The sequence below is a fragment of the Panthera tigris genome, chromosome C2, assembly GCF_018350195.1.
Source record: "Panthera tigris isolate Pti1 chromosome C2, P.tigris_Pti1_mat1.1, whole genome shotgun sequence".
Lineage (NCBI taxonomy): Eukaryota > Metazoa > Chordata > Mammalia > Carnivora > Felidae > Panthera > Panthera tigris.
Window position 1 is genome coordinate 2,037,282 of NC_056668.1, and position 136,078 is coordinate 2,173,359.

General features: G+C 61.5%; 5 protein-coding genes, 2 long non-coding RNA genes and 1 other non-coding gene across 19 annotated transcripts in view; 3 read left to right on the forward strand and 5 right to left on the reverse strand.

Moving 5' to 3' along the window:
- Positions 1–1,844: 1,844 nt before the first annotated feature.
- LRRC3 (leucine rich repeat containing 3) lies at positions 1,845–6,791 on the reverse strand. Its single transcript, XM_042998872.1, has 2 exons — positions 6,687–6,791; positions 1,845–6,056 (listed from the first exon to the last, which is right to left on the reverse strand). Exon 2 carries the CDS (start codon positions 5,896–5,898, stop codon positions 5,125–5,127), a length of 774 nt encoding a protein of 257 aa, XP_042854806.1. The 5' UTR covers positions 5,899–6,056; positions 6,687–6,791; the 3' UTR covers positions 1,845–5,124.
- Positions 6,792–17,367: 10,576 nt separating this feature from the next.
- Positions 17,368–74,316, reverse strand: TRPM2 (transient receptor potential cation channel subfamily M member 2). 10 transcript variants are annotated; one of them, XM_042998833.1, is made up of 33 exons: positions 74,017–74,316; positions 68,943–69,215; positions 68,125–68,213; positions 57,132–57,300; positions 56,438–56,618; positions 54,065–54,231; positions 52,587–52,767; positions 51,597–51,658; positions 50,334–50,534; positions 48,364–48,466; positions 44,934–45,055; positions 44,401–44,754; positions 41,970–42,107; positions 40,514–40,643; positions 40,181–40,326; positions 39,610–39,722; positions 38,511–38,724; positions 37,696–37,814; positions 37,053–37,185; positions 36,471–36,642; positions 31,495–31,678; positions 30,596–30,777; positions 30,228–30,360; positions 28,772–28,859; positions 26,810–26,897; positions 25,739–25,896; positions 24,925–25,001; positions 24,572–24,673; positions 23,198–23,284; positions 22,522–22,627; positions 20,884–20,985; positions 19,347–19,463; positions 17,368–18,746 (listed from the first exon to the last, which is right to left on the reverse strand). In XM_042998833.1, exons 2-33 carry the CDS (start codon positions 69,105–69,107, stop codon positions 18,621–18,623), a joined length of 4,509 nt encoding a protein of 1,502 aa, XP_042854767.1. In that variant the 5' UTR covers positions 69,108–69,215; positions 74,017–74,316; the 3' UTR covers positions 17,368–18,620. The 10 variants fall into 10 exon arrangements, with proteins under 10 accessions (XP_042854767.1, XP_042854764.1, XP_042854765.1 ...); XM_042998830.1 differs by lacking the exon at positions 74,017–74,316 and adding an exon at positions 73,447–73,526; XM_042998831.1 differs by lacking the exon at positions 74,017–74,316 and adding an exon at positions 73,447–73,519 and having other exon boundaries at positions 68,943–69,212.
- On the reverse strand, positions 22,492–22,568 carry LOC122230867. Its single transcript, XR_006207937.1, has one exon. It is a non-coding gene; the product is annotated as a Z6 small nucleolar RNA (small nucleolar RNA).
- Positions 73,737–75,226, forward strand: LOC122242012. The gene is made up of 3 exons (XR_006222141.1): positions 73,737–73,818; positions 74,319–74,519; positions 74,855–75,226. It is a non-coding gene; the product is annotated as an uncharacterized LOC122242012 (long non-coding RNA).
- Positions 75,227–75,828: 602 nt separating this feature from the next.
- CFAP410 (cilia and flagella associated protein 410) lies at positions 75,829–91,147 on the forward strand. 3 transcript variants are annotated; one of them, XM_042998866.1, is made up of 7 exons: positions 75,829–76,475; positions 81,982–82,000; positions 83,288–83,334; positions 85,478–85,707; positions 86,779–86,950; positions 87,909–87,999; positions 89,855–91,147. In XM_042998866.1, the coding sequence occupies exons 1-7, from the start codon at positions 76,360–76,362 to the stop codon at positions 89,984–89,986; spliced, it is 807 nt and encodes a 268-aa protein (XP_042854800.1). In that variant the 5' UTR covers positions 75,829–76,359; the 3' UTR covers positions 89,987–91,147. The 3 variants fall into 3 exon arrangements, with proteins under 3 accessions (XP_042854800.1, XP_042854801.1, XP_042854802.1); XM_042998867.1 differs by lacking the exon at positions 75,829–76,475 and adding an exon at positions 80,562–80,693; XM_042998868.1 differs by lacking the exon at positions 75,829–76,475 and adding an exon at positions 80,609–80,693 and having other exon boundaries at positions 81,945–82,000.
- Positions 91,148–93,399: 2,252 nt separating this feature from the next.
- On the reverse strand, positions 93,400–119,393 carry PFKL (phosphofructokinase, liver type). Its single transcript, XM_042998843.1, has 22 exons — positions 119,261–119,393; positions 113,948–114,021; positions 110,955–111,032; positions 108,359–108,548; positions 107,487–107,652; positions 107,016–107,060; positions 106,703–106,811; positions 104,626–104,721; positions 103,589–103,681; positions 102,274–102,399; positions 101,809–101,873; positions 101,190–101,253; positions 99,847–99,993; positions 99,530–99,600; positions 99,003–99,090; positions 97,933–98,085; positions 96,374–96,538; positions 95,929–95,990; positions 95,674–95,785; positions 95,009–95,108; positions 94,815–94,920; positions 93,400–93,839 (listed from the first exon to the last, which is right to left on the reverse strand). Exons 1-22 carry the CDS (start codon positions 119,343–119,345, stop codon positions 93,692–93,694), a joined length of 2,343 nt encoding a protein of 780 aa, XP_042854777.1. The 5' UTR covers positions 119,346–119,393; the 3' UTR covers positions 93,400–93,691.
- Positions 119,394–120,345: 952 nt separating this feature from the next.
- LOC107180304 lies at positions 120,346–124,411 on the forward strand. Its single transcript, XR_001511080.2, has 3 exons — positions 120,346–120,537; positions 122,366–122,674; positions 123,658–124,411. It is a non-coding gene; the product is annotated as an uncharacterized LOC107180304 (long non-coding RNA).
- Positions 124,412–128,418: 4,007 nt separating this feature from the next.
- The window catches only part of AIRE (autoimmune regulator), a 10,685-nt gene continuing 3,025 nt past the window's right edge, over positions 128,419–136,078 (reverse strand). Inside the window, exons 6-14 of the mRNA XM_042956592.1 lie at positions 135,455–135,597; positions 135,267–135,347; positions 134,222–134,337; positions 133,120–133,219; positions 132,375–132,557; positions 131,765–131,883; positions 131,578–131,680; positions 129,834–129,902; positions 128,419–128,819 (exon numbers count right to left, since the gene is read on the reverse strand). Of these exons, the coding sequence (XP_042812526.1) occupies positions 128,739–128,819; positions 129,834–129,902; positions 131,578–131,680; positions 131,765–131,883; positions 132,375–132,557; positions 133,120–133,219; positions 134,222–134,337; positions 135,267–135,347; positions 135,455–135,597 (995 nt within the window). The 3' untranslated portion in view covers positions 128,419–128,738. The remainder of the gene's footprint in view (positions 128,820–129,833; positions 129,903–131,577; positions 131,681–131,764; positions 131,884–132,374; positions 132,558–133,119; positions 133,220–134,221; positions 134,338–135,266; positions 135,348–135,454; positions 135,598–136,078) is intronic.

Sequence of the window (136,078 nt, forward strand, 5' to 3'; positions counted from 1 at the left end):
CTCCCTTCGCAGGCCCAGAGTCTCCAACAGGGTCAGGAGAGCTCAGCCCAGTGGGCCTCTCGCTCTGGGACACGGTCTCCCCACCTCCGTCGCACAGGTACCCAGCAGGCGCTAGGTGCCCGACCTGGCACCCGGCCCCTCGCCCGCTCCCTCCAGGTCAGTGTCGGTGCCAGGGTGACAGAGGCAGACCCCGCACTCCTGGCCTTGCCGGGCTGGGCCGTGGACGGGCTCTGCTCCTCCTGGCTCCCCTGGTGCTTCGACCTGGGGTGAAACCGAGGCCCGCCTCTGCTCTCTGACAGCCCTCGGGCCCGTCGTTCCCAGAGTGAGAACTTCCAGGCCTGGGCATCAGAAGGCCCAGATTCCTGCCCAGCCCAGCCCCACACAGCTGCCTCCCAAGTTGGGCATCTCTCCCCTCCAGACCTCAGAGTCTCGGCTTCTCGTCTGAAAATGGAAATATTCCCCACAGCGGCCAGGCCCTGGCGGGGGGGGGGGGGGGGGGGGGGGGAGTTCACCAAGGCTGGCTTGAGAGCAGGCCGTCCCACCTGGGGCCTGGGGCTGCTGCAGGCCTCCCCGCCCACTTGCCGCAGGGCCCTGCACCCTCCTGACTCTGGTCCTGAGCTTGGGAAGAAAGCGCACACTGAGATCACAGGAACTCGTGCCCAGCAGGCGCGTTTACTGCGGGTTACGGTGATCTCGGTGACCCTCCCGCCAGCCTCCTGCCCCCACCGCCCTGTCCCCAGCAGTGGTTCGCTCCCACATGGCTAACAATCTCCTGGAGCGGGAGAGCGGAGCCTGGTTGTGGTGCCATCAATCGCCTGGGGTACAGACTCTCCCCGTGGTCAACCTCAAGCTGCCATGATGATGTCGACTGGCTCACAAGATGCCCTGCAACTTAACTATTGGCCGTCGTGAGCCGGTTGGAGCCTGTATGAGCTGGCTCCCGCACCCGCTGCACCCCTATGCCACGCTGTGGGCTCTCAGGTGTGCTGGGTCCGGAAACTTCAGTACTGGCAAGGTCTGCAGCAAGGAGGAACGGGGGGCAGGTCTGGGTCGAGTGGGTCAGAGACGCAGATAACAGAATCCACTCCAGCCAACGTAAGCACAAAGGGGTTTATTGAGAGGTCAGAGGCAGCGGGGAGGACAGTGAGACTTTGGACCCAGCTTCCGGGAAAGAAGACTACAGAAACCATGCCAGGCTCCCGCGTTTGCCGGGAGCTGCCACAAATCCAGAACATTCCATCTCTGCCACAGTCTGCCAAAGCAGCCCTGGCTTCTCCCCAGGTAACTCAGTCCAGGACCAACGCCTCCTGTAGATGCATCTGTCGAGAACCCGCGGCAAGGGAGCCCGGGGAGCAGGTGCAGGAAAGCCGGCAGGGCTGAGGCCGGCGCACAGCGCCCACCGAGCTGTCTCCGGTGCTCGTGACCGGGACCCAGCTCCACCGCTCAGACGCCCTCGCACCCCAGCCTCGACTTGGCTGATGCCCCAGCGTTCTGCTGACCCTCTGGGAGGAGCTGACCCCCTGCAGCCCCGCACTGGAGCGTCTGCATGCACACTCCTCAGACCGCGTGCGGAATCCAAGCCGCCACAGGGCGGAGCCAGAAGCGCTGTGCTGTGCAGCCCCTGCTCTCAACCGCCTGACTCCCCTCCCCTGCTGCCCGCAGCCACCTTCCATTAAGAAAAGCACACCCGAGGGCGCCCGGGGGGCTCGGTCGGCTGAGCGTCCGGCTTCGGCTCAGGTCTTGATCTCACGGTTCGTGGGTTCCAGCCCCGCGTCGGGCTCCGTGCTGGGAGCCTGCTTTGGATTCTGCGTCCCCCTCTCTCTCTGCCCCTCCCCTACTTGCACTCTGTCTTCTCTCTCAAAAATAAATAAAGAACATTTTTAAAAATTTTTAAAAAAAGAGGAAAATACACCTGGGTTTACCCAATCGCGTGTCTAATTTAAAACCATCATCCACCCTCACTGCAGGCCAACCTGGGGACTCCCATGGCGGGAGGCGGCCCCTGGTTCCAGGGCTTTAGAACAGAGTCTACAAGAGGAGCCCCCAGTCCCAGCCATGCAGGAACCCTGGCAGTGCACGTCCTGTCCTCCCCATGGAGCCCAGCTGGGAGCACCCTCCACGCAGGGGTCTTCTGCCCAGGAGCCCACCCACCAGGGATGGCCCCCGAGTGTCCAGATGGCCCATCCCCACCACCGGGCCACCCAAGGGAGCGACCCCAAAGCCCAAAGTGGAGGCAGGCTGGGGCACCAGGAGGCCACGAGTTATCAGGCGTCCCCTCCTAGGGTCAGGTTGGGGGTGGGACTCTGGGCTCCACGAGGCACATCCACGGTGAGGCTGGGGACCAAGGGAGCAGAAAGCCTCCCCCAGCCCAATCAGAGCAGCTGGGCAGGGAGACCAGGCTCCCCGAAGGGTTCCATGAGCCTCTCACGGCCCCTCGTCACCCCTCTGGCCCTCAGGCCTCCCTAGAAGCCAGACCCCTTCCACCAACCCCCATGGGAAGGAAGGGAGGCCCCGTCACCACCCTGAGCTAGGGTGGCTGCTCCAACCTCCTGCCCCATGGGGAGCCCTGGAGTCACCCTGCCCTGACCCCCAGACCTTGTGACGTGTTACCTCCCACGGTAAACGGGCTTCACAGACTGGAATGCGTCTGTGCATGAAGAGCTTTGAAGGTCCCTTGTTTGGGGATCACAGTGAGAGCCAAGGGCCATCCACGTTCCACAAGGCTGTGACCCCACTACCCCTGAGACTGGCCAGCCAAGACACCCCCTTTGTCGCGTACCTGACACTGTCACCACGGATTCTCCCTGGGAGGCCAGCTGGACCCTGCCCCGCCCCGGCAGATTTAAGATGGAAGTAAATGCCCACCGGTGCAGGGCTGGGGCCACTCAGCCGTGGGACCCTTGGGGGCGTCCAGCGGGACGCACTCACACGTGGCAGTGAGGAGGGGGGTGGGCCCTGGCAGGGTGTCGTTAAGGGGTCCCTCAAGGGGAGGGGAAAGAGGGGAGATGATGATTGTAGCCCGGGAGGGCAGAGGGCTCCCGGGGACCAGGGGGGGAGCGCATGAGCAGGAAGGAGCTTCGTGGTCCCGGAGTTTAGGGACCCGGTGGTCTTCCTTGGAGGGAGGCGTGCGCTCTGGGACACCCCCTGAAGGGCGAGGTCCCGGAAAGGCCAGGAAGGCCTGGCAGCCGGACTCTGGCTCAGGGTACGAGGGAGAGGACCTTCTGGTGTGTCCAGGGTCCTCAACAAGGGCAAGGAGGGAAGGAGCCCCCACGCCCCGCGCACTCCCTGAAGAGCCACATTTGGGTGGAATCCAGGCTCTCTGGGCTCATTCTGGCGTAAGAGGAAATGTCGAGTTCCCTGGCAGGGGACAGGCCCCCCACAAAGCCAAGGCCTCCCTCACAGCACGGAGGCGTACCCACAGGACCCCGGCGGGGACCTGTAGCGTGTAGGTGCTACGGGTCCTGTGGCACCTGTAGCGGGTCACCTCCATCGGGCAAACCCACAGGTGGTGAGCTCCTCGGGTGGCGGCCCCCTTCTCCCCACCACATGCACCCTGGGCGGGTGGGGCCCCTGCCCTGCTGGTCAGCCAGCAGCAGCACCTACCTTCGTCCCTGGGAGTGTCGGGCTGCGGGAGGCGGCCCTGGGCCCTGCCCCCCATCCCTGCACACCTGATCTGGACAGGGGGCAGAGAAGTGGGGGGTTTGGGTGCGGGAGGGTATTTGGAAGCGGACAGCTGTTTCTTTTTAATGCACCATAACTGAAAAAATCATGACCTTGTTTGGACGAGCCTTTTGGGTCTCAGCCAGGGAATCTGAATCTCTGAATCAACACTCACATAGGATCCCGTGTTCGTGTCCCATGTCAGATCATGTGACGCTTTCCGAGTACAGACCACCCTCTATTTTAATCCTTTCCAAGCATCTGCTTGATGAAACTTGTACCCTTTATGCCTCAAGTTCATGAGCAATGTGTCCCAATTTTGTCTCCCCCACCCCAAATATTTGAAGCAATTTAAAAATAAATACTCATACAAAAGACATCAAAAAATAAAACTGGGAAGACAGATGAGTTACACAGGTGGAGGTAATGTCTGCCCCGAACATAAAGTTGTACAGGAATTAGCTCTGAGATTCCTGGTGGCAAAGGTGGAGACAGAGGCAGAGAGACAGAGAGAGGAAGGGACAGACTTCCTGTTGCTGGAGAAAGGTGGCATCCCGTTGACTGGCCTTGAGACACCAAATCCCAGTCCTCCTGTCCTGGAGAAGGACCTGCTTTGGGCATCAGTGAGTAGAAAAGCAAGGCACGGATTCGACCCAGGATGACGGGCCTTCCCCCAAACCAGGCTCGGACAGTGGCGGGACCGAGGGCAGGGACGCACCGGTCTGGCTGCGGACACCGCCCTCCTTGACGATCCACTCTGGACCTTTTTCGGGTTGCTGTCCGTGGTTTTCTCGGGTTTTGATTTTTACGATTTTTCCCCCTCTCCCCGGAGTGAAATTTCAGTACAAACGTTACTCTTAACAAACATTCTGAGAATAAACAAAGCTGTTCAAAGGTTAGTTTGAACTACGCTTTTTCACTTACCTCTCGAGAAAAACCTGGTCTCTACTACTCTGCTCTGGAAAGAGTTCTGCGGTCGGATGTGCTCAGGAACCGCTCCTCGGGGGCAAGGCAACCCAGTTCTGCGGTGTAGGACTCTGCCGCCAACAGACCAGTCCGCGCCCCGCCCTCTGCGGGCTGACCTCACGCTCCCGGGCGCGAGTCCATTCTTCTCTGAACGCTGTTCACACCCTACGGACGCCACGGGGAAGCGGCCAGCTGAGTGCATGGGACGTGGAACGTCATGGCAGGCGGCCTGGTGTTAAGTCCCGACTGGGTCGTTTCCCAACTGTGTCGTGGCGGGCGATGCCGCTTCTCCGAGCTTTGGTTTCCTGGCCCGTCAAGCGGGCCCGACGGTAACATGTTGGACTTGAAAGGCGGCGTGGTGACTAAAACACAACACGAGAGAGGGTTCTGGAAGGGCGGGGTGCTGCACAGAAGGGCTGTGGGGACCCGCCGCTCAGGGGTCTGGCAAGCAGGAGTCAGTCGCCATCCTCTCCAAAAGCGCCGGGGGACAGGCGGGCACTAGGGCGCGGGGCCGACGGGGTCCTTGGACGCGGGGGCGCTGGGCAGGGACTTCAGGTACTCCAGGTGCTTCCTGGCGTCCTCCTGGTTCTGGCGCACGTAGTACACGACGTAGGTGATCACCATGGCGAACCAGCCGAACATGGTGACCAGCATGGCCACGTCGGTGGTCTTGTGGTGGGTGCTGCAGAAGCTGACGCCAGAGTCGAGCGCCTGGATGAGCGGCTTGCCCACGTACTCGTCCCGCACGGCCGTGTGGCAGGCGATCTCGTCCACCGACTCGGGGTCCAGCTTCAGCTCCCACAGCGCCTCCTGCAGCGCACACTCGCAGTGCAGGGGGTTGTGGGACAGGCGGATCTTGGCGCTGAGCTTGCCCAGGGCATCCTTGGGAATCCTGCGGATGCGGTTATGAGACAGGTCCAGCAGCCGCAGGCCCCCGGCCAGGCCCGAGAAGGCAGCGGGGCCGATGGTCTCGATGGTGTTCTGGGACAAGTCCAGCTCTCTCAGCTGGTTCAGGTGCTGGAAGGCCCCGTTGGGGATGTGGGCGATCTTGTTGGCATCCAGCTTCAGGAGCACGGCGTCGGCAGGGATGTCCTTGGGGATCTCCTGCAGGCCCCTCGCGCTGCAGTGGACGGCCACGGCCCCAGCGTGGTCAGGGCACTGGCAGCCCTGTGGGCAGGAAGCGCCCAAGCGCAGGCAGAAGAGGAGGAGGAGGCAAGACCCTCCCGTGGGGCCCGGTGGGGCTGAGGGGCTCTGCTTGCCCACGGGGCCCATGCTGACCACGCCTGGGGACACACGACAGCGTCCGCTCACTCAGTGCTGCAGAGCTGCGTCTTTCCCCGCTCCCCCGGCCGCCGCTGCGCAAGCGACCATCGGACACACACATGAACTCTCGTTCCTCGCGTGCCAGGAAAAGCGGGGTTCTGTCAGTTCTAAAAGAGAGCAGCGAGCAGCATCAGTGACCGTGCTCCAGCAGGGAACCCCGGGGCACTCTGACTTTGGGGGGCATGTCACGGGCACACTGAAGCATCTGACCAGCGGGGGTCTCTGTAACTTATTTCCAGGGATTCCCAACGCCACCCAGAAGAGCAAGGACAGGTCGTGCCGACCGCTGGCTGGGTCCAGGAACCCTGGACACACCCACTGCACACCTAGGGGACCAGGGGCTTGCCCGGCCGGGCGAGGGTCCGCCGCCCCCCAGCTGCTCAAGGCTGGAAACCGAGAGGACCGGGCTGCAGGGTTCTCTTAAGAAACCGTAATGCAGGGCGGCCGGATGAGCCACCGACTGGCGGCGCTCCCTCTGACAGCCCTCGGGGAAGTGTAGTAAGAGCTAAAGGTCCTCTTTGTCAGCCCCGACAGGACGGAGCACGCGGCAGCGGGGGCGGCGCCTTTTTATTTCAGATGTGTTAGAGAAAGAAGGAAACCGAGAACAGAAAAGCCAAGCCCTGGGCGCGCGGCCGCGCTGGGGCGTGGAGTGGCGGCGCCGCGCGCCGGGCCTGGCGGGCGGGGCTCGGACCCCGCGACCCCCGCGACCCCCGCGACCCCCGGGGCGGGGGCTTTACCTGCGCGGCCGCCTCCGGACACCGTTCTGCGCGACGCTCCCGGCCGCTCGAGCCCGACCCGAGCCACACCCCGGTGCGGAGGCGACCCCGGGCCTGCGCCCACCACTGCGGCCGCTCGGGACGCGCGCGGCTCTGCCTGCGGCTCCGCGAGGCGGGGCCTCGGGCGGGGGCGGGGCCTGAGGACGAGGGGCAGGGCCTGGGGGCGGGGCTGCAAGGGCGAGACGGGGTGGGGCCTGTGGGCGAGGCCTGCGGTGGGGGCGGAGCTGCAAGGGCAGGAAGGCGTGGAGCCGGGGATAGGGCGGGGCTGGAGGCGGGGCTGTAAGGAGAGGTGGGGCGGGGCCTGGGTGCGGCGAGGGGGCGGGGCTGTGAGGCACAATGGGGCGGGGCCTGGGCGGAGTCTTGGATGGGGCGGGTTTGGGGCGGGGCTGTGATGCATCGTGGGGTGGGGTCTGGGGCGGGGTCTGAGGCCGTGGTGGGGCGGGGCGGGCCTTAAGGCAGAATCTGGGACGGGGCGGGGATTGAGGCGGAGGAGGGGCGGAGCGGGGCTCGGACGGAGTCTGCAGAGGGGTGGGGCCAGGGCAAAGAGGGGCCTGTGGGACAGGGGCGGGGCCTGGGCGGAGTCTGGGGTCTGTTGGGGGGAGGTGGCACCGTTAGACCGGAGGTGGGGCGGGGTCTCGGAGGCTGTGGGCGGGGCTGAGGGCGGGCCGTAGGGCCGCAGACCCAGTCCCTGCCCTGCCGCCCGGCTCCGAGGCTGGGGGCGGTGGGTGTCGGGCGGAGACCGAAAAACCGGTGGTTTTTCCCGCAGGTCCGCTGCCCGCGGCCCCCGAGGCTGGTTAGTAAGGTTGGGTCTCCGCCCGGCTGGGTCCTGCCCCAGCCCCCACCCTCTCAGGTCCTGGCGAGGGAATGTGGGGGTGGGGTCTAGCGTTTAAGCTGGATCAGAGCCCTCTCCAGGGTTTCAAAAGCATCTTTATTGTGGTGTAATGACACACGTATTTGCATTCGCTGTGTTTGACACCTGCATGCACGCGTGAAGCCATCACCACGAATAATGCAATAAATAGCCCAGAGTTTCCCCTTTCCCTCCAGCCCCCTCCCCAGGCAAGTACCTGCTGAGCCCAGTCCATGAGCTCGCGCTTGCTGGAACTTGTATAGGCGGAGTCTAGCTCATTTCTCTCTGCACTCCTGGTACTGCAGCAGTCGATGGTTATTCCTTTGTAGGAGCACGTAATATGAATGTGCCATGCTGTATATGCCCACGTATGTCTCTTATCCATCTTGAGTTAGTTTGGGTACATGGCGTGAGATATAATTCAAGTCTGTTTTTTTCTGCGTGTGGATATTCAGTTTCCAGGGCTGTTTGTTGAAGTAACCGTCCCTTCTCAGCTGAGGTGCCTGTGACCCTCTGTTGAATATCAGTGGTCCTAGATGTGTGTGAGTCTCCTTCTGTGCTCTCTGCGTTCCATTGGTCTGTTTGCCTATTTTTATGCCAATTGTCCAAGCTGTCTTTATTGTTGTGGCTTTATAACAGTTCTTTTTTTTAATGTTTATTTTTGAGAGAGATAGAGACAGGACACAAGCAGGGGAGGGGCAGAGAGACAGGTTAGACACATAATCCAAAGCAGGCTCCAGACTCCAAGCTGTCAGCACAGAGCCCAATGCTGGGCTCAAACACATGAAGTTGGACGCTTAACCAACTGAGCCACCCAGGTGCCCCTTTATAATGATTCTTGAATCAGGTAGTGTAAATCTCCCAGCTTTGTTCCTTCATATTCTTTTGGTCATCTAGATCTTTTGCACTCCCTCATGAATTTTAGAACCAACTTACCAACTTCCACCAAAAAAACCTATGGCGTTTTGTTTGGGATTCCACTGAATCCATAGATCAGTTTGAGAGAATTAATATCTTGACAATATTGAGTCTTTCAGTCCATGAACATAGTATATCTTCTCATTTATTTAGAACTGCTTTTGTTTCTTTCAGTTGTGTTTTGTAGTTTTTGGTTTACGTATCTTGCACATCTCTTGTCATACTTATTTCTGATAGTTTTATGTTATTGTAAATGATATCTTTATTCTAATTTCTGTTTGTTAAATGATAGTATACAGAAATAAAAGTGATTTTTGTATACCAAATTTGACTTTGCTAAAATCACTTATTAGTTCCATTAACTTTTTCATACATATCTTAGGATTTTCTACATATACAATCATGTTATCTGTAAATAAAAAGAGTATTCTTTCTTTCCAGTCTGCGTGCCTTTTACTTTAATCTGTGCCTAATTGCTTTGGCTAGAGCCTCTAGTTCAGTACTGAATAGGAGGGCTGAGAGCAGATATCCTTGTCCATCCTGATCTTAGGGGGAAAGCAGTCAGTCTGTTAGGAATAACGTTGGTGGTAGATCTTTTGAAGCTGTTCATATCAGTTAGGGGAAGTTTCCTTTGTGAAAATAGAGGAAACCTCTTGAAAATGGAGTCAGGAAGTACCAAAGGGGTACTGTCACACATTTATCACTCCTTGAAGCCTGCATCACCAGCAGGACGAAGGAAGATAAGAATTATCTTGTGAGGGAGGACATTTTTCCGATAGGAATTTAATCTCCTTTTAAGAAAAGGAAGGAAGATCCCTCCCTGCCCCGGCAACAACACACTAACCACCACTTCCTGCCAATCAGGAGATGTCACAACCTCGAACTCTTGTTCTCCTCCAATAAACTCCTGTTCAACACAACCCTCCCCAAGTTCCTCCTGCAACCTAATAAAAGCTGACCTTCCCTTTGTCTCTTCCGACTTGCATGTGGCTCACTGTAGTTTGCCGTGTTCCAAATTGCAATTCCTCTGCGCTTCCTGAATAAACTCATTTTGCCAGTAAAATAACTGGCTATTTTTAAGGTTGGTACCTTCTATTTCTAGTTTGCTGAGTGTTTTTATCAGGAAGCATTTTGGATGTTGTCAAATAAATGTCTTTTCTTCACCCATTGAGAACCTTTTTTTAAAATTGGTATGTTTATATGGAAGATTATATTAACAGATTTTCAAGTGTTAAGTGTTAAGTTAACCTTATGCCCTTGGAATAAATCCCACTTGACTATGATGTATCACCATTTTTGTATGCTGTTGAATTATTTAATAGAGATAGAGCTGCTGAGGTTATTTTTTTTTTCCTTGACCGAATGTTGGTACTTCATCTCTCTCGAGGAATTGTCTGTTTCATCTGAATTAATTGATCAGCATAAAGCTACTCATAATGCTCCCTAGTTATCTTTTCAATACAGAGTATGAAGTGATGTCAATCCATTCCTGATACGGGTAGTTTGCATCAGCTTTCTTTTCTTTTACTCATCAGTCAGTCAGGAGAGAAGTTTATCAATTTTATTGACATTTTCAAAGAACCCATTTTTAGTTGCATTGATTTCTTTTTTTTTTTTCTTTTTTCTTTCCCAATTGACATCCATTCTGATCTTTTGCTTACATCGGGTTTAATTTTCTCTTCAATTTTTTTTGTTTGTTTGTTTCTTACAGTGAAAGTTGAGCTCACTGGTTTGAGACTTTTCTTCTTCTCTAGTACAGGCATTTTTAGTGCTATAAATTTTCCTCCAAGTCCTGCTTTAGCTACATCTCAGGATTTTGTAATGAAATTCACTAAGTTTGAAACACTTTCTAATTTACCTTTTGATTCCTTTTTTGACTCATGGACTTAGAAGTGTTTTATTTTGTTTCCAGATATTTGGGGATTTTCTGAAGATCTTTCTGGTTTTGATTATTCATTTAAATCCATCATCAGAGAGCACACTCTGTATCCTTTGGGTCCTTTTAAATTTGTTGAGGTTCATTTATGGCCCAAAAAGTGGGCTGTGTTAATAATCGTTATATGTGTATTTAAATGTGTTCTATGGTTGCTCAGTGGAATGTTCTAGAAGTGTCGATGAGGTCAAGTCTGCTGATAGTGTGAATCTAGTATTTTACATTATTGCTGATTTTCTATTTGTTTTATTAATTACTGAGAGAGGGGTGTTGATGTCTCTGTGACTGTAGATTTGTCTGCTTTCCTTCAGTTCTACCAGTTTTTGCTTCCTGCATTTGAAGTCCTATATTCAGATTAATATGTATTTATTATTAATTGACCCTTTATCATTATGAAATAACCCTCTTCACCCTGAGATTTTTTGCCTTGACCTCGGTTTTGTCTGGCACCAGCACAGTCACCATGGCCTCCTTGCGATTAGGTCAGCACAGGGATCTGCTTCCATTGTCCCGCTTCCTTTGGCGTTTCTATAGCACCAAAGTGTCTTTCTCACTACATTTGTTAACTACAAAGGGAAAAATAATGGTTTTACGGTAGAGAAGCCTGGCAGAAGCCACCCTACCTATGTGACCAAGGTTAACATCATCGGTAATAAGACAAGCCGGCGTCACTCAGCCCTTGATGTGATGGACCCAGAAACACACAACATCGCTTCTGTGACATTCTTGCCAAAAATGCCTAATCTCACTGCACTGGTGAGAACACTTCAGACACACCCAAACTGAAAGACATGTTACAAGGTGACTGGTCTGTGAACTTCATAAAAGACAGGAGGAAAAGACTGGGTCACTGTCACAGACCAGAGCAGACCACAGAGTAAGAAGAGCTAACTGCCATGCGGGTCCTGGGTCGGACAGGGACGTGGGGGAGGGCAGAACAGAATCAGGCCACAGCGTTTCCCGGAGGTGGTGTCCTGGCTGTGAGAACCCACACTCGGCGCTCGGGCTCTAGCCTGTCTTCCTCTGCTCTGCTCCCTTCTCCTCTCCCCCTGCCTCTGTTGGCAGTGAGTGTTATGACTGCGTCTTCCGTCCTGAGGTGACCCCAGCTGTAACTCTCTGCCACGTTACTTCAGTGGCTGCTCAGGGTGTCACGTCCAGCTGTCGCTGCTTACCACGGTGGTCCCTCGGGCCACGTTTGGCCACGTCACGTGCAGTGGGTGCTGCGTGGCTGACACGGCATATATGTCCTCATATGTAGGATCCCCACAACACAGGATTATTTCTGCTTTGAGCAGCCAGCTCTCTTTTAAAGAGATTAAAATCTTTAAAGATTAAAGAGGCTTGAAGCTGACAGCATGTTAGCATATGGCAAATCAAAGAGAGGCTGGAAGGGAGCCCCAAGTTAAGGAATATCTTAATGTTTAAATTAAGCAAATTAAACGGGGTTACTACCAAAAAGTACAGTGCCGATGCAGGGGGATCCACAGACACTAAGCAGAGTGGGAGAGTCCAGATACTGTGAACTCAAGCTGTGTGGTTCTGCTTAGGGAACGTTCTAGTAGGGATGGGGCGGGGGGGGGGGGAGGGGAGGGGCTCCTGGGCTGCATGATCTGGATCTGGAGCTCAGTGCTGATTGTTACCATAAGTAAAAACACATCGGGCTGCTCATAGTTAAGATTTGCCCAGATGACGAAGCGTATTCTGCCTCGATAACAGAAAATAGTAACGTGCCACCCAGGTTTGCGCTTCAGGGATGGTCACAGGTGTCAGTGGTTCCGCATCAGTGGACAGACGGATGGATGGATTCAAGGCGCTCGTGTAAGGCCGTGTGGTGAGCGGTCTTCCTGCTCGCAGGCTGCCCTTACAGGAGGCTCTGGCTGCCGGCCAGGCCCGGGCCACAGAGCCCTGAGAGAGTCTGGCTCTCCGTCCACTCCAGACCACCAGCCTGTGCTCTCAAAACACCAGAAACCTTCTAATGCTATGCTGGCCACGTGGACCGCCCTCTGTAGCTGCCCTTCCGCCTGTAATTGGGCTCAGGGCTGATTAGCTCACCCATTTATCCACCCAGAGTCCAGGCTTCCTGTCCCCAGGGATGCCAGGCAGCTGCGCCAGCCGGCTAATTGCTTCCCCATCAGGAAGGTGGTTTTGCTGGGCGAGTCTGAGAGCATCTCTCCGGGGACCAGCACGGAAGGGCCGAGCTCACGGCAGCCTCGGGAGCCAGGACGAAACCAGGCCAAGGAGTGAAACAGCTCGGTGAGGCCGGAGTGCCGCTCTGCTGTCACGACCCCCTTGCTGGCCCAGGCTCAGCCTTCTCTGCCCCGGCCTCCACGCCGCCCCAGGGGGCCCCAGCTCCTGCCCTGGCCCAGCCAGGGGACGCCCAGACAGAACCCCAGCTGGCTCACAGGAGGGGCTGCGGCCACACCAAGGGAGAGGGCTGCGGGCTGCTGGTGGGGGACCCGAACAGGCAGGGCCAGGGGGCCAGCGGCCCTCCGAGAGCCCGGCCGGTGGATGGATTGCCACATTTTGTCTGCTTTGTCTGGACTGTCTTTTCCAAGAACTGATTTTTTAATGTATTCATCACACCATTGCTTTATTTTTTCCTCCTCCGTAAACCCTGACTTCGTTGGCCCCTGCATTTATGTTGTAGCCGTTTCTTGAGTTTCTTAAGTTATAACCCTAGGTAATTCACTCTCAGTCTTCCAAGTGCAGCTAAGGTTAGAAACCTTCCCTACGAGACTCTCCAGCCACAGCCGGCAGGTTGGGACACGAACATCCTTGCTGTCTCGCGTTGGTCTGCTCACGACTAACGGTGTGGGTCTCAGGCGGGGAGGAGGGTGTGGAAGGGCACGTCCCCGCAGGGCGTGGTGGCCCCCTTGGGTTCCCTGGCCAATGCCCAGCTCCGGGTCCTCACCGGCCCCTCCCCGAGCAGGTGGGGGTGGCCCAGAGACCGAGCGCTGTGCAGAGTCGCAGGGACAGCGCCTGCTCTCCCGAGAGGCACGGCCGTTCCCCACCGGTGCTCCCACCCAGGAAACAGGCAGCTTCAGAGTGAGGACAGAAGCCCCCCAGGGAGAACGGAGACCAGAGGGACACATCATCCGGCGGTGCCCTGCCCTGGACGCCACCTCCTTGCCCTCCGAGCTGGTCAGGGGGCCGGTCACTCAACATCCCAAGCACAGGCTCCTGGAACCACTGGACGTACTTTCCGTCCCTTCTGCTGTACGTTTTTGTTCTGATGTGACTGTTCTAAGAGTGTGGAGCGTGTGGCCCCGTCCCGGAGCCGCCTTGGCAAAGTTGCTGAGATCTGCTCGGTGGTGTATATAGAGCACGCCTGGTTTTTGTGAATGTCCTGTGTGTGTCTGAGAACCGTGTGTCTCCTCTGGGCCTCTTGTTGCTGCTATTGGGGTGGGGGGTACAGAGCCCTATATGCACACATATATAAGCAGTGTATGCTTATGTATGTGGCACGTGTGTATGCATGCTAAAAATTGTTTGTAATGATTTATTTATTTTTGAGACAGAGAGACACAGAGCATGAGCAGGGGAGAGGCAGAGAGACAGGGAGACCCAGAATCCGAAGCAGGCTCCGGGCTCCGAGCTGTCAGCCCAGAGCCCGACACGGGGCTCGAACCCACAAGCTGTAGGATCACGACCTGAGCTGAAGTTGGACGCTCAACCGACTAAACCACCCAGGCGCCCCTGTATGCATGTTACACTTAAGTTATTATACAGACATAAATATATATTTATTATGTATGTAAATACGTTGTACATCATTTATATAATTTATGTGTCGACAAACTTGCGTATAAGTTGTAGATAATATATATATGCTTAATATATACATTATATATATAAATACATAACATGTATGAATGTATATGTGCACACACACACCACACAGAGTGACTTCGGTCTTCATTGTGTTATTCACACTCTGCCCTATTTTCCTCTTCCTCTTTGATTTCTTGATTCCTGAGGAAGTATCTCAAATATTACTGTGAATTTGCCAATTTCCCCTTGAATTTCTGTCAAGTTTGCTTTACGTATTTAAAAAGCGAGGGTGTTGGGTGGGTAACGGCTCCTGACAGCGATGCCTTCTCCGTAGACGGATGCCTTTCTCTAACCCAGGACCCGTGTGTGCTCCTTCGAGAAGGCCCAGACCGGGGTTGGCGGCCGGCTTAGCGCTGTCTCCCCAACCATTCTCTCTGAGAGCGTTTGCCCAGATGACTTCTCCACTCTGCCAGCTCTTCTGAGTCTCTCTGTCTCAGGTGATACAGAAAAATACATAGAAAACAATAGAAATGAGTCGGGTTATTATTTTTTTTTAACAGTCCGAGTCCTTTATTTCCAAGCTGCTCCATGCCTCCCAGAAAATGCAGTAGATACGTTCTGCTCAGAATCCTTTCCTGAGCTACCCGCCCCTTGCGGAAGAAGCCCTCCCTGCCCGTCTCTACCACCGTCACAGCGTGGCCCGGCCTCTCAACTTGAAGGTGTCTCTTGCATACTTTATGCACCATCAGACTGACCATGCTCCCTTTCCTCCGACCCGAGTGTCTCCCGGTTGATCTGTTTCGCTGTGAATGAAAAAAATTAATTAAGGTGGTTTGATAAGGCATCACCCTACTTATTTCTTGTTCTTCAGCCTCCGTCTCTCGGCGATCTGCCCCTGGCCCCCTTCAAGCGGCTGCCCACGAGTCTGACGTACTCTGCAGCTCGTGCTTAGTCTTCTTAGCGTCCTGACCCTTCCGAGCAGTGTGCCGACGTCCCTGCTGGAGGACACGCGGAGGGACAAGACCCCGGGCGCTTTGGCCCGAGGTTTCTCACCCTCTCTGTTTAGGGGCGTTCTCACAACGTGCTGGCGGACGGCCTCTTCCTTCGAGAGACTGATAAAGCTCGCGGATCCCGCTAGATCGGAGTCCGTGGGTCAGTGAGGCCGGCAATATCCTTCTCCCCTGCCCCACAAGGACCAAGTGGAGAGCACTGAGATTGGCATCCGCGACGCACCCCGAGCAGAGTCGCGCTTTCTCCCCCCATCCTCCCGGGTCGGTAGCAGGAATCTCCCTGCTCAGCAGCAGGCGGATGCGGCCGTGGGTCAAGACACCCCCCTTCACGGGAAGCCTTGTCTGTCACGGTCACCTGTGACCCAGACCATGTCACCCCTCCTTTCTCCCCCAAGTCCATCCAGCGTCTGCGGCCATTCGTTTCTCAAAAAAAGGTACGAGGTTTCCGTTCAAAGAGTTTCCGGCAGCCCACCGTATCCGAGGCGCCACAAAAAAGAACGAGTCGGGTTGTTTTTTATCCCAGTATGAAAACCTGATTCACATGTGTCCTAATCGCTGAGGCGTTTTCAGTGTCTCCTCTCGTTCTATTGCACAGCGACCATCCTCCGTTGGTTCCTGTTTTTCCCTGATTTTGTCGTTCCACTTGACCCCGCCGGGGGTTCACAGTGATTCGTGTGTGTCTGCCCCGCCAGCGGCCGCTCGCCCCGCAACAGCCCAGCTTGCTGCCCGCGTCCGGGAGCCGCCGCCGTCCACGCGGCAGTGTGGCCGGCCAGCCCGCCCCCGTCGTCCTAGGCAAGAGGACACCCATGCGCTGGGATCGCCCTCCACCGCCAGCTGCCAGTGACCCCATCGGGGGCTTTAGTGCTGAGCGCTTGTTAAATTTTCTTTTTACGCTGTGCCTCAACAGGTCTAAGACGCAGCCATACATCTTAATGGTCTCTTTGCTTACACAGAGCTTGGGCTGTGCACCTGTGCACATGTGTGTGTGTGTGTTATTGTGTCCGCCCCACCCCCAAATTCATATGCTGGAGCCCTATCTCCCCTTGTGGCTGTATTTGGAGGTGGGGCCTCTAATATAGTAAATGAGGCCTTAAGAGTAGAGCCCTGACGTCATAGGATTAGAGTCCTTCTGAGAGGAGACACCGGAGCACTGGCTCCCTCTCCGTGCACACACTTGAGGACAGGCACTCGGCACACGGCGAGAGACAGCCATCCCCAAGCCAGCAGGGGAGCTCTCACCAGAGACGGGTGCTGGCCCCTGGGTCTCAGACCTCCAGCCTCCAGGACTGGAAACAAGTCCATTGTTTAAGCTGCCCCGTCTGTGGAATTTTGTTACAGCAGCCCAGCTGAGTCTGCAGTTCGCTTTTCTGGAATCCGTCTTAGAGAAGTTCTTTTAAAGGGCAACCCTCTTGCACTGCTGGTGGGAATGCAAACTGGTGCAGCTGCTCTGGAAAACAGTGCGGAGGTTCCTCAAAATATTAAAGATAGAACGACCCTATGACCCAGCAATAGCACTGCTAGGAATTGACCCAAGGGATACAGGAGTGCTGAGGCACAGGGGCACACGTACCCCAATGTTTACCGCAGCACTTTCAACAATAGCCAAATTATGGAAAGAGCCCAAATCTCCATGGTCTGCCAAATGGATAAAAATGTGGTTTATGCATACAATGGAATACTACTTGGCAACGAGGAAGAATGAAATCCTGCCGTTTGCAAGAATGTGGACGGAACTGGAAGGTATTATGCTGAGTGAAATAAGTCAGCCGGAGAAGGACAGATACCATATGTTTTCACTCATATGTGGAACTTGAGAAACTTCACAGAAGACCATGGGGGAGGGGAAGGTAAACATAGCTTCAAACAGAGAGGGCGGCAAACCGTAAGAGACTCAAATACGGAGAACAAACTGACGGTTTGAGCTGGGAGGAGGGGCAAATGGGTGACGGGCACCGAGGAGGGCACTTGCTGGGCTGAGCACTGGGTGTGGTATGTAAGTGATGAACCACAGAAATCTACCCCTGAAGCCAAGAGCACACTGCATGCACCGTATGTTAGCTAACGTGGCAATAAATTATATTCATAAATAAATAAGTAAACAATAAAATAAAAACAAAGAAGATCCTTCAGAAAGGATGCACGAGCGACACATTTTCTGAGTCTTTCCATTCTAAAATGTTTTTATTCGGTGCTGCCAGTCGGATGCTAGTTGGGAGTCTAGATAAAAAACCAAGGCCCCCCCACACCTGGGCGTGGGCAGCCACGGACAGGGCGTGGCCTTGCCAAGTCCCAGCCTGGGCACCAGGGGCCATGCTGGAGGCGGGTCCAGGAGAATGAAAAACGGGGGGCCGGTGGGGGTGGACCGGTCTGGGCCCGAGGAGCCTGCAGGGTGTCCAAGGGGAGGAACCCGGGGGGAGATGGCCACAGGAGACCCCCTCGGGCCACAGGCAGCTGGGCCGCGGGCCGGAAGAGGTCTCAGTGGCCCAGACACAGCCCCCTGACCACTGCCCATGTCTGTAACTTTGTCTGTAGGGAACACAGAGAGGCTGGCCGGGCTGGTACGGGCAACAGATTTAATGTTGGGTTTTACGATATCCTGGCCCTGATGACTGCTGGCGGTTTATGCCGATGGCTTGAGAGTCATGGACACTGAGCAGAGCGGTCCCCCCCACCATCTAGCCCCACCGCCTGCCCCACCCTGGGCTCACAGGGAGTGCTGTGCGTGGAGAGCCCCTGCCCGGATCCCCAGGACAGCACAGAGGCAGACACACTTTGACCCCCAGAGAAGGCGTGTGCTCGCCTGGGTCTTGACCCTCAAAGGGGCTCAGCCCTGAGAGGCCAGGGCCGTGAACTGAGGCTCCCACGGGGCCCCACCCCAGGGCAGGTGAGGGTCCGAGTGAAGTCACGGTGGGTGCCACCTCTGGGGTGTGGGCTCCAGGACAAGGCCACAGTCCCAACTGTGCAGGAAATGCGGGCCTTGGGCCAATGCACATCTGGTGGTGGGCGAGCTGCTCACGACATGACCAGGAGGGAGTCACTTGGGCTGAGGGCTGAGGCCGCCAGGGGCAGCCATGGCTGGCGGGATCCCAGGAGCCACGCCAGCCGTGAGGAATGGCCGTGTGACCAGAGCCGGCCCGTGCCCTGCCTCGGCTCTCCTCCCAGGGCGCCCTGACGCCCTCCAATTCACAGGCTCGTCTGCTCAGTGACTCGAGGTGGCTGTGAGAAGCAGCAGATTCCCAGACCACACCGCGAGGTGTCCCAGCAGCAGCCCCTTGCCCATCCGAGGCCCAGGGCGGCCCGTGCCTTGGGTGGCCGGCCTCGGCCTGAGTCCCTGGCAGCCGAGCTTCCAAGGGGGCTGTGGGTAGACCAGCCTCACCCGCCCCGGGCATCGGGGCCCGGCCAGAGTCCACGGGTCAGTAGAAAGCCCCATACAGAGTGGCCACCTTCTGGAGGATGGTCTTGTGGTTGGCATACAGCGGGATGCGCCTGTCCACGACCTGCCATCGGACGGACATCCCGGGGTCACAGGCATGCAGGTGCTGCAAAGGCAAACGTAGGTCCTGACTCCCTCCTGAGCTGGCCCCGCCTCTGCCCCACACCCCAGAGCTGCGGCTGGGCTCAGAAGGGCCCAGTGGCGGGGGGGGAGGGGGAGGTGACACGCGCCCCCGGTCTCTGCCTAGGGCTACCTCCCTGTATTCTTCTGTCAAAGGGGAGAAAGAACAGCTACTTCAGGCATGACGGGAAATTCCCGCCAAGCTCTGAAAGTCCTTGACGAGAAAAGAGCAGGTGGCCTTCATCTCAGGTGTTCTGTCCTTTAAATCCAGTCTGGATTAGGGACGGTGGGACTGATATAAATGTGGAGACATTATCCCCATGAAGGCGTGGGAACCAGCCTCCCCCAGGGAGTCCCGTCCGAGGGTCACCATCCAGCCACCTGCTGGTGCCCTCTCGCCTCTCCCAGTGCCTCTCGGAGCCCTCTGCCTCTCTGCAGCCCCCGCTCTCTGGTCGTGGCCAGCTCCGGCCCCCCGGGAGGCCAGGCAGACCCCTCCTGGAGGCCCCGAGTGACCCCCAGAGCTCACTCGCCTGCATCTCCCCCCCCCCCCACCCCACAACCGGGAGCCTGCGGCCCAGGCCCATACAGAGTTCAGCCTCTTCAGGTCCATGTCGCTCTGGTCTGAGAAGTGGATGCTGATGGCCACGGTCTCAATCCAGGCGTTGTCCGTGTTTCTCGGGTCGTCCACGTACCCTCTGTATACCTGGGAGGCAGCACAGGGGTGAGCCGGTCCGCCCCGGCTTCCTCCCCGAGGGAGGGGCCCCATGCATGTCCTGCGCTCCGTCCCGGCCCAGGGACACTGAGCACAGCCGTCCACTGCTCCCGGGGCCCCGCCGGGCTCTCTCCCTGCCCCGTGCCGCCTGCTCACCAACGCCACCTCCCGCGTGCCCGACCCACCGCGGGGTCTGCGCCTCCCTCAGCTCCCTCCTGGTCTCTGGCTTGGCATCCACACCCGCCTCGACTGTCCTCGGGAGGATGAAAACGGGATGGCGGATGTCACAAACACTGTACTAAGTGAAAGAAGCCAGACGCCAAAGCCGGCGTGCATCCTGTGTGATTCCACTCACAGCCAGTGTCCTGAACAGGCCGGGACGCAGAACAGAACGCAGGTCAGTGGGGGCCAGGGAATGGTGGGGGGAAAGGCAATGACTGCTCATGGGGGATGGAATGTTCTGGAACAGGTGGGAGGTGATGATGGCACAACATGGCCAATGCCCTAAATGCCACTGACCTGTTCACTCTAAAATGGTTAATTTTATGTTATGTTTCACCTCCATAAATAAACTACTTAATTCTTTTCTACAAAGAGACGGTGCTATTCCCTGGGGCACTGCACAGGACAGCCCTTATGAAATGACCAGGTTCACAGGTCAACACCCTAAATATCAGCGATCGCCTGTTTCATCCTAAGATAGGAGAGACACAGGACCAGTACCAACTCTGGGTCCACCGAGAGGACGTTCAAGAAATCATGACACACATCATTATGCGACCATGGGAAAGAGGAGGCAAATATGTAAATATGAGCATTGCAAATTAAGTGAAGAAGCAAGTTACAGAGAAGCGTGTGCTGTGTGGCCCCATTTTTATTAAGAGTGTACGGGCGTTCGAGCGCAGAGAGAAAACTGGCAACAGAGCCCGCGGCAAGCGTGTAAAGAAGTAAACAAAGTCTGGAGCGGGGCTCCTGTGGGTGAGTGTGAAGGTGCGTGTGTTACACCAAACGTGTAACGTACCGCTTTCGTAACTAAGAAAAGACGGTGGAGAATACAGGCCCCCCGCCCCCACCCCCGTCCAGGCCTTGGGGAGCCGGGCTCTGGCCCAATGCCCCCTCTGGCCTGGGAGACTCAGACACCGCGGTCCCCGTGCACCCACGTGCTCCAGGGCAAGAGTGTGTGTGGCGGAGGAGGCGGCCTGCCCCCCCTGACCTGGAGAGAAGAAGGTCAGGGAGGGAAGGCAGGTGCCCAGGGACCAGAGCCAGGGCCACGCCTCCTGGTCCCAGCTCCTTCCTGGGGCGGGAGCAGGGTCCCCAGTGTCCCATCCGGCTCACCCTGCAGCCCTCCCCACCAGCACACCGTAGGGGGCCGGGGCACACAGATGGGACCGCAGCAGAGAGGCCACCTTACCTCTGTGCCCTGCGTCAGCAAGTTCTGGAAGGAAGACCAGAACTCTCTACGGAGGACCTGCTTCAGCTTCCGGGGCAGTATCTCTCCTGGTTCCCGGGAGCCCTGGGCAGAGAGGAGGCAGGGGCAGGTCTGAAGGCTGTTCGGAGACCCACCTCCACTGGCCATCTGCCCAGAGTGGGCAGCAGGCCAGCCCCCTGGAGCCACAGGCAGATGACTGTCGGGCCGCTTGGCTGTCTCAGGGCTGGAGTGACATTGTCCAGAGTGCACTGCCCACGTCAGCCTGTGCGGAGCAGGGGTGCGTCAGACCAGCGGCACAATGTTTGGGGAGTACGTGTGGGCGCCCATAAAGCAACACACGCCCTGCCCTCCAGCGCCCTGGCCACCAGCAGAAGGGCACGTTTTAACTATTTGCTTGCATTCCCCTACATGCCGTCTCTCACCTCTGCTCCCCCAGGCTGAGCTCCCAGCCCCTCCCGACGCCACCCACCCCGGGGACATGGGCCCGGCACCTGCACCGCCCGGCCTCCACCCCTCCGAGAGACCCTGTTTGTTATTAACGTCTCTCGAGGTCCACATCACATCCATCCGCTTTGTCCCCTGAGACGCCTGTGCCCCCCAAAAGCTGCAGTGGTGGGGGGACACTGCTTGGAAGATGCCACCAGCGACTGGGCCAGTGTCCCACCCGGAGAGGCCAAAGTGCCCACGAGGAAGGCTGAATCGTGCTAGAGACTCTCTCCCAGGGGAGAGGGGCCGGCCCGACACCTGGTTCAGAGTGGTGCTCCTTCAGCTGGGGGGCACAGGGGATCGTGGCTACAGGGCTGGAGCTGCCCAGAATCCTTGTTGCAGCCTGGGGACCCAGTGGAACCACCGCCCCACACATGCTCACCAACAGGCTGCCCCCAGGAGAGCGGCCACTGGGCCACGGTGGGTGCCGAGTTGGGGTAAATCACGACTTCCCAGAAGCAGGCCCAGAGGAGAGGCTCCCAAATGGGGCTGCAGCCCAGATGCTGTGCACCGACCCAGAGCCTGTCAGGGAACGTGGTCCTCTTGCCAGGACCCCCAGAACACGGGTGGGAGTCGGGGCAGGCAGACTGATCTGGGAGTAACACCTGGGGGGCCCAGCCCAGGGCCTTCTGCAGCCCAGTTATGTTGATTCCCACAAGGCCCCGGATGCATTCTGGCCTTCAGCCCTGCAACCAGTTGCCACTCCAGAGCTGAGGGGCCATATGCCCCCTCCTCCCAGCCCTGGCCCCTGTCCTGTCCTTAGGGCTCAGCTCAGGGCCGCACACCAAGAGGCAGGTGCCTGCCTGAGACACCTGCATGGGGAGCCATATTTGCCTCCAAGGCCATGAGCTCCTCGAGGACACGCAGCCTAGCCCCTGACGCAGCCGCAGTGCTGAGCCTGGTGCTCGGGACACAGTGCTCACACCAGAGAGTATCTGAACCCGTTTTCACTACAGCAAAATGAGTAGACAGCAGGGAGAATCCCTCCTAAAAAGCCAAGTATTGGTTTGTCCTTCAGCACCAGGGACAGAGTCCAGAACTGCCCAGGGCGGGGACTGTAGGAGCAGGTGTTCCGTCGTTGGGTGGGATGGATGGAGGGACAGACGCTCTGGACAGACAGCTTGCATGGCTTACCCCTGGCAAGGCCCAGTGTTCTGAGAGAGAGTGCTTTACGACCAGCACTTCGAGCATTTTCTTTATGCTTTTCCTGCAGATGGCTCCATCCTGGTTCCGCCTCCACCTGTAAAAGGGGCAGCTCACAGGGACTCTGCGGTCAGCCCCCCCCCCCCTACTGAGGAGGCCACGGGGCAGACGGGGGCAACCCTGTCTCCTTTCCCAACATGGCTCCAGGGGAAGAACGGAGACAGGGACCATTAGGATGTCTTTCCTGCTTCCACACCACTAGAGGGACTGGAGTGGACGGGCCTTTGAGGAGAATATTTTTTTATCACGAGCCTCAAAGAAGCACACGGCCTGGCCCCACCTGCTCCTCTCCTTACTCTGGAAATGCTGGGCGGGATTATGTGTATTTTCATCTCGTCTGTGGTCCTGGGCCCTGGCCATGGCTTTGCCCTCCTCCCAGAGGCCCGCTAACCGAGGGGGGCCCACAAGGAAGCAAGGGCAGCTTCCAGGGGTGGGGACAGGCCTGGGCTTTTCCCAGGGGACAGGGACACCCCTGCCCTGCATCTCGGGTGCACTTACACTTATCCAGGCCCCACCATGAGCCTGGCACCATGTGCCACGTGCGATCTGTCCCCTCAGCTCTGAGCACATGGGGAGGGGCCCGTGGGTGCCTCAGTGGCACACTCACCGGGTGATCACAGGCTGTAGCGTGTGGTTGGGTCCAAAGCAACCGAGGCTTCCACGTCCACGCAGTCCTGTGCGGCCCATGGGGTTCCTGGGGAGGACGGGTCTGCTTAGATTGTTGCCTGCATCCGGCGGGACCACGTGGGGCCGTGGGCGGGGGCCACTCACGGGGCAGTGTGCCAACTCTACCTGGACCTGCCCTGGCCCAGGGCTCTCAGACCCCAGGCCGCTCTCCTCGGCGGGAGGCAGGGAAGGAGCCAGTGTGTGGAGGCTGGGATAGGATCCCCTCCACCAGCCTGGCCGAATCTGCCTCCCCACCCAGGACTGTCCACCTAGGGACAAATCTTGTCCTTTAGGGACTCCAAGAGATGAGGCAAGAGATTCAGGTCACCTTGGAGTTGGTTGGAAAAGAAAGAGATCTCCTTGGGAGCAGAAGTCCAGCACAGGTGTTAATGTGGCCATCCCGACCCCTAGAGACCGTGTGACCAGCCCATTGCGCCGCACGACACGCGTCTGCATCCCAAGGCCTCACACATGCAGGGGCAGGGCCTGTGGGTCCCTCTGTGACTCTCCAGCCTGCTCTCTCCCACGGCACCACCTGTGTCCACCCCATCGCACGCGGCCTCCTGCCACCTCGACTGGGACCAGGGACTCCGCGTTCACACCCCGCCGTCTCCCGCCACCTCCTTATACCACCTCTGGCTCCGGGCACAGACACCCACTCCTGTTTCAGGACATTCCCGAGAGGCCGCCCCACCCGCCCCCTCTCTCAAGCCACCTCTGGCCCCGTCTGTGGTCCCTCCCCTAATTCTCATGGTGCCTTCCTCTTCCTCCGGCCCCTGGTGCAGCACCCTGGGCAGAGGAGGTTCCTTTATCCCCAGGACCCCAGGCTGACACCCAGAGGTGCTCACCAAGTGACTGCTGGGTGTGACGCCACCGTCACTCAACATCTTGACATTGGATGTACTCAGTGTACAATGGGACACGGTGCCCGTCCCCACAGAGAACAGAAGTAGGAAACACCACCGTCCCCTGACGCCACCCCGCTGGCCCCTCAACTCCTCCCTCTCAGGGCAAGCCTGCTCTTTGTCAGAATCTGTGGAGATGGCGGGAAGTCACCAAGGGCACTCAGGGACGAGGGCCGAGCCCCAAGGCCAGCCGGGGTAAATGCCCCTCCCCAGCTCCACACCAGTGTCCTGGGAGACGCAGAGATGGGTGTCATCGAGCAAGGCAGCGTTTTACATCAGCATCTCTTTTCTTCTGCATTTTGTTCACTTCCATCAGAAAGATGGCTAGTTTGCCAGGACAGGACGGCTGACCCCAGAAGCAAGCCCCACAAAGGCCCGGCTGACGCGGGATGGCGGGCGGCCGCACTCACAGAGGGAGCCCGTCCTGAACCACGTAGACCCCGTGGAAGCTCCGCCGGTCTATGGGTCCGTCCACGGCGTTGTAGCTGATCCCAGACAGAGGCTCCAGGGCGCTGGGAAAAGCGGAGAGGCCACGTCCCCGTAAGAGAGGGCAGTGACCAGGACTGTCAGAGAGCCCCGTGTCTCTGGCAGGTGCCCCCAGCCAGGTGCCTCACCCAGAATGTCCCAGCCCTTGGGGAGGACAGGGCACCCTGCCCAGGCAGGAGGCAGGCCCTCACCCTGAGCTCCTTCTGGCCGTCACCCCGGAGCGCCTGCTGGTCCCCCACCCTCCCTCCTGCCCAGGGCCAAGGATGTGCACACTCACTTTCCCACGGGGTCCACCAAGCCCCTGTCCTTCCTGTCGTCTGTGTAAAAGGGCGGGTCGTAGATGAGAAACGCCGTCTGCACAAAGACGCCGGTCCTGCCCTCAGACTGGCACCCCCGACCACGGCTAGGGCCCCCGCAGCCCTCAGACTGGCACCCCTGACCACGGCTAGGGCCCTGCGGCCAGGATGACCGACAGCAGCACCTCTTCCTCAAAGCACTCATGCCATGGACCCCGAGACAGACCCCAAAGTGCACAGGGCAGCTCTGAGCTCAGGCAGGCTGAGCGTACCACCCCCAGGGACCCAGCCGAGGGGGCTGGAGACAGCACTGGTGGTCCAGGGGAGCCCCCAGGATGGGGCAGGGGTCTAGGCTGGACTCCAGAGGGACTCCAGCTGGCAGAGACTGGGGAGAAGGAATGGGGGCAACAGCCTGGAATGTTCTAGAAAGGCCAGAGGGAAAGCCCGTGGGGGCGGGGAGGGCACACAGATGCTGTTGCCCTTCCTCTTCCTCCCTCCTCGATGCTATCCCTCACCTGCACTCACGAAAGGGGCAGCGACCAGTCCTTGGGGATGCTGGGGTCTGGGATGAGTGAGGCCACTGGAGGTAACGGGGCAGTCACCTCCCTGTAGGGTCAGCAGCCCACTGGGCGCCCAGCTCCACTACCTCTAGCTGTGTGGTCCTGGTGACTCAGTTTCCCCCTCTGCCCAGCACGTCCCTGTGGGACTGCACAGGCTTGTCCACCCGGCGCCTGGCCGTGTCCAGAACACGGGGCACCTCTGGCCCGGTGGGAGAGCGCCAGGACCCGCACTCACCTCCCAGGGCACCTTCTCGTTGGGCACGGGGAAACGGGTGACGTGGGAGTTGGGGTACAGGAGGTGCCGGGCGTTCACGTGGTGGGTGTCGCCCACGTCCTCCTCCTCCTGTCTGCCGTCCGGCTCGAGGTCCTGCCCCTCTGAGGCCTTCTGGGGTGCTGGGAACAGCCACAGGGAGCCGTGGGCAAAGCCAGGCCCCGGCTCAGGCACCTGGCCCACAGGACAGGGGCGTCCTCGATGGTTCTTTCCCCAGAACTGGGCCACCTCCGCCTCCCCGAGACCAGACTGAACACCACCAGACCCGAAGGGGAGCTCCCCACTACGGCCCTGGGGGGGCAGAGATCTGGGGTCGGGCAGTGTCCCCCCAGCCAGCACCTGCCTCCTTGTGTGGCTGCCCCAGAGTTCTCGGTAATTAGCTGGACTCACGGCCCTTACAGAAGCCCATCTGGCTAGGGAGGGCACATGTGCCCCCTCCGGGGTCAGCACCGCCCCAGGAGGGCCAGTTTTGCCCATTTCTTGGCTGGCTGCAAACTTAGAAATATGGACTTTGGGGGGGCACCTGGGTGGCTCAGTCAGTTGAGTGTCTGACTTCGGCTCAGGTCACGATCTCACAATTCGTGGGATCAAGCCCCATGTTAGGCTCTGTGCTGACAGTGCGGAAGCTGCTTGGGATTCTCTGTCCCTCTCTCTGGCCCCCCCCCCCCGCTCACCCCTTCCCCCCCCCTCTCTCTCTCTCTCTCTCTCAAAAATAAATAAACATTAAAAAAAAGACACACGGACTATAGTTTCTGCCACCCGGTCTGGGTCTTGGCCGCATCCTGGAGCGGCCCCTCCTGTAGAGCATGATGCGCAGGCCCCCTCTCAAAGCCCCCCATCAGGTCCAGTCAGGGGCTCGGTTGTGCAGGGTCCCTGCTTCTGTGGGGCAGTCTACCCTCCCCCAGGCCCATGGGACCCAGGAGCAGCTCAGTCGGCCTACCCCCAGCCCCCGCCAGAATCCAGCCTGCTGCGTCTCCTCCCCACAGACCCCCAGACTCAAGCAGGTACCAGCTGCTGGCAGGGCCACACACTCACCCGGGGCGGGGATGCCCTCCTCTGAGCCGAAGCCACCGTCCCTCAGGGCCTTCATGACCCAGTGCAGCGCTCTGGACGTCTGGGCCACCTGGAAGGCACATCCCAAACAAGATTTGGTCCACGCCTGCCTCCGTACGGCACACCCAACCCTCCACTGAACCGGCGAGAGCACTATGGGAAGGCTGCAGTGACCCACAGGCATCAGAGCCTGCCCTGCTTCCCTCGGTGTCACGGGCAGTGCCCACCCGTGAGACGCAATGGCCACTGGGACTGGACACGGCAGAGGACGCTGAACCATCCTGAAGCCACAGCAAGACAAACCAGAGCCGCAGGAAGGTGGTGCGTGACCGCCCACCAAGGCTCCCCATGGCTCTTGCTCCTCCCAGAGAAAAGAAACTCCTACAAGTCAAACATGTTCAACTACGGGAGATGGTGGGAGCCAGGGGACCAACGGGGCCAGGAGAACTCAGTTCAGCAGCAGCTGTACCCATTTGGGAGGGCGTCAGCAAGGCAGGGACCCACAGGGGAGAAGGCAGTCGGGGCAGACCCCCGTGTACAGCGGTCCCAGGGCAGGGGCTGGCACACGGTGGGCACCCCACCATCACAGGGCCGAGTGGCTTGCCCCACCTGACACAGCAGAGCTGGGAAGAGACGAGATTCCTGTGACAGCGTGTGGGGCTCAGGTGTTGCCTGCTGGGAGGCTGCTATGGGCAGCAGGGGTGCTCATAAGAAAGCCCCCAGCAAGAGGGGCACAGAGGGGCAGGGACCCAACCTCCTCCCAGTCCACCCCTCTTATTCTGAAGGCCCGAGGCCTCCCTGACCACCAGCCCCTGCATCTGCCTTGATTGCTGCACTTACTAAACCATACTGTGACAATGGACATTTATGTCTGTGCCCCCCAGACTGCAAATCTCTGAGGGGGAGGCAATGCCTGTTTGCCTTGATGTTCCCCAGGCCAGCCCTGGATGTGGCATGGACGAGGGGCACAGGAAACATGAAATGACAGATGGATGGGTAGATGAATGGATGAAGAGAGGGAGGGAGGGAGGGGGAAGGAGGGAAGGGAGGAAGGAAGGAAGGAAGGAAGGAAGGAAGGAAGGAAGGAAGGAAAGAAGGAAGGAAAGATGGATGGGAGGAGGGAGGAGAGAAGAAAGGAAGGAAAGATGGGTGGATGGAAGGATGATGGATGGACGGATGGACGGATGGGTGAACAGATGTTCAAGCACCTGAGCCCAGCTGGCCTGCAAGGTGATTAACTCTCAGATGTGAGGCTGCTCAGGGCTGCCTGTCTCAGGTCCAGGACTTGGAGCCCAGCAGGCGTGGCCCGACTAGTGGGGGGACCATCAGTGGGCATTGATGGGGGACGAGTGGGGCGGAGGCTGTTCATCGACTGCCTGCTGCCTGTTGGCAATGTCCTCTGAGCTCCCCCTCGTGCAGAAGCATCAGAACCTTGACCCAACGTTCCAACCGTCTGGGGCTGGTCTGAGACGTCCACACGCTTTCTGATGTTACTCAGCCCAGTGCTCCACCCAGACGTTCAAACGCATCTTGCTGCCCTGGGGCCCTCCCTCCCCAACAGCATCCGCGGTTAGCCTGGGAAAGCAGCCGCGGGCGTTTGGAATTCCCACAGCTTCTGGATGTGGAGTCCTGCGGCCACGGTCACCTCGGAGGACAGCTCTGAGGAGGCCAGAGCTGGGGAGGAGAGCGGCTCCCTCGGAGCAGCCCATGGTGTAGACGCCCCACAGTGCAGGGTGGTCAAGCTCAGTGGGGAAGTGTTTGGCAGAACGTTCTGGAGGGCAAAGAAGGCACCTCTTCCAGTTGGGAACGATGGCCCCAACATCCCCCAGCTCCTTCTCCTGGCCGTTTCCCCAGCGTGCTCATCCTCGAAGCCCCTGCACCAGAGGGGCGCCCCGGCCAGGCAGATCCATGACCCGGAAACAGAGGCGCTGGCCTGGAACTCACCTGCTCCTCCAGGGAGGCCAGTCTCTGCTCCATGGAGCCTGAGCGCTTCAGACTTTCCATTTCCAGCAGGTCCACCATGGTGCTGACCCTGAAAGAACACCCAGCTGAGCCCAGCCGGGCCGGCCCCAGGGGCCTGGATGTCGAGGATACACGATGCTAGTCTGTAGGTGCGAGTCCCTACCTGACCCCTTAACTTCAGGCACCTTCTCCTGAATCTGAAAGTATTTATAACCCGTTTCTGTATAGAAGGAACACTGCCCACGGCCCCAAAGGGGAAGATCTTCCAGCAAGTGGACGCCCCCAGCTCACACAGCCACACTGCCAGCCGTGGGAGCATCGCTGGGAGTCACACAGGGATGAGCAGTCCTCCCTTTGATTTGCTGACAGGCCGCTAGACAGCCAAGTGCAAAGATCAAAGCTGCTTCTGGGCACCGATGGGTTCGGGGGATGGGCAGTGCCGCTGTTTGGGGAACGTCTGTTTGGGTTTGTCTTATTTTGCTACCACATGGGGGCGTCACCCAACTTTGGCTGCCAAGTGTATAGGCAAGGGATCCCGCGGCCGAACGCCGCCCAGACTCTCCTGCCTGGCTGTGCCCGGCGTTTCCTACTTCTCCCCTCAAGGGCACCTTCAGAGAACCCTCGTAGTAACAAAGTCAGCAGCCCCTTCAGTGAGTGCTGAGCTGGGCCCGGGACCCGCTGTGAACAGTTCTCGGGGGGCGGAGGAGGGCACAGTTTACTCCCCCCTTCACGTGTTCCCTAATCCCACAAAAGCCACGGAACCGCTTCCTGCCGTGTTCCCCAAGTCAGCCTGTGGATATGCTGTGTGGTTACTGGACAGAAGGTGACGGAGTGGCTTTGGCAGCACGACCCCCTGCGTCTCCAGCCGAGACGCACACCCGCTCTCCATGTGCCCTCCCTCCGGCACGCTCTGGAAGCCGCGCCAGGCGATGGCTGCCATCATTGGCTCCAGCCCACGGATGAGCTGAGAGACACCCAGCAAGGCAGGTGCACAGCTCTGAGGAGAGGGCGCTCGCCTGCCTGCAGGGAGCCCGCCCGCTGGCTGTCCCCCCACCCCCACCAGGCGGCAGGACACCCCTCTCCCTGCATGGCCAACGGGACTGCACCAGGGCCAGGAGCTGCCATAGCCACATGGCACGTGTCCCCTCCTCTCCTGGCCCAGGGAGAGACACAGGGCCAGCAGGACCAGCTCCCCCCACCCCTGCCTCCTAAGGAGGTCAAGGATCAGCCCTGCCCCCAGCGCTGGTGCAGCCTTCACCCTCCTCCCCACTCCATGCGATCCGTCCTTCCCAAGGGGGGAGCCACGGGTCAGCTGGAGGACACAAGCTTCCCGCCCCAGGAGCAGTGCCCGGGCCTCTCCCCCAGGTGGGCCGTGTCCCCGGTGCGACTTGAGGCGTGGGGGTTTCGCGCGCCCCTGGGCTGCCCCGGCCTCCTGTACTTATTGCCAATGTCTTGAATCTTCTGCTCCGGCCTCTGCTTCTGCTGGTACTGCTGGTTCTGCAGGTAGCTCTCTTTCAGGTAGATCTCCCAGGACAGAAGGGCGGCCTCCTCGTTCTTCTCCAGCTTGCTCTCTGTGGGCGCAGGGGGGCGGACAGAGGGGGCCTGAACGCCGCGTGCAGGGGACACTGGAGGCTCTGGCGGGGAGGGGCCCTGACCGGGAGGACCCCGCCCCACGCCCGTCCGAGGGTCTGCACGCCTGCTGAGCCAACAGGGTTCTAGAAGGAGCAGCCACGCTCACCCACCGGCCCCCCGACCGCACCCCAAGCCAGCGGAGCGCGCGCCCGGGGACGGCGCAGGCGGCCTTACTGAGCTGCTTGCGCCGCCTGGCGGGGATCTTCAGGACCACCCTCTTGATGAAGAGATGCAGGTGGCTGAGGAGGATGAAGGGGGGCGGCGCGGGGGGCCTGCCCTGGTACTCCTCTATCAGGTCGTGACGCTGGAACTTCCAGATCTGGTCCGTGTGCTCCTGGACCTGCTGGAATGTATAGCTGGCGGGAGGCAAGGAGAGCGCGGGTTACAGGAGACCCGGCCGGCGCTGCGAGAAGGACCCGCCCACCGCGCTCTCCGGGAGCGAGAGGGACCCGCCCACCACGCTGCCCAGGGGCAGGAAGGACCCGCCCACCGCGCTCTCCGGGGGGCGAGAAGGACCCGCCCACCGCGCTCTCCGGGGGGCGAGAAGGACCCGCCCACCGCGCTCTCCGGGGGCGAAAAGGACCCGCCCACCGCGCTCTCCGGGGGCGAGAGGGACCCGCCCACCGCGCTCTCCGGGGGCGAGAGGGACCCGCCCACCGCGCTCTCCGAGGGCGAGAAGGACCCGCCCACCACGCTGCCCGGGGGCAGGAAGGACCCGCCCACCGCGCTCTCCGGGGGCGAGAGGGACCCGCCCACCGCGCTCTCCGAGGGCGAGAAGGACCCGCCCACCACGCTGCCCAGGGGCAGGAAGGACCCGCCCACCGCGCTCTCCGGGGGCGAGAAGGACCCGCCCACCGCGCTCTCCGAGGGCGAGAAGGACCCGCCCACCACGCTGCCCAGGGGCAGGAAGGACCCGCCCACCGCGCTCTCCGGGGGCGAAAAGGACCCGCCCACCGCGCTCTCCGGGGCGAGAAGGACCCGCCCACCACGCTGCCCAGGGGCAGGAAGGACCCGCCCACCGCGCTCTCCGGGGGGGAGAAGGACCCGCCCACCGCGCTGCCCGGGGCCCTCACTTGAACATGGCGATGAGGAGGTTCAGCAGCAGGATGTTGGTGAAGAGCAGGTACAGGCAGAGCAGGATGACCGTCAGCCACTCGGGGAAGGCAGGCTCGTGCCGGACGGCATCGCTCTCCGGGCACTTGGGCTTGTAGGGATCTGTGCCGTTGGGGCTGCACTGGTCCAGGCTGAAGTTCACACCTGGGGTGGGGGGGGGACGCAGGGAACGAAGGCAGTCACCAGAGTCCCTCGGCAATGGGCGTCCTCAAGGCCTGGACACCTGCACAACGGGGTGACCTCAGCTGTCAGCTCAGGTCCAGAGAGAGGCGTCTGTCTACCCCCAAGCGTCCTCCGCAGGCGAGGGAAGTGAGGAGCCAGACCTGTACTCCTGCCCCAGGCACATACGCCCACCCAGCACCCAGCTGTCCCCTTCAGGCCACTTCCTGGGCCTGGGGCAGGGCCCCGCACCAGGAAGGGAGAGGGGCTGTCACCACTGAGACACAGCCCCCAACCACAGGGAGCCCACTGCCGTGGACAGAATTCAAGCGGAGTAAATGAACAACTCTCAGGAAAAGAAGGGAGGCAGGGGAAAGGAAAATTGCGGCACAGGTAATGTACCCATACCCAACAGGTGATTACAAACAGAAATGCAGTCCCACGTTTGTAGAAAAGTGAAGGGCATATTCAACAAAACATGTCCAGCTTGTATGTTAAAGAAAAACAAACCCTCCAAGGGCACCTGGGTGGTTCAGCTGGTTAAGCATCCAACTCTTGATTTTGGCTCAGGCCATGATCTCAGGGTTGTGGGATCAAGCCCCACGTCGGGCTCTGCACTGACAGCGTGGAGCCTGCTTGGGATGCTCTCTCTCTCTCCCCCTCTCTGCCCCTCCCTGCCTCAAAATAAATAAACTTAAAAAAAAAAAACTCACGAAACACACTAAGTGGCAGTTATTAATTGTGGTTAACACCCAGAAGTGGGATTATGGACATTATTCTTCATACTTACTTGGATTTAAAATTGTCAACAATGAGCATGTACTAATTTTTTAAAACTGCAAGTCAGTATCCTGCTGCCCTGCGCCCAGTTGTCAGTCCCCCTACAAGAAGGTGCTATGAAAAAGAAGAAAGAGGGGTGCCTGGGTGGCTCAGTCGTAAAATGTCCAACTTTGGCTCAGGTCATGGTTTCACAGTTCATGAGTTCGAGCCCCGTGCCCAGCTCTGTGCTGACAGCTCAGAGCCTGGATTCAGATTGTGTCTCCCTCTCTCTCTGCCCCTCCCCTGCTCTCTCCCTCTCTCTCTCTCTCTCTCTCTCTCTCACAAAAATAAATAAAAACATTTAAAAACGTTTTTAAAAAAGAAGAGCTCAAATCAATAACATAATCTACACTTTTTGAAAGAGAGAGAGAGTTCAAGCAAGGGAGGGGCAGAGAGAGAGAGGAAGAGAGAGAATCCCAAGCAGGCTCCACCCTATCAGCACGGAGCCCGACACAGGGCTTGATCTCATGAACCATGAGATCATGACCTGAGCCAAAATCAAGAGTCGGCCACTTAACCGACTCAGCCACCCAGGCACCCCAGTAACACAACCTTCCACTTTAGCAAACTAAGACAAAAGAAAAGCAGACTGAACCCAGAGCAAGCAGAAGGAAGGAAATAATATAAAGATCAGAATGCAAATAAGTGAAATGGAGAATACAAAAGCAATAAAGGAAATCAATAAAACCAAAATCTGGTTCTTGGAAAAGACCAACAAAATTACAGCCTTTTACCTAGACTGATCAAGGGGGAAAAAAGGTTCAAATTGCTAAAGTCATAAACGGAAGAGAGAACATCACCACCAACCCTACAGAAATAAAAAGAACTGTAAGGAAATACTACAAAATTGTGTGCTAACAAAGTAAATGGTGTAGAAAAAATGGACAAAAAGTCCTAGAAAGAGGCAAGGCACCACAGGGGACTGAGGAAGAAATGGGAAGTCCAGACAGACCTGGAACAAGGAAAGAGACAGAAGTAATAATTTCAGAACTTCACACGAAGAAAAGTTCAGGCCCAGGTGACTTCACTCGTGAATTCTCCTGAACGTTTGAAGAATTAAAACCAATCCTTCACAAAGTGTTCCAAAATAGTGAGAGGAGGAAACACTGCTAACTCGTGCTAAGAGGCCAGTGTCACCCTGATCCCAACACCAGACAAAAACATTACGAGAAACGAAACCACAGACCAATGCCCTTTATGAACATAGATGCAAACATCCTCCACAAAACGCTGGCAAACTGAATCCAGCATCACATAAAGAGAGTTACACACCGTGACCGAGTGAGGTCTGTCCCAGGAGGGCAGAACCGGTTTCACATCTGAAAATCAGTTAATGAACACACCGTGTTAGTAGCATAAAGAACAAAAAATCATGCAGACATTTCAACAGGTGCAGGAAAAGCGTTTGACAGAATCGTGCCCGCTTTTATAATAAGAGCAATCAAGACACTAGGGGTGGGAGGGAGCTTCTTCACCCGGATGAAGGACGTTTACAAAAACCCGCAGCAAACTTCATACTTAATAGTGAGACTGAAAAAAACTCCCGCCTCTAAGATCAGGCACCACAAAGAGATGTTTGTTCTGGATACTTCTATTCAATGTTGTACCAGAGGTTCTAGCCAGGATAATTCAGCAAGAACAAGTAAAAGGTATCAGATGGGAAAGAACAAGTGAAAATATCTCTATTTGCAGAAGACACGATCTCCTGTACAGCAAATCCCGGGGAATCCACTAAAAACTGGTAGCGCTATAAAGAACCTCAGCAAGATCGACGTGTAAATACAGTGTATTTTAAAAATTTTTAAATGTTTATTTTTTTTTTTTTTGAGAGAGAGAGAGAGAGAGACAGAGCATAAGCGGGGGAGGGACAGAGAGAGAGGGAGACACAGAATCCAAAGCAGCTCCTGGCTCTGAGCTGTCAGCACGGAGCCCGACGCGGGGCTCGAACTCACAAACTGCAAGATCATGACCCTGAGCCACCCAGGCACCCCACATACAGCGCATTTCTATACATTAGCAACAGACAATCCAAAAATAAAATGAATAAAGCAATTCTCTTTACAACAATATGAAAAAGAGTAAAACACTTAGGAATAAACTTAACAAAAGCAGCGTAACTTAGACCCGGGAAATTACAAAATTTTGTTGAAGGAAGTTAAAGATCTAAATAAGCAGAAAGACATCCCACGTTCACCGTCAAAGTCCTAGATGCTTTTTGGAGAAATTGAGAGGTTGATCCAAAAATGTGTGTGGACCCAAGGGACCTGGAGGCCAAAGCAATCTTGAAAAAGGAGAGCAAAGTTGAAGGCCTGACACGTCCTAATCGTAAAACTTACTACAAAGTGACACTCACCAGGCTGTGTGGTGTTGGCCCAAGGGCAGACACACAGATCAATGGAACAGAATGGAGAGTTTGTAGATAAACCCTTTCATTAATGGTCCATTGGTTTTTGACAAGGGGCCAAGACAATTCAATGGGGATTTCAACAAACTGGGTATTTGCATGCAGAAGAGTGACCCCTGCCTCACACTGTTTACAATGTTAACGTAAATAGCTCAAAGGCCAAAAGTAAGAAGTTATTCTAACTTCTAGAATAACAACACAGACATAAATGGTCACGATCTTGGGTCAGGCAGCGGGTTCTGAGATACGACAGCAAAAGCCCAAGTGACCAGAGCGACTGGGGGGGTAGACTTCGCCAAAATTAAAACGTGGTGCTTCAAAGGACACCATCCAGAAAGGGACAAGACAGCCTGCAGCATGGCGGAACATATTTGCAAGTCAGAAGCACGAGAAGGGACTGGCGTCCGTGTAACTCAGGAAGAAAGAAAAATAACCCACTTGAAAAATGGGCCAACGATAGGAGCAGATGTTTCTCCAAAGAAGGCACGTGAACAGCTCTGTGAACACACGAGCACATTTGCCATCAAGGAAATGAGACGCGTCTCGTGCCCACTGGGATGGCCAGAAGCAAGAAAGACAACAGTGACAAGCCCGCTCGAATCTGGAGGGCTGGGCCCTGTATTGTTGCGGTGGGGACGTGAAACATGGTGCAGCTGCTGTAGAAAATAGTGTGGCCGTTTCTCAAACTGCTAAAGACAGCACACAACCCAGCAGGCATACATTCCACTGCCTGACCTTCATCCAAGCGGGAGGGAAACACGTCCACACAGACACATAATTGGAAACATCACTGTTATAACCATTCCGAGCAATGTTATACATAACAGCCAGAAGGCAGAAACAACTCAGGAGCTCACCGATTTACAAATGCAGGAACAAAATGTGGCCTGTCCGTGCAATGGAACATTGTTTAACAACAGCAAAGGGGGACTAAATGCTGACGCAGGCTACAATGTGGCTGAGTCTTGAAAACGTCATGCTAAGAGAGAGCAAGACACAAAGATCATCCAGTTCATACGAGATGTCCAGCAGAGGCAGACTGTATAGAGGGAAGGTAGATTAGAGGTCGCCAACGGCTGGGGACACGGGGAGTGACTGCTAAGGGGGGTGGGTGTCTTTGGTGGGTGATGCAAATGTTCTAAAATTCGATTCCGTAAGTACAGTGAAAACCACTGAAGCACACACCTCAAACAGGTGAGCTTTTCCTATTAGGTGTTCTATCTCGATGAAGCCGAAAAGAAAAAACTCAGCGTACAGAAAGGATTCTCTCCGTCTAGAGGAGGAGGAGGAGGGACAGGGTGGCATGTGGTGTGGGGGAGGGGTGTCAGAGCCCCAGGCCGCACCCTCGGCCCACCCCAGATCTCAGCCACGGCCCAGGCTCCCCCCACCCCGCTGATGCCAACCCCCCCCCCAACCGCAACTAAGCATCACGTGCACTGGGTCTCCTGCCACACGGGCACCCGGGGAGCCACCCCACTCCCCGCCCCTCACCTCCCGGCCCTCAGGGAGCCTTCCAGGCACCCCTGCTGGAGCCGTCAGGGACCCGTGTCCTACCGTCGATATAGGCCGGCATCTGGCCGAAGATGGTGAGGTACGACTGGTAGACGACCCCCCGGAAGATCCAGTCCACCCGGCTCTCGTTGTGGATGAGGATGGCCTGCTTGGCCACCCCGAAAGACACCACCCACACCGCCAACAGGAAGAGGAAGAAGAAGACGTCCTTCATCTGCAGAGACAGGGTGGCACCAGCTGCAGCCGCGCACCCACACGCTCCCGCTGCCCCCCATACTCGGGCCGTGTGCTCTGCGGTGGTGGGAGGAGCTGCTGTCACCCTGGACAGGGACGCCTGGGGCCACAGCCCTGGCCTGCCCGCACATCCTAATAGGGTGCTGGGCATGATGTGTAGGAGGGGCTGGGTATGACTGTGACCCATGGAGGGAGTGAGAGGAGCTGTAACAGGGATCGGGAATGAGCTGTGGAGATCAGGGGAGGCTGTCTGGAAGAGGGGACATACAGGCAAAGACCTGCGATGGGCAGGCTGGGGTTGGGAGCCCAAAGGCAAAGCAGGGACGCGCTTTGCTCGAGCCCTGGAGCACCTCGCTTGCGACTGGCGTCCGGACCCCCTGATCCCCTTACCATCCGCTTCACGATGATGATCTTGGGCCCCAGTGTCTTACTGATGGTGAAAATGTGCATCAGCCGGAGGCAGAACATGATGAAGTCCAGAGAGAGGATGATGCGCCCGGGGTACAGCAACGCCGGTATGAGCCTGGCCCCCAGGCAGAATCAAGGACCCGTGAGCTCACCGCTCCCAGAGCCCGTCCCCAGCTGCCCGCTCACCTGACCAAGCCCACGTGTGCTCTGGAGGCCCCCGGACCCCAGAGAACTAAAAACAGGGTGTGAGCTCATGGAGCAGTGCCTCCAGGGAGGTGTTATCCAGAAAGGTCCAGAAGCCCAGCCTTGGGCAGGGGAGGTGGGCCGTGCGGGCCTCTTGGGAAGCAGCAGGGCTGGGCTGGTCCCTCTTGCCTCATGGAGAGAGGGACTGAGGCAGGGACACCCGTGGCCCTAATGGGCAGGGGAGTGGGCGGGGCCCCAGCAGGAGGCGGAGCCCCTGGGCTGCAGGTGCGCAGCCCTCTGAGGGGGCGGGAGCTCTGGCAACTTCCCCTTTGCTCAGGGCAGATTTTGTCCCCCAGACAGACGGCAGACATGGCCAGAGGGGACGTGAGCCCGCCGGGCTGCAGCCGCAGACGGGAAGCCGCAGAGAAGACAGGCCGCTCACCTGCAGGTCAGTCCTGCTATGAACAGCAAGATGGCACCGATGTCCAGTTTATTCCAGAAGTCACTGAAGTACAGGAGGGCCATCTTCATCAGCCCGAACTCGTCAGGGTCATAGAAGAGCTGCGAGAGGACGAGGTTAGGGGTCTGGCTGTCTTCACCAACCTCACCAGCAGCAATGAAAACACTCCCTCCTTCCCGGAGAGTGAGGCTAGCCAGAAGGGGACAGATTCCCACTGTCCCCGGGGTACCCTGGGTCGAGGAAGAGTGGGAGAGGAGCCCAGGCAGAGGTGTCGCCAGGCGGCCCTGAGCCCACCGTCCGACCCACCGCAGCCCTGCTCAGTCCACAAATGTGTGTGGCAGGGACAACCCCCTCCTGTCTGTGTGAGCCAGCTTCCCACAGGACCCCTGTCCACCTGCTTCCGCAGAAGACCCAGAGAAGCAGGACCACGGCAGCCCCGGTCCCCGGCAGCTGGGTGGGTGGGGCAGAAGGCCCCCCTCGGGGAGGAGGGCACACCCACCCTCCGATCTGGGGCTTTGCCCCCTGGGAGCGGGTCGGACTTCAGGAGGCGGCACAGCCAGAGGGGAAGCCAGCTGGACAGCGCCGCCTCCCACACTTGCCTCCCGGGGAACTCTGATGCCACCCCGGCCCCTGACTGCAGCGTCTAGGTGCCCGGTTAGCCCGCCGTGGGCCTACGGAGAAGGTGAGCCAGCCGCGGGTTCCAGTGCCGGGGGACTCGGGTGGGGATAGGGACCAGTGGACAGGCCACGGGGGCTGGGGACCCAAGGGAAGCGGGGAAGGGGGCTGGGCGGGCACACCTGCCGCAGCTCCTCGCACACAAGGGAGAAGAGCCAGAAGTAAATGAGGTACTCGCAGCACGAGGGTGTGGGCTGGAAGTCCACCATGAGCACGTAGGCGAACAGGCAGAGGAAGGCAAAGTAGGACAGGATGTTGAGGTGGAAGATGACCACGGGGGCATTGAAGAAGGCTCGGACCCGGGGCAGACCCGGCCCGGCCTGCAGCCTCCTCTCCCTGCAGGGCAGATGCAGACGGGAGGGGGGTGGGCTGTGAGGGGCCTGGGGCCCAAAGGACCTCTGCCTCCCCTAAGGAGCAGGGCCGCCGTGCCGGTGTGTTCCTGTCACACGGCAGAGACGGGCCTGGGCACAGCGGGCATCCATGCAGCCCACAGACTCTCCACACACAGCCACATGGGGGCTCCACCACAAGGCCCCGCACGGGGAGGGCCCTGAGAGCACCTGTCTCTGGTTCCACCAGGACTGAAAATAAATATTGGGCCCAGGGATGCTCAGTGCAGGGGGGAGCTCAGTGCAGAGCCAGTGCTCAGGGCATGGGGAGCTCAGGGCAGGATGGGTGCTCAGTGCAGGGGGTTGCTCAGGGCATGGGGGAGCTCAGTGCAGGGAGGTGCTCAGGGCAGGGAGGGTGCTCAGGACAGGGGGAGTGTTCAGTGCAGGTGAGGTGCTCAGTGCAGGGTGGAGCTCAGGGCAGGGGCCAGCTCAGTGCAGGGGTGTGCTCAGTGCAGAGGGGGTGCTCATGGCAGGTGGTGCTTAGGGCAGGGGTGCTTAGGGCAGGGGTGCTCAGTGCAGACAGGGTGCTCAGGGCTGTGGTGTGCTCCGTGCAGGGGGTTGCTCAGGGCAGGGAGTGTGCTCAGGGCAGGGCCAGCACTCAGTGCAAAGAGGTGCTCAGGGCAGGGCCAGTGCTTAGCCCATTTTTGGTGCTTGGCATGGTAGGTGTTCAGCACACAGAGAGACCCCTCCCCCCTTGCCTCCTGCCTGCATGCCTCTCTATCACCGTAGGACCTGGTGGCAGCCACCAAGACAGGTGTGACCTGCCCCCAGCAAGCACATTTGGGAAGGAAGGGCCGTCCCTCCCCCCGCAGCCCAGCGGCCAGGCTGGCACCTGAAGGAGATGAGGCCGGTATAGAGCAACGGGAAGGCCAGCATACACGCGATCACCCGCCAGAGCCCGTTGTCCACGCAGAGCTGGCCCCACCACACCTTGGTTAGAAAGGCCTGTGGACAGAGGAGGCAGCTTCAGGCCGGTGGGCACCCCCCGTGCCCCACCCCTGAGGGTGAACAATGTGTCTGCTCGGCGCCACACGCCCACATGCCCCAAACACAGCACTCGGAGCCCCCAGCCACGCAGCGTGGTGGGCAGCACGGGACAGGCCCCGTCATCTTCCGGCAGAGGAAGAGGCTCGGGTGGGCAGGGCCGGGCCAGTCTTTCCCGGAGGTAAGGGCTGGGGCCGCGCGGAGGACTGTAGGCTCCCAGGTAGGGGACCCCCCCCCAGGGGGTCTCTTTTAGCACCAGTTTGCTGACTTGCAAAGGGAGTGGAGAGGGTGTGTCGGCCCGCAGCACAGGACCAAGGCCCAGGCCTGTCCCCGGGTCCCCACAGCACAGGGACCCGTGTGCACCCGCACCGGCAGCACCACGGACAGCTCCTCCTGGAAGCAAGCCTGCAGCACGTCACCTGGACGCCTCCGTGAGACACGAACTTCATGTCCTTGGCCTCCAGGGCTAGCTGCAGGCAGGTGGTCTTGCCCCAGGCCTCCGACACGCGGGTGAGCAGCTTCTGAGCTCGGTCCTCGTCCTTCCGGTGGCACTCGGTGAACACCCCTGGGACGAGGAAGATCGTGTCATGGCAGCAGGGTCCTAGTCCCTGACGCCGGGGCACAGCGTCAGGGAGCAGCCCCAGCCGATGAGACGGTCTGGACAGAACTGGGCGCGGAGGCCAGGGACGAGGATCCTGGGGTGACATGTGAGGAGGGGAGCCGTGGCCCAAGGCCGCCACCTGTGGACTCACCGATGGCTCTGTGTTCATACTCGTCAGCGAGCGCCAGCATCTCCTCCAAGCTGTCCGTGTCCTCCTCCTCCTTAGACAGCTCCTTCAGGATCTTGCTGCAGGCCAAGGCCGCGGCAATGCAGTCCTGGCTCTGGGCACCAGGAAGGCCACAGTGAGAACCTGGGTGGTCCAGCCCGGGAACCCCAGACACGCTGCCCAGGGGTGATGAGAACAGAGGCCCCGCGACACATGGGCCACTAGCTGATTACTTGTGCTCCTGTCTGTATCACTTGGGTCACCCCAGATCTAGAGGTGAGCCTTAGCTGGTGGCCGGGCTCCCGCACTGGCCAGTGGGAGCGGTCTGCTCGCCCACCCGGAGCACGGACCTGATCGGGCATGAGTCTCAGCGCTCCCTGGGCATCTGGTCAACCCCCGGCATGGGGCTGAAGAGCAGAAATGGGACCAGGTCCACGCAAGACCCCACAAGGCTCTGGGCGCCCTGCCTCAGCGGCACCAGGGATGTTAAGAAAATCTCAAGGAAAGCTCTCAAAGCACTGCCTGGTCAGAAGGCAGCACTGGCCCAGGACGAGGGGCCGGTGGCCTGGAAATCTCTGGGCCTCCCATCCACTTTGCCCCACAGAGCACGCCTGAGGCCACGGTCAGACCCAGCTCCACCACGGACCCACCACACACTTTGGGAGAGGGCAAAACCCCCAGAACCACAGACCAGGTAGGAAGCCACCTATGCCACTCTGCTGGTGTCACTGGGGAGGGGACCGGTTCCACAAGAGCAATTTGGAAAGGCCAACACTGAGAGGTAGGGGACCTCTCTGAGAAAAAATGACACTTTGTTTTAAGAAGAGAATCTGCTTGAAGTAAAGGAGAACCACGTGTGAGAGACTTGGGTCCACAACACTTGGCTTCAGGCCCCACCTGGCATGTCCTCCGTCATGACCACCAAGCTGCCCACGGGCCCAGTGGCAAGGGAGCTGCTGACCGATGTTCTCAGGTGGCTCGGAAAGGGGCTCTTCCCCCAACTAAGTACCAGACTGTCTCTGTTGAGACCCCTAACGGTCAGTGGAAAGAGATGTAGCGCCGCCGGGGACGTAACTTGCCTCCAGACTGTCTAGTGAACAGGACGGCCACAGCACAGGTGCCGACCCACCGGAACCCCCCGTGTGGGCCATGGAGGGCGGCTCCTCCCAGCTGTGTGTGTCCCCTGAGCTCAGCCCCCGGACAGAGCGGCAGGAGGCAGCACAGCTTCTTAAAATTCTTTCCTTGCCTGAGCCAAATTCTCTGTTCCCCACCACTGGGCACCCTGGGTCTCTTCTGGGGTCATGGACGCCCACCGCCCTCCCTCCAAGGCCACGTGCTCCCCCACCTGCTGTCGGCACTGGCTTTCTGGCCACACTCCCTGGCTGAAGCCCCGTCACTAGTCCACATGTAGCCGTGTGTGCTGAGAAACAGGTCTGGTTACCTGTGCCCAGATGATTTCTGCCAGCTCCCGACGGTTCTGGATGATGGCCCAAATGAGAAGATCACGGACTGGGTCCATGGTGAAGGCCACGTGGCCTGGTGAACGCTTGTAGAGGGACCGGAGACTCACTCCCTGCACCTGGTGAGCAGTGGACATTCAGAACCTCTCCTAGGTCCCCACTAGCTTCAGCATCCCTGGGTGTGCCTGCTGAGCACGCAGGTCCTGAGCCCAGCTCCACACCTTTCTGGAACCACTGTTCCTGGAGGGTGAGCCCTACAACCTGCATCTTCAGCAACACTTTAGATCAATCTCGTGTACACTGGAGTTTTAAGACCATCACTCTGGAGACATGTGGAAACACTCAGAAAGTGGAAAACCCAGCTAACTCCTTTGCCAACAATTGTAGCCTCACGTTACACATCAGGCACCTCTAGTCTCCTTCATCTTAGCTGACGGCATCCAGCCTTTTTCTGTGAGGTAAACTTCCAACACAGAGTCTGTTATAGATTCGTGGCAGTGAGCTCCTCAAGGGAACCTACAGTGTCGCCTGCAGAGAAGACCAACAAGGAATTGTTGCTGAACAAGACAAGGATTACTTGTGAGCAGGAGGGCACCTTGCCCCCAGACACACTCAATTTACACAGTCACATGGGAATCCAGCTTCCTGGCTGATCAGTAAGTAAACATCTACTCAGATGGTCTGGAAATAATTACCAGAGGTGAGAACAACTTCCCACATCAAGCACAAAATTCCACTTCCTTCAAGTCATTTTGTACATTTCCTAAAAGCTTATCTTTATATTTTTAAAAACTTAATCGACAAATTAAGTTATAGACACAGTTAACTGTAAGCTTCCACTTTAGACCTTCTTAAAGGGCATCTTAAATATGCTGGAATTAATTAAGAAATGCAGAACTGTGAATATACAAAACCAAGCCACAGCCACGTCTTTCTCCAGAGTCAGGCATAGCCTACCTGGGACGATGGATGAATTTGAAAACTCAAGGAAGCGGGTAATTTTCTAGCAGAAGAGAAAAACCCAAATCTAATCTTAGAACACATAGAAAAGCTCAACAGATCAATTATCAGAAAAGAAACTGAGAAAATCCTCAGAGCTACTACTGAAAAAGGCACTGAGCCCTGATGGACTCATAGGAGAGCCTGCTGATCTGTAAGAACAGGGAGTTCCAGCCACATAAACTGTTCCAGAGCAAAGAAATGAGGAAGATTTCCCAATGGTTTTCACAAGGACAACATCAAGCTGATACCAGAACCTGACAAAGACAGGCCCCAAAATAAAACCACAATCAAAGCTTCAAACATTCTGATGCAAAAACCATGAAAATATCAGCAACATAATCCAGTATCATAGTAAACACATGTTACAATGCAATCAAGTTGAGATCAAAATAGGATTAAAAATGTTTTGGTAACAGAGCGCCTGGGTGGCTCAGTTGGTTAAGTGTCTGACTTTGGCTCAAGTAATGCTCTCACGGTGTATGGGTTTGAGGCCTGCATCGGGCTCCATGCTGACAGCTCCGAGCCTGGCGCCTGCTTAAGATCCTCTGTCCCCCTCTCTCTCTGCCCCTCCCCTGCTCATGCACTCTCTCTCTCTCTCAAAAAGAAACATTAAAAAGCTTAAAGAACTGGGAGACGGATACTTGCTAACATAAATTCAGAAGCCAGTCTCGCACTTAACACAGAGATGAGTCAAGATTCCCATCAAACACGGACGGAGACTAGAAAACAATCTCTCCCGTGCTCCTGTGTGGCAGTGCACATGCTGGGCACCTCACAGCAATATGGCGGAATCTTGCTGACCTGACCACATGAAAATCCAATTTCACCTGGTGGCCAGGACTGGGGGTACAAGGCACGAAGGAGATCATTTTCCCTGCATAACCTTTTGTACTGTCTGAAATGTTTAGAAAGGGAGAATAATGGATGAAAACATGTCCCCAAAGTTCATACATTGAAGCCCCAGCTCCTAAAGTGACCGTATTTGGAGGTGATTAAGGTTGAATGAGGTCATAGGTTGTGGCCCTGATCTGATGGGACCTGTGTCCCTGTAAGAAGGGGAAGGGACACCGTTGCTCTCCGTATCTCTCTGCCTGCACGCCGAGCAAAGACCACGTGAGGACGTGGCAGGAAGGCGGCTGTCCTCAAGCCAGAAAGAGAGGCCCCCCTAGAAACCGGCCCCGCGATGCTTCGAGCCCAGACTTCAGCCTCCAGACCGTGAGGGACTAAATATCTTGTTTAAGCTGCCCGGTCTGTGGTATTTTTTTATGGGGGCCCTGGCAGACTACAATGGAGCATATTTCTTTCCCAATAACAATAAAGGACAATTTCTTTAAAAAAGAAGCCCTAAGGACATAGCAGTGGCCCAGCACACGGGCCAAGTGGGGCTGGGGCCACGTCACCAGCACGCACGTTTAGCTTGATGTTCGGCACGGGAAGCAGGAGCCGCGGCCGGTCGCCGGTCCGGGGCCGGGGGTACAGCGGCTGCGTGAAGTCCCCCAGCAGCTCCCGGAGCACCTGAGCCACGTGGTGCATCTGCACACGGGGGGCGGGGGGCGCGGAGACCGGCCGCTCCGGCTCCTCGGCCAGCACCTTCTGAAGCTTGCTGTGGAACAGGCAGGAGGGGTCCAGGTTCTGGTACAGGTAGAGCAGGGTGTCCCACGTGACGAACTCCTTCAGCCGCACCCCGTTCTCCAGGAAGAGCTTCACGAATTCGGGCTTGTTGGAGATGAGGGCGGCCGTCATCACGGGGTGCAGCTCTGAAGGCTGAGAGAGAGCACCGTGGGGGGCAGGCCTCGCACACCCTGATGGCCAGGCCGCTGGAGACGGGACTGCCGTTGTCTCCACCGGGGGAAGGGCTGGGGTCGGGCAGAGGCCCCCCTCCAGGGCCTGGCCTTGTTCCGGGGGCCAACAAGGCCCTCCACGGGGCAGCCCAGGAGCCCTACCTTCCACTGCCGCTCGTCGGTGAAGATCTCGCTCCGGGCGATGTCCACGCGGTTCCACGCCACTGCTAACTTCAGCTGGTGGTCCCAGTTCTCGTGGCCAAAGTGGTCATGGCTCCGAGAGGCTGCAGGCAAGAGCACTCATGTCAGGAGGCTTCCGTCTGGGTCTCAGAGCCACTTCCCTGCCATCTGATAATGTCACACAGGGAGGGATTTGTCACCAACCGCGGTGTCTCCATGTGCCCAGTGGCGGAATCCCCACCACGCACACACCTTTGTGAAAAGCACGTTTCCTTTCAGTGCTGGAATCGGAGAATCTCCGGGTTTCGGCCTCACTCTGGCTCGTCCCCGCCCCCACCTCCTGGTCAAGCCCCTTGGCCCCAGCGCTTACAGAAGACACGGGTGTCTGAAAGGCAGGCGTGTTTGCACGAACCCTCGGAAGTCACCACTGCATATGCCGTCAGTTTCCTTTCTCACCTTGACTGCAGAACCACCGCCCCACCCAGGCTCTACAGTGGCTTTCCCAACTGGTTCCTGCTCTCCCTGGCGGGTTTCACACCTTAAAGCATGGGCTGCTATTTGGGGAAGTGAAAAGGGAAGTTGGACCCTCGCCTGACACCACACACAAGACCCAAGCTGAGATGTGCCCCAGACACCTCCACATAAAGGCCCTGCCTGCAGACTTTCCACGGCGAAACACGAGACAAGATCTGCAGCCACAGAGCAGCTAAAGATTTCCTGGGGTGCGAAGGACACGGACCAGACAGGACAAAATGGACAGATGAAACTCCAGTAAAATGTAAGCCTTCTGCTCGTCAAAGACAACTTGAAGGAACTCGGAAGGCGAGCCAGGAACCAAGAGAAAATCCCCCCAGGGCATCTCTCTAACAAAGGATTCGTATCAGAGTATTTCAAGAGCTCCTGCAACTCGAAACTGAGAAGACAAACCACCAAACAAACACAGACAGACGATCCGAAAGGCACGTCCCCGGATGCTAACTCGCGGCCAACAAGCCCAGGAAGAGACGCGCCGTGTCACGGGCCATCAGAGAGACGCAGATCCAAACCACCCCGAGCTGTCACTTCACACCCACTAGGACGGCTTCGGTTTAAAACGCTGACCCTGCCAAGCGCCAGTGAGGACGCAGAAAAGCTAGAGCCCACGTCCACGGCTGGCAACGAGGGAAGGCAGTGCCATCTTGTTGGAAAACAGTTGGGTGGTTTCTTATAAACGTGCCCGTGCCACAGAGAACCATAATTCCACTCCCGTAGATGTGGACCCGAGAGAAACGGGAACAAACTGCAGCTTTTATCGGAGCCCCACATCGGAGGCGGCCTGCGGGTCCAGAGACAGGCAGGTGGAGAAACGAGCTAACCCTAACCTTCGCGCAGTGAAATAGCACTCAGCGGTAGAAAGGAACAGAGCTCTGACACACGCCCACGCGGAAGAATCTCAAACGTGCTGCTCTGAGCCGACGCGAGACACAAAAGAACACCGAGTGTATGATTCCATTTCTGTGAGTTTCTAGCACAGGCAAAACCGTCTCCAAGGACAGAAAGCAGACAGATGGTTACCCAAGGCACACAGAGGCACGAGGGAGCTCTTGGGGGTGGGGGGAGCTGTCCTGTATCTGGATTGTATCAGTCTGCAGGGTACGCACCCGCTCAAATGCATCCGGCAGTAAACCCAGGATGGGGGACGTCACCTTCTTTAAACCATAACCTCGATAAAGTTGATTTTTAAACGGGGTTGTCATTGGGGTGCCCGGGTGGCTCAGTCGGTTAAACATCCGACTCTTGGTTTTGGCTCAGGTCATGATCTCGCGGTTCACGAGTTGAAGCCCCATCAGGCTCTGAGCTGACAGCACAGAGCCTGCTTGGGATTCTCTCTCTCTCCTTTTCTCTCTGCCACTGCTGCTCACTCCCTCTCTCTCCCTCCCTCTCTGTCTCTCTCCCAAAATAAATAAATAAACCTTTAAAGGGGATTGTTACTCAAAAACCACATGCGTATTTCTATTGTTTTCATATATTACACACATAATAAAGAGAGAGCCACTTTCTCCCAGAGGCCCACCGCCTCTCCCCGAACAACCAATTACACTGTGTTGGCTTCCAGAAATAAAGATGCCCTCGTTCTCCCCCAGGACCTGCCCCGCCCCCGGCACACGTGGGAGGCACCGTGACTTTTGGCCGACGGCCACACCTGTGTAACCACCGCCACGAATGAGAAACGAAACATTCCCACAACCCAGAGGCCCGCACGCCCTCCCCGCTCAGCTCCCCCGCACCCAGGAGAAACCACGATTCACGGCATATCTTCACTTGCTCTTGAACTCGGAGAACAGACGCTGGGCTCCGTCCTGGCTGTGAGCAGGGGTCCTTCCCCCTCCCGGCGCTGTGCAGGGATGCCCCCACTCAGGGCCCCAGGCCCCTCGTCACCACCTCCCAGACGTGGCAGCCTGGCGTCTCTCTTCCTGCTCCGTGGTCCCTTCACGGAAGAAGGCAAGGAGGGGACAGACGCTCTCACTGCCCCGTCTGTGAACAGGAGGGTCGAGTGCCACGAGCGGACACTGTCGAACCCCTGTGGTCACGGGGATCTTCACAGCGGCTTCCCGGCCTTCGGCGTCCTTGGTGGCGAGGGCCGCACGGGCCACGGTGGCATCCCGGCTCCTGCACAGTTGCTCTGAGTCTATTCAACCGGCTCTTCCCGGTTCTTGTGTCTCCCCGGACGGGGGTCTTCAAATGAGAGCCCCGGTCCTGGTTTTAACCGTCTCACTGGCTCCGTGAGGTTTTACGTGCCATCCCGAGTCCTTCTGTCAGGAGGAGGCCACGGAACAAGCCCAGGTTTGCCCCCCTCTCCCGGCAAAGCTTCCTGCCGCCCTGCTCCGCCCGGGCCGCGTCCCTCGGGGGTGAGGAGCCAGCACGACGGCTTCCTGGCGTGGGGACGTCGTCCACAGCGGGAGGGGCAGGGGCACCCGCCGTCCCCCAGAACCGGAGGGAGAGGGGAGCGTGGGGCGGAGGGCAGGCCAGGGGCTGGCCCAGGGGCGGCCGCCGCGGGAGCTTCGTCGCCCAGGAGGGGCCGTGGGAGCGCCGGCACACGAGCAAGCACGCAGGTCAACAGCAGGCCTCCCAAGGCCTTCTTCCCTCCCTGACACTGTATGGGCGGCTGCGATGCCCACGGAGGGACCATTCGGGCGGCTGCACCCGGCCTCCGCTGAGGAAAGCAGTCAGAGAAGGGAGCCCGAACCCCCAGCCCCGGCGCAGGCCCCCACCTGCCTGGCGGGGCCGTGAGCTAGGCCCGGCGTGGCCCATCCCCGGCTGCCCTCTGACCGGTGCCTCTGACTCAGGGGTGGGCCTCTTGGTGCCTCCAAGCGCGGGGCCCCGGGCACCTCCCCTCCGCTTCTCCCTCCGCCCCACCTTGCCCGACCCTCACCTTTCAGCAAGGCCTGCAGGATGGCCACGTCCACGTCCTGCTGCCCATCCTTGCCTTCCCGGAAGATGGTCAGCAGCTGCCGCCTCCGCACAATGTCTTGGATCTGCAACCGACACGGCCCAGGTGAGGTTTGGGGTGACGAGCGGCCCCCCGCCTCCTCGAGGGGAGCCGCAGAACCGAGGCCCCGGACACACAGCCGGCGCCCCGGCACGAGGCCACCACCTCGCCTCCCCACGGTGAAGACGAAGACGTGTAAGGACCAAATACACCACGTGTGCGAGAGGTCTGCCGGGAGGAAACACACCCAAGTGTAAGGGCTTCCGCCCGCCACGAGACTGTCTGCAGAACGCCCGACACTGCTGAACTTGAGACTCCTCCCCCGCTTCCTCACCTTGCCTGCCCGCCCACCCCCAGAGCCCCCAGTCTCTCTTCCAATGTTTGTGGTGATGTTCTAGAAAATCCTTGTAATCTGGTGGCTGGCTAAATAGCGTCAGGCTTAGGAAGGAAGGAGGAAGGAGGAAGGAAGGAAGGAAGGAAGGAAGGAAGGAAGGAAGGAAGGAAGGGGGAAGGGAAGGAAGAAAGAAGGAAGGAAGGGAGGGAGGGAGGAAGGAGGAAGGAAGGAAGGAGGAAGAAAGGGAGGAGAGAGGGAGGGAGAGAAGAGGGAGGGAGGGAGGAAGGAAGGAGGGGGAGGGGAGGGAGGGAAGGAAGGAAGGAAGGAAGGAAGGAAGGAAGGAAGGAAGGAGGAGGGAGGGAGGGAGGAAGGAAGGAGGGAGAGGGGAAGGAAGGAGGAAGGAGGGAGGGAGGAAGGAGGGAGGGAGGGAGGGAGGGAGGAAGGAAGGAAGGAAGGAAGGAAGGAAGGAAGGAAGGAAAGAGGGAAAGAAGGAAGTAGGGAGGAAGGAAGGAGGGGGAGGAGGAGGAAGGAGGACGGAGGAAGGAGGGGGGCGCATAATGAAAGGGAAAGGCTAAACGCAATGTGGTAGAGTCTGATTTGGATCCCGGGACGGAGAAAGGACATTAGCAGACCAACGTCAAAAGCAACAGTGCGGAGCTTTGGCTCGTCTCTCAGTTCTGACCGCAGCTCTGCGGGATGTGACCCTCGGGACAGGCTGGGTAACGGTTGGCCAGAAGGGCTCTACTACCTTTGCAACTATTCTACGGACCTAAAATTACCCCAGAACCAAAGGGCGAGAGAGAACCAGCAGGACACCTGAAATGAGGGCCATGCCCGGTCCTCACGAGGATGTCCTGATGTCCTGAGGCTCCCTGCTTCCAGGCAGTATAACCAGCCTGCCCCCGGGGACTGGGTCTCCCAAACACCCCGGAGACCGGGGCTGGGGTCCCCTGGAACGCTCACCGGACCTGCGAATCCTCAGGATGGGCTCACGCCTGCCGACGCCTCCAGCTCGGCAGACACCCTGAGACACCCTGAGGGGCGCGCAGACACCCCACGGCCCCCAGGAGCCACGCTCAGGCCCCTACCGCCTCACGGTCCCCCTGCCCCCCTGCCTTGCCAGGGCTCAAACGCCCCCATTAATCTGCCCGGGCGGCCTGGGGCTCACCAGGCTTGGAGGCTGTGCCCGATCCCGTGGCCGTCACCCGGCAGCCCCCGCGCTGCCTGAAGCTCGCTCTCTACCCCTCTGCCCTGCGCTGGGCTCAACAGCCGCCTCCTGCCCCCCGACCCAGGCAGTCCTCGCTCCCAAACGGCTGTGCTGTCAGCCCCGTCCGTTCCCCAGTCCAGCCTGCAGTTCTGGGGACAGAGGTTCAAGACATGCCCTCCCCCTGGGAGGGACAACGTGCTGCCTCAGTTGAGGGCTTTCCGTCCACCCTGGGCCCCCGCCTGGCACAAAGCCCCCCACTCTTCCAAGATCACATCCATGCGTGCTCCAGGCCCGTGGGGTCTCTGTTTCTAGGCCCTGGTCCTGATTCCAGGCTAAGGGCGTCTGGGAGCCAGCAGGTGCCTGTCTGCCTACCTTCTTGGTCCACTCCGCAATCCTGCTCTCAGTGAGGGTCTCAAACACCTCCTGGAAGAACACACTCAGCTTCTGCTGGATCCGGGAGATGGTGATCTCAGATATGGGCAGGCCGGCCACCTGGGCAATGACGTCGGCCACGCGGCCCGAGCCCTCCACCACCACGCAGGGGGTGCCGTTGGTGATGGCGTTATAGATGGTCTGAAACGCAGGGGCCCACGGTGAGCCCCAGGGCCCGAGTGCCCGCCACGCTCTGACCCCTGAACCACGGGCATCTCAGCGTCAAGGCTACAGGGTTACTGGGAAATGAAGCGAAAACACTGAGTCTGGCAGCCTCCGCTGCTGGGGGCGAAAGGCGCTAATCCTGACACAGGGGCGTCCGCCTGACAGACCGGCTCCTTCAGGCCTACTGCTCAGGTGGACCGTGGCCACCAAAACGGAAGCCCTACAGCGTTTCGGCCCACGGGTGTGTGGTTGAGGGAGCCATCCCCGGGAGACCGTGCTGCCGGCTTGAGGTTTCGCTCCCTCGTTAAGGCCCAGGGTGAGACCAGGGCCACACGAGGAGACCCCTGGACACCCGGCACGAGGTCAACTTCAGGAAGGGACTCGGACCCCCGCGGGAAGGACACCCTCCACATGAGCAGGCACCGTGCTCTGGGCGTGAGGGAGCGGGGCCTCCATGCAGAGAACCCCGTGTGGGGAGGGGACAGGGGACCAGATGCATTCCTGTCCCCCGGGGACTGGGTCTGAAATGGGGGAGCTCTCCTGCCATTCCTAAGCATGAACACACATCTCCTCCAGTCTCATAAATGCAATGTCCTTGCTCCTGCCCCAAACCTGCAGGCTGTAATAGCATCACGTGTCCCTGCGGTCAGCCTTCCTCCATCAAGGAGAATGTGTTAAAACAAGCAAGGAACCTGCTTTATGTCCAGCTGCTAGTCCCATGGGGCTGGGGTGCCCGAGGGCCGGCACTTCGAGAACTGTGCAGAGTGGCCACCCTGGGGTCCTGCAAGAAGGTGCCGTGCGGGTCCCCCTGGGGCCCCTCCTACTGGTCAGCCACCCAGGCCCGGAGCCAGTGTCCCCCCACCCCGCAGCAGGGTACCTCCTCGAAGGCTGCCTTCCCACCTACAGTTACCACTCTTTCTCCTTGCCCCTCCCCCTTGCCAACGACCCCTCTGGGGTGCCAGTCACGGGGCTCTGGGCCAGAGCGCCCCCTGCAGCAGGGTTGCACCTCAGATCCCCGCCCCACAGGCCAGTACTCACGTGCAGTGTGCCGGGTCCCCCCTCCAGCACCACACAGACTATGGGGATCTTGATGGCCACTCCTAGGACGAAGCATGAACCCCGAATTAGGGATGCGGGGGCCCAGACCCTCCCCCTGGGGCCCTCTTGCCCACCTCCCGCCAGCTCCAGAGGCATCGATGGAGACGGGCAGTTGGTACTGAGTGGTTTTCAAAGGCTGACGCTCGGCCGTCAGTGGACGATCTGCCTGTTCTACGTAATGAGAGCAAATTCGAGCCCTGAGATGGCTCGTCCACCTTCTACTTCTGTTCCCTTTCTGCGGGTGCAGGCGAAGGCAGGGCTGTCTGCCTCAGAGGCCACCCCGACCAGCCTGCTTTCCTCGGCATGCCTTTCGTGGAGCCTCAAATCTGCGCACGCCAAGCGGGTGGGCTTTAGGCACCACACACACGGCAGGGGAGCACAGCGTCGGGACCTCCATCCTCTGTCCCGTCGCTCAGCCCTCGCCCTGAGCCCCCCATCCATCCGGCAGCCAGGGCACCCGCAAAGACTTCAGAAAGCTCCCCGGGGCAACAAACATCCCCCCACGTGCCGCCTTGGTGTCTCCGGCCCCGCACCCCCACCTAGGCTCTCTGGGACACAGCAGGGCTCTCACGTGGTCCCCGGGCCGGCAGCCTCAGCCTCACCTGAGCACGGAGAAGAGCAAGTTCTCCCCGCACACCAGGGACTCTGACGTGCAGTGAAGCTTGAACACCGTGGCTCTGAAGGGGCCCGCCCAACCTGGCACAGAGCTAGGACCTGCTGCTATTCCGGTCCCTTCTCCGCCCCTCACATCCTGTGCATTTGCCCTTCCCGTGTCCTGGAACCTGGCCCATCTCACCCACGAGGGAAAACACGTCAGGGCCGAGTTATGCACGTTGCTATTTCCAGACTGAGCCGTGCTTGTGGTGTAGAGTGACTACCGGTGGTCTATATATGACCTGAGGGACAGCAGACACATGGGGGCTCCCTCACCTCCTCTTTCCTTTGTCTGCTCTGATATGAACTTCTCCAGCCTCGTCCTCAGGGGAATCTCGACCCCGTAGCGGCCGTGGGTCCCGTCGTCCACAAGGATGAAGTGGGAGTGGTTACTGTCCAGGCAGGTCAGGTGCCCTTGGCCTTCCTCGTCCATGACGTACTCGGCAGGAAAGCCGCCCTGGGGACGGCAGGAGAGAGTCAGACACAGACAGACAGAGAGTTCTGCATCTTGAGTGCCAGAAATGGGGGCCTAGTAGGCTGGAAAGTGACCCCCAATGTACGAAGTCCTCATTCCTGGAAGCTGTGAACGTTCCCTCATTTGGAAAAAGAGCCCCTATAGATTTAAGTTAAGGATCGTAACACGGGGAAGATTTATCCTGAAGTATCCGGGTGGGTCCTATATGTCTCCACAGCGACCTTCCGAGAGGGAGGCAGAGGGAGATTTGACCACAACAGGAGGAGAGCCCAGTGACCGTGAAGGCAGAGATCGGGGCAATGTGGCCACGGCCGGGGAAAGCCAGCGGCCACCGGAAGGCAAGGACCGGCTGCCCCCCCGCGGCCTCCGGAGGAAGCAGGGCCCCGTCGCACCGGGATCCGGGCCAGGCGAGGCCGATCCGGAGCCCTGGCTCCGAAGGGGAGAGAACACATTTCTGCGGCTCTGAGCCACCAGGTGTGCGATCGTCTGTTACAGCGGCCGCGGGAAACCGGAACAGATCTGACAACCAGGAAGTGGAGCGTCGCCGTGAGAAACTCGCACAAATGTGGAGATGGCCTTGGAACCGGGCAACGGGCGGAGACCGGAAGGACGCTGGGGACACGAGGGACAACGTCCGAGGGGCCTCGAACAGACTGCGGTAGGAGCACAGGTGCAAGGGCACGCCTGGTGACGCCAGACGGGAGTGGGGGGCGGGCAGAGCGAGCTTCGACCGTCTTCGACGTGCCGGCAGAGCGTCCGTAGCTCTGGACACTGAGGAGCCGCCAGCCAAGGCCCAGAAGGAAATGAGGACCGCGGATCAGAAACCGGAGGGAAGGGGGGGGCGCCTGGGTGGCTCGGTAATGACTACCAGAACCAGAGCACCGTGGCGCCTGGGCTCAGGGCTCCTGTGAAGGCCGGGTTCACAGGGTTCAGAGGTCAGGCTTTGGGATCGAACGCGACACTCTCTGGCCGCGCAGAGGCGGCCACGCCCCTGCTTTCTGCTAAGTCGTTTCTGTGTTTCTAAGACCCGTGGTGGCTCTTACGTGGACCCATCCTGTAATCGCAAGGGGGTCCAGCCACGTCAGCCGCTCACCCTGGCCATCAGGGTCTGTGGTGCGGCTGGGCGTGAGCCCCGGTCTCCTGCACCCCTGTCCAGGCTCCTCCCCTCTGTGCTGCATTTACCCTGGTGTCCAGGCAGCGGCCCGTCCACTGCAGACCCAGGGGGCCCTACCCGTCACCCCCTCTGACGCCGCCCACCAGGAGAGGTCGCCGAGCTCACCGAGGGGTGGATCAGGTCTTCACGGTTGTGCACGGTGCCCCACGTGGCCACTCCGACGGTGACGACTTCTCCTTCGTTGTGGCTGCTGCTCAGCGTGAAGTCACGCACCGCCTCGCCCACCTGTTTCATCACACCCGTGTGGGAGCCGCCGGTGATGATCCAGGCCCCTGGGGACAGGACCGGAGCTGTGCACCCTCCACGACACGCCTGATGCCCGCGGCCCTGTGTGCTTCTGACGCCCACTGTCCTTCTTCTGCGGGGCCCGGCTCAGGGGGCTTTCAAACTCGTCATCAGGTGTAAGTCTCGGGACCAGGACCACGGAGGAAGCGGCCACAGCGCGATTCTGCCTTCACGGAGCAGCTCTGGGGGCCGAGGGTTCCCGCCTTGCTCAGGGAGGTGGTGTGGCCGGGAGCGGGGACTGTGGGCCTCTCCCCCCACCCCACCCCCCACCCCCCGCCTGCTGCTGCTTCCCTGTCCTGCACTTGGAACGCACGTGTCTGAATTCTTCTACTCCAAGTCATAAACGTCCCTTCTTCTCCTCAGCTCTCGGGGCCTGAGTGTGACGGACTGAACCCCTCTCCTGGCCACTTGCCCTGCCACACTGCCCAATGCCATGTGACCTGCAGGGGCCCTGACAGGGCACACACTTCCCAGCCCTGTGTGACCTGACCAGGAGATCTGCTCAGGGCATCGCACATGGGAAGCACCGTGACCGGGGGACCCGCTCGGGGCATCGCACTCGGGGAGCACCGTGACCAGGGAACCCGCTTGGGGCATCACATGTGGGGAGCATCGTGACCAGGGGACCCGCTCTGGGCATCACATGTGGGGAGCATCGTGACCAGGGGACCCGCTCTGGGCATCACCTGCAGGCAGCACCGTGACCGGGGGACCCGCTCGGGGCATCGCACTCGGGGAGCACCGTGACCGGGGGACCTGCTCGGGGCATCGCACTCGGGGAGCACCGTGACCAGGGAACCCGCTTGGGGCATCTCATGTGGGGAGCATCGTGACCAGGGGACCCGCTCTGGGCATCACATGTGGGGAGCATCGTGACCAGGGGACCCGCTCTGGGCATCACCTGCAGGCAGCACCGTGACCGGGGGACCCGCTCGGGGCATCGCACTCGGGGAGCACCGTGACCGGGGGACCCGCTCGGGGCATCGCGTGCAGGGAGCACCGTGAACACCAGGTCTGGGAGCCCTGAATCTGCACCAACCATCTTTGCTGCACCTTGTCTGCCAGGAGAAAGCAGGTCCCCAGTGCGCTCTGCTCCCCCAGCCCGTGTCCGGATGAGAGGAGACACGGGGAAGATGTGCAGCTGCCTCCTCGGAAAAGGGGTGAAGTTCTCTATCGTTCGGGCTGCCTGCTACCGGGGCAGTGCCGGCCACGGCACACCACCCGGTGCCTAGAAACCAGCTGTGTGTGGTGCTGCCGTAAGGAGCCGTCTAAAACGTGTGGCCCTGGCTCTGGGGCTGGGAGGCGACAGCAAGGACTTTGCTATCGAACCCTAAAAAGATAACTGTCAAGACGTGGTAAAACCGTCACCTGCGATTACCTGGGGGACAGGTGAGCACCTAATGGGCTCACTGCGAAGGTCACGAGCGTGCCTGGGGGATGGTCGGCTGCATTTAACCAAATCCCACGTGCTGCGGAAGCCCCAAGAGACACGGGCCAGTGAGACCCCGACCGAGCCTCTGTTTCAGGGCAAAGACCAAAGGGAGAGCACGGCCCTCACGTGCTGCTAAAACCAGATCCTAAAGCCAGCGTCCTCTGGGTGGGCCAGTCTCATCCGGACCAGAATCCTTGCTCTCCTGCCCTTAACCAACCCGGCGTAGCCGCCTTGGAGGCCACGGGCAGCACGGCGGCTTCTCCGGCGTCACTTTGAGGGAGCACCCGGGGCTGCCTGCGTGGAGCTCGCGCAGCCTGGGGCCTTGTCCTGTGCTCACTGGGGGTGCACCCCAGGGGGGCACGGGACCCCGAGGCAGTCACGTCATGTGTAAAGATGGACACCGTTGTCCCTCCCTCCCAGATGTGAACAGACGGGTTAGGTAACAGGGGTTTGGTTCGTGGAGACCCTCCCCGAAGGCCCCACGGTGAACATGACCCCCTCCAGCCTCCTCTGCCTCCCGCTGTTACCTCGCAGCTAAACGAGGCCTCCTGTGGGGGCAGAGCAGGGAGTCCCTCTCGGGAGCTGGCTGGAGCCCTGTCTGCCCCACGAGCACACCCAGCGGCAGCCGCCGTGGGCCGGCGAGGCCTGGGGAGTCTGACTGGGCCGGGCACGGCCTGGGTGGCCCCCGAGGACCTCCCTAGTCCCAACAGCCGTGGTGCTGCGTGCTCAGCCCGCCCATGGCTCCAGCCCCCGAGGGCTACCTGTGGTCTGGGCCACCTTGACCAGGCCTCTTCGGAAGACACTCTTCAGCCTGGGCTTCATGTTGAAGTCCTTGGCCCCGCCTGTCACCGAGATGAGGAGGTTGGGGACGTCCAGGCCCCAATACTGGGTCATCAGGTGGTAGATCACGCTGGGGGGTGTGTCCTGGGAGAGGCGAACGTACTGCAGGGAAGTGACAGGGCGGCAGGGGGGAACCCTGTGTCAGCGGGGGGCCCAGCCCAGCCCTAGAGATGGCAGGGCAGCTGTGGGCACCCTCCCACCAGCCCGCCCGAGAGCCCAGCCAGGTGGGCGGACGCCCCCCACCCTGGGTCTAGATCCGGTGAGCAGAAGCGGCCGTGCCTAAGCAGGACACGGATCGAGAGGAAGGGGGAAGGGGCAAAGGCCCAGCGGGACAACAGGCCGCCCTGGGAAGACCAGCCCCATCTTCCAGCCCCCTCCGCCCAGCCTGCACTCACGGCACCCCTCTGACCCCCGCCTCTCTGCTGTGGGACGCACCCGCCCTGCTTTGTGGTGACCGAGAACCCCGAGGGCACCCTTGGGTCTCCCGTGAGCCTCGTGAAGCCCCGCCTGCCCCGTCCCTAGTGCTGGCAAGGCTCGAGGCCTCTCCGGAGGCGCCTCAGGTCACGGAAGGGTGACGCGAGTCACAGCGAGAGCAGCGGAGGGGTGGAGACCAACCTTCCCCACCTTCTGGCCCAGGCCCGTGAAAACAATGTCACCAAAGGCGTCCGTTGGCATCTCCTGCACGTGCTTTTTTGGGTCCCAATCCTTGCCCTGCCAAGCGTGGGGCCTGGTAGCCTCCTCCAAGTGCTGCTGGCGTGTGTAGCCGCACTCGCACACCACCTTCCTGCAAAGACCACACGGTCACGGTCAGCGGAGGGAAGGAGGTGCCCGTGCCCCCCGCGGGGGGTGTCAGCAGGGGCCCAGCGGAGCGGCAGGACCCCACCCCCCGCTGTGAGGAGGCGCCGTGTCAGTGAAAGCCCAGCGGGGAGCTGAGGCTCCCACCCCTTCCCACCGAACGTCAGCCGGGGCTGAGAGGGGCTTGGACTCCCATCGCCACGTGGCGGTAATGAGGCAGGGCCCCCCTCCCCCACAGACACGTCATAGGGGACCTGCTAAGCCACAGGATGCAGTCTCATAACATAATACCCCAAAGGTCAAGGTTTCAGACTGAACATCACCATCACACCAGGAGCCAGGAAAATCTCCACAGGAATGAGAAAAGACAGCAGCCACCGATGCCAAGGTGACGCTGTTAGAATCATCTGACAAGGACGTTAAGGCAGCTACCATAAAACTGCTTTACCAAGGAATCACGAACACACTTGGAAAAAAGGAAAATATATAAAGTCTCAGCGAAGAAATGGAAGACATATCAAATGGAAATTTAAAAACTGAAAAAAGTGCACAAACGAAACAAAATCTTTTCAAAACTCAGTGGATGGACTCAGCCACAGAATGAAGGTGGCAGAGGAAAGAATCCGTGAACTTGAAAACAGAGCATAGCAATGACCCACCATGAACGCCAGAGAGAAACAGACCTAAATGAACAACGACGTGAAGAGCCTCTGAGCCTCAGAGCTGTGAAGGAAGCGCGAGCAGGCACGTCACAGAGTCCCCAAGGGAAGAGGGAGAGGGGGCGGGGCCGAGGGAAGGGGGGCGGGGCCGGAAACGCGTGTAAAGAAATTGTGACCAGCCGTGATGAGCACCGAGTTAGGTACAGAAGTGGCTGTATTGCACACCTGAAACCAATCTAACACTGTATGCTGATTACACTGGAATTAAAATTGAAAACTTAATAAAAAATTATGGCCCAATGGGAGCTTTCCTAGGAATGTGAGGTTGGGTTATCACTTAAAAACCAATCAACATAGTTTATCATATTAGCAGAATAAGGGAGAAAAGCCGTCTGATCATTTGCTTGGATGCATAGTGTTTTATCAAATTCAACACCCAGTTGTAATAACAACGGTCAGCAAGGCAAGAACAGAGAGGAACTTCCTCAACCTGGTACAAAAGCATCTGTGAAAATCCTACTGCTGACATCATACTCGAGGATAAAATGCTGAACCCTTCATCACTAAGATTGGGAACAAGACGATGCTGTCCACCCTCAGCACTGCTATTCAGCATGGCACTAGAGGTCCTAGCTAATGGGGTGGCGGAAAGAAAGGAGAGGAAAGGGTACAGGGGAAGGGAAGGGAAGGGAAGGGAAGGGAAGGGAAGGGAAGGGAAGGAAGAGGGAAGGGAAGGGAAAGAAGAGGGAGGGAAGGAAGAGGGAAGGGAAGGGAAGTAAGAGGGAAGGGAAGGGAAGGGAAGGGAAGGGAAGGGAAGGGAAGGGAAGGGAAGGGAAGGGAAGGGAAGGAAGAGGGAAGGGAAGGGAAGGGAAGGGAAGGGAAGGGAAGGGAAGGGAAAGGAAGGAAGAGGGAAGGGAAGGAAGAGGGAAGGGAAGGAAGAGGGAAGGGAAGGGAAGGGAAGGGAAGGAAGAGGGAAGGGAAGGAAGAGGGAAGGAAGAGGGAAGGGAAGGGAAGGGAAGGGAAGGGAAGGGAAGGGAAGGAAGAGGGAAGGGAAGGGAAGGGAAGGAAGAGGGAAGGGAAGGGAAGGGAAGGGAAGGGAAGGGAAAGGAAGGAAGAGGGAAGGGAAGGAAGAGGGAAGGGAAGGAAGAGGGAAGGGAAGGGAAGGGAAGGGAAGGGAAGGGAAGGAAGAGGGAAGGGAAGGGAAGGGAAGGGAAGGGAAGGGAAGGGAAGGGAAGGGAAGGGAAGGGAAGGGAAGGGAAGGGAAGGGAAGGGAAGGAAGAGGGAAGGGAAGGGAAGGGAAGGGAAGGGAAGGGAAGGGAAGGGAAGGGAAGGGAAGGGAAAGGAAGGAAGAGGGAAGGGAAGGAAGAGGGAAGGGAAGGAAGAGGGAAGGGAAGGGAAGGGAAGGGAAGGAAGAGGGAAGGGAAGGAAGAGGGAAGGAAGAGGGAAGGGAAGGGAAGGGAAGGGAAGGGAAGGGAAGGGAAGGGAAGGGAAGGGAAGGGAAGGAAGAGGGAAGGGAAGGGAAGGGAAGGAAGAGGGAAGGGAAGGGAAGGGAAGGGAAGGGAAGGAAGAGGGAAGGGAAGGGAAGGGAAGGGAAGGGAAAGGAAGGAAGAGGGAAGGGAAGGAAGAGGGAAGGGAAGGAAGAGGGAAGGGAAGGGAAGGGAAGGGAAGGAAGGGAAGGGAAGGGAAGGGAAGGGAAGGGAAGGGAAGGGAAGGGAAGGAAGAGGGAAGGGAAGGGAAGGGAAGGAAGAGGGAAGGGAAGGGAAGGGAAGGGAAGGAAGAGGGAAGGGAAGGGAAGGGAAGGGAAGGGAAAGGAAGGAAGAGGGAAGGGAAGGAAGAGGGAAAGGAAGGAAGAGGGAAGGGAAGGAAGAGGGAAGGGAAGGAAGAGGGAAGGGAAGGGAAGGGAAGGGAAAGGAAGGGAAGGAAGAGGGAAGGGAAGGAAGAGGGAAGGAAGAGGGAAGGGAAGGGAAGGAAGAGGGAAGGGAAGGGAAGGAAGAGGGAAGGGAAGGGAAGGAAGAGGGAAGGGAAGGGAAGGGAAGGGAAGGGAAGGGAAGGGAAGGGAAGGGAAGGGAAGGGAAAAGAAAAGAAGGAAGGAAAGGAAAGAAAAGGCACATATAGAAGAAAAGAAGTAAGACTATCTTTATTCACAGGTGATGGAATTGTGTGTGTAGAAAACCCCAGGGAATCTACAAAAAGGTGTAAGACTGACAATAGCTCTAACAAGTTTGTAGGATACAAGGTCAATAGAAATAAATCAATTTTATGTCTATACAGAAGTAACAAACAGAAAGTGAAATTGGGGCGCCTGGGTGGTTCCGTTGGTTAAGCGTCTGACTTCAGCACAGGTCACGATCTCACAGTTTGTGAGTTCGAGCCCCGCATCAGGCTCTGTGCTGTCAGTTCAGAGCCTGGAGCCAGCTTTGGATTCTGTGTCTCCCTCTCTCTCTGCCCCCACCCTGCTCACGCTCTCTGTCTTTTGAAAATGAATAAACATCAAAAACAATTAAGGAAAGTGAAATCAAAACAAAACACTACCTATAATAGCAAAGAAAAATTAAAAGTGGCCAAATTTCCCACATTTGGAAAGAAGTCATAAATTCTACATTCAAGAATCTAGGGAACACCACACAAGGGAGACCCAAAGAGATGTGTGCCAGGATACTAAAGTCAAACTTGCATCAACTGAAGACAAAGAAAAAATCTTGGAAGCCACAAGACAGAAATGACACTTTGCCTACTGGGGCAAAGAAACTCACGTAACAAACAACTTCTCATCAGAAATCAGAAAGAAGTACCAGGAGCGGGGCGCCTGGGGGGACTCAGTCGGCTGAGGGTCCGACTCTTGGTTTCAGGTCAGGTCATGATCTCACAGTTCGTGGGTTCGAGCCCTGTGTCGGGCTCTGTGCTAACAGCGTGGAGCCTGCTGGGGATTCTCTCTCTCTCTCTCTCTCTCTCGCTCTCTCTGCCCCTCCCCTCATGCTTCACGCGCTCTCTCTCTCTCGCAAAATAAACTAATAAACTTAAAAAAAATTTTTTTTTCAGGAAGTACAAGGAGGAAGGGGCACAACAGCTTTCAAAAAGCACCAACCCAGAATTGTACACTCAGCAGATGCATGGCTCAGTCAGACGTTCTCGGATGAAAGAAAACGGAGGGAATCTGTCGCCCACAGAACTACCCTACGAGGGTGGATAAAGGTCGTTCTCTAAGCAGAAGCGAAGTGATGGACGGTGGAAAGGTTGAACAGCAGAAGGAAGGAAGAATGACAGAACGGGTAAACGGAACTCTGGAAAAATGTTCAAGTCACCTGGAAAGGCAGGAAAAGAAAAACCTTAAAACGGAAAGATGCAATGGCGGACGTAAGTCCTAACATCAAAACTCACCTTAAATGTAGCGCCGTAAATACACCAGTTTGAAAAGACACAGGTTTTGCAGAGTGGATGAAAAGAGTAAGACCCGATTGTTTATTGTCTACAAAAATCTCGCTTCCAATGACGGAGGCAAGCTGAGAGTGACCGACCACTTGGCAGCAAAGGGGGGAGGACTGCCGATACGCACAACGACCCGGATGGATGGCGAAGGGATCGCGCTGGGTGGAAAGTGACACGGTCACTTCGGTCGGATTCCTTACGTGACGTGCTCGAAGTGGCAAGGTTGCGGGCATGAAGAACAGACTCGTGGCTGCCGGGGGCTCAGGGCGGTGGGGGCAGAGGACGCAGGGGCTGGACCAGGCTCGGAACCCAGGGAGCTGCGACGGCATCTTTGCAACTTCCTAAAATCTATGATGGTTACGGAGTAAAAAGGGTAAGGAGCCCCCGCGTGGTGCAGGCTCAAAGCAGCACGCGACAGACGCGGGCCAGCCCGCCGGGCACCTGGACGACACTACGGGAGAACCCGCGCCCGGGACTCCCCACTCTGAGTTCTGCTTTTCCCGCAGCAGCACCTCAGCACCTCCTTCCAACTGTGACCTCCCCTCTCGTGTCCTTCAGGTTTGGGGCCTGAGACCTTTTCACTCCTTTACTGCTATTCACTGGGGCTTCGGGAGAGAGAGGAGATAAGTGTGTTCTCTACACCTCCTTACATTGGAAATTGTGAATTTTTAGGTTCTGACATCTCGTTAGTATCAAGTGACCTGAAGGACGAGAGACAGATGAGACAAGCAAGCAGTCTGAGGCCAGGTGAGCCTGGGGCCAGGTGGCACAGGGAAGGACGCTGGGGGGCAGGTGGCTCGGGCAAGGACGCTGGGGGGCAGGTGGCACAGGGAAGGATGGGGGGCCAGGTGGCACAGGGGAAGGACATGGGGGCCAGGTGGCTTGAGGGAGGATGCTGGGGGGCAGGTGGCTCGGGGGAAGGACATGGGGGGCCAGGTGGCTTGAGGGAGGATGCTGGGGGGCAGGTGGCACAGGGAAGGATGGGGGGCCAGGTGGCACAGGGGAAGGACATGGGGGGCCAGGTGGCTTGAGGGAGGATGCTGGGGGGCAGGTGGCTCAGGGGAGGATGCTGGGAGGCAGGTGGCACAGGGAAGGATGCTGGGGGCCAGGTGGCTTGGGGGAAGGACATGGGGGGCCAGGTGGCTTGAGGGAGGACTCTGGGGGGCAGGTGGCTCGGGGGAGGACGCTGGGAGGCAGGTGGCACAGGGAAGGATGCTGGGGGCCAGGTGGCTCGGGGGAGGATGCTGGGAGGCAGGTGGCACAGGGAAGGATGCTGGGGGCCAGGTGGCTCGGGGAGGATGCTGGGGGACAGGTAGCACAGGGGAAGGACGCTGGGGGGCAGGTGGCGCAGGGAAGGCCGCAGGGGGGCAGGTGGCACATGGGAAGGACGCTGGGGGGCAGCACAGGGGAAGGACGCTGGGGGGCAGGTGGCGCAGGGAAGGCCGCAGGGGGGCAGGTGGCACATGGGAAGGACGCTGGGGGGCAGGTGGCACAGGGAAGGATGCTGGGGGGCAGGTGGCTCGGGGGAGGACACTGGCGGCCAGGTGGCACAAGGAAGGATGCAGGGGCCAGGTGGCACAGGGAAGGACGCGGGGCTGCCCCGCTCAGACGCTCGGGCTCTCCATTTCTCCACCGCTACAAGGGGAAAACAGTACATCCCCTGACCCCCAGCCTACAGAATGCCTTGAGGGTCTAAAGAGGTTCTAGAAATAACGTATAAAATTAGTGCCAAACAACTAAGCATGCAGAGCACCCAGGATGGGTTAAGACACCCATGGCCTGCCCTGCACCCAGGTGCTGCTGGGCTCCTCCCCGAGGGCTGTCCCTCCTTCTGCGTGTGGTGACCGCAGGGGCCCCCCAGTGCTCTGAGCACAAGCCCCACCCGTGGAGAGCTCGGAGTGCACCCTCTGACCTCCATCGACCCCTCAGGGAGACTCAGGCGCTTTCAGACCTGCAGGGATGGCAGGGTACACGTTATGTGTTGTGTGACCACCTCGATTTATGGTCAGAGGCAGGGAGGGGGGAGTCACCAGGACGAGGACCCAGCTCTTGTATCTTGGCCCAGCGCTGCCCCCAGGCTTTCTGTTCAGTCTCTAATGGCCTAAGACGGGTCACCTCCTTACCTCGTCTCTGAGCCACCCCCTCTGCTGAGATTAGATCTTAAATCTACGTGGCCGCCCAAGCTCTCCATCTGGGCTGCTCCGTGCAGTCTGGAGAGGCGCCTCGGTCTTACTAAGCATGCACGCCTCGTCCTGAAGACAGCTTCTGAAGCATCCGCTTCGGTCCCTGTGTTTTATGGATGAGGGTTCCAGGGACGAGAAAGAGCCAATATGTCTGTGACAGTACGGGGAAGGTCTGGGGTGGCGGTGGGGGGAAGGGAAACGAGTCAAATCTGGGCAGAGCTGAGCAGGACCCTCAGGACGTGGGACTAATTAGATTATGGGGATGTAGGGAGGTGGGGGGGTTCAGGTCTGGAAGGCGGTGGGGGAGACCCCAACGCCTTTGATGGAAATATGTAAGGTATATACATAAATCTGTTCCAAGGCTCCGTTCGTGACGGGGAGGACCTTCCCGCCGTCTCCTCCTGGACCGCACTCTGCTCTCACAAGGGAGCACGCCCTCTCCATCCGCTGGAGGGACCCCTTGGATTGGTGAGATGGGGAACACCCTGTGCAGGACACAGTCCCCGCAGGCCTGGGACCACTGTCTCTGGAGGGGCTGCTCACTAGGCTGGGCTTTCAGAACGGTCTGCATTCCCCAACCCACTCATCCCAGACTGTGCAGAGGACACGATGTGTGCTCAACACCCGCTTTCCCTGGGCGTCTGGAATGTGGGGGGTGCTAGGCAGAGGTGCCGACGTCACCAGCCCGGGACTAACCCCGGGCGCTGAGACCCTAACGGCTTCGCAGGACAGAAGCCCGGCACACAGCTGCATTCTTCCCTGCTGGCATGCCCCTGGGGAGGGAGACGGGGGACAGAGGTCGCAAGCCTGCACACGGGGTCTCGGACCCGCCCGTGTGCTTTCCCTGCTGAGCCTGCTGGGTGTCCCTGCGCTGTGACCGCTGTCCTAGAACACGTACGGTGACCCCAAGGACCCCCAGAAACAAGTCTACACCGCCGTCTCTGACTCGAATCAGAACCCCATCTCTCTGGGGTCTGCCTGCCCCCGGGGAGCACCTTCCTTTGCTTTCCTTCTGGTTCCACGTGGGGAGCACAAGGGGGCCCATGAGCATCAGGGCTGTGGGCACACTGCCCATCTCCACGCCAGGCAGCCGGGACGGCCCCCGCCACCAGGATCCCGGCCTCTCCGCACACCCCGCTCTTGCCACGTGGGGTCCCAAATCTTTGTGAAGGAAAACAGGAGACAAGGAGAATGCCCTGTTCTTCCAGGAGGGAGCACCAGAAAACAATCTGCGGGCCACTGGTGCTTCCAAACAAAGACCCAGGAACCGGCCGCCCCCAGGACGTCCAACACGCCTGGTGAGTTCCCAGGCAGCAGATGACCAGAAGCGTCCACTCGGATGCACCTCGCCAAGCCCCCCGCCCTCCCTGTGCTTCCTGCCGTCCCTGGGCCTGGAGCCCTCCCCGGGACCTCCGGGCACCTGCTTCACCTCTCCAGCTATAAACCCCATCCCCGGCTTCCATCAGGCTCTGAAACATAATTTAAGAAACTGCTTTAGGTCGTAAGACACAGCTAATCAGGAAACCGGTACTTCATTCTAGTTGCTGTTAACCAATCGCACGGTAAAAAAATATCTCTGGGTGCCCCCATCTTTCACACGGTACCCTACAAGAAAATGTCTCTGGGTGCCCCCACCTTTCCGGCCATCACTGGGTCCCGTGCTTCCCAACCCTCGATGTAACATCTGAGCGACAGCCCCCTGTAGCAGCCCCTTGCGTCAAACCTGATGCTAGTAAACGTGCTCCTGGAAATTTCCAGAACCAAAGGCATCCTGAGCAGTATTTCTTCAAAGCAGGAAAGAGGCACTGAAGGAGTAGGAAGCCCCGTTTCAGCCTCAAATCCCAGCTGAGTCCCCGGCCCTCGCTGACCCTTGTCAGCATCCTCCACTGGGTCTTAGCTCAGAGGAAAGAAGGGGCCCCGGGTCGGGTGGGTGGCGGCTCCGGGCCCCGTGAGCCGGAGACCAGACTGCCGCGTAAGCCTTCGGAACGACTTTGAAGCCAGCGAGTCCTGCACGGGGCGTCCGGGTGGCACTCATTCCCTCGGAGGCTATTTTCATAAGCTTCCTGTAAACTAACAAAGACTGGAAACCTCGACGCAAAACGCTCTCTGTACGTCGTCAGAGCGAGCGGCGTGGCTGGGAAGCTCCGATGACGCGCCTAGTGCGTTGGCACTCCCTGCCAAGCTGCCAGCTGGAACATGCTGGCAACCCTCTCTGGCTCAAGGGTCTGCTCCCAGGACGGAGAAATGAGGACGCGGCCCTGACGCGGAGCCACGCCGGAGGCGTGAACCCCAGCCCCTCAGTGACGACGCCGGGCAGATCGCAGGGCCCCGGGAACGGCCTCGTCGGTGGTGATCCCTCCTGCCCGAGCCGCGGCCTAATCTCTCTCCCTTCCCCACGCGGGCTCCTCCCCCCAGGTCATTCGACACGCGGGGGCTGGATGCTATTCGTCCACCGTGGGATGCGGAAGAGGGATTCTGCCGCCACGAAGCCACACGATCTCGGGGCGCGAGGGACTGGTAAAAAGACAGGTAGATGGAGCGTGGTGGGGAGAGAGGTTACTTCCCCGTGTGGTCAGGGAGGGCCGCACAGCAGAGCCGGCATCCGCCACAAGAGCTCAGTAGGCGACAAGGAAGGCGGAGGAGAAAGAGCCGGTCGGTGGCAACACACGACTCGGGCGCGGCTGGGGGGGAGGCGCTGACACAAATCATACTCCTCAAGGAACGCCGAGGACGGGCCACACCTCCCAGGAGGTTCCTCCAAAGCTGCCCGCAGCGCCCCCAAGCTCCCGGGCGGCCCTGCTGGGGAGCCAGCGGCCCAGGAGGGAAACGTCCAGCCGTGTGGAGGCGTAGAGGCCACCGCTGCCCGCGGAGGTGGTCTTGGCAGCCACACCAGAGCCATAGGCCCCACAGGTAGGAGAGGCAATGGCGGGGCGGGGGGGGGGGCCCGGTTCCTGAGGGTGAGGCAGCCCGGTCTGCATTTGGCACCGACCTCAGCGAGGGGCCCAGGCTGGGCGTTCTCCCTGAGTCCCCGTAGAGCCCCCACGGCACTGTGACACCCTCTACTCCAGAGGGAAATGAACATTCTAGAGGCATGCAACGTGGCACCCAAATGAGCACGTTCAAGTCCAAGTGCCCCTGCGGAGCGGTCCCCTTATGACCCTGGATGAGTCACCTAAGCTCTCCGCACCCCACCTGCAGGACGCGTGAGGCAAAGCTGCTCGCCCACAGCCAGCTGGACGGGCACGTGGGGCTGCCGCAAGCGTCCGAGGCCACGTGGACTGGGCCCACTGAGGCCACACAGACACACAGACAAGGGACTGTGCCCCCCGAGGCCACGCAGACACGGGACTGGGCCCACTGAAGCCACACAGACACACAGACAAGGGACTGTGCCCCCTGAGGCCACACGGACACGGGACTGGGCCCCCCAAGGCCACGCAGGCACGGACTGGGCCCACTGAGGCCACACAGACACACAGACAAGGGACTGTGCCCCCCGAGGCCACACAGACACGGGACTGGGCCCACTGAGGCCACGCGGACACGGACTGGGCCCACTGAGGCCACGCAGACACACAGACAAGGGACTGTGCCCCCTGAGGCCACACAGACACGGGACTGGGCCCCCCGAGGCCACGTGGACACGGACTGGGCCCACTGAGGCCACACAGACACACAGACAAGGGACTGTGCCCCCCGAGGCCACACAGACACGGGACTGGGCCCACTGAGGCCACGCGGACACGGACTGGGCCCACTGAGGCCACGCAGACACACAGACAAGGGACTGTGCCCCCCGAGGCCACATAGACACGGGACTGGGCCCCCCGAGGCCACGTGGACACGGACTGGGCCCACTGAGGCCACACAGACACACAGACAAGGGACTGTGCCCCCCGAGGCCACACAGACACGGGACTGGGCCCCCCGAGGCCATGCGGACACGGACTGGGCCCACTGAGGCCACACAGACACACAGATAAGGGACTGTGCCCCCCGAGGCCACACAGACACGGGACTGGGCCCACTGAGGCCACACAGACACACAGACAAGGGACTGTGCCCCCCGGGGCCACACGGACATGGGACTGGGCCCCCTGAGGCCACGCGGACACGGACTGGGCCCACTGAGGCCACACAGACACACAGACAAGGGACTGTGCCCCCGAGGCCACACAGACATGGGACTGGGCCCCCCGAGGCCACGCGGACACAGACTGGGCCCACTGAGGCCACACACACACACACACACACACACACACACAGGACTGGGCCCCCCAAGGCCACACAGATACAGACAGACACACACACACACACACACACACACACACACACACACGGGACTGGGCCCGCGAGGCCACGAAGACAGGACTGGGCTCGCTGAAGCCATGCAGACACGGGCTGTGCCTGCCAAGGCCACACACGCATGGACACACACACAGACACCACACACACACAGACACACACACACACACCAACGGAGCCCGCCGAGGCCCCGGCCCGTGGGAACAGGGGGAGGGGTGGCCACACTAACAGGCCCCTTACCCAGCATCAGACAGCTTGGAGCTCTCCACAAAGTACATGCACTCCTTCTTCTTGATATTGTCGGGGATCCACGAACTGAGATTTTCTTGCTGAGGATAAAAAGGGCGCTTTGAGATCCCCGGGCAGTCATAGCAACACTGTTCGGGACAGCAAACCCTCCGCCACTCCCTGTCGAGCTACACGGGACTTTTCCAGAAGGCGTGAGCAGGGCGGGGGTGCCTGGCCCCCGCTCTCAGGTGTGGGAGGAACAGCCCTGTGGGACCTCTTCCTCCTTTGCCCTACTTAAGTAGCACAGCACTTTCCCGTTTCTCTGTCAATGCTGCCTTCCTCGGGAATAAAGCAGTGCGGCAGGTAGGGGTGTGGACACCTGTCTCTGTCCAGACGAGACGGCAGGCTAACGCCCTCCCGCCACCTGACCAGGGGCCGAGGGAGTCAAACATGCCCTCAACACAGTCTTGTCTCGGGCCTTGGGGAATCTAGCCCAGGACGTCGGTGGTGCTCAGGGCCCTCCAGTGACATCGGAGACATGAAGTCATCGCACAGTGAGGTCAGGGGTGACGGCTTCCAGCGAGTTTCCCCGGGACGGGGTTGCCGTGCTTGCCTAACGCCCTCCCAACCAGACCAAGAACAGGAAGGGGCGTGCGATGCATGGAGGAGGCGGACCTGGCCACTGACCATTTTCTCCAGGTCCCCTTTCCCCGGCTCAGCCGAGCCTCTGCCCAAGCAAGAAACACACCCATCCCTGGGTGGTCGCCGTGTCCCACAAGGGCTCTGGGGGGCCCGGCGGAGGGGGGCCCTGCTGGCCACCGGAAGCCTACCTTCTCACTGTTGCCAAAGAGGTTCTGGGACCTCCTGACCTTGTGCAGGCTGCTGTTGCTGCGCCGGAGACTGGGGACCGTGCCCAGGTCAGCGACCCTGCGGGGCTGCACCCCAAAGGCCTCCTCCTGCTTGGAGCCGGCTTTCCTCAGGGTGGGGGCCTCCATCGTGAGGGCTGCCTCCACTCCAGCTGCCACGGTCTCCTCCCTCCCTCAGGACAGCCTTTACTCCAGCTCGTGAGGCCAAAGGTTCTGGAAACACACCATGGAGGGCTGCTGGAATAGATCAGAGAGGGGAATGAGGCAGGTGTCCTGACAGCACGGGGCACGTGCTTCCTCGCGTGGGGCCTGTCCACTCGTTGGTCGGCGCCTTTCCCCAGCTGCCCCAGCTCTGTCCGCCAGCAGGGGCCCCGGGTCGTCTGGAAGCACATGCACATCCCCAGGGCCCCAGAGGCCCATTTGTAGCCACAGCGACCTCAGGTCACTGTGAAGGGCCGGAGAAGGCACTCCATCCCCGTCCATGGGGCCGTCCTCCCAGCACAGGCCCAGAGTGCGAGGGCCTGGGGGGCGGAACGATTGCAAACGGGGAGCCACAGCTGCCCTGCACCCCGCTCATCTTGGGCCCGGCTCTCCCAATTCCCCGCAGCCCCAGGCGCCGCTCCAGCTGGCCCCCTGTGGCCAGGTTAGTGGCACCTGCACGATGCCATCACTGCTGTTCTGAAAAGCGTGCAAGTCTGGGGGCTCAGCCGCCTCCACCCAGATTTTAACAGATGAGGCCACCCAGAGCCTTGGGCACCTGACCCTGGGAGAGGGCCGCTGCCAGGACAATACCCAGTGGAGCTGTGGGGTGGGGTGGCCCCAAACCAGCAGAGCCACTGGCATGCGTCTCCAGCCGGGGAGAGCTGCAGGGTGGGCTGTGCCCAGAAAAGCCATCGGGCAGGACCACCAGGCCAGGGGCCTTAAGGTTTAGGTTTGCTTGGACCCCATCACCCCTCCGGTTGCTCCCCTTCGGAGTGGGAGTGCCCGTCCGGTGCCCCACCACTGCTTGCCGGACAGGCCCACAGCCGGAGAGGAATCCGCCTCAGGATAAATGCAGCTGGGGTCTCCCCCACCCCTGACTCGGATGAGATTTAGATCAGACTTCAGAGTAGCTGCTGGAATGCGTTAACACTCGGCTGTTGGGATGGAGTGAATGTAGTTCTCATGCGAGAAGGACATGAATCTGGGGGGCCAGGAGTGGACCGCTATGGTCCGAATGTGCCCCCCTGAAGTTCGCATGTGGAAACCGCTCCCCAGCGGTGATGGTAGTCGGAGGCGGGGCCTCTGGGAGGTGAAGAGGCCCTGACGACCGGGGGTCTGTGCTCTGATGGAAGCCCCAGGGAGTGTCCTCCCCCCTTCCCCACCGTGAGGACAGAAGTCTGCAACCCAGAAGGGGGCCCTCCCTCCCCCGTGCTGCCACCCTGACCTCAGCCCTCCAGCCTCCAGGGCTGTGAGAATAAACTTCTGTTCACAAGCTGCCTGAGTCTGGCAAGCCTCACACCTGAGCAGCCCTAAGGCCATCGCTGTCACCTGGCCCCTCAAGCAGGGCCAGGAGCCATGCAAAACGGCTCCCTGCTGGCTCCCCCCTGGGGGGGGGGATGGGGATGCTGACTGACCTTCTCTCTCCTCCCCTGCCCTCCCCTCCTCCTCCCTCCCCCATCCAAGTCTGGGCCCTGGAAGAGTCTGGAAACCCAGGGCTGACCATGACCTTACAAAATCCCCCATCCACCTTCTCTGGGGCTCCCCCCAAATCCAACCCTCCATCGTTTTCTTCACATATCACCAGAAGGCAGTTGTGGTCACCCCGGTTTGTAACTCTAACGCTCCATATGCAATGGCAAACACGTGTGGTAAGAACGATGAAAGTGGGGGCACCTGGGTGGCTCAGTGGGTTAAGCGTCCAACTTCAGCTCAGGTCATGATCTCACGGTTTGTGAGTTCAAACCCTGTCGTCGGGCTCTGCACTGACAGTGCGGAGCCTGCTTGGGGTTCTCTCTCTCTGCCCCTCCTCCCAAGCGCTCACTCACGCTCTCTCTGAAAATACATAAATAAACTTAAAAAAAAAAAAAGAGCACTTTGTAAGTAAATGACTTCCAAGAAGACAGGCACATAGATACATAAATAGAACATGACGGCACACGGGCCTGCACATACAGTCACACAAAATGCACATCTAAGGGTTCACTGCAAAATTCTTTCAACTTTGTGTATGTTTGGAAATTTTTATTTAAAAAGTAGGAAAAAGGGGCGCCTGGGTGGCTCAGTCGGTTAAGCGCCCGACTTTGGCTCAGGTCATGATCCCATGGTTCGTGAGTTTGAACCCCGCATTGGGTTCTGTGCTGACAGCTCGGAGCCCGGAGCCTGCTTTGGATTCTGTGTCTCCCTCTCTCTCTGCCCCTCCCCGGCTCACACTCTGTCTCTGTCTCTGTCCCTCTCTGTCTCTCTCTCAAAACCAAGCAAACGTTTAAAAAAATATATAAATAAAAAGTGGGAAAAAAACCAAGGACACAGACTCAAAAAGTGGAACATAATGGTAGAAACACTAACGATAATAGATATATGATATAAGTGTATCTAGATAAGTGTCTCTGAAAAACAAACAAACAAATGCACATCTATAGATGCCCTTCGGCACAGGACCCCCGACAGACACGCGAAGCTGTTGCCATGGAGTGAGCGGGCCTGCGAGAGGCAGGGCCACAGTGGGGTGGATGTCCAAACGCAGGGCTGAGGAGGAGAGAGGAGTGGGAGGAGCCACGGGCAGCGAGCACAGGTGCATGGGGAGGGGGCCACACAGCAGCGCCTGCGCCCAGGTGGGCCCCCCCATCCAGGCTCCTGCGGTCCGGGGGTGGCATGCTGGAAGGCTGTGCCCTGGCGACATTGGGAATAGACACCAAGTCCAAACAGAACAAAAGTCCTGAGGACTGTCCTTTGCAGCAGCCACCTAGGCCCGGACCCTGGGAACTCACAAAGACAGGGTCTCCGCCCCATATCCCACCAGCCCAGCCCAGAAGGCTGAAGGACAGACTCCCTATGTGAGGCTATTCAGGGCACGCTGGCCAGACGTCCCCCCCCCCACCCCCCCTTCCCACTTCTCTTTCTAAACCGTTTGCCTGCTCCCTGCCCATCCCCAGGTCAGGCATCCTCTGAAATCCCTGCAGGGAAAACACTTTCCAGACTGTAAATAGCAGTACACCCATCAAAGGAAGTGCCTGCCGGCGGCGGCAATGGGCCCCGTGGTCTTGCGGTGGGTGGGGGTGGGAAAGCTGTGGTCAGAGCCTAAGTCCTAGATGTGGCAAGTTCCTCATCTCCCCAGGTCGGGGCAAGGCGCCCCCGGAAAGACTTCACCCTGGCCCCGTCGCAACGCCTGTGCCCGCACCCTGCCTGCAGCCTGGGTCCCCGCACCCCGCACTCCCGCCTGAGCCCAGGCCCGCATCTCCACCCCGGAGCTTACACTCGAACCTGCGCCCCTGCGGCGCCCCAGCGTGTGCCCCGCGCCCGCACCGGCACCCCGGCCTGCGCCCAGGCCCCCGCACCCGGCAGCGCACGCACCCCAGCCCGCCCTCTGCTTGTACCAGCAGCCCGGCCCGCGGCCCTGGACCCGGGAGGGCACCCTCCTCCCACCCCGCGCCCCCGCCCCTCCCCCAACCTGCGCCGGCGGCCCGCGCCCCGGCCCCAGCGCGGGTCCTGTCACGTCTCTCCGCACCCCGGTGTTGTCCATCCCCGGCGGCGGGCGGGCGTACCTGCTCGGAGCCGGCCCGTGTCCCCGCGTCACCCGCGCCGCTGCGCAGGAGCGCCAGCTGGCCCCGCGGGGCCGCCCGCATGTCTCGCCGAGCGTGCGTCCCGCGCGCGCGGTCCGCGTCGCCCGCAGCGCGCTCTGCGTCACCAGCCCGGGGCGCTCAGCCCGCGACTCCCGCGCCCGCCAGCGCCAAGGACGCACGGAGACGCCCCACCAGAGGGGACCCCCGCCCCGCCCCGCCCCGCCCCGGACCGGGCTCTTGAGCCAGTACCTGCCTCCTGAGGGAGGAGCAGCCGGCTTCTCCTTGAAAGGCCCGACGGAACCCCGTCGGGCAGGGAGGGGAGTGGGGGCGGGGGTCGGCTGGTGGGCGGGGCAGGAGACCGAAGTGGGCCTGGAGCCTGGGACCCACCTCCCCTACAGACCTCAGGATGCTCCTTCGCCGAGATGCCTGCAGCCACCCTCACCCCCGTCTTCCTGGAAGTACCCAAAGCCAGGAGACCATTCCCAGTAAGGCAGGGCCCGAGGGGGCAGGGAAGATCTAACCTCACAGCACCCATGTGGCAGGTGCTGGCCATGGGGTCCCACAGATGTCCAAACTCCACCCTGGTTGGACTGCCCCTTCTCAGTCCTCCTGGCTGGAAGGATAAGGATTCTGACTCCACCCCCTCACACAAAAAAGCTGACCACAGCTTTCCTAAAGGTCCAGACCACCCCCCACAGTGCCCTCACCTCACAAAGACCACTGCCCTCTCCTTCCCAGACGCCAGTGCACAATGCCCCCCACAGTGGCACAATGCCACTCCCGGGCCCTGCACCTCTGCCAGCTGACTCCTGGCCGCCTGACCACGCCCTCTTTTCCTCCCCTGGGCGTGCTGACCTAGTGTTCAGATTCCTGCCCATGACACCCTCCACTGGAAGGCCCCTGGCCTTTATCTGCCCCTGCCTCTCCACAGAGGGGTGAGCCACAGCGCCATGGGCCCACAGGACCCCTGTGGCCCATCAGAACCCCTTACGTAGGGCAGTGCTTGATGGATTTCTCAAGGCACTTTGATGGGCACAAAGGTGGTGGAGCCCTCCTCCGAAGCAGTCGGCACCCTGGAGGTAAAGGGTGGACAGCAGCGGGGGGTGTGGCGGCTGATTGGAGGCTCTCACCTGCAGGAGGCGCCCCCCTGTCACTGCTGCGTTGTCAGAGTCCGGCAGCCCAGGCCTTCGGCAGGCACCCGCCCAGGAGCTGGCTTGCCACCGCCCCCGGGAGGGCTCTTAGACCTTAGTTAACAGGCAAAGCAAGCAGAGACCCACCGGCGTCTGCAGCTGGTTTTCAGCAGCCGTGCCCAGACTCTGGGCTAGCGCTCCTTCCCTGGGGGGCCTTCTGGCCTGAGAGCCATTCCACTGGCTGAAAGCACATGGCGGAGGACCAGTTAATATTTCAAGAGACAGCAATCACCGCAGAGCTCTGGGGGGCAGGCACGGGCGGTCTGACTTTGGCTTCCGAGTATCCCAGGGCCAATGTGGGAACGTCGGTGAAGGGGAAGCAGTATGTGAAACAGGCTGCTGACCAAACATCAGCGCTCATGTCCCCCCTGTGGCTCCTTCCCTTCTAGAAAAAACCACACATTTCACAAGAAGGCCACGTTCTGTCCGCCAGGACGCCGTTGCAAGAGCAATTATGAAACATCCATCCCATAAAAATAAAGAGGCCATAAAGCAGGAAAGCAGCAATCCTGACTTTGATTGCGACTTGGCTCACATCCAGCTAAAGGAAACGCGGAGGACGTTTTCACAGCGTGGACAACATGGCCAAGGTAAAAAGTTCTGGCAGCGAAAAGAAAACTCAGTCAGTGAAAAAGAAAGCAGTCTGGCCACGTGGCATGGGCATGCTGTGGCCGGCTGTGAATAATCCACGGGAGCAGAGAAGCTGGCTGCTGGGGTGGGTCCAGGGGGTGGGGTGACAACACGGCCAGAGTCTAGGGCGGGACTGCAGTGGCTTCTCTAAGGGCCACTGGTAATGCTTCAGGATCCGCAGGCCCAGAGGCTCCAACTACTCAGCTCCGCTCCCTGCAGCCAGGAAGCAGCCATCAGCCACAAGTATATGGATGGGTGTGGCCGTGTGCCAATAAAACTTTATTTACAAAAACAGGCAGTGGCTGTGGCTTGCCGAGCCCTGGTCCGGGGACAGAGCACCAAGAGAAGTGGGCTTCATGCTGGGGACACCATCGTCCCTTCATGCCTTCATGCCTGAGGCTGACAGATCATCTGCATTCTGGGAATGACCTCTCAGAAAGGACGGTTGAGATGTGATGGTGACGAGGGAGCAAATCAGCGCAGGGGCCAATGCCCTGCACCACGTGCCTTCCCGACAGCCATAACAGGCAGCGCGTTTCCAAGCAACAGATATGGGGTCAGAGCTGGGAAGGACCCCTGTTGCATCCACGTGACTCCTGAAACAGAATGCTACGGGCACCGGTGACAGTTATAACAAAGTTTATTACAATGAGAGGCAAGGCTGACCGATCAGGACCAACACTCTTGATAAGAGTGTGGCCGACCGATCGGGACCAACACTCTGGATAAGAGTGTGGCCTCGAATAGCCGGGGTACAGAGTTTTTAAAGCCGATCGCATCGTTTTATCATTATCTGGGAACAGAACAGAGAAACAGTTCCCAGATGAGTTAGAAACAGTTGCCAGATGAGTCAGAAACAGTTATCGAATGAGGTGATTATTTTAGACTTTCTGCCGCTAAGTTGCAACCAGTGGATCTCCTCGCCCTTGTCTCTGATGCTCTTTTTTGAGGTTTTGTTTCCTTCATTGGTAAAGCCTGATTCACAAGAGTATGAAGTATGATTTACAAGAGTAAAAGCAAGGTTGTTATCTTTTGACCTTCAGTGTCAGAACAAAGTTGTTACCTTTGAAGCTAAGTGTTAGCCTTACAGTACAATTTAACCTTTACACCCCGAGGCCCAGACAACCTCTCAGGACACTGTGTTAAATGAACACATGCAGGCTACTCTTCTCTCGCAAGCCGCGTGAACGAGCCCGGACCCCACTCAGGTCTCCAGAGACGGCAGCCCCGGCCCCCGGCCCCCGGCCCCCGGCCCCGGGCCCACAGCCTGACCCCGCGAGAGGCCCCAGACCGGGCCAGCAGCCCCACGGCTCCCAGATTCCCGCCCCTCAGGCACCGTGAGGAGGTAATGTCTCCCGGCGTCAGCTGCTAGGTTTGGAGCCATTGTTACATAGCTGCCGATAACCGGGTAACCAAAGGGTTTGGAGGCTGGGGTAGGGGTGGGTGGAGAGAAGAGAAGCTAGGGCAGAAGCTGGGGCAAGTCCCAGTCACCCCCGGCCCCGCATGGTCAGAACACGATCGCCAGCGGGCCCAGTGTGGAGTCCCCCACCAGGCACAGCGCGGAGGGCACAGGCAGTGGTTGTTGCCCTCAAGGGTATTCCCGGGTGTGAGAGGCAGCCGTCCCCACGCTGGCAGGCGAGGCCTCGGGGAGCCCTGGACAGCCGGCTCGGGGAGACGGGCCAGCGGCTCCAGGCCGGCCGAGTCCGGTGCTCTCCCAGGAGCCCCAGGGAGCTCTGAGGCCGGGTGGCCCTCCAGCTGTGCACCCAGAGCCACAGGGCCCGCCTTTGTACCCCAGCAGTGATGGGCCGGGGGCCGTGCCCGGGAGGGTCTCAGCTGAGAGCGGAGGCAGAACCGGAGGCAGAGTGGCTAAGACACACGGAGGCCGAGTCCCCAGAGGAAAACCAGGCAGGAGGAAGGTAGGCAGGTCTGGGGACGGTCCACCCTGGGGTGACCTTGCTGGCTACTGACAGTTTCTGCTGCCATCGGAGAAGCAGAGCTCACACCTGGAGCAGGTTCCTCCCTCTCCACCCCAGGACCTTCTTCTCTGCCACCGTCCAGCCCAAACACCCCGAACTTTCCTCTGTGCTTCAGTCCCCACCCGCTGTGGGGCAGCCCCCTGGGGATGAGGGCGGAGTGGTCAGCCCGTCCAGGGTCCTGGGAGGAGAGGAGGCCCCACCCCTGGGTCCCTGTCACGCCTGCCGGAGCAGTGCTGTCTCCCAGACTGCACAGGGGCCAGGACCCCAGCAGAGGGAGGACCGTGCCTCCCGGCCTGGAGGCCACCTGGCCCCTCCCACTCCCCCTCCAACCCGGGGGCTTCAAGGAGCCATAAGGAGGAGACGCTGGGGGCGTAGCTTCCAGAAGCTCACAGAAGTTCAGGGGAGCCACGCGGGTCTCTGGGATGTGGTGCTGGCAGAAATGAAACTCGTGATTCAGCTGGGCTAGAAGTGAGGGAAGGACACTGTCCTATAGTAGCCAGGGCCACGTGGGAATCCGGTAAGCAGAGCCCCAGAGTGACCGCTGGGAGAGGGAAGTTCCCCTGGAATAAGGAAGTGTGTGCAGGGGACACAAGGAGAGAACGTGGTGGGGGGCAGAAGACAAGGCATGTTCGGGCTGTCGCGTTTCCCACAGCAACCGCCAGTCTGAAGCAGCGGGTTCCCTTCTTCTCTGATGTTCCTCTGGGTCACTTCCCCTCCCTCACTCCCATCATCCACCTTGGGCATGTGGCTCAGGCCGGAAACCCGGGCTTTGCACAGCCAGCCGCAGAGCCGGATTCGGGGTGCATAGGACTGATGCCAGGCCAGTCCCCAAACAGGCACTTGAGTCACTGGGAAAAGCTTTCTTTCTGCTGGACTCAAGCAGCCACGGTGCAGGCCTGAAGCAGAGGGTAGACAGCATCTGATGCGGGCGAGTGTAAGCTGGGAGCGGGAGTAGAGGCCGGGCCCCAATAACGAAGGCCGAGGCCCTGGATCCAGCCACACTTGAAGCCACTGCCCTTGGCTTCTCGACGACGCCCACCCGTGTCCCCTCGGCTTCTCGACGACGGGAACCGGTGTTTCCGTTTTGGTTTAAGCAAATTGGTGCTGCATTTCTGCCTGTGTCAGGGTTCATTCCAGGAAGCAGGAGCCCTGGGAACATGGCAAAATAGGAGATGTGTTACAGGAGCTCATCTTTACACAGTAGCGGGAAGGAGCTGGGGACACAGAAGTCCGGGAGAAACTGGAGAAGGGGGAGCGAGAAGCAGTTCTCCCGGGGCAGGGGGGCAGATGCACAGGAGCGAGCTTGCAGGGGAGCTGGGGAGCTCGGCGTGGCCAGCTCTGGAAGCAGGACCACGAGGGGGGCTGTGGAGAGGTCTGTGGACGGCGGTGGCCTCTTCAGAGCTCTGCCACCGTGAGTTTGCAGCAACAAGGGCTGCTGGCGGCAGGTAAGGCCACTGCCGGCAAGAAGAGGACAGACTTCAGGGAAGACCCTGGGCCCCCACCCCCACCCCGCCCTTCTGAGTTCATCCATCTCTCCCCATCTCTGCCCGGGACGGCCTTCCACCTGCTGTCTTCCACCTTCCAAAGCGCATGCAAATCTCTCGCCGGAGCTACACGGGGAAGGGAGTTCTGGGGATGCACAGTGACACATCCAAGCCGACACACTTCTACTTAAGCAGGCAAGGAATCCTCACTTTACAAGAGTCACCTGAGTCACCAGGACCTTCAACCGGTTCACACCCCAGCCACCTTCTTGAACGGCCACACAGCCGGCAGGGGCTGCAGAGGCCCCCAGAGGCCGGAGGGCCGTAAGCACACCTGTCTCCTCCTTCCCTCTTTGCCTGGGTGCCTGGGTGCCTGACAGGGGCCCATCCTCAACTTCCGCCGAGAAGATTCCTCCCAGAGGCCCAGGCCGCCTGGACTCAGGGCCCAGTGGTTCCTGTTCCCCAGTGGTTAGTGCAGGGAAATCCACACACCCTGAACCTGAGGGTCGACCTACTCCAGGCGGACCTGCAGGGTCCCCACACCTTCCCCCGTCACCCCCATTGCCTACACAGAGCCTCCCAGGTGCAACCCTGTTGCCGAGAGCTGGGCCCTGTCCCACAGCCTCCCTGGCGTGGCTCACGCCCCGCCTGGCCTGGTTCTTTTACCTGGACCACACCAGTCCTGGTAGGAGGAGGAGAGGCCATCTCAGCCAGGTGGGGACAAGCAGGGCCAGCAACTGCAAAGCCCCCTTCCCACATGTCCCCGGCCCACGGCCACAGCACCCCGTGCTCGGCCTGTTCCGCCTTCCCCAGGACCAGCTTCTGCAGATGCTGGCTTCCATCTGCCGGTGGCAGGTCACCCACACCTTGGGCAGACTCTCCTGTCACCTGATGCGGCTCCCAAGTTGGGACAGCCAGAAGGCCTCTGCAAGCTTGCACAGCCTGGGCTTCTTGGACTCTTCCTGCCACTCTCGGTGAGGCTGCACTCCTGTCCTGCCCTGAGACCTGGACGGGTCGCCAGAGCCTGATACTAGACCCAGGGTCCGTCTGAGAGCTCCGACCGGCACTATTTACGGGCTTTCTTCCTCCTCAAAGAACAGCACTGCTCTCCGTTGCCTGAGGAGGCTCACACACCATTCTGGGGGGGCCACCTCACCCACGCACTGACGAGAGGCCTCGGGGCGAGAATGTGACCGATAAACTGCTCACGGCACCCCGTGGCCCAGCAAAACACAGCACGTGGACAAACCCCACAGAACAGCAATAATTGCTCGACTTCCACGGGCAGACTTTCCTCTTTGTAAAATCCCTATGTCGTCTTTGTGATACAAGCGGCAGGGCTGAGAGGGACGGGAGACCCCATAGGAAGTCTACTCTCTCCCACGGCGTCTCCCCCTCCTGTCGTGCAGTAGGCCCCTGGTACGGGCAGGCCCTCCGCCAGTCTCAGGGGCCCTGGGCTACAGAGGTTGCTGTGACATCCTGGGAAAGCAGTCTCTGACCTCCGCTCAAGAAAAAGTTATTCTGACACTTCTTAAAACAGTAAGGAAGACTTTATTCAAGGCTATTGGAATAGGGGAGAGAGACTGGCCTCAACTCCAAATACAAAGACAAATGGGGTTTACAGCCAAGGTCAGCGTGGTGGCGGGGGGGGGGGGGGGGGAACCCAGGGGACGGAAAAGTACTGAGACATCGTGGGTCGGGGGTCTTGCTAAAGGCAGGCGGGGACGATTAGATACCACCTGCAGGAGAACCGGATCAGACAGTGAGGGCGAACAGACATCAAGGGTGGAGCGACTTAGCAGGCTCTGCTGATGGGCCGGGCAGGCCAAAGGCAGGACAGGGGGGCCAGTGGAAAAGGGGACAGAGGAGGATGACTAAAGCTGGGTCCTGTCACCTTCAACAGCTCTGAGATCCCAAAGCCAGTCAACGTAAGCTGCGCCTCTGGCTTCTGAAACGCCTAATACGGGGGCGGGGGGGGGGGTACCTTTATGCTCAAGGGGAAAGGGAATCCACACGGGCCTAGGGCTGGCTTCGTATCTGAACAGTGTAAATCTCCGTTATTCAGGGAGTCAAGACACTGTCACGTCTACGTTCCAGGCTCCGAGCTTGGGGGCTCAAGAGCTAGAAGGCTCGGGGCTGGGGCGGTTCAGGATCTCAGGGCTCGAAGACTCGGAGCTGGGGGCCTCGGTGCTCGGTGACTCGGTATCGCCGGTCTGTCCCGACGAGGGGCCTCACCTGGGTCGCAGCAGAATTACGTCAGAAGCAGACACTTCTCCGTCCCCCGTCCCCCCACGCCGCGCACGCGCAGGCCTGGACGCGCGCAGCCCGAGGGGCGGGGCGGGGCAGGCGAGGGCCGAACCGACGCGTCGAGCGCCTGCCCGGGCGGCCCCACCTCGCTCGCGCCGCTTCGCCCCTCAAGGAATGGCCAATGGGCTCGCAGGGCCCGCCCCTGACGACGCGGGCCCCGCCCCCTGGAGACAGGCCGCCATGGAGCCGGGAACCCGTGGCTAGCGGGCGGCTCGTCGAGGGCAGGACCGGGCCGGGGGCCGGGGGCCGGGGGCCGGGGGCCGGGGGCGGGTTCCGGGAGGCCCTCCACCATGAAGCTGACTCGGAAGATGGTCCTGTCCCGGGCCAAGGCCTCGGAGCTGCACAGCGTGCGGAAGCTCAACTGCTGGTGAGGGCCCAGAGCCCGGGGCCGTCCCCTCACGTCCTCCCCGCTGCCCAGCACCCCCGCCCGGCACCTGGGCTCTGGGCCGGGGGCGGGAAGGGTCTGCGGAGGGGCCAGAAAAGGGTTCGGGACGGAGGAGAGCAAGTGCCAGGGCCCCCCTCCCCAGCATGCAGGAAGTGCTGCCACCAGCCCAGGTGGCCTTTGGCAAGGATCATTCCAGAATCTTTGCCCCCGCGGAGTGGTGGTGCTACAGACCCAGGCCCCAAACATCCACTCTTTGAGACAATTGGCATTACCACGAAGTGTCTGTCAGCCCTCTAGATGGCATTGGATCCAATGCAACGGACAAACGGGTAGATGGGGCAAACGGGTCCCCTCTGGAAGGGTCTGATTTCTGACATTGCCAGCCACTGGGAGCCAGGTCTACTAATCGGGTGGGGGATCGAGGTGATTAACACCATTTCTAGTGGGAAAGAGAGAGAGCTGAGACTCCCAAGTAAGGAATCCATAAACATTCTTGTAACTGGGCCCTGTTGGGGAGGGGCTGTCCCCAGGTGACTCCCTGTCTGGGGGGTGACCAGGTCTGGCTGGGCTGAGGAAGGACCAGAAGCACTCCATGAACTCTGGGAAGGTCTACAGGTGTTCACTGGGGACTCAAAGCGAGGCTTCGCGCACCCCTGTACACCGGGCAGTTCAGGTGGGGCGTGGGGAGCCCAGCCAGGGGCAGACCGGCCTCGCAGGAAGTGTCGGCAGATTGACCGCAGTGGGCCCTGCCTGTGCATTAAAAAGCCTTTCCCTCTGCCCTGGCACTTCTGACATTTGGCTCTGCCGTTTGTTCTCAACAATACGCTTCTTTGTCTTGCGTGGGGTGGCCATGCTTCCCCAGAGCGGGGAGAGACAAGGGCCCTATTTCAGGCTCTCTAGTGTTGGTCTCATAAGCTGCGTGTTCAGCCTTTGAACGTGGCCTGTTACAAGGACTTGCTTGTCTGCTTACATCAGCGAGGGAAGTGGTCCTGCCTTGCGGCAGCCTGGAGAGTGAGTGGGTCTTTGTGCCCTCCAAGTGGGGCAGCCCTCCGGCTCCTCAGTCTGAGAAGCACCCCTCAGGCACCAGGCATAAACAGTTTTCAGCCATGTGACAACTTTCAACACCTTTGTGAGTCATCTGGGCAAGCTTTCCCTCACTTTGTCATTGGAATCATAGAATTTTAGTTTGTAGACATTTGTCACTAATTTGTATCCATTTGTTTTCTTATTCAGCTTTAACAGAATTAAAGTATGTCTTCTCTCTCCATAGGGGCAGCCGCCTCACAGATGTAAGTATTCTGCTGATCATCTCCAGATGCCCCCTGGTCCCCAAAGGTGTCACCTGTCCCTCAAGAGAACTGTTGAATTTACAGAACCGCACACATTCAATTCAGCCCCTAATCTGGAACTTTGTTTATTTAGCAGTGCTTGGAATGTAGAATGACTAATGAAAAACATACCCCCGAGTGCCCAGCTTTATTCTGAAGTTCCTTTCAGTATTTAGTCGATGAAAGGCTTCGTGTCCCAGGTCTCCCAGGGGAGGGGGAAGGCTTTGGGTCACTGAGGAGTTGCTCGTTTTGGCCCTGTTCTTGGTCAGATCCGGCATTCTGCTCCCCACCCCCACCCCCACCCCCCGGGCCACGGTGGGAAGAGATGGGCACCTGGGGTGGGCGGGGGCAGTGCCCCGAGCTGAGCTCTGGGTCTGTGAACGGTCTTGCCCTCTCCCTCTCCGAGAGTGAATGTCCCGGACTTACACACGGATTGTGTACCTGTCGTTTCTTTCTCACTTTTGTAACGTGAACCGTCCCTTTCCTTGAAAACAGTCAGAAGTGCTGCTGAGACACTGGGCTATCCAGAAAAGCTGATTCCACCTCCTGCTATAGCTGAAATGCTGCATATTCAGCAGCCCCCCAAAACCCCTAAAACCCAAAAATGCCACTGTAGCAGAAAACAAACCCATTGCACATGTAAAGCACTCTGAGCCAACCGTGAGCCTCTGGAGGTCAAGGGCCTCATCTGGCTCCACGCCTGACACGTGGCAGCACAGACGTTTGTGGGGGCTGTACCCCCCATCGGCCTTCCAGGCTGACTTTATGGACCCAGCCAAGCGCCCCATTGGTCTTTTCCCTGAATCAACAGTACTGATGTGGTGTGAGGTCCAGTTCCAATCCTGTCTCCCTTTTGCCCCAGCTCCGTTGGCCAAGCCTTCTCCCCGTGCCTCAGGGACAGCAAAAGAAAGGTTCTCTGTCCATGCAGGGGCCATTGAGGTCCCCTCCCCTGATGTCTTCTGCGGGCATCTCAGGGATCCTGGCGGCGCCTGATAGCGGCGATGCTCTCCAAAGTCCTAGACAGAGCGCGTGCTTCTTCATGTTGAGGGGGTGTCTGGGTGCAAAGCGGAGTGTCGTGCGGAGGCTGCCTGCCGTCACCTGTCGTGTCAGCCCCCATGAGGCCAGCGGCTGCCCCGCGTAGGCGCGGAGGGCTGAGATGGGGCTGTCTGTGGTGCCACCCCGTCCCTGTGCCGGGCTCGCGGAGAGAGCGCCTGGCGGTGCCTGCCATCACATTCCTTTCCTTCCTAGGTCTCCATCTGCCGGGAAATGCCCAGCCTGGAAGTGATCACCCTCAGGTACCTAAACGCTTGCTGTGCTCTGAGTCACGGGGCTCAAAAGGAGAAGGCTCAGATCCCCTCGCATAATCTGAAAGCTCCCAACAAGAGTCTGTCTGGGGCGTCGGGGTGGGGAGCTTCTGTGCGCAGAGCAGTGTCGGCGGCACAAGGCCTGGCTGTGCCTCAGCCCCCCTGAGCTCTGCCTCCTTATGAGGGGCCCCCGGCCGTCCCCTCGAGCACGCCCCGCTGTATCCGTGCCCAGCCTCACCATGCTCAGTGGGTACAACCCCCACGTGACGAGCAGCTGCGCTCAAGGTGGCCACGTCCGCCTCCAGCACCCCCACCGTTTCTGCCCTCTGGTTCCGGAGCTGCCGGGAGCTCCACCAGTGTCCCCGCAAAACACGGCCTCTGACCGATCATAGCCACCTCTTCCGGAGGCCTTGGCATCTTAACAGACTAGGGAATCCGTGGATGAACCAGGTGCCGTCGGGACTTCTGGCAGCTGGGCCGTTTGGAGAAAGCCCTTGAGTCATCACCGCTTGCCAGATGCCGGCCCTCCCACGTCGGGCAAGACTCAGATCCCTGGGCCTCAGTTTCCCTATCTGTAATATGGGAATAATACCAGCGCCTGCCCCTTGGGGGCAGTGAGGAGGGGCTGCAGCGCTGAGCCAGTGCGCACACACCAGCTGTCACTGTCACCGCCTCGTATCCGTGAAGCCGAGGTTTGAGCCCACACCCCAGGAAGCCTTACCTGACAAATATATTGCCTTTCATTCCCCAAAGTAGCAGGAAACCTGGAGGTAGGCGTGGCTTGAACCCCGGCTCTGCCGTGCCTGGAGTGGTTTGGGGCAGGTCGCTGGGCCTCTCTGAGCGCCCTCGTGGACGGCTCTGAGAAAGGACAAGGCCCAGGGTTGTTGACTGAGCCCAGGTTCCAGGGCCTGGGTATCTGGCGGCACTGGGACTGGGTATAAATTGCCGTGTGAACACAGGGTGCCGGTCTTTGGTGAGGTGCGGTCATTTCCCTGCGGTCTTAGACCTCGTGTGTACAAGGGCTGTCTCAGTCTATTCCGGAGCCGCAAGTCCAAGATGAGGGTGTTGGATTTTCGGTGTCTGGTGAGACCTGTTTTCCGGTTCACACGCCATTTTCTCGCTGGGTCCTCAGGTGGGGGCAGGAGCGAGGGAGCTCGGGGGTCTCTTTCCTAAGGTCCCGTTGTGAGGGCTCCCCTGACCCAGCCACCTCCAAACACCGTCACCTTGGGGGGTAGGTTTCAACGTATGAGTTTGGGGGGCACAGACATTCAGTCCAACTACAGATAGCCCGGTGGTCGAGGAGGAGGACCGGGCCAGCGTGTAGCCTCGGGTCCCGCCGCACCCCTGCCTGTGCCTTGGGCAGCTCCCGCACACCTTGAGGGCTGGTAGCTGCGGTCAGTGAGTGTTCAGAATTGCAGGGGTGTCCCTGGAAGAATCAGGACATCGCTGCCGACGCAGATACAGACTCCAGAGAGAATGTTCTAGATAGGTCTCGTCGGGCAGGGTCTCTTGGAGTGGCCGCACCCGTGCCCTCCGGCTCTGCAGGGAGCAGCAGCGTCCCCAACGCTGTGGAGGAGGAGCTCCCACCACGAGGACGCTGGGCTCTGAGCTCAGCTGGACACTGCGCTGAGCGTGTGTTCACGGTCCGTTTGCTTTTGTGGAGGTGCGAGCCTTCTGCTTGTGTCCACTTAGACCGTAGAGTCTCTGCCTAGATGCCTGGGCGATCTGTCTGTGTGTGATGTGCTCACATCTCTGCGGAAAATGTAAACCCATATACCCCGCTGCTCAAGCCGGGGCTCAGAAGTTCGGTGCCCAGCGTGTGTAGGGTAGGGCTTCCTTGTATTTGCTGTGGGTTCTGCTGGCTGCTGCCTGCTTTGGGGCAGGGAGACGGTCCCTTGGAGGCCTGTTTCCTGTCCTGTGAGGGAGAGTGGGCCCTCCTACCTCCCCATTGACTCGGTGAGCCTAACAACTCACCGAGCTGGGGGTTGCTCACTGCTGCCCGTACTCCCGACGCTTTCTCCTCGCCCCGGGCACCTCGTTGAACGTGACTCGTGCCTCCCAGCTTCGATCAGCTTCCCGGGGGAGGGCGGATGGGCGCGGGCCTTACAGCTGACACCGTGCTGTCCCCGTGCAGCGTCAACAGCGTGTCCACCCTGGAGCCCGTGAGCCGCTGCCAGCAGCTGAGTGAGCTGTACCTGCGGAGGAACCGCATCCCCAGCCTGGCGGAGCTCTACTACCTGAAGGGCCTGCCGCGGCTGCGCGTGCTGTGGCTGGCGGAGAACCCGTGCTGCGGGCCCGACCCGCACCTCTACCGCATGACCGTCCTGCGTAACCTGCCGCACCTGCAGAAGCTGGACAACCAGAGTAGGTGTCCGCGCCGCCCCGACGGGGCCCCTCCTCTCCCCCGCCCTTCCCGCGTGTTGCTGATCCTTGCGGACCTGGCAGGTGTACCCCACCCCCCACCGTGGTCTCTGGGGAGAGCCCCCAGGTTTGCACCCCTCACTTCGCAAGCGTGAGTGGGGCGGGGGGCCCTGGGCGCGGCCCCACGCTGCCCACGGACCCCACGCTGCCCATGGGCCCCACTGTCAGAGCAGACTTGTTTCCGCTGCCCTTTTATTGTCAGAATGCGCTGTTGCACTTCCCTGAGCGCCCTGGCGAGCGCGTCGAGGGTCCGGGAGGGCTGGCAGCGTCCCTGCAGACAGAGGGGACCCTTGCCCTCCAAGCACCGGGTCCCCTGGTTTTCCTGTTGGAGGCGGGAGGGCGCCTCCCTGCAGCCCGGGTCGGCGCCACCCCCGTTGTCCGGGACCCGTGCCTGTTTCCTGGGGTCCACTGTAATGGCCGTGCCGGTCCCTGGCCCTCCCCACGTGTGCAGTTCTGTTCCCCTGGATGAGCAGTTTTCATATACGTTAACTCCGGGAAATTGAGCCACGTGTGAGTGAAACGGACTAAATATTGTGCACTCTGTTCCTTTTTAAAGTGTACCTTAATTTCACTTCTTTTTTTTTTTTTTAATGTTTTATTTATTTTTGAGACAGAGAGAGCATGAGCAGGGGAGGGTCAGAGAGAGAGGGAGACACAGAATCCGAAGCAGGCTCCAGGCTCTGAGCTGTCAGCACAGAGCCAAATATGGGGCTTGAACTCACGAACTGTGAGATCATGACCTGAGCTGAAGTCGGACGCTTAACCGACTGAGCCACCCAGGCGCCCCTCACTTCTTATGAATACTTGCAGAACTGCTGAAGTTCAGGCTCTCATCCAGCACATGCCAGGGTCGACCCCACCGTGCTGTTGAGCTGGCCAGCGGGGCGGACACGCATGCCTCTTGTCTAAAGCAGAGCTGAATGCTGTGGTCCAGGGGGCTTGTGGCGGGGGGTGGGGGGGGTGGGGGAGGGAGGGTCCGCACTGATGTTTCTGCTCCCTTCCCATCATCTGAAGCGGTGACCGAGGAGGAGCTGTCCCGAGCATTGCTGGAGGGAGAGGAGGTCACGGCCCCCGGCGGAGAGGGAGCAGGGAACGGCCGGCCCGAGCTGTCCTACGGCCTGAGCGCCCTGAACACCGCCGCCGAGATCCAGCGGGACGCGCTCAGCTGTGGCGAGGAGGAGGCCAGGTGAGGCCGGAGGGACGGCAGGCCTGTCCCTGGGGTCCTGCTGTGGGGCCAGTGGGCCTTTCCCGGACCTACATGACTGGGGAGTGAGGGAAGGGAACCCCCCAGGGTGGTTCTTCCCCATCCCGGGTGCTCAGTAGCCCCCCAGCCTGCTTTCTGCTGTGTGTCGCAAGGCTCAGGGCCCGGGGCCTGTGTGGGTCTGGACCAGCCCTGGCCCTGGAGCAGCCCTAAGGTGGGGGTGGGTGGAGCGGACCGGCGGGCACGGGAGCATTGCTGGGCCCAGCACTGCAGAACCTGAGGGAAAGTCACGTGGCTGTGACCGTGGCCTGCTGAGCTGCCACGGGGGAGGGGATGGGAGGGGTGTGTGCCCCGAGGGAGGGCCCTCTGGGCCACAGCATTGCCAACACGGCTGACACGGCCTTGGGGGGCGGGTTGCACTGTCGTGGATGTTTCTGAGCATAAACCGCACATGGGGAATGTTGTAGAAACCGTTGCTCCCAGTGAGGCTGTCGGGCTGAGTCCAGGTGACGGCAAAGCCACCTGTTCCGTTTGCCCTGCGTGCGAGGCCATATGGACGCCACCTTGGTGGCAGGCTTTGCAGCCCCTGCTCTGCGTTAGCTTTGTGTGTTCAGAGCGCCCGGCCCTGGTGGGAGCCCAGGCGCAGCAAAGTTGTCTCTGGCGGGGGTGTGGAGGGTAGACCCACCGTCCCCCTGCCCCTTCCCCACCCCGTCCCCCCCAGTCCCCCCCCCGCCCTTCCCCTGCCCTGTCCCCCCCACCCCATCCCCCTGCCCCTACCCTGCTCCGTCCCCTCCCATCCCCCCGCCCCTCCCCCACCCTGTCCCCCAGAAACATCACAGAGTGGCAGTCTGCCTCCCTCGCTGCGCTCAGCCTCCGGAGGGTTTGACATGGGGCCCCGAGCAGGTCAGGCTCACACACCCTGTGCTCTCTCTCCCACCTGCAGCGTCCAGGGCCAGCTCAGCCCGAAGCCCCCTTCCCGGGACCCGTTCCCCTCCTTCTCACAGAGGGAAGCCGTGAGCGGTCGCAGGAACAGGGTGAGTGTGACAGAGACCGCCCAGCTGGAGGTGGCTGCCACTTCCCTCTGCCCAGGATGTGGAGAGTGGGGGCGGCGGGGTGGGGGGGGTGGTCGGATGGGCTGGAGACACCCAGGGACACCGAGCCAGGCCCCAGAGGGCGGGACGCTGGCTCTAAGCTCAGTCAGTGGGAAGGAGCCGGCCTAGAGAGAGAGGAGACCCCCCCCCCCCAACAGCTGCAGGAGAGCCCTGGCTCTGGCCTGGGGGCGGGGCGGCTGCTGTGGTGGCACGAAAGCTGCAGGGGTTCGCTGCTGGGGGGCCTCCCGCCTGCAGGTGGACACAGTCCTCATCCCTGGGAGGAGTAATGGGTTGTTGACAAGAAGTCGGTTATGTGGGCAGCTCGGTCAGAGACCCCGGTCCTTTCCAAGTGTCTGTCTACCTCCTGGGTCGTTCTGGCTCGTGCTGGGGCTTGTTCCCCTGCTGGTCACAGGGCTGGCCCTCTGATCCAGGCTCACACCGTTTCTTCCCGTGTGTGTCCCCTCGTTGGTAAAGAGCAGCTGTCGCGTGTACCCCCAGCCAGCAGGCCCGGCTTCATCAGCTGGAACTGCTCACGTCCCCAGTGGGAGCCGTCATTGGCCAGGAGGACAGGGTTACCGCCGTTAGCTTGGCCCGGTGGGGACCCCGCCACCTGGTCACGTGGGAGGGTGCTGCCTGAGCAGAGCCACGGGACTGGTGCGGGCCCACGAGGGAAAGGCTCCACAGTCGGGGGGCGGGGGCCGCCAGCACCCCCTCGAGGAACTTGCCAAGCTTGTGGGGGGCACAGAGGGAGAGGGACCGAGGCCCTGTGCCGGGGAGGGGCCGACCCACCCTCTGGGAGAAGCGTCCCCCCAGAGCCGCCGACAGAAGTGACCGCAGACTGAATGCCAGTCTTGGCAGCTGCCCCCGGGGCCTGGGGACCACACCCCGCACAGCTGACGGTTCCACGCAGGGTGTGTGCGTGGGGTCAGCTCAGCAGTCTATGCAAGCCTCTCCGACACCTTTCAGGAGGAGCCCCCACGTACGCAGCCCCGGGGCAGGTCAGGCCCTGCAGGCAGGGCGAGGCCCGAAGCTCCCTGCTCCGCAGGCCCAGGCCTCTGGAGGGCACTGGTGAGGGGGGCGGGGGGAGCCCCGAGACTCAACGCTGACCCAGTTCAGTGCCCTCCACAAACGCAGACTCAGAGTCACCAAAGCAACTTCTGGGGACGGGAAAGAAGGAGGCCCGGGTTCTGCTGTGAACGTGGACCTGGACCGTGGCTCCTCCCTCCCCCAGGGGTGGGCAGGGGGGTGTCCTAAGGGCAGAAGGCCAGGGGGACCCTGGAGATGTAGGGAGATGGGGGTGGAGCGGGACACCCGAGCGTTGCTGAAGCCACAGGTCAGCGCTCTGGTGCGCGCAGGGACTCTGTGGCTCAGCCCGGTGACCCTCTGAGCACGTCCCTTTGCTCACACGCGACTCTCCTGTCACCCCACGAGAAGAACGAGCGGGAGCAGTCCTCACGTGCAAAATCCTTTCTTGCTCAAGCGCAGACAGAAACCTGTGGTGGGTGCACGTGTGCACACGCGTGGCACACGTGAGCACACGTGTCTGGTCACACGTTACTGATCGCCGTCCTGGGCCACTCACTCCCTTCTGCCTCCGGCTGCCTGGCTCGCTGTGTGACTGAGGGCCGGCCGCTTAGCCTCTCTGGGCAGTGCCCGCAGGCGGCCGCGGCTCTGTCTGCCTGAGGGCCTGCCCGGTGTCTCCTGTCTGGAAGGCTGTTCACCCGGGACGTGCACATCGGGGTGGGGGCGGCCTAGCCGTGCCCGGCCTGGCCCTCAGCCAGCGACTCTGTGCCCCCAGAACAATGTCCTGACCGCCATCCTGCTGCTGCTGCGGGAGCTGGACGCCGAGGGGCTGGAGGCCGTGCACCAGACCGTGGTCAGCCGGCTCCAGGCTCTGCACAAGCAGGAGCCGCAAGAGGACGTGGAATGACGGTCAGCCGGGACCCGAGCCGCCGGGCCTTCCTCCCAGGACCCTCCCAGCATCTGGGAGGTGTGGGGTCCACAGCCACGGCCTCCACTGCATCCTGAGTGCCCGCACGCGGGCTGTGTCCCCAGAAGCTCAGCGCCGCCTGGGAAGGCCACGCCCCAGGTGTAGGAGGCGGGAAGGGCGCCGGGCACTGCGCCGGGCACGCTCCACTGTGCGGGGCCCAGGCGTGTGCCGCCCGCCTCGCCTCACCTCTTCTCAGGCGGCGTTGCAGCCACTGTCCCTAATAAATATCTTCCCCAAGTCCAGTCTGGAAGCAGACGTCTCCTAGGAGACGGACGTAGCCTTGACGTTGTTTTGGAGCTAAGGGCCACGTGCACGTGCATTTCCCCTGTCGGCTCTCCCACCGGGTCGGGGGTAGATTCCGCCCAGGATGGTGCCGTCCCTGAAGCAGCAGCGGCTCCGGGCTCCGCCTCAGCCTCGGCAGACCCACGCGGCCGTGCCCACCGCTGCCCACCTGGGAACGTGTTTGGCAGGGTGCAGGGGTCTGTACACCGTGCGGGGGGAGGCCGGGGGTGGGCAGGCCCGCGCTCCTGTCTGGGGACTCAGGTACAGCCGAGGGACAGGCAGCGGGGCCGGGGAGGATGCCCGGAAACCGCATCTAAAACGTGTTCTCCCGTGGGCAGAGCCACAGGCCTTGCCGTGGTGCACAGGCCCCGAGTGGTAGCGTTGCAGCCCGGGGCCCTTCCTCCTGCCCCCCAGCAGCTCTGGGGGCCGGAGAGGAGCGTGGCCTCTGAGCCATTAGTCTTACTGGTGCTGAAACGGCGGGACCGGAGAGGGGGGTTCCCTCCGCCCCGGCTCCCGTTAGTGTCTGTGTCGCCGTGCAAGCAAACGACTTCACCCACCGTGTGCGAGAACCCAGATGGGGTGACTGCCGGGGAGACCGTGGCCGTCCTAGAAGGTGAAGCCACACTCAGGCAGGCCGCGCTCGCACTGGCCCGGCCACACCGGGCGGGTGGTGGATATCGGGTGTCGTGGCTCCTCGGGACCTGGGGGGCGGAAGCAAGGGGTCGCCACGTGGGGGTGTCCGGAAGGGTGGCCGCAGGGTCCGCGCGTGCCTTCTGTTGTACATATGGATGGTTGTCACACTCAATAAAGCGTTGTCTTTTTCAGAGCCTGTTGGGGTGGTCATGTTAAATCCAGAACATCTTCCCTTTCCTCACCCACCAGGCAGCTCACACCAGCTTCCCGCCTGCCCACGACCTCGGTTAGTGACCTTGAATCCGCCCCACCAGGCAGCTCAGAAGGGCCTGAAGTCCGGTGGTCCCGGTTGACACGCCTGTCCCGGCTGTCCTTGAGCCAAGGACCCAGCTAGGCCGTGCCCGCGCCCCTGAGCCTCTGTGAGTCACAAACGGGGGTGTTGGAGCCTCTATGTTTGTGGCTGGAAACCCGCCCAGGCTGGAAACCAACACCGTCCCCTTGGGGGGGGGGGGGCAGAAGTCCTGAGCGAACTCCAGCCCACAGCTGAGCCCTGCTGCCTGCCCACAGCCCCTTCCCAGGCACGGCCCACCACCTGCTCGCCACGACCTTCCTGCGGTGCCCGCCCCACCCACCCCTGTGCACGGCAGGACCCACAGGAGGGATCCGCCGTGGGCTCCCTCCCAGCCACGTGCGTGTCTGGCTTAACCAGAGGCAGACTTGTCAGGGCCTTGGCTGTGCGCTCCCCAGGAGTCTCTCGCCTGCCCTGGGCCGGGCCTCCCACGGCGGCAAGCCCCTGGCCCTGGGTGCAGAGGGCACATTTGTCAGCGCACTGTGGCCAGGCCACACACCCCCTGCTGGCACCTTCGGGGGACGTGGGCTCTGCACCTGACACCTTGTCATGCTGGCCTCACGCTTGGCGTCCTCGAAGCTGAGCCGGAGGGCAGAGCCCGGCGGGTCTGGGTTTTGAAGCCTGCCGTCCAACGTGGGATGGCCCCAGGACACCCAGGCCTGGGGGGGCTTCCTCCAGGACAGGGAGCCCCCCTGCGCTTGGGGAGCCAGGGTCCGGCTGCCAGGAGGGGCCGATGGGACAGCAGGGGCCGGGCCGCATTCACGGCCTGCGCGGCAACCCCCAGAAGAACGTGTCTCCAGACACGGCACGTTCAAGAAAAAGCAGCAAGAACATCCTGGTAAGTTGGGCTCCCAAGCCTCTCTGGCTCCCTCCCCCGAGCCGGGCACTGGGTGCACTGGGAGGCCTCACTGGCACTTGGAGGCCAGGAGTGGGGGGGGGGGGGTTGCGGCTGGCAAGGGAGAGGTCAGCAGGGAGCAGAGCCTGGGCCAGTGTGGCGTCTGGGCTGGGTGTGGCTGTGGGACGGACCGGACTCGAGGCTGTACCCTGGAGGGTGTCTGCCACAGCCAGGGTCTCCCCCGGCAGTCCCCACCCCACGCCTAAGTACACCCGCGTGCACTCACACGCACAGACATCCACGCACGTGCACACGCACACACATAGGCATTCACACGCAGGCACACTCAGGTTTCCGGGACCCAGGAATTTGTCCCTGGTCTCTTGAGACAGGGGTTTAAACACTTGGGACCCGTTCCTTGGCCTGCCCCAGGACCACCCAATCTCGTGGCAGGCAGAGCAGACCAGAGGGACCCCAGCTCCAGCAATGGGCACCTGGGAGCCCTCAGGCTCTGGGGCCCCGCACGGTGAGGAGGGTGTGGTCCCCCGGCAGGGGCCCCAACCACGCCTGCCGCTCCCCGGGGAGCGACCACACGCACCCTGCCGAGGAGGTCGGGAGGTGCAGGCAGCCGGAGGGACAGCGGGCCCCAGCAGGGACCCTAGCCCTGGATGTGGCCTGTGAGCCCCAAAGGCCAGGGGCTCCCCACAAAACCCCGTGGGTCCCAGGCCCTCCTCTTGAGCCTCGGCAGGTGCTGAGGGCAGGTGCCCAGGCAACCACAGTGGGACCAGAAGTGTGCTGTGCGGTGACCTCAGGAGGAACGGGGCGGGGGTGGGGGGTGCCCAGAAGTGCAGGTGGTGTCACTGAGGTTCAGCTTCTCCTCCCGAGATCCCGGTGCCGCGTCATGCTGCAGACAAGCCTCCATGCCACCCCCAGAACCTGTGCTGGATGGATCAGCGGGTGACGTTTCTGCCTCCCTCGTCGCCCACCTCCCAGTGTCTCCACGGATACTCCCTCGCTCAGATCAGCCGCTTGCCCCTGGGTCTCTGGCTCTGTTGCCGAGACCCCAGCCCGGGCAGCCTGGGGACCGTTCCAGGTCAGACCCAGGGCTCAGAGCCAGGCTCAGAAATGCTCCCAAGCCTGGGGGAGGCCAGGCCCTCCCTGTGTGTGCAGGTCGGGGGGCACCACCAGCTGCCCACTGCCACCCCCCCCCCCCCACCGCCCCAGATCACAGAGGGCCTGCTCCCCACAGACTGGTCACCCTCCACAGTCAGGTGACTTTATTTCCAGAAAAGGTGACAAGCTCTCCTCCAGGGTGGCCAGTGCACACAGAAGCAGGGTCACAGCGGGGCCCACAGCAGGACAGTGGTGTCCCCGCACGGAGGCCCCCTCTCCCCCCCCGGGGCAGCACTCCCCCCGGCGGGCAGCGGAAGAGAGGGGGAAGCCGTGGGGCCAGACCCAGAGGGCTCTAGCCCCCGCCCGCCCACCGCCCGCCCGCAGACTCCAGGGAGGGGGAGAGGGGGCGGGGAGAGGCAGCCGGGGCGCAGCTTCAGAAGCCCTTGTCGATGCTGAGGGTGCGGCGGGTGACGTGCTCCAGCTCCCCGGACACGTAGTCGGCCATGCTGATGCGGTAATGCGCCAGCATCTTCAGCATGAGCCGCAGGTTCAGCCACCACTGCTCCCGCGGCATGCGGTGCCTGGCGGAAGGGTGCGGTCAGCGCTGGGGACACCCGTCCTCGGAGCACCGGAGGGGTCCGACCCCCTCCTCTGAGCACCGGACACGCCCTCCTCTGAGTACCCCCAGCACCCCCTCCTCTGAGCACCGGACACCCCCTCCTCTGAGCACCCCAACACCCCCTCCTCTGAGCACCCCAACACCCCCTCCTCTGAGCACCCCAACACCCCCTCCTCTGAGCACCGGACACCCCCTCCTCTGAGCACCCCAACACCCCCTCCTCTGAGCACCCCAACACCCCCTCCTCTGAGCACCGGACACCCCCTCCTCTGAGCACCCCAACACCCCCTCCTCTGAGCACCCCAACACCCCCTCCTCTGAGCACCGGAGACCCTCTCCTCTAAGCACCAGATACCCCCTCCTCTGGGTACTGGACACCCCCTCCTCTGAGCACCAGAGACCCTCTCCTCTAAGCACCAGATACCCCCTCCTCTGCGCACTGGAAATCCCCTCCTCTGAGCACCCCCAACGCCCCCTGCTCTGAGCACCCCCGACACCCCCCTCCTCTGAGCACCCCAACACCCCCTCCTCTGGGTACCCCGACACCCCCTCCTCTGAGTACCCCCAACACCCCCTCCTCTGAGCACCGGACACCCCTTCCTCTGGGTACCCCGACAAGCCCTCCTCTGAGCACCAGACACCCCATCTTCTGAGAACCCGGGCACCCCATCCTCTGAGCACCGGGAGACCGCCTGGAGTGGAGCCTGGCAGCGGTCTCTGGGGTGTCCGTCTCTGGGGGCTCAGCACAGGCTGGCTGGGGGAGCGAGGGGGGTTTCCGCAGCCGGACCAGCCCGCTGACCCCACCCTATGGGAGGAGCCCCCACTCAGGCCTGGGTGTCATCACTGCTCTGGCCCTGGGCGGGCAGACGGGGCAGCCCTGTGGGGTCAGGGCCCGAGCGTGGCTGGGCAGGCCACCCCTCTCTTCGGAGGCACTCACTCAAAGTCGGTGTCCTTCTTGAGCTCGGTGACGGGGCTGAAGGCCACCGCCTTCTTCTGCAGGCCGATCACGCAGGCTGAGTCGGGGGCGTTGGCGAACACCCGCCCTGTGGACACAGGCCGCCCTGAACCCTGGGTCCGGGCAGAGGGCGAGGTCAGGCCCGGAGCCACCACCCCTTCCTGCCACATACGCACCATTACGGTAGACGGCCCGCAGCTTCTCCGACATCCAGAGCATGGCCTTCACCCCAAGCTTCGTACCGTAGTTCCGGTCAAAGGGGGTCGGAGCTCCGCCCTGGAAATGCAGTGGGTGAGGGCGCCTCCATTGCGCCAGAGACGGGGGGGGGGGGTGGGCTCTGGCAGGAGCCCAGCAGAACGGCCCCACCGTGACCGCAGGAGAGCCCTCCCCGCTCCCGACACCCCATCCCGTCCAAGCTCCCTGCATCTCTGTCTGCGGCGCCCCAGCCCCTTTGTCTACCCCAGTCCAGCCTAAGGGCCATCTCCAGAGGCCGGGCTGCCCGTCCTGTCGGGCGGCCTCTGTGGGCCCCGCACAGTGCAGGCTTCCTGCAGGGCCACCAGGAGGCCACGAAGGAGGGGACCGGGCAGGGCGGAGGTGGCCACAGGGGTCCCAGCCCTGCCCTGTCCTGGTGGTGAGGACTCAGGCGGACAGGAGCCTCACCCCCCACCCCTCAGCCGCACGGAGGGGTGACGGGCAGGTAAGCACGGGCATGAGGGGGAAGGGTCGGGTGCCCCACGAGGTCGTGCACAGGGAAGGGTCCCCATCCTGCCATATCCTCCCGGGGCCCCTCAGCTCGGGTCAGATGGAGGCAGAGGCCAGAACCAGGCCCCCGGGCCCCTACCTGCTGCAGGTGGCCCAGGACGTTGGTCCTGCAGTCAAAGACGCCCTTCCCCTCGGAGGAGTACAGGTTATACAGAAACTCCGTGGTGTAGTGTTCATGACACTTCTCGTTTCTGGAGAGAGGGCCGGGGCCGGCTCGGGTCTCGTCCAGACGCTGAGCCCCCCCGCCCCCCGGGCCCGGCCACAGACCAGTGCTGGGGGAGGGGCCGGCGCCCCTCAGCAGCCCCGAGCCACCCTCCGGGTCCGGCAGCCTCACCGAAGCACCAGGCCCCTCTGGATGTGTGTCTTCATCTTCTCGGTCATGTGTTCCACGTTGGCCTGCGGGTGTGGGGGGTACACGGGGTGAGCCCGGAGCGAGAACGGCAGCCGCACAGCACCCACCCACAGCCTCAAGGCTGTCTGGGAAGGAACAGCCCAGGCTAACCGCAGGGCCACTGTGACCCAGGGGTCATGGGGACGCACGCAGGTCGACTGACGTCGGCGGGGCCCTGGGTGATGGGGCTGGGCCGTGAGGCCGGGTGGGTGGCTGGGGCCAGGGGGCCACGGCAGCGACAACACGGACGCTGGGTGGAGGTCTGCACGGGGTCGGGGAGGAGGCGCTGGGGAGCCCCCAGCCTGGCTCGTGTGTGCCTCAGGAGGGGACCCCCGCTCAGCCCCGCTGGGACATCTGTGGCAGGAGAAGGGCTCAGGGCTCGGCTCACTTTTAAGTCTTGGATGTTGAAAGGGTCCTCGAAGACGTAGGCGGCGTCGGCCCCCACGGCGATGCCCGTCACGGTGGCCAGGTAGCCGCAGTAGCCCCCCATGGTCTCCACGATGAACACGCGGCGCTTGGTCCCCGAGGCCGACTGCTTGATGCGGTCACAGCTCTGGGGGCCAGAGGTGGTCAGGGACTTCCCCGTGGGCCACAGGGAGCCACTGCCCCTCAGGGACCCGGGTCTCCCCCCAGAGTTGCCCAGGGTGTCACAGCCCACACCGCATGCTTTCCACAGGGCCTTCAGAACCAGGTCCTCAATCGGGGCAACTGTTCGCCCGGGGGACAACGGGGGTGTCTCCGGCACCTAGCGTGTGGAGGCCAGGGATGGGGCCGGGAGGCTCTGACGTGGGGCCAGGGAAACGCTGGGCCTCAATCCTCTCATCTGTACACGGAGCGACGCTCCAGCCACTGTAGGGTCATTGTAACAAGGGACAAGGCGACACGTGAAGGTACACATCCTGCAGATGCCAGTGATGATGCAACACAGGATGATTCTAACCCAAATGTTCAGAGTTTGAGAAAAAATTATAACATTAAACAAAGAATTGAGAAGGGACCAACAAGACCAGTGGGTTAGTGGGATCTGAACCATGAGGCTAAGCCCCAGGTAAGGGACAACCAGCAAAGTGGAGGAAATAGCTCCAATGTTTGCCAAAGGATCGGTGTCCTACATATATAAAGAGCACTGACAAATACAAAAGAAAACTCACCAGGAGGAAAATGGACAAAATACAGAAAAAGGTAATTTTCCATAAAACCCATAAATGGGCAATAAATATAGAAACAAAAGTTCAACTTCATCAAAAATCAAGGTACAAAGGAAAACGATACAATTCTTCCTGTCGTAGAGGCAAAAAAACCAGGACGATGTTTGGTGCTGGTGAGGGGCAGAGGCACAGAAGTTTCAGAGGAGCCATGGGTGGCCCCTATATAGCTGCCAGGATGGCAGGGGTGGGGTGAATTTGAAGAAAACCCCTGCAAGACCACAGGTCCGGGTCAGCTCCTTTCTCCTTTCTCTAGCGTGACGCAGAAGCTGCTTGGGTTCAGTCCCCGGGGCCCCCCGAACACAGAAGTGCTGGACCCTGGGGGAAAGCGGGGCTCCTGTGGGGCCACGGATGGCGTGGGAGAGGTCTAGAGGTGGAGAGAGCCGTGAGGAGGCCCCCATGGAACACCAAATGGGGCCAGCCCTGCTCTAGTGACAGCACATTCTCCGGAGCGCCCACCCTCCCATGTCCCAGCCACGGGGCTGGGCTCCCCCCAGTCCACGTGTGGCTGCTCACTGGACAGAACCGCGGCCCGACGTCCACACGTGCATTAGCTCAGCTGAGTCAGCTCTGGCCCTGACAGCCACCGTCCCCACACCGCAGTGACCCCAGAGCCAAGTCCTGCGTGCCACCCATGAGGCCTCGAGGGACAGCCCACCTGGGAGCTCGCCACCGTGCCACTCGCCACTTTCTCCTGGGGCCACCCCACGCCCGCCCGCGTCCAGCCTGGCACCCTACCTACCTCCATGGCGGCGTTGACGGCGGTGTCCGATCCCAGGCTGAAGTCGGTGCCCGGTACGTTGTTGCTGATGGTGGCCGGGATGACGCACATGACAATGCAGAGCTCCTCGTAGCGCCCACGCGCCTCCACCAGCTGCAGCACCCCCTCGTAGGCCTGCGGGCGCATAAGGCGGCGCTGGGCGGCGAAGGCGGGCTCCCGGCCGGGGCTGCTTCGGCCCTGCTCCCCAGCTGACGCGCTATGTGCCTGGGGCTGGGTGCCGGGACCCCTGCAACCACCCCGGGGCCGCGACCCGGCGGACCCCAACCAGGGGCTCCGCAGCCCGTCAGCCAGGGAAGCAGGGCGCCAAGGAGGACAGGAAGGAGACTCGCCCACCCTGCTGGGACCACCATCGACACCGTGCGGGCTGCAGGGGGCCTGGGGCACCTCAGGAAAAGGGCAAGAATGGGCATTTGTCACTGGGGCTGGCCAAGCACCATGTCACACCAACGATGGCCTACCATGCACAACACGATGTCTGCGAGCTGCCACAGGGACCCCACCACCTAGGAATCCCACCTCCCAGTGGCCGCACCTCCCAGGGACCCCGCCTCCCAGAGCCCTCCTCCCAGGACCCCACCTCCCAGGGACCCCACCTCCCTGGGACCCCACTTCCCTGGGACCCCACCTCACAGGCGGGGCACAGGCCAGAGCAGAGTGGGGATGGGCCAGGAGGCCACAGGGTTTCCTGCCCTGGGGCTGCCCACCCCCACCAGGAGCTGCTGCTCAGAAGGTCAGAGCTGCCCCCCCCACCTCCCCCCCCCCCCGCCTGCTTCTCCCCTCCCCCTCCCCCTCCCCCTCTCCAGCACCGGGCGCCAGCACCGATTTAAACTCTGTGAAGCCCACAGGAGAAGGTAAAAACCTTCCCAGAGCCAAACACCACACCGAACCCCATGGCCCCATCAGTCGGCTGACCCGTGTGACTCCCCAGCCAGGAGCAAGGGGTTTCCAGAAGGGCCACCCCAGCGGCCCCAGGCAGAGAAGACATTCTCCAGGGTCCTTGCCCCAACCTGGTCCCCTGCAGTGGCCCGCACCTCAAAGCCGCCGATGACCAGCAGGGCCTGGATGTTGTAGGTACGGATGTTTTCCACTACCTTCTGCATGTAGCTCTTGGGCAGCGTCCTGCAGTGGACAGAAGTCAGATAAACGTGGCCCAGAGCGCCTGGACAGAAGGACACGCTCCCACACCGCACCTGGTCGAGACGCGAGGGGGGGCGGTGGGGGGTTGCCAGCCCTAGATGTGCTGCTGTGATTCTCGTTCAGCGCCCAGGCGTCAGTGGGGCCCACGGTGGGACAGGGGAGGGGGAGCTGCCCGCCAGCTGCCTGACAAGATGCTTTCTGCGGGCGGGGGGCCACCTGGGCCACTCTCCTGTGCACAGTTGGTCTCAGGAGGGGGTGCAGCCCACCGCGGGCCGGCCGCCAGCCAGAAGCGAGGACCTAGTCCAGGCCACAGGGCTGGTTTCCCCCGGCAACGTCCACTCCTCCTGAACCTGCCTCTGGATCCCCCGCCCCCCGCTGCCCACGGTGGCCAGGGAGCCGGGCCCGTCAGCCAGCAGCTCACCTCTTGGTCCCCAGCATGGAGCCGCCACGGCCCAGCCAGCCGGCCACATCGTGCCAACTCACTTCCTGTACCTGCGGTGGGGAGGTGCAGCTGTAGGGGGCCGGGCCAGGCGCTGACCATCACTGCAGGTCAGAGCAGAGCCCCAGGCCCCTCTCCCGAGGGCCTCTCATCCGCTTTCTTCAGGGACCTGCCCCGGGGCATTGCCTGAGACTTCTACCGTGAGCCCCCCGGTCCTTGTTACAAGCTGGGGGTGGGTTATAAACACACCGGCACACGCGCCGGAACCACTGTGTGGTTGCCGTCACAGCCGCACCTACCTGACCCTTGGCCAGGCCTTCAAAGCCATCGTGCACGACATACACCGTGTGGCCCTGGGAGATGCCAGACCGCACCGCCGAGCGCACAGCCGCATTCATGCCGGCCGCCGGGGCGCCCACGTTCAGGATGGCCAGGGAGAAGTTGGTCTTCAGACAAGAGGAAGGAGACGGCAGCGTGAGCACGGGGCTGGGTGGGAGCCAGCCGGCCCAGACACAAGTCAGCGAGGGGGCGGCCCCCGGAAAAGGGGCCAGGCTCCCCTGCCTGCCTGCACACCGTCCAGCGAGTGGACTCCGCTGGGAAGGGCACACATCTGTCCCACAAATTCCTGGCAGAGACCCAAATGAGCCACAGCGCAGGCCCGCCCGGCTCATCAGCTCAAGTCCTCTGGTCGCTCTCGGCCAAGTGCAGCTCGTGGGGGGCAGCGCGCGGGTTCGGGCCAGAGCCAGCGCCTGTCCCGAAGCCTCCAGCAATCACCCCACACCCTGGGCTCAGAGCAGCCAGCGCCCCAAGATCTTGGCGAGCGGCACGGATGCATAGCGGAGGGGGCCACATTCATCAAGTGCAAAGAAGCGGGTGATGCTATTTTAGTACCGGAGTTGCGGGAGGTAACCAAAACATCACCCCGACCTAGAATCAGCCTAAGAAATTACCAACGGATTATTCCACGGTTTTCCAGACCGTGTCCCCAGAACCCGGTGCGTGTGGCACATACAGCCCACCTTGCTACAGGCAGCCTCGTGGCCAGCACTCCGTGGTCACGTGTGGCTCTGGTGGGTCCCGGTCACACAGCCCTGTGGCCCCAGATGTGGTCACGCCAGCGGTTTCAGGAGGGGACATGGAGACAGCTCTGCTGTACTGGGGGTACGGCCTGTCCCTGACCAGCCCCTGGGACAGATGGGGGCCAGGGCCCCGCTGCCTGGGATGGTCCCAGCGGGACCCTTTCCTCGTCCCCGGGTTTCAGAAACAAGTCCCGTTATCATTCTTATTTTGAAGAAAGCCCATTTCGTGAGGTTTTGGGCTGTTTTATAACATTTCATAAGCACTAGCTCCCCTCTGTCCTGACCTAAGCCTATAGGCCTGACTTAATTTCCTCCAGCTGTTTGACACGTGACCGGCCAAGGTCACCTCCAGGCCCAGACGCCGGCTGTCTGGGACCCGCTGGTCAGGCAGAGGCCAAGCCTCTCAGCTCATGGCTCTGACCCAGACAGGAGGGAGGGTCCACAGGGCCAGCTCAGAGCTTCCTGCTCCCGGGGCAGACCCCGGCTCTGCGGGCGGGCGGGCGGACCCAGGGGCAGGCTCCAGAGGTGACAGTGACGAGGGCCCTGCGGCTCACCCCCCTCACCTTCTCTGTGGAGACCTTCTGGTGTGCGAGCAGCTTGTAAATGTTCCAGTTGTTCTCAAAGCTCCTGGAAGGGAAGCCGGTCATGCCTCATGCAGCCCACAGCCCACAGCCACACAGCTCAGCACAGCCCGTGGCCCCACCACGCGGCCACGAAGAAGCTGGACGCCGGCGTGGCTCACCACCCCACTCTGGTGGCTACCAAAAGCCCCGAAGAGCACGGCCCCCACGCCCCTCTTAGCAAAGCGACAGCCCCGCATCCGGCCTGTGCAGGGGGGTGGGGAGGGGGTGCTGCGGGTCCAGCCCTCCCGGCCGCTGCAGGTTGACCCCCACCGTTTCCTTCTGTGGACGCCCCTCCGGGTTCCCGCCCCAGCCACCCCTCTCCCCTCCACCCTGCGTGGCAGCTCCCGTCCACCTCGCAGCCCGCCCGCTTCCCCCGTCACAGGGACCCTGAGCCTCCGTCCTGCTGCCCCACTCCTACGCTTGGCCACACACACTCGGAAGGAAGGGTCTCTGCCAGGGCGTGCGCCCTGAGGGCCAGGGGCACAGCCACGTGGGCGTCGGCCGAGGGCCTGTGGAACAAACAGACTGTGCTCGGCGCCGGGCCCCGGGAGCCCCTCACCTGCCACGGAGCTGGATGGCCTCGTCGAACCTCTTCTCATCCATGGCCTTCTGGACCTCCTTTGTCTTCACCAAAAGAGAGGTACAGGCTGGAGGAGGCCCGGGGCACGCTCACGGCCGCCGCCCGACTCCAGGAGCTCAGTGAGCTCGGCCGCCCCCACACCTCTCGTGGGGCACACCTTGAGGACACGCTCACGCCTCCCTCCCCTCCCTGGAGGGCCGTAGGCCCCCGATACCCCGAAATGTGACAGGAGGTGGCATGTGACAGGGGAGCAGCGGGACAGGGTGGGGACATGAGGTGGGGACGGGGCCTGTGCCCTGACAGGACCTGGAGGGACGGGTGGTCCCGGCCAGCCGGGAAGGGAGCAGGTGAGCAGAGCAGGGGGGCAAAGCCCCCCCCCCCCGGAGGCATCTCTGCAGGGAGCGCCCCCACCCCGGCCGGCCCGAGGCGGGGCTGGGCACTCACCACCTGCACACACTCCATGAGGGGCAGCCGCACGGACTGGTTCCCCGACAGGCTGACCACGCAGGCCTGCGTGTCGGGAGTGGCCTCCAGAAGCGCCATCACCGCCTCCATGCCCATCTTGCTGCTCTGAGCAGGGAGAGGGGCGGGCGGGGCTCAGGGAGGGGCGGCCCACCCCCGAGCCACGTGCACCCACACACAGGCCGGTCCAAGCTTTCTGGAGCAGGTGATCCCAGAAATGACTTCATGTGACCACCGTCCACAACAGCCCCTCCGGGGTCTCGGACAGCCCCGCTAAGACACCACCGTCGCTCAGCCTGACGGGTGGGAGGCGACGGGTGGGAGGCGGGACGGGCTTCCAGCGCTCTTTGCTCTAACAAGGCTGCTGGCTTGGGCTCCAGGTCACGGCTCCTGTGTCCCCGCCCCACACCTCAGCATGCGTGAGAAGGAGGGCCGGTGCGCTGGGCTGGCCAAGACATTCAGGACCTGCTCTCCTCTGTCTCTGACCCGGGCGCCTTGTGTCTTCCACCAGCATCTACGAAACTGGCAGGCCACTCTGTTCTCGTAAGCAGGGGACACCTAGACCCGTCCCCTCACATCTCCGCCCCCCAGGTTTGCGAGGACAGTGCTCCGTCCCGCCGTCCTGGGGCCCTCAGGAGGCTCTCCCAAGTGCTGAAGCCTCGTGCAGGCTGCAAAAAGTGCCCAGCCAGGCGGGCAAGGCCCCTGTCCGGGCTCAGTGTCCCTGCTTCTCTGTGTGGCACTAGGGGGACAGCACACGGGGTCTCCTGGGTAAGGCAGGTGCAGGCCCCAGGCGCAGGGTAACCAGCCTTCGTGTGTGGACACTACCACCCGTGGGGACTTTTCGGGCCCCAGACCCTGTCTCCATCTGGTGGCACAGGATTCCCACTTTGCAGAGACGAGGTGGGACCCAGCAGTGATCAGGGCGGTGACGGCACTCAGGCCACAGGCCAGGTCTCTGCCTCCCGGGGGCCTCCCCCAAGTCATAAGAGCTGTCATACTGGCACTGTGGGCCACACTCAGAACCACCAGACTTCAGACCCTAGAAGGGCGGAGCCGGGGTCCTGCCCTCCACGCACCGCCCCCTTTTCCGGGGGCCAAAAGCCATCACGGGGAGGCCCGGGAGCCCAGGTTGCTGAGGTGAGGGGCGGGGACACAGGTCCCCAGCCCTGCGTTTCCCCCCCACACAGAAACGGAGGGGCCCTGTCTCCATTTCATCTGTGAGACCAGCGGCAGTGAGGAAATGCCCGCCGCACTCACCCACTCGTGCACGCCCGGGACAGAGCAGCGCCCCACCTACCAGGATGCGGTCAAACGCCGAAGGGGTCCCTCCCCTCTGCACGTGGCCCAGCACAGTCACACGGGTGTCGAAGCCCAGCCTCTGGACCACCAGCTGCTCATTGGGAGAGAGTCGGGGCCGGGAGGGGGGGGGGGGGGGCGGGGGGGCGGTCCTTGGGTTCAGCGCCCACCCTCACTGCCCTGCCACCCCACGGGCCCCTAACCCTGGTCCTCGCCCCTCCCGATCTCAGGGATACCAGGGTGTCAGCCCCCCAGGGCCCCGTGAGCCGGCTCAGGATTCGTGCCCACGGGGCGTGTGTGCGTGTGCATGTGGAGCTCCCGTGGGGCGGGGGGGCATTTCTCTGCATGTGTGGACGTGTGGTGGTGTCCCTACAGCCCCGGTCCTGTTGCTGGCACCATCCTGGTCCTCAGCCCCCCGGGTCAGGCTCCCCCAGGCCCTGAGTCTGTGCAGACACACAGGTGGGCTGGCTCCTGACCGGGGACACGCGGACAGGGTGGCAGCCAAGAAAGGGAGGAGAGGCTCCCAGGGGCTGTGCCCTGTCAGGACGGGGGCCCGGGGCCCGGGGGGTGGACCGTGGCAGGTGGGTGGAGGTCACAGGGAAGAAGGGCTCCCCGCAGTCTGTTATTCGGCCGTGAGCCCTGCACAGGGTGGGGGTCACCGTCCCCCCGAGGGGTCACCGGCAGGGGCAGGGCCCCATCGTTGGGATGGCACTGGGGGCCTGGACTCGGCCTCTGGGATGGGGAACGGGCCTGGCCCTGCAGGGAACGTGTTCTGAATGGAGACTGGGAGCCAGGGGCAGGCGGCTCGCGACAGATGTGGGGCCACACCTCAGCCTCGGGGCCAGGCCTTCTCGGGGGGCCCCTGGCACACCTACCCCACATCTGGCTATCACCGGGAATGAAGAAGCTCCCTCCAGGAGCCTGCTGTCTATGGGGTGCTGGGGACGGGCCCCAGCAAGAGCACTTGGCACTGGAGATAAAGGGGTGCCCATCCCACCGAGGCCCCACCCACCCCATGTGACCCCCCGCCAAACTCACGTCCTTCACGTAACGGGACGAGATGGGCTTCCCGTTACGGTCAATGGCGCCCTCCGCGATGATGATGATGTTCAGTCGGGACCCTCTGCTCCGAGTCTAGGTCAGAGATGCCCCAGGGCTCAGCGGCCCGCCTGCAGACATCTACCCGGGACACCTGCCGTCTGCGAGCCTCCCTGGGGTCCACACCAAGGGGCCCACAATCCACATGAGAAGAGGGGAGGCGTGGACTGAGATGTGCCGACGGGGACCCTGCCCCCCCTGCCGCCCCGGGGGTGGGGGAGGCGCTGGAGGAGGGCTCTCTGCCCGCACACCTGGCAGGTGGGGGCAACAGGGGAGGACGGGGGGCCCTGGGGCTGGGAACCAGGCAGACGGTACAGGGAGGTCGCTGCACATGCTCCCAGGGAACACCTGCAGGCCCCTCGGGACTCGGGAGCCAGGAGCTGGGACGGGGCCAGAGGGACCCTGAACTTAGGTCCGCGAGCCAATCAATCCTCAGGCATATGGCCTGACACACTGAGGCAGGCCTCCGGGCCTCCGTTTTCTTAGCCCTAGAATGTAGTGACCTCACAGCGCTGGCCACCACCCAGGCCTCCCTGGACACCCAGCACTGCTGGCGTGAGACCCCCTCCCCAGGCTGTGGAGGGGCCAATGGGGCACCGAGGGGACCCACAGCATCCTGCACCAGCCCTTGGTGGGATTAATCATCACAAATCCAAAGCTCTCTGGGGAGAACACTTCTCAATCATTTCTTTCTTCGAAAGCATACAAAATATTCACTCTGGCCGACAAGCCGTGTCTGCCCCACAGCATCCAAAGAGCCTCAGAGAAGACAGGGCCTGAGCCGCTCCTGTGGGGTCCAGGGCAGTGGGAGGGACAAGTGGGAGTGGAGGGCTGCCTGGAGGAGGTGATGCTGGTACAGGTGAGGTGAGGGAGCCGGAGGCAGGGCCGCAGGTGGAACAGAAGAGGCGGGGAGGTGGGTAAAAAAGGGGTAGCACCCGCACCTCACAGAGGGTGTCTGAGGCTCAGGGAAGCCTAGGGAGGGCCCGAGGGCCTCACACAGCAGGAAAGAACTGACCCTGAGGGCAGGCACCTCAGGAAAGGCCCAGCCCCAAAGTCGCAGCGAGTGAGCCAAGGCCGAGGTCAGCCAGAGACCATGCTACAGAGCCTCGCTCCACGTGGTCAAAGCCACGAGGCCCCGGACTCTACCCAAGGACAACATGGGCCTCCGGCCAGCCCCACCCGCTGGGCTCCGCGTGGCCCTGCCCTCGGCTTCACCAGCCCTGGGCAGAGATGCAAGGCCCAGGGGCTGGAGGCAACACCACAGTGGATGAGACTGATGCCACCCTCACCGTCACACGGGGACGGGGACACTCGAGAGCCAGCCCCGGGCGCACCCGTCAGACTGACCTCCAGGGGCTCCTGAACTGAAGAAAGGGCCAAGCCCCTGGGCTGCCTTGTGCTCGCCCCGAGGTCGCAGTCCTGGCCTGAACGTGAACTTCGGCGCACAACCGCGAGGCCCCCTGCCTCAAATCCAGACCGCAGCCCCTTGATCTGAAGGCCCCCCCAACTCCCAGCATAGTCCCCCCACCTCAGGGTCCTCCTGTCGTCCACAGAGCCCTGAGCTGAGGGGCCAGCCCGTGCCGGCTGGGGCATCTTGGGGGTCCCCAGGGCAGGCTCCATCCGGGGGGGCCCGAACCGTATTCCAAACACCCTGCTCTTCCCCCCAGACAAAGCCTCAGCCCCCACTGCCTCCCCATCCTGCCTCCACGGCCCATTTGGGGCCTCGTCTGCTGGGGTCACTGCCCGGTGTCCCATCCACCCATCGTCATGAGGCCACTTCCCTCGGCTCAGGCTCAGCGGCCACAGCCCCCGGAGGCCGGCACGACCGTGTCCCACGCCTGCCCCCTCCCCATGTCAGCACCGACCAAGGAGCCGAGCCCAGGCCCGCCCAGGCCCGCGTCCTGAGCGCCCTCCCCTGCTTCCTCTGCCCAAGGCCACGCTCCTGGGGGACACCCATCTCTCTGCGTCCCAGCGGCTCGCGGCAGGAACCTCCAGGAGAACCCCCCCACACACTCACCTCCCCAAGTCTCTCACACATGAAGTTCTCCCAGCCGTCCTCGGGGGGCGCCTCGGGGATGAACAGCCAGTCAGCCCCCGAGGCCAGGGCGGACACCAGGGCCAGGTACCTGGGCGAGCAGGACGCTTAGGGGCTCCAGCGGGCGGCAGGGTGTCGCTGTGAGCTGTGATGGGACTCCCCACACCCGAGCCCCCAGTCCCTCGGCACCAAGTCAGCACCTGCACCGTTCGGGCCCCGCGGAGGCGCCGCAGCCCCAGGCCTGCTCCCCAGGAGCCCCTCCCCCCCCTCCCGCCTGGCAGGGCGGTCCCCTTACCCACAGTGCCGCCCCATCACCTCCAGCACAAAGGTCCTCTGGTGGCTGTGGACACGGAACAGGGGGACGCGTCAGTGCCGCCCCCGGACCAGCTGCACGAGCGGGCACAGCCCAGCAGAAGCAGCCCGGGCACAGGGGCAGTGCCACGCCGCCCACGGCCCCCGCCCTGCCAGGGAAACGCCCTGGTGACACAGCAGATGTAGGACAAACGGCCCTTCCCACGCCCCGGGCAGCCGAGACCCTGCAGTGCGGGCCACCCGTGCCTCGGTTTTCACTGATCTGCTCCTGGGGCCGAAGGCCACGCACCCTGCCTGGGCCCGGGGGTCCCCGCCGGCAGCCTGAAGGCCCCTCGGGGACGCACGGTTGCTCCGGGGCTGGCGGGCGGCCTAGCGGAGACCGGGTGCACAGCTGGGGCCCCGTGGCTGGGAGACGGGATGCGGCTCGCTGGCGGGGGAAGGGGGGCTCGCTCACCTCTGGGCGGTGGTGGTAATGGCGTCGATGACCTCCATGATGCGGTGCAGGGCCGAGTCCGTGCCGATGGTCATGTCGGTGCCGCAGAAGTCGTTGTCGATGGAGCCCACCAGCCCCACGATGTTCAGGTGTGAGTAGGTCTGCGCCGTGCTCTCCGAGATCTTGCCTGCACGAGGAGCCAGCCCTGAGGCCCCGCCGGCCTGACCCTGCTCCCTTGGCCCCCTGTCGCCCACCCCCAGCCCCCTAGCAGCGTGGCCCCCCGCCGGTCCCAGGCTCAGAGGCCCCCTGTACCGCACCGGGTCCCCAGGTCCTGCCGCAGGGGTGGGGGAGGCGCGGGGCGGCTGAACCGCAGACGCTGAGGCCACGAGGCCTCCCAGAGAGCCTTGGAGGGGGCACCCCTCATCGCCAGGTCCCCACTAGGGCCACCGAACTGAACTCCAAGAGGTCACTTTCCGACTGGCAACCTTGGGACTCTGTCTTTCGTTACCAACGCTTAGTTCTTCTGTCCCCGCGAACGGTGACCAGGTCTGTAACCCACGCCCGGGAATCAGGGACAGACAGGGCGTGTCCACACAGCCGAGGATGTCACCCTGGAACCTTCGTCCCCACCAGGAGCACAAACGCTGCCCGGGGGTCCCCGACGCTGCGCTCCCAGAGGCCCTGGGCTCGATCACTGACCTCCTCACTCCCGGCCGAGCCCAGCCCGAGGCTCCCGGAGACGGCCGGGGTTGCCCTGACCTGGGGCCGGGCCGGGCCCCCTCCTCCCGGCCAGCGGCCAGCGGCCAGGCGCGTCTCACCGGCCCGTCCCCACTGCCCTGCAGCGGTGGCACAGGGGTGCTGGGGCCGCCGTGCCCCCCCCGGCCCCGACCCACCTGCTGCCACCAGCTCTTCTAGCAGGCTGCCCCACTCGCGGCGGAAGATGTTGGCGCCCGTCAGGCTGCCGTCCCCGCCGATGACACACAGGTTGGTGATGCCACGCTGGACCAGGTTGTAGGCCGCCGCCAGGCGCCCCTCCCGCGTGGTGAAGGCCTGGCAGCGGGCACTGCCGATGACGGTGCCGCCCTGTGGGGACGAGAGGGAGCCTGGGGGCGCCGTGGGGGCACCGCGGGGGCAGGGAGGGACGGGCAGACCCCGCACAACTCGGAGAAGGCCAGGGACTTCTCTGGAAGCCTGGGCACGCGTCCCCACCTCTCTGTGCCTTTCTCCTGGTATTTGCGACGAGGAGAAGGATCTCCCCGTGTCAGGAAGTGAGGAGGCTCGGAAATCTATGACACGCGTGTGCACGCATGTACACATGAGCGTGAGCACACAAGTACACGTGTGCACACGGGCGGGCTCGATGCGGGGAGCTCCCCGAGCCCCAGGGGGACCTGCCTTCAGTCCCGGGCTCCCCCGGCACACGGCCCTCACAGGCTCCGGCCAGACTCCTGAGTCAGCGGGCTGGTGCAGGGGCACCACCCCGGAGGCAGAGAGCGAATCCTCCCCGTGTGCCCCCAACAGCACCTCGGGGCGGGAAAGGAAGATGGCGGGAGCTTCCCTGGGGCCCTCCTGAAAATGCCCAGCATTCCTCCCGGGAGCCCCTCCTGCCCCCTGTCTCCCTCCTGCCTTCTCTGCCCCCTCCTGCCCCCTTATGACTCTCTGTCTCCCTCCTGCCCCCTCTTGCCTCTCTCCTGCCCCCTCTTGCCTCCTTCCTGCCCCCTCTGTCTCCCTCCTGCCCTCTCTGTCCCCTCCTGCCTCCTCTGTCTCCCTCCTGCCCCCTCTGTCTCCCTCCTGCCCTCTCTGTCCCCTCCTGCCTCCTCTGTCTCCCTCCTGCCCCCTCTGTCTCCCTCCTCCCCCTTGCCACCCCATCTCCCTCTTCCCCTTCTGCCCCCTCTGTCTCCCTCCTCCCCCCGCCTCCTCTGTCTCCCTCCTCCGCCTCTGCCCCCTCTGTCTCCCTCCTGCCCCCTCCTGCCCCCTCTGTCTCCCTCCTGCCCCCTCTGTCTCCCTCCTGCCCCCTCTGCCCCCTCCTGCCCCCTTATGACCCTCTGTCTCCCTCCTGCCCCCTCCTACCCCCTGTCTCCTTCCTGCCTGTCTCCCTCCTACTCCATCTCCCCCCCACCCTGTCTCCCTCCTGCCCCCTCCTGCCCCCTCCGTCTTCCTCCTGCTTTCTCTGCCCCCTCCTGCCCCCTTATGACCCTCTGTCTCCCCCCTGCCCCCTCTTGCCTCCTTCCTGCCCCCTCTGTCTCCCTCCTGCCCTCTCTGTCCCCTCCTGCCTCCTCTGTCTCCCTCCTGCCCCCTCTGTCTCCTCCTGCCCCCTTATGACCCTCTGTCTCCCCCCTGCCCCCTCTGTCTCCCTCCTGCCCTCTCTGTCCCCTCCTGCCTCCTCTGTCTCCCTCCTGCCCCCTCTGTCTCCCTCCTCCCCCCTGCCCCCTCTGTCTCCCTCCTCTGCCCCTGCCCCCTCTTGCCTCCCTCCTGCCCCCTCTGTCTCCCTCCTGCCTCCATGTTCTGGGCTCCCTACTCCTCCCCAAACACCAGCTCTTTCCAGTTCCCTCCACCTGCCAACCTCTGGACAAGCCTCACAGCCCAGTTTAGTACTCGGCCCAAAGCCCCCTCCCCAGGGCTGCTCACTCAGAGCAGAGAGGCCACAACCACCCTCAGACACAGGGTTAGAGAAAAGCAAATGGCCAGATCGGGGTCTGAGGCCTGAGGGACGCCTCCCTAGACCCCTGGGGTGGAGGACAGGGGAGTGGCCAGGCTGCAGCCCCACTCCAGGATGGGGGGGGGGTCAGGCGGGTATAATGACACCCGAGAAGGAAGCTCATCCCCACCCCAGTGGACTGAACGGAACAGGGACAGCAAACTGGACCTATCCCTCAGGTGCCCGGGGGGGGCAAGGTCCACAGGTAACGCCTGCCCTGGGCAGGAGGGGTGGGCAGCACTGGTGGGGTGGCCATGCCTGGGCACCGGGGTCCAGCCCTGGCCCCCCACCACTCCCGCTGACCCATTCGGGGCTCATGATGATAACTGGCCACTTGAATACACAGGGCGTCAGCTGGCAGCCTGGGAGAAACAGGTGACAAGGATGCACACAACCCAGCTCTGGGGGCAAAGACCACCCCTCCCAGGAGCCCCTGGCCCCGGCAAGGTGGGGAAGGACAGCAGCAGCCTGCCTGCCGCCTCAGTCACCGGGAAGCTCAGGACCATGACCACGGGGAAAACCAGGTGGAGGCCGGGAGAGGCCGTCCAGAGGCCACGGCACACCTCTCCCGAAGAGTCCTGCCCCCCTACCCACCCTGCGCTGAAAGCTCCGTCATCTCCTGTCGCAGAGCCCACCGTGTCCCCATGACCGCGGAGCAGCCGATGACCTGGTCAGTCTGGAGCCTAGCCGCCCGAGGTGCAAGGCGTGCGTGTGTGTTTCCATGTGCGTGCACACACGTGTCTACACACGTGCCCTCGGGCAGGAAGGGGCCGTCCCACTGCAGGCCTTACCAGCTGGATGATGTTGGACACGCTGAGCCAGTTGGCCTGCTTAATGTTCTCGCCTCCTTCCACGAGGCCCTCGTAGCCCTGAAACCAGAGAGGGACGGGGCGAGACAGGCGCCCCACAGCACCGTCGGCTGCGGGCAGGGCGCTGGGGTGTTCTGCCCAAACCCCGTCTGGTTGGAAGTGGGCCCACGGGTCCTGCCCCCCGAGGTCCCCCCGCCAAGCCCCGGGCCCTGGGTGATGAAGCGGGGTGCCCAGCAGCCAGCGGTCACGGGCTGTTGGCTGGAGAGACCCAGGTGCCCAGCTGGTCCTTCCAGAACACCCTCTGCAGGGCTCGCGAGCCTATTTATCAGAGAGTTTACACAGGGCGGAGGCTGGTGCCGGAGCCGGCCGCCTGCTGAGTTCTGGAGCCACGCACACCAGGTCACCCAGACCGGTAACGAGCCCAGTGCCCAGCGGCCCTCTGCCCGGGACCCTCGTCGCAGAGGAAGCCGCAATCCTGCCTCCTAAAGGGATTGATTGGATGGGGGGGGGGGGGCGGGGAACAGCCAGAGCGTCTGAGTCTGGCTCCTCCCCCTCAGCCCGGTGTCTGCACGGGTCCCTGTCATCATGCGGTCCCATAGGGCTGCGATCCGTCCGCTGCTGACGGGCATGTGGGAGGTCTCCAGTTTGAGGCTTAGAGACGAGGCTGCTGAGAACACACACGCCCAAGGGGGATGCCCATGGCCTCCTGGTGCGTGAGCAGCGGACCGCATGGCCACACGTGCTCGTGGTCCCCTCCCCGCCCACCGGCAACTCGGCCGGGACCTCTGGGCCAGTCTCCATCCCGGGGGCTGCGCGTCAGTCCCTGCAGGTGGTTCTGGCTTGACTTCCCTGATGGCCCTGTGCTGCTTCCCTGGGACACAAGCCACCTGCCTCCTGGACGGCCCTGGGAGGAGGCCTGTTCCAGCATCTTGCCTGTTCTGCCATCAGGGGGCCCACCTGTCTTAACTGGAGGTCTCCATACTGTCTGGACGTAAGGCACGTGCACTTATAAACAACGAAAAGACTCAGCCCCACTGCGCTGACCGGAACAGGGCCACCGCCTCCCTGCAGCCCTCCCAGCTCCTCCAGGGAAGCCGCGAGTGAGCCACTGTCCTGCCTGGGGCCAGAGCCCAGTGTGGCTCTGGATATCTGCCCCGCCCCCTCTGCTTCATCTCCTCCAGCCAGTTCACCCTGTTTCATCACCCGGGGCTGCAGGGTCTTGGGCGGCGGGGCTCTGGGGCAGACAGGGCAAATGGTCCCATTCCTGGGGGTGGAGGTGGGGGGCAGGTACCCCCCTGCCAGGAGCCAGAACCAGAAGAAGGTCCTTGGGGCCACAGAGGGACCGAGGCCCCCCGTCTGAGGGACCACGAAGCTACTTTCTCTCACTTAGGCCAGGCCAGGACCTTTACCCCTCCCTGCCTCCCCGACTCCCTCCAGAATTGTCTGCCACTGGGACACAAGCCAGCCCCTCCCCACAACCTGTGCAGAAAAAGGCAGGAAAATGACCTGAAAACCCGCAGCAGACGCTGCCCAGAGCAAGCAGCTACAAACAGGAAGATCTCAGTCTGCAAAAGCCCAGGACTGGGCACCGAGCCCAAGCAGAGTGCCGGTCTGGCCCCTGCCCCACTGTGCGCCCAGCATCCCCGGGAACCCCGAGACAGCCGGTCCCCTCAGCTGAAATCAAAGTCTGACTGACACAACTGTCCTTTCCTAGCCTCGGAATCTTCCAGAATGTCTTTGCATGCTCCTATGCACTTCGTATCACCCCGCCCCCCAAGCCTTCTCCCTCTCCAGCCCCATGTGCGGGCCCAGCCCTCTGGCAGCAAATCTGTGAGGTCTGGTGTTGGTTCCTGGGCCAGTAAAAGCAATCCCTCTTCCTGAGCCCTCGTGGTGTCACGACTGTGTGACAAGTGCTCTCACTCATGATGTCACAGCAGTTGTGCCCCGACATCCCCACCTAACAGAAGAAACGGAGATCACGGAGATGAAGGACACACCTGTCACGCATACACAAGCCCAGGGAGGAGGGGCCGGGACCTCCCTGTCTGGAGGCTGCTTGTCCATGGAACGAGGCCACTCCCTTGAGAATCCCACCCTGTCCCCCAGAACATTCTAGACCATTACCAGGGCGTGGGCCCCACCTGTGGGGCTCCTGAGACTTGAGACCTGGGGCTTTGCAGGAGCCCAGCCACCCAAGCCCGGTCCGAGGGTCCAGAGCCCCATGGGAGGGGGCTGCCTAACCGCTCACTCATTCACTGCCTCCGACATCCCTGCACCACCCAGCGCAGGATGTGGACCGGCCTACCCTGGGGCGGGGGTGAAGGGGCCGCAGAGCCAGCCCGCAGTGGGAGGGAAGATGGGGGTCGCTACAGTTTGCTACAGTCCTAGTCAAAAGTGAAAACAAAGTAACACAACACAGGCAACACAGTGCAAGGGATTCAACATGTGTGGGTGTGGGGGCACCAGGCTGGAGGGAAGGGTCACCCCAAACCTGAAATAGGTGGGGGGGGGGGCAAGGGGCCTCCATTCTGCAGAACAAAATGGAGGGAGGATGCTCTTGCCCTGTGATACTCTGTTACCCGGTGATACTCTGTTGCCGAGCTGTTATTACTAGGAAATTCACACACACGGTGTGCCCAGTGCTGCTAAGGGTACAGGAGGGCTGAGTGGATAGAGGAAGCGGCCAGAAGGACAACTGGTGGGGTTGAGGCCCCAAACCCCTGAGGGCCACAGCTTCCTACCCTCTCGCATGTCAAGGGCCACGGTCCCCCCCACAGGCACCCAGGATGGGCTCCTTACCGGCTCCCCAGAGCCAGGGCCCAGCCCCTCCCCGCCTGTCACGGCCTAACCAGCCCCCACGTCAGCATCCCTGCTCTCTAAACCATGACCAGTGGCCAGGTGGCCCAGTCCCTCCGACCGTGCACGGCCCCCTTTAGTGGCGGTGTGGGGGCCAGAGACCCTGCACGGCGCCTCACCTCGTAGATAAGGAAGACTTTGGCTCCCACGTAGATGCCCATGCGCGTCACAGCTCTGACAGCCGCGTTCATACCTGCAAGGGGGTCGGGGCGACATCCATCAGTGGAGGTACATACACGTCAGGACCCGGGGCCTTCCTCCCCTGCACCTCACAGAGCACCGAGCCAGGAGTTCGAGGTCCAGCCCCGGGGAGCCCGGTCAGGCACAAGGTGAGCCGCAGCAGGAGCATTCGGAAGTGAGACGCTGCCAGGGTGCGACAAGGAAAACCAGCGCCAGGCCTGATTCGGCCCGAGCCAGAGACCAGGTGTGTGCAAACGTTCCAGACCCTTTACGGCCTCATCCGCTCCCAGGTTCCCCGTGCGGCCCCTGCAGCTCAGCAGAGCGACCCCTGCCCCCTGCCCGCCTCCTAGACCCACAGGCCAGGCCCTGCCCTTGGGGGAGGACAACGAGGTGGGTGCTTGGCCCAAGATGAAAAGCAGGGGCCGTGAGACACAGGGCAGCACCTTCCAAACCCATCTCTCCCCCTCTGCTGCAGACCCCCCCAGCCCATGGCACTGGGGGGCAGCTCAGGGAGCCAACCAAGGACAGCGCCCACTGGCCCAAGGCCACGAGCTCCCTGCCCCCCCACCCCCGGGGGAGGGCTGTGAGCCAGGGAGAGGACGGTGTCCCCAGGGCGGCCTCTACCAGGGGACCCAGCAGCCTCAGGCAGTGCAGCTAAGTGGGCCCCAGCACCCGCCCTCCAGCCCACACGTGCAAACAGAAGCCACCAGACTTCAGCAGGAACCCCTCTTCCCCGTCGCCCAGCCACCACCCCCCATGTCCTGGCAGCTGCCTGGGGGCAGGAGAAGGGGCAGCAGGAGGGAAATGCTCCATGCCCAGAGGAATCTCAGCCCCCTTCCTCACGGCTGGTTCTGAGACTGACACCCACAGAGGGCAGAGGGGTCTGCCTGAGGTCCCCTCCACGGGGGTCGCGGGCCCCCACCATGACCTTGGGCCCCAGCATCCAGTGGTGCTTATGAGATGCAGTGCAGCTGTTAGGGGCGGCCCTGTGGGGGCTGCACAGTGGTCCCCCCGCTGCTCTCTGATGGTGGGACGGGGCCTGGCCCAGGGAGCAAGTGTCCCAGTGGCCACATGGTCACAGCGGCAGCCACGGAGGCTGGCAAAGGCCACAAGGACCCTGCCCAGTGGCCCCAGAGCCACGCCCCCTGGGTCCCATCTTCTGACACTGGGTCTGGGGGCCAGATCACGGAGGTGCCCCAGGCTGGTCTCCCCCAGAGGACCACCCCCCTGCTCATCCCGCCTTCCTCCCTGGCAGTCCCCGCCTGGAACACGCACACACATCCCGTGCTGTCCCACGCTCACGGAGCCTTTTCCCTGGAGGAAGACTGGGTGCGTCCAAGCCACCCGAGCCCCCCTCTCTGGCCCCTGAGCTGGTGGAGGCAGGCAGGGCCTATGTGCTCAGTGTCCCGCAGGGGCTCCACGGCGTCTGGGGTCCCTCACAGTGTGTGGGCTCCTGGTGGTGACCCTAAAGTGACATCTCTGGCCCTTTACCCTGGTTACACAAGCCTCGCCGGGTGTGCGGCCTGGAAGGGAGTGGGGAGACAGCAGGCCCCAGACACCCCAGCTGCACGGCGGCCCTCAGGAGGAGCCAGTGTAGGCTCACGGCACGGGGCTCCCCGGAAAGCAGGTGTGCCCGCCACTCTCTCCATTCTACAGACGGGAAGCCAAGGTCTCAAAGGGAGGCTAGGGGACCTGGGGAGCCCCAGCGGGGGAGGCCAGCAGCAGGATGTACCCCGGACACCTCCTCAGTCACAGCGAGCGGAGGGTCCTGCTGCCCGATGTCCACGGCCAGGGGGTCCAAGTGCAGGGGCACCCAGATGTCGGGGGCAGAGCACAGAGGCCAGCCAGCGAGAGAACCCTATCTCTAAAGGAATCACAAATGTCCCATGAACCCCCAAAGGGAGGGAAGTGGAGTGCCAGAGAACAAAACCAGGGCAGGGGCCCAGAGGGCACCGCGCACCCGACAGCTGGGGTGCCCTCGATGAGACACCAGCACAGCGCCCTCCCCCCACGTCCCCACCCCAGCCCCGGGCCCCCAGCCAGACACCTGGCTCACTGGCCCTGGATGGCCCAGGCTTTCTGCTCCCTGGTACCCTGGGGCGAGGCCAGCTGGGGCCCACTGCAGGCTCAAGGTCCAAGCCCCACCTCTGACACAGGAGGTGAGGACAGAGGGCACGGGTGGGGACCGGGGGGTGGGAGGGCACAGGCTGGGGACCCAGGCCCACCGTCCAGCTGGAGGTCTCTCTGGGTGCCCCAGGCTGTGCGTGCCACTGGACGGGCCAGCCCCGCGGTCACGATCGTCTCACAGCCTGCCCGGCGGGCCCGCCTGGAGCCCCGGACAGCAAAGGGCCTCCGGGGCTATGCTAACACGTTCAGCCTTTCAGACCCGGTTCTGTCTCAGCGAGACTCAGAGCAGGTCTGTGCTGTCCCCACGGAGGCCGGCCTGAGGGCGGGTTGCTCCTGCCCTGGACAACTCCCTGTGCTGCGTCTTAAAAGGGCCTTTTAATTGTCCTTTAATCCGCTTTTCTTTCTCAAAATAAACCCAGCCCTAAGCCGCGGGGGGGGGGGGGGGGGATGGTGAGGGGGGTCAGAAGAGCAGGAGGCTGCCACCTCCCGGATGCTGAATCCCCCTCCCAGACCCCCCTCCCGGCCCACCCCTGGGACCCCCCCCACCCACCCCCCTGCTGCCAGAGGGACTGCTGTGAAGTCCATGCATCTGCTCATCACGTGACTTTTTTCAGCAGCTCCCAGAAAAATAAACCATGTGAGAAAGTGGTGGCCATGCAGTGACACTGGGCTCAGACAAGCAACTTTAATTGTGGGTTCACTTGTAGCCGAGGCGGCTGGGACGCCGAGAGGGGGAGGGGAGCGAGCGGGTCCTCGCCTACATCCCGGGCCACACCGATCACCGATCACCGGGAACAGGCCGGTCCTGCGTGTTTCTGGGGGGCAGGAAGGGCCCCGCTCACCCCAGGGGAGACCGACGGTGGGGGCGGTAGGCAGACCGTGCCATTTTATAGCCTTCTAGTCACTTCTGCACAAAGTGCTCCTGTGTCCTTGAACAACTGGCTGACAGGAAGGGTGAGGCTGCCCCCCGCCCTCCCCTCTGTTTACAGAAGGGGAAACCAAGGCCCCGGGGAAGTGTTCGGGTCACGGCCCAACCATGACCAGGTCTGGCCCTCCGCTCCATGAGGGTGTCTGGTTTTCGCACCTTCCAACAAATGCAGACTTTGGCATCCGGGGGAAGTGCACCTCACGGTTCCCGCTCTGCACGGCGGCTGTCTGCCCGGCACCCACACGGGAGGGCACATGTGGTGCCCTCAGGTCTCCGTGAGGTCAGCCTTTATTTGGAAGGCAATGGGGAACCCTTAAACCGAGAACCTGCCCTCTGGAGCGACATGGTCAGGGCAGCCCTGGCAAGAGAGCGGGCTGGCCCAGGGCGGGCACCCACTGCCCGGTTTCGGGCCTTACGGGACAGAAAGGCTCCACTCTCCCCGGAATAGCAGCTGGCCCCTGCACCTTCCTTCCAGCGTCGGCCCTCAGCCCTAAACCGGAAGTCTGTGGTACCTAGGTCCCCCACCTACACGTCACAGAGAGCACACAGGAGAGACGCAGAGGCCGCCCGGGTCTGGGGAAGTGAGGACGCTGGCAGGGAGAGGGTCGAGGCAAGGTGGCCACGGTCAGCACGCAGGTGCACGGACAGCCACCCTGCAGCGGCGTCCAGGAAGCACGGCCCAGATGGGCCGAGGCACCAGGGCCGGGCTGGCCGAGTGGAGACCCGCAGCTCAGACAGGCTCCGCTCTCACCCGCTCCGCCTGTCAGGCGGGCAGCACCCTTGCTCTCTGACCCCTTAGCCGCCCCCACCCATCCCCCAGCCTCTGTTCAGTCTGTGCCGAGAGAGGGCAGGCCCTGCCGTCCACAGGGCTTTGCACCTGTACCTAAACGCGTGCCGTTTCACCTTCTCAACCCCTCAGGGGCTGCCGTTCCATCATGGAAGAAGGGAGTCAGGGATCCAGCCCTCCTGGGATGTGTCTGGCCTTTCCCGTGGTCTGATCTCACGGGTGATGCTTCTGCAAGGCCTCCCTCCACTCCACGGCTGCTCACCTCAGCCCCTGGGCCATGCCCTCAGGAGCTGACAGGCCCGGCCAACGGGCACCAAGTGCTCTGGCCACGAGGGGCTGTGGACGTGCAGCAGGGCACGCTGCCCGCTGACCACACCAGGCCCAGAGGGCTCAGCACACACTGGAGACAGCAGCTGACTCTGCCCTCCTGGGCTTGGGAAAGCCTCCTCCTCCTCCCTCTTCCCTGCTTCCGGATGGGGAATGGGGCGTCAGGGGAGGAGAGGGGTGTGTCTGCACTCCGTCATCTGGAGGGAGGCAGACCTGGTCCCACCGCACAGCAGTCCCGGGTTCCTCCTGGGACTCAGGACAGGTGCCTCACCGGCCCTCCCAGCCCAGAGGCCCACCGCGCAGCACCGAGGACAAGAGCAGGCTTCGGGGAGAGACAGCAGCCCAGCTCTGCCAGGCCTGGGCTGTAGGCCCCCCCCCAACCCCCGGGGTGGGGGGATGGGGGGGAGGGCAGGCCACCAGAAGGCTGCTTGGGCTTCCCCTGCACAAAGCAGGTGAGAACAGCTCTAGAAAACTTCCCAAGCTCCACCCAGCACATCTCCGATCCTGCCCTCTTCCCCACCCAGGCCTCCAAATAGAAGGGCTGTTCTGGGTGTCCGCCACTCCCGGCGCTGCCAACCCGGGACGGGGGCGGGGACGGGGGAGGGGGTGCGGCGGCAGAGCTGTCCCGAAGGCCGGGGAGGCGGCGGTTCGGGGGCAGCACGAAGGCCCCAGGTATCGGAACCAGGAAGGGCGAGGCTCTCCGCGCCTGCGGGAGGGGGGGAGGGGGCTGTCCAGCTCCAAGTGACCTCGGCTCGGCGACCTCCGGGAAACGGGGTCCGGACACGTGCTGCCCGGAAGGGACGCGGGGAGCGCGCATCCCGGGGCGGCCGCGCAGACACACCCCCGGCGGCGGGGGCGGGGCGCAGAGGCCGTGGCCGGAGGCACGTCCGCGGGCGGTCAGGGCGGTCGGGGCGCGGCGGGCGGCGAGGGGGCCGGCACCGGGGGCGCGGGCTGCAGCGCGGGGTCGGCGGGCCGCGCGCCCCCGGGTCGCGGCCGAGGGGGACGGGCGTGCGCGGAGGGACCCGGGGACCGGCGGACGCCCCCCGCCCCCCGCCCGGCGACAGGCCCCGCGCCCGCGCCCACCTTGCGCGTCGCCGCCGCTGGTCAGCACGCCGATGGCCTTGCCGGCCCCGGACATTCGCAGCTTCTCCAGGTCCACGGTGGCCATGGCGGCGCCGACACGGGCCGCGCTCGCTCTCGCCGGGGCCGCGCACTGTCGCCGGGCCCGCCCCGCGCCGCTGTCCCCGCCCCGCGCCACGTGTGAGGTCACGGCCGGGGGCGCCGGCGGGGCGGGGAGTGCGGCGCGGGGCGGGCTCAGGCCCGGGTCCGAGGATGCCCGGCAGCACCCCCGCCGCCCGGGGACCCTGCGACCTCGGCCCGACCTGGCATCTTGTTCAGGTCCCCAAACCTCTCGGATCCGCAAACGCGCCGCGTTACCCGGGGTCCGCGTCTGTAGTCCAGGCGCCGTCAACCTGCAGCAAAGCTTTCCCGGGCGGGAGGGGAGGCCTGGGGGCGGGGGTCGCACAAACAGCCCCCTGCCGCACCCCTGAGTGTTTGCAGTTCCGGGCCGGGTCGGCTTTAACTCCGCTTCTCTGGAAGTTGGTGGCAGGAGCCCAGGGACCCCTCCCTCCTGTTCAGGCACCCGGGGAGGGCGTTCAGTCTTCAGCCGCGGGCCCACCGAGAGGACACGGCTGCTCGATCAGGAAAACCAGCCAGCCTTCATTTATTCATTGTTTCCTTCCGCAAACATCTGCTGGACCCCTGGAAAACCCACAACACGTGGGGGTGGGACCTGGGCCAGGACGCGGCCTCCACCTTGCAGGGTCGGGTGGAATGATGGAGCCCCTCCTGCCAGTCAGACCCCCAGGAGTGGGGACCCAGCCCGGATAGCGGAACAGACCGGCTGCGGCTCTCAGGGAGCCTGGTCGTGACAATCCCTGGGAACCGAATCAAGGGCTCTGGGGCAAAGCAACCTTCCCGGGAGCCCTGACCCGGGGCTGGCGGCCGACAGCCTTGGCGGGCAGGTCACACTGTGTGTCTTGAGCTGAGTGGCGACATGCTGTGTGCACTATGAAAACTCAGCAAGCTGACCACCTACGATTTGTGCATTTTCTTCACGTGTGTTACGTTCCGTTAACGGTTTGCCTAAAATCATTCTCTTCTGGGGGCGAAGAAACAGGGAGGTATTAGTCGCAGAGAGCAGAGGTGGGTTTTGCAGGACGATGCGTCCTGGAACCCCACCCTCCAGCCTGGCACCTGTTGACGATTCTTCGATTATTCTGTGTGCGCCTAAAACTCCTGCTGAGTGTTTGCATCACAAACGAGGACAATAACGATGATGGGAGGAATGAATGAAGAGGGTAAGACAAAACATCTTTAATTTCTTTCCACAAAAAAAGAAATATGGGGAAAGAGTAGAGGTTTGGGATTGGCAGGGGGGCAGGGGGCCTGGCGAGTGGTGAGTGTGAACACAGACCATGCCTCTTATTTAGCTGTGGACGTGAGAACACAGTGAGCTCTGTGCCCAGGATGGAGAGTGTGAACATTCTAGTTCTACACACGTGTGTGTGCGTCTGTGTGTGTGCTTAAAAACACATGGTTTAGCTGTGAAAAGCCAAGTGGCAAACACAAGGGTCGCTGGGCAAGGAAAGGCCGCTGTAGCCACTGTTGGCTCAGGGCTCCCAGCCAAATGGAACGGTCTCTGGGCCACCGTCTGCCCATCTCCCTGAGAGCTGACGGTGTCAGATCCCGTCGCCCCGTGGCAGAGTGCCCCAAAACTTTCAGGCCCGTGAAGCGACACGCACTTGGTATCTCCTTCTGAGAGCCAAGGCTTCGAGAGTGGTTTCGCGGGCGGTTCTGGTTCAGGATCTCTTGTGAGTTTGCAGTCAGCTGGGGCTGCGTCATCTGCAGGCTCGACTGGGGCTGGAGGGGCTACTTCTGGGATCACACTGCACGCGGCTGTGGACGCGGCTGTGGACGTGGCTGTGGGTGGGACCTCACCACAGGGCTGCTTGCAGGTGTTCAAACACGGTGCCAGCTTCCCCAGAGAAAGCGATCCCAGGGAGAGCCCCAGTGCTCCTGATGATCTGACCCCAGGAGTCACACATGACCAGCACTGTTGTTTGTTTTTTTTTTTTTTAAGTTTATTTATTTATTTTGAGAGAGAGAGAGAGAAAGAGCAGGAGCCAGGGGAGGAACAGAGAGAGAGGAGAGAGAGAATCCCAACCAGCTGTCAGCACAGAGCCAGACACGGGGCCTGATCTCACCACCCTGGGATCATGACCTGAGCCCAAATCAAGAATCGGTTGCTTGACCGACTGCGCCATCCAGGTGCCCCCGGCACATTCTATTCATTAGAAACTAGTGGCTAAGTTCAGCCCACGCTCAAGGGGAGAAGTATGAGGTATAAAGCTGCCCTTCTCAGAGACGGATAGCAAGGAACGTGCTGACATGTTTTAAAGCCACCACCAGTCCCTTCCAGGGAAGGCATGGGCAAGGCGGTCGCCAGGGGACCAGTAGTGGGTCCCCAGGTCAGCCACACTTCTGCCTGACTTGGCCACATATTGGGGGTTCCAAAGACTCCCCTTCCTCAGACGAGATAATTTGCTAGAGCAGCTCACGCAGAACTCAGGAAAGCACTTTACCTACTATGCTTTATTGTAAAGGGTATATGACAAAGGACGCAAATGAACACCCAGATGACGAGGTCCAGAAGGGTCCCAAGTGCAAAAGCTTCTGTCCCACGGAGTTGGAGTGTGCCACCCCTGTGCTTAGAGTTTTTAGGGAGTATCCAGCGTGTTAACACAACCGATTAAACCACTGACCGTTGGTGATTAATCTCTGGGCCTTCACCTCTCTCTGAGGTGGGGGGTGGCTGAAAGTCCCCACTCTCTGATCACTGGTTGCTTCTGGTGACCAGCCCGCATCCCCCAACAGTCCACTCGCTGGCACAATCTCAGGTGTGGCTGGAAGGGGCTTGTTATGAATAACAAAAAGTGCTCCTCTCAGCCCCATACGTGAGGAAATTCCCAGGGTTTTAGGAGCTCTTGTGTCAGAAATCTGGGAGAAAAAAAGACAAATACATATTTCCTGTTACCCCAGAGGGGAACTAGGAGCCTTATCAGCCACAATTACACCGAGTCGGGTCAGATAGGAGTCTGGGCCACTCACCTGCCCCTCTGCCCCCAGACGAAGAAGATGGAACGATGCTGGGGGACAATGTGTTTCTGAGGAAAGAGAGTGCTCAGACTGTGCCCCGAGGTCTGCGGCCCCAGCGTGGATGGCGGCCATCACCGTCAGGTGCACAGCTGTCACCCTGGGGTCTCTGCCACCGTCAGTGGCCCTGGTGATCCTCGGTGCCACCAGCTCCCAGATGTGGGCAGGGCACATCTCCTAGGAGCTTCCTGATCCAGCACCCGAGGGAGGCGCTGCGTGTGTGGAAATGGCATTACGCTACCCTGACGCCTGAACGAAGGTCTGCTGAATACGGAATCGTAGGTGAGAAAGCATCTTCCTACACAAGTGCCGAGGCCTGTTCCATTGTTCTGTTGCTTCCGGCGTTGCTGTTGCGAAGTCAAAGCCTCTCTGACGCCTCCTCGCTTGCACACGACCCGGTATTCTCTCTCCAGGAGCCCGTAGAATCTTCCTTTCCCGGGCGGTGGAATCCCGCGATGAAGTGCCTCTCGCGGGCCTGCTTCCCCCCGCGGGGCTGGGCCCACACTGCCCCTCCCAGCGCAGAAGTGCATGTTTTCTGTCTGGGACAATTTCCTCTTCCTGGAGCACCTGCCACTTACAGCTCGGACTTCCGGGTGGGGGTGCCGATCACCTTGTACATTGTCTGTACTTTCCTCTTTGCAGCTCGTTTCTGCTCTGCTTCCAGAGAGAGATCTCTCCCTTGACATCCCAATCTTGCGTGAAGTTCTTTGTTTCCGCTGGCGTAGTTATGATTTCCTAGGGCTGCTGTTCTCTGAATGTTCCTTTTTTGCAAGTTTATTTCTTTATTTTGAAGGTGGGGGAGGGGCAGAGAGAGAGAGAGGGAGAGAGAGAATACCAATCAGCTGTCTGTCGACGTGGGGCTCGAACTCACCAACCATGAGATCATGACCTGAGCCAAAATCAAATTGGACCCTTAACCGACTGAGCCCCCCAGGCGCCCCTCTCAGTGTTCTTTTAACAGAGTTTTATTATTCTTTAGTAAATAGAGGGCCAGAATCCCTAAGGGTCTTGCTGGTTTCATTTAATTGTTTACCATTCTCTCCTCCCTTCCAAGTCTCTTGTTTCATCCACTCAGCCTTATTTCTTTTTGTTCGTCTTGGTCTCAGCCATGTTAGAGGCCTTCCGAATGTCTGGGGGCCCTGGGTGTCTGTGATTAAGCAGTGAGGCCTCTGGCTGTGACAGGAGATTTACAGTCGTTGAGCCTGGTAGGGGAGCTTGTGGGCCATTTGTCGCCCCCCCCCCCCCGGGGGACATTGTCCTTTTAGGCCGGTCAGACTCAAGGGAAGAAGCTTCTCGTCTCTTGTCTGGAGCTGAATGAAGAGAAGGGGTGAGTCCCGACATTCACTGTCCTGCCTGTGGTGACCTGGCCACGCGTGTTCCATGTGGAGCCGCTGCCTCGACTGTTTGTGGCTCTCTCGGGTCCGGACACTCTGCTTGCCCCAAGAACAGACCTCCCGACCTCTGCTGGGGTGACGGAGGGGCCGCACCTACTCCTCCGCCAGCTGGCCCCCTCCCCTCCACTGAGGTAGGGTCCCCAGCAGGCACATCTGCCGAGGCCTCAGAACCACCCAACGCTGGCCTGGGGATCTTCTGAACACCGCGGCATGGGAGTTGGCTTGCAGACATCTTGGGAGACCCCCGGCCTGCCCACCCCGGCCCTGAACTTGCCCAACCTGGTCGTCTGCACCCGCTGTGGAAGCATCCAGAATGCCTGCACCTCAGCCACAAGGAAGACCCCTTCCAGGGTTGCCTGTCCCTGGCTCGTGGTCTGCGGGCCACTGGGAGACGCGGGTGCTGCAAATAGGGTACAGAGTCTGACACGGGGACCTACCTGGGGAGGTGGCGTGGGTCAACAGTGAGTGTTGAGATGTGTCCTCTGGGAAGGTTGGCAGCAGATGCGGCTGCAGGCTGAATTAGCAGCTGTGATCACCTGCCTGCAGCCTGGGGGAGGCCAGAGGGTCTGTCGGTGGGGTCTTGTCTTTGCTCCTGGGCTGGCTTCCCCATTTCGCTGTGGTGGGTTTCGCGTGCACTTGAGTAGAGATCAGTAAAATGGCCCCATGTGCCCCCCACCCGATCCCCTCCTCTGACGGGGCTTCCGGAAGGTTTCTCTGGGTGGAGAAAGGAAGGGAGGGGGCAGAGGCAGTGGGGGTGGGGGGCTATCGTCGGAGGCACGAGTAGTGCTGGCCAGTGGTGATGGGAGAGAAGGGGACAGGTCTGTAGGGTGTTTGGGGCCCAACCAGAAAGCCTGGGGATGTAGGGTGGGACGGTGGAGGTGCCAGCCAGGGCCAGATGTCCCCGCATGGAGGTGTGCCACCCTGCCCTCCCAAGCGCCCGTGTAGCTGTGGCAGCGCCACTCCCAGGCTGCCTCTCACCTCTGTGTAAGGTCGGTGCCCATTGGCAGCGTGAGGGCTCTTCAGGGAACAGGGAGCCAAAGCCCCAGCTCTGCAGTGGGAAACACCACTCTGAACCGTGGGATGGCAAGGCAGTGCTCGCTCACTCATTCCTTCGCTTGTCCACCCTTTCCCTCCTGCACAGGCTTTGTGGAGACTGGCAGGCCTGGGCTCCGGCCGGGGGGCGGGCGATCCCCGCCCATGGGCTCCCAGTCCTAAGCACGCGTGCCCGGCACGAAGTGGGTGCCTTTCAAGACTCGGACTTTCATAGTTATTTAAAAACAGTCTGAATGATGGAACACTTTACAAAAGAAAAGTCACCTATAATCCCTGCTCTAACAGCCTGTCTTCACCGTTCAGTGTTTTCTTCTGGTGTTTCTTTCTCTCTGCGCATGTACACACACCCATACACACCCATACGTGTGCACATATTCACACACTCGCGTATGTACGTGTATGCATACACATACACATATTCTCCTTTTGTATGTACCCTCTGCATGTACGTTCTATATACCTTCTTTATATATATATATGTACTCTATATATGTATGTGTGTATACATAGATATTATACATATAAATGTAAATATACAAGTAAGCAAATTTAATTTAAACGAATACTCACCGGTTTACCCACCAGCTTTGTACTTGTCATTTTTATTGTCTGGATGATATCCCAATCTGTGACTATAACGTTATTTCTCAAAATATTCCTTGGATACTGAATGTTTGGTTCATTTTCAAAGTCCTATTCTCTAAATCTGCAGGTGCTTGGCAACCGCCCCCGCACCGGCCCTGGTAGACCTGGGCCTCACCGTGTACAACACAGACCTGCCCCCAGCACACACGGTGTGGGGGCGGCAGGCAGTGAGCAGGTGACTAGACAAAGGACGGTCACAAAGGGAGTGTGCGCTGAGGGAGGGACAGAGCGGTGGCTCTGGGACGGGCGGACAGCTGTCCTCATCACATGGGAACGGGCTTCCGCTGGCGGGGTATTTCTCTCCAGGGGGCTGAGGCGCCTTGGCTGGGCTGCGTGAGCACATCGTGTGGGTTCACCTGTTATCAAGCACCTTGGGGCCAGTGTGCGGGTGGCGGCTGGGGAAACTCTGCACGTCCCTGCGGCCCCTGCGAGAGGCCGCCGAGACGGGCTTTCAGAGTCCCGTAAAATTCGGCGGAACTGCAGCCCTCAAAACTGTGCTCGAAGCACCAGATCGCAGTCGGTGACACAGAGCGCCTGTCCCAGGTGCGCCTATGAGGCATGAGTTCGGTCCAGTTCAGATTACGGGCGGGATCTCCAGTCCTGATTTGCTATCTTGAGTCTCTGGCCAGGAATACTGCCTTTTCCGAGCCCAGCGGGCACGTCCACGGGCAGCAGGCTCTTTACCCACTTGGTGGTAACGTCCGGACCCTGAACCTGCCCGGCCCCCTCAGTCCGCCACACAGGCCCGGGCACGTCAGGGCAGGACAGGCACAGGGCCAGGCACAAATCGAAACTCAGACCCCTTGCTCGTAACTTGTTAATAATTTCAAAACAGTGACAATGAGCCTCCAACCACGCGCTGGCCTGTCCACAAGGCCTTTGCTGCCTCTTTGGGTCAGAAGAGCTGATGTTGATATTCTGGCCTAACTGTGTCCCCGCGTTGGGGAGAAAAAAGTACTTACCCCATTGCTAACAGGGGTAAGGGACTTTTTCCAGGGGACCAGCCCAGCAGGGGGGAGGTCAGGCGCAACTCTGACCACAGCCCCCAAACGTGTGACTTATGGAGGCCAGAGAGCAGACGAGGTGCCTCAGGGCGGATGGAGGAGACACCCCGAGGCACTGGGCCCAGCCTCTGGGCCAGGCCAGGTGATCAGCATGCGACAGTGGCCCCAGCACCAGCACGTGATGGCATCTGGAGACAGGGTCTTACAGAGGCGATTGGGTTAAAATGAAGTCACAAGGGTGGGTCCGACCCCAATGTGACTGGGTCCTTATGAGAAGAGGAGATCAGGACACAGATACACGCAGAGGGAGGGCCTGGTGAGGACTATGGCAGGGCCGGGGTGGGGAGGACAGAGCCAGCCCCGCCCCTGCCTGGTCCTCGGACATGCAGCCTCCAGGACAGAGAATGACAGCTTGCTGCCTGAGCTGCCCGCCTGTCCACCGCGGGAAAGCAGTGTGGCTGGTGTGTGTCTGCCAGACCCGTGATGCTGGCTCATTCCAGCACGAACCGCTCACGTGCTTGGCACACAGACGCTTCAGGGTATTACAAAGGCGGCCGCCGTTCCAGAGCTGGACGAGCCAGACAGACTTCGCCCCCACAGAGAGACAGACAAGAACAAGTAGACACAGGATCGCTGCGGGAATGTCAGCTCTGGGCCGGGCCCACCTGGGAGGCCGCCTTGGTCACTTGTGTTACTGTTTACGGTTCCAGATACCCCCCGGGGAAGGTTCCAGGCGATGGGAACGCAGGCTGGCACCGGGCCAGGAGTGAGAGGCGGAAGACAGGCGCGCAAGCCCCTGCCCGGCCTCCCCCACCCTGCCTGCCCTGGTTGGGGTCCTTCTGCAACGCCCGTCCATGCGCGGCACAGGGCGAGCGAGCCTGGGCCTGCGTGTGGCGCTCCCTCCCAATCCCTGTCTCTGTCTGTCCCCGCCAGGAATGTGACCCACCCTCTGAGCCTGACCGGACCTTCGGCACTACTGTCCCAGGTAGGCCTGCCCCTCCCCCCGGCCAAGGGGCCCTGGAGGTCTCGGGAGTGACAGCCAGACCCCTGAGAGGCCGTGGGCCGTGGGACCCTCCTCCTGCTGTTGTCCCCACCTGGGCTTTCCTGGGCTGGGGACACGTGTCCCAGCTCTGCAGCCCACACGTGGCAAGGCCTGTGGCCACTCCCTCCCTCCCCACCCAGGCGTTCTACCACGGGGTCCCTGCAGGTGGGGGCTCTAGCAGCACTGACATCTGCCAACACCACCCCAACAGCTGTGCCCTACACAGGGTCCTGGGTCCCGGGCCCCCAGCCACGGCCCGTCTTCTGACTGTGGCAGGTGCCGTGAGGAAAGTAAGGCACGGTGCTGTCCGCGTGGCCTGCTGCCCCCCAACCGCCTGACTTCCTGTCTGTCCCTCACACCCTGCCTGCTCCTGTCTCCGCCTCATCCGCCTCATCCTGCTTCATGCTCCACGGTGGTCACCCCACCTGAGGTCACCTGCTTCTGGCATGTGATCTGTCCCTCCCACTGGAATACCCCCTTCAGACCCCCGTGCCAGGACGATGTGCACCGTAGAGATGACCCACAACAGAGCTTTCTCGAGTAAATGTCCGACCGGACGAGGAGGTGGCACTGAAAGGGATGTATCACGATGAGGAAACAGACGTGCCAAGGCCCTGGGGTGAGGATGAGCTGGGCCCTAGGACGGGGGAGGAGGGAGGAGCCCATGGGGGTGCAGCAGAGGTGGGCGGGCCCAGACCTCATGCTTGGACCATACTGGGGGCTCCGGGGAGCACTGGAGTGCTCCCAGCAGAGACAGGAGCACGCTGTCCACTTCTGGGGGCCATTCCCACCTGCGGGCGTCTCCCTTCCAGCCCGCGTGACCGACACTTCAGGCACCAGAAACGCAGGGGCACGGAGCCCCCAAAGCAAACACACCCCGTGAAGAGCACATCGAAACCCCACAGAAGTGGTTTTTATTTCAGTGTGCACGGCGCTCTACGTGTCCACGAAGACGGGCTGTGTCTGCGGGCCCAGTGTGGGCGACACCCGGACCTTTCGGTTTTTCTCGGTCCTAATGTGACCAGCTTCCGGGGATGGGAAGCGTGTCCTGTCGGTCCCTCTCAGGGCGGGTCACCGTGAGCACGAGTGGGAAGTCGCTGGCCTCTGTTGATTCGGAGATGGGAGGGAGGGTCCGCTCTCAGCTGAGGCCGCGTCTACGGGGGCCTCCCCTCCCCCGGTGCTGCCCCGCAGACCCACGCCGTGCCAGATCAGGAGGGGAAGGTGGGCGCCTCAGCCAGCGGGCGGGCCATGCTCTGGATGGCCCACTGCAGGATGCCGTCGAAGGAGTGCTGGAAGACAGGAGAGCAGAGGACTGGGAGACCTGCCTGAGCCCCCAGGGGACAGGTGCACACACCCTGGGTTCCAGCGTCCCCTGGGGTCACGAGCATCCCGCCCCTCCTAGTCACAGGTGGGGAAACTGAGGCCTGAAGCACCACAGGGCACGTCAGGCGAGGGAAGACTCCTCTTTTGGTGCTCTGCCATAGCATCCTGCAAACACGGGCACGGCCGCCACGGCTCTCCTGCCTCCGTCTTCTTCCCGGCTCCGAGGCAAGACCGGTTCTTTCCATCGTGTGCTCCCGCAGGACGGAGGGGGCACGGGGAGACCCAACATTCCAGCATAATGGGGCGACTGCCCCCTTTCTCCAACGGCATCGGGCGACCGCCCCGCCAGAGCCACAGGGCCAACCCTGAAAGACTCCTGCCCTGAGACCCACCCGTGCCCAGCCCACCACACCGGGCAGGGCCCCACAGCCCCAGGAGGCCACGGGCGGGCCACCTGGGTGTGGGAATGGCTGGAGGGGTCTGACCTCCTGTCAAAAGAAGATGGAACCCCAAAAAGGCCCATTTTCTTCACAGCGACTATAGCTGTTGATCTTAGGGTGGAGAGGCTGGGGCTGGGAGGGGCCGTGAGAGGTCCACCGGAGGCAGAGGTTCCGGGGCGCCCCCCCCCACCCCCAGGGGGAGTCATGGCATCAGAGTCAGGCTTCCGCGGTGCTGGTGCTGAGGTCCTGCAGCCACTGCCCCCCCCACCCCGGATCCGGGAACTCTGGACCAGGCTAGAAGCAGAAAGGGCTCAGGGGCTCCTTTCAGCTCCTTTGTGCGCTAGGGGCTTCCGCATGTGCTGGGGGGCCAGAGCCGTGCCCGAAGCAGCCTGGGCCTGTGGTGCTCAGTGCACCCAGCAGGGTCTCCCAGGCCCTCCTCTGGCTCCGGCTGCTTGGGGCTGGCGGGGGGGGGGGGGGGGGGGGGGGGGGGGGGGGGGGGGGGGGAGGAGAAGGAGGAGCCCCAGCCAGGTGACACATTACCTCGCTTAGGAGGGATTCCAGGTCGTCCCTGTGCACACCCGGATCGTGACCAGCAGAACCGTCCCCTGCCTGCAGCCCAGGAAAGGGAGGTCAGCCCAACTCCCGCACCCCTGCCGGGCACAGCTGGAACAAAGCGGGACACCGTGCAGAGGCAACAAGGGTCTAGGGGACAGTGGCTAATGCCAGGACAGAGGGCGTGCTGCCCCGAGCAGGGCCCTGGGAACTGAATTCTAACACCCAGCTCCTGCCAGGGTCGTGGGCACGAGCGAGCTTGGGGCTCTGGAAGCTGGCTGCCCAAGGCCCCCAGGCCTGCCTGCCTCCACGTGCTGCATGCAACCTTCTGGGGAAAGCCAGGTGACTCAGAACCAGCTAGAAGGGACCGTCGGGGATGGAGAAACTGAGGCCCAAAGAGGAAAGCGTCTGGTGTGGTGCCAGCCATTCACCCATCCGACTAGCATTGCCAGGGCCAACCGTGCCCCCTCCCACCCAACCCCCCCCAAGGGGCCAGGGCCTAGCGTGCCCCCCCCCTTAAGGGGCCAGAGCCCGGCAGCAGGCTGTCCATGAACAGCCTAGGAGGGAGAGACGACCATGCTAAGTGGACCCACATGAGACTGCCAGGTTCTGGCTCAAAATAGCCAAATCTGAGCTCCTAAACACAGGCCCTTGGAGGAAACATCAGCCCCTGGGGCGTGAAAAGGGACCCAGCTCCAAGGTGGGGGCGGGTGGGGGGGCTGCTGGGGAAAGCGCTGGGGCCACACCCACATTTTCAGGACCGCCCCTGGGAAGGGAGCCAAGGGGCTGGGACTTCTTAGTCTCCAAAATCGTTACATTTTGCATCACAAAGACAAGGGGATCTTCGCTAAATTGAGAAAAGAGCCCAAGAGTCAATGAAGAAGCATCTTCTGGAGGGAGGGACCCTCTCTGGGGCGGGGTGGCACCCGGCAGGGCTGAGCCGTGGGCGTGCACGTAAGCCCCCTCGTGGGCAGAACAGGGGCCTCCGTGCCTGGGCTGGCATCGCACAGGCACAGTGTGTTCGCGGGAGGATGCGGTGCGGCTGGGGAGCATGACGGGGCACCGGTGGGGTAGGACTTGCCACCACCCAGGGCCCTGAGAGGTTCTTGGGGGTGGGGCGGCAGGGACACGGTCAGGCAGGATGAGGTGCGCCACCCCGAGGCTCCCGGGAACACACAGGTTCTGAGGGAGCCCGGGGTGACTGCTGGGTAGGAGCGCAGACGGAGGCCACTTCTCCCCGACGGCTCCCGGCCGCAGGATGGGGCTGGACAGGGCCCCGGGGCAGGGCCACGGGGGGACTGGGGTCACACTGGGGAGTCAAGCGTGCTTGCTCATCCCCGGTGGAGCCTTCTTGCTGTGGCCGCTTCACCCCCCACCCCCCCAGGCGCTGGGAGAAGGAGGCCTTCGGGGGGGGGGGAGCCCTGCGCTGGGAGACCAGAGACCTAGGGGGGCCCTGCGCTGGGAGAAGGGGGCCTAGGGGGGGCCCTGCGCTGGGAGAAGGGGGCCTGGGGGGGCCCTGGCTCGGCCATCACGAAAGAACAGCCATCCCACAGCCGCTGGTTTCCAACAGACGTGATCCGAAGGGAAGCTATTTAAACAACTAAATTGTATGAAACGGTGAACGCAGGGCCACGGGGCGCGGCGCATCCGCGAAGCTGGCACTCGAGTGTCCCTGGAGGTGTGCTCGCCACCTAGACCCCGCGGGGTCCCCGCCTCCCTGGGCAACACTGACCTTGGCGGGCCCGGGCGCGGCTCGGGCGGGGGTCGGGGCGGGCGCGCCCTCCTCGGGGGCCGGGGCGGTGTCTCCGGAGCAGGATCGGCAGCGCGGGACGGCCCTGCGTACAGCGGAGGATGGTGTCGTGGGCTGCCGGTCCCCCGCGGTGTCCCTCCCGGTCCTGCACCCAAGCCGCCGCGCTCACCCGGGCCGCGCTGCGCCCGCGGGGAAGTGGCAGCGCCAGTGGAAGGCGGCGGCGCAGTGCGCGCACCGCAGCGCGTCCGCGCCGTCCCCGCACACGCCGCACCGCGCACCTGCCGGGCCCTGTGGGGGGACAGAGTGGTCACGGTGGGGGGGAGGGGCGCCCGGGGAGGGGCGCCCACGCCCTCTGCCCCGCCCCCGGGAGCCCAGCGACACCCAGCACCTTTGCTCTGCAGTCCCAAGAGACCTTGCGCCGCCTTAGTGGACCCGGACCCCCTTTAGGGCTGGTCAAGGGGACCCCAGAACCGCCTCCCTTATTGTCCTGCCCCTGTGAGGGTGGGCTGGGGTAGGGGTTCTAGGAACCGGGGCGGAATGTATCACCCCTGCTGGAATCCCTCCGGGAGCCTCCCCTCCCTGGTTCTGCTGCACAACCCCTGCCCCCCCCCCCCCCCCGCCCCCGTCTGGCTCCTCCTCCCTCAGCCCTGACCCCAGCCCCCCACCTGACTACTGCCCCCTTTCCCCGCATGTCACTCCTCCTACTTCGGCTCCGTCTGGTTGTCCTGCAGGCCATGAGCTCCCAGAAAACAGCCACCCCCACCTCAGCACCCCCTCACCTGCTGCCCCTCGGGGCCCACACACAGTAGGGGGCGCAGGGCTGAGGGGTTCAGCATCGGCAAGGGGGCTGCAGAAGGGGGGGCCAGCAGGTGCTTGTAGGGGCCGGCAGCGTCCATCCCGGCTGAGGGCTCCCTGGACGGCCCCTTGGCCTCTTCCCCCGTCAGCTTCAGCCCCAGGAGGACCTGGAAGCAGAGAGCCAGTGCTTGGAGAGGCCACGGTGGCCTGTGCCTCACCACCCAGGGAGTCAGCGATCACTGGGACCCGGGAAAGCCCCGGGGGCTGGCGTGGGAACCCCACTTGGGGTTGGAAAGGTTTGGGTGAAGCTCCTGGCTCTGTGTCCTCAGCAAGGTACTTGACCCTTTTGCCATGTACAGACGGGGTGCCCGTGGCCCTCACGGGCTGTCAGGGAGGACTCCGGATCTACCTGGACGTGTGTTGTATCATTCCTGTCTCTGCTGCAACAAAACGCTTAAAACATTTTTAGAGAATGTTATTAGTAGCCAAAGTGCATCCCCTGAGCCGGGCGACAGAGCCAAGGCCCCACATGGGAACATTTCCCAGTGTTAGAAGCCAAGCTGATGAGGCCAGGCCGGGGGGGGGGGGGGGGGGGGGGGGGGGGGGAGTCCCGGTTCCAAGCCTGGGGCCCCACCCATGGGAGTGGCCAGGAAGCCGGGGGTGGGGGGGGGTGGGGGGGGGAGGTGGGAGGGGGGGCTGCGGTGGGCCTGGGCCTGGGCCCGGGCGTACCTGGGTCTCCGCGGGCGGCTCCTGGGGCTGGGGCTCCTCGGCCTGGGGAGGGTCCCGCTGGCCTCCTCCCCTGAGACAACTGTAGCACCTCCAGGTCCCACTGCTCACGTGGTCCACGTGGTCACCAGCCAAAGACATGCAAGGGGGGCAGAGGGGACCGCAGACTCCCAGATACACAGGCGGGGGAGGCCTGAGGTCTCCTCCACATTGCCACTTGCCTTTCGCAGATGGGGAAACTGAGGCCCAGGCTGGACAGTGGGCAGAGCCAGGATGGGAGGACTGCCCCGGCCAGTGAGCAGGAGGGCCGGGAGGCTGGGAAGCTGAGCCCCGGGGGTGGGGGGGGGTGGCCCTCGCCAGTATGGTCAGTGTTCCCTCTGCTGAGCCCCAAGAATCCGGACATCTATTGACCTGCAGAGCCCCGTGCGTGGCTCTCGCTGGCCTTGCCCTCCCGACGGGACCTCTCTGAACGGGGGACCCACCCCCGTTTCCGCAAGGGGGACAGTGCCCAGCAGAAGGGGACACGGTCAAGGGCAGGAAAAAAGAGAAGATGACCGCCCCACCCTTGGAGGCGAATGATGACCTCGGCTGAACGCCCTCATTTAGTGACAAGCATCAGAGACAAGTGGCCTGGTGAAGGCCACTCAGGGAGCAGGGGCAGGGCCAGGGCTCGAAGGTGGGTCACTTCTCCCACGCAGGCTCTTCCCCGCCAGCTGTGGTCACCCGTGGGAGCTGGCAGTAGAGGGCAGGACGCGGTGGGCGGGGGGAAGGGAGCGCCAGGAGGTAGACGCGGGAGGACTCTGGCCCTGCCCAGGACGGGCACCCACTCTGCCCGACTTCAAGTAGGAGCTTGTTTGGAGGAGGGGGGCCGGCTGCTTGTGGGACTTTGGGCTGGGGGTGTGTGGAGAGATGGGACAAGGTGGCCGCTCTTCACTGGGGGGCCTCATTCTGCTTCTCTGCCCTCTGGGCCCCTGCTGGCCAGGCTGGGAGGACCCAGCCTGGGTGACCCGAACAGAGACACTTCCGGGCAGCCCCACACCCAGGTCACTCGGGCAGAAGTGGCCGTGAAGCCAGCTGGGGGCGGAGAGCGGCCTGCCGGGCTCACCTGGGGATCTCCCGGAGCGGCGGGGACAGGCAGGCCAGGTGGAAGGCCCGGGGGCAGCCGTCACAGCAGATGAGCTCCCCGCCGTCCCGGCACACGGCACACTCGTCCTCGTTCTTCTGACACGGGCAAGACACGCGTATCCTCTGGAAGATCCGGGGCGGCGCGGCGCCCTCCCCGAGAACCTCTCGCAACAGCTCCGCCACGGCATCCCCAGGGGCCCCCAAGTCCCCTGCCTGCCCCCAGCCCTCCCCCACGACACTCTCCATCTCGGAGACCCTGGTCCCCTGCGCACACCCCCGGGCCAGGCCATCCCTCTTGGGAGGACGGAGCCTCCAGAAAGCCCCATTTCCCGTGGGTGCCTGTGTCCCCAGCAGCGTCCACACTGCCCACCCCACATGCCCTTCATCACAGCGCAGTGGAGCGATGGCCGGCGGCGTTGCCATCAGCCCCAAGCACCCGCCGTCCCCGCGCCTGGAGCCTGGACGCTGCCTGTGCCCCTGCCTGAATGGCACCACAGGGCCCTCCGGGATGCCTCCTCCAGGCCAGGCCACCCTGCACAGCAATGAGCTCGCTCGCTGTAATCACCCCCTGATCCTGCCAGCCGGGAGCTTGGAGGGGGGCAGGGGGACACGGGTCCTGCTCCCTCCTGGGCGCCCGGGGCCCAACAGCGCCTGGCGGGGGGCCGGAGGCGGTCAGATCTGTGGTGGGTTCTGTGCTGTGCTGGATGCTCAGGTCCCTGGCTCCCAGGAGGGGCCACCTCCCCACCCCCTGGCCTGCTGGGAGACTGTGAGACCGGGGACAAGGGCACCCAGCCCAGACCCGTGGTTTTAAACACCTGGTAGGACTCACTTTCTTTGAGTTATTTGAACACAAGTTGTGTGTTATCAGGAAAACTGTTATTAAACAAGGAAGCTTGACCCTGTGAACAGAAGCTTAAGGCTCTGTCCTTATCACCCAAGGGAGAGCCCTGGACAGGGGCAAAGGGGCAGAGGGACCCCCTGTGGACGGTGGAGATGAGGGAGTTCCACTGTGGCCTGGGCATTACCTGGTGGGCCTGGGGCTCGCTGGGGAGGGCGGGAGGGGCCTGCACCCTGCCCTGTACGCCTGCTCTCGGGTCGCCTCCACCCTGCTAGGGAGAAGGGGGCGGGTCACCAGAGTGCGGAGCACCCTCTGGGCAGGCCCAGCCCCAGCTGAGCTCTGTGTTGGGGGGTGGCTATCAAGGGCAGGGCTTACAGGGGCGGAAGCCTGGGTCCCCTTGGCTCGGACCAGGGTCTTTGGGCCACCGCTACGGGCCTTGTTCTTCCCGGCACTGGGGTCTTCGAACTTGCTGGGAGTATAAAACTCCCCCCCAACCTGGATGCACTTCTTGGAGCCACCTGGGAGGAGAGGCTGGCTGGCCTGGGAGGCCCAGGAGGGTGGGGGGCAGAGTGGGGGGACAGAGAGGTGGGGGGTGGAGTGGGGGGGCACTCTGCAGCTGGCTGCGCCCCAGCCCCAGGCAGCTCTGGGACCAGGGTCCTGGGCACAGCAGGGGTCCTCTGCAGGGGACGAGGGGGTTGCTGCACCCGGCCAAGCGTGTCCACCTGGAACCTCAGAGTGTGGCCTTATTTGGAAGCAGGGTCTTTGGTGACGGGATTAGTTAAGATGGGCTCCCGAGGGACACTGAGTCCAGTGACGGGTGTCCTCAGGAAGAGTAGAGAGGACACAGACAGATACAGGGAGGACACCCTGAGACTTGGGGGCAGCGGCCGCGGCGGTGGGGCCCGTAGCAAGGACTGCTTGCGGGGAGAGGCAGGAAGGACTCTGCCCCGGGGCCTCTGGAGGGAGCACGGCCGCCCACGTCTCCGCTTTGGAACCTCC

What these genes read in the sequence shown, in the direction of transcription:
- LRRC3 (XM_042998872.1), bottom strand. Translation starts at nt 5,898, where the DNA reads ATGGGCCCCGTGGGCAAGCAGAGCCCCTCAGCCCCACCGGGCCCCACG.
- CFAP410 (XM_042998866.1), top strand. Translation starts at nt 76,360, where the DNA reads ATGGGCCGGGGGCCGTGCCCGGGAGGGTCTCAGCTGAGAGCGGAGGCA. An exon ending in CTGGAAGTGATCACCCTCAG is followed by an intron (nt 83,335 to 85,477) that starts GTACCTAAACGC and finishes GTCCCCGTGCAG; the next exon opens with CGTCAACAGCGTGTCCACCC. An exon ending in GCAGAAGCTGGACAACCAGA is followed by an intron (nt 85,708 to 86,778) that starts GTAGGTGTCCGC and finishes CATCATCTGAAG; the next exon opens with CGGTGACCGAGGAGGAGCTG.
- TRPM2 (XM_042998833.1), bottom strand. Translation starts at nt 69,107, where the DNA reads ATGGAGGCCCCCACCCTGAGGAAAGCCGGCTCCAAGCAGGAGGAGGCC. An exon ending in CCTGCAGGCCTTGCTGAAAG is followed by an intron (nt 45,056 to 48,363) that starts GTGAGGGTCGGG and finishes TCTTGCCTGCAG; the next exon opens with CCTCTCGGAGCCATGACCAC. An exon ending in GTATGAACACAGAGCCATCG is followed by an intron (nt 40,327 to 40,513) that starts GTGAGTCCACAG and finishes TCCTCGTCCCAG; the next exon opens with GGGTGTTCACCGAGTGCCAC.
- PFKL (XM_042998843.1), bottom strand. Translation starts at nt 119,345, where the DNA reads ATGGCCACCGTGGACCTGGAGAAGCTGCGAATGTCCGGGGCCGGCAAG. An exon ending in TCCATGCTGGGGACCAAGAG is followed by an intron (nt 99,091 to 99,529) that starts GTGAGCTGCTGG and finishes TGTCCACTGCAG; the next exon opens with GACGCTGCCCAAGAGCTACA. An exon ending in CAGAGGGGCCTGGTGCTTCG is followed by an intron (nt 95,786 to 95,928) that starts GTGAGGCTGCCG and finishes CCCTCTCTCCAG; the next exon opens with AAACGAGAAGTGTCATGAAC.